Source organism: Ovis aries, chromosome 5 (genome assembly GCF_016772045.2).
Source record: "Ovis aries strain OAR_USU_Benz2616 breed Rambouillet chromosome 5, ARS-UI_Ramb_v3.0, whole genome shotgun sequence".
Classification (NCBI taxonomy): domain Eukaryota; kingdom Metazoa; phylum Chordata; class Mammalia; order Artiodactyla; family Bovidae; genus Ovis; species Ovis aries.
This window is the reverse complement of record NC_056058.1, coordinates 66969982-67114160: the sequence shown is the minus strand read 5'-3', so window position 1 is coordinate 67114160 and position 144179 is coordinate 66969982. Positions and strand designations below refer to the sequence as shown.

Below are 144179 nucleotides of genomic sequence, written 5' to 3'. Positions count from 1 at the left end.
TTTTGTTGCAGTGGTGAATGTGATTGATTCCTTAATTGCTCTTTCTGATTTTTCATTGTTAGTATATAGAAATGCAAGTGATTTCTGTGTATTGATTTTGTATCCTGCAACTTTGCTAAATTCACTGATAAGCTCTAGTAATTTTCTGATACTATCTTTAGGGTTTTCTATGTACGGTATCATGTCATCCACAAACAGTGAGAGCTTTACTTCTTTTCTGATCTGGATTCCCTTAATTTCTTTTTCTTCTCTGATTGCTATAGCTAGGACTTCCAGAACTATGTTGAATAATAGTGGCAAAAGTGGACACCCTTGCCTTGTTTCTGATCTCAGGGGGAATGCTTTCAGTTTTTCACCATTGAGAATAATGTTCTCTATAGGCTTATCATATATGGCTTTTACTATGTTGAAGTAGGTTCCTTCTATGCCTATTTTTTGAAGAGTTTTAATCAAAAATAGGTGCTGAATTTTGTCAAAGGCTTTTTGTGCATCTATTGAGATTATCAAATGGTTTTTATCTTTTTATTTGTTAATATGGTGTATCACATTGATTTGCATATATTGAAGAATCCTTGAATTCCTGGAATAAACCCAACTTGATCATGGTGTATGAGCTTTTTGATGTGTTGCTGAATTCTGTTTGCTAAAATTTTGTTGAGGATTTTTGCATCTATGTTAATCGGTGATATTGGCCTGCAGTTTTCTTTTCTTGGGTTGTCTTTGCCTGGTTTTTGTATCAGGGTGATGGTGGCCTTGTAGAATGAGTTTGGAAGTGTTCCTTCCCCTGCAATTTTTTGAAAGAGTTTTAGAAGGATAGGCATTAGCTCTTCTCTAAATGTTTGATAGAATTCTCCTATGAGGCCATCTGGTCCTGGACTTTTGTTTTTTGAGAGCTTCAATTTCAGTACTTGTAATCATGTTGTTCATAATTTCTATTTCTTCCTCATTCAGTCTTGGAAGATTGAACCTTTCTAAAAATCTGTCCATTTCTTCCAGGCTATCCATTTTATTGCCATATAATTATTCATAATAGTCTCATAATCCTTTGTATTTCTGCATTATCTGTTGTAACCTCTCCTTTTTTTTTCAATGAGTCTGGCTAAGGGTTTGTCAATTTTGTTTATCTTCTCAAAGAACCAGCTTTCAATTTTATTAATCTTTACTATTGTTTCTTTCATTTCTTTTTCATTTATTTCTGTTCAGATCTTTATGATTTCTTTCCTTCTACTAATTTTAGGGGGTTTTCTTCTTCTTTTTCCAGTTGCTGTAGGTGTAAAGCTAAGTTGTCTATCCAATGTTTTTCTTGTTTCTTGAGGTAGGATTGTCTTGCTATAAAATTCCCTCTTAGAACTGCTTTTGCTGTATCCCATAGGTTTTGAGCTGTTGTGTTTTCATTGTCATTTTAGAATGACATGTTTCTAGAAATTTTTTTATTTCCCTTTTGATTTCTTCAGTAACCTGGTTATTTAGAAACGTGTTGTTTAATCTCCATGTGTTTGTGTTTCTTGGTTTTTTTCTTGTAATTGATATCTAGTCTCAGAGCATTGTGGTTGGAGAAGATGCTTGATATGATTTCAATTTTCTTAAATTTACTGAGGTTTGATTTGCGACCCAAGATGTGATCTATCTTGAAAAATGTTCCACGTGCACTTGAGAAGATGTATTCTTCTGGATTTGGATGGAATGTCATGAAGATATCAATGAGATCCACTCATCTAATGTATCATTTAAGACTTGTATCTCCTTATTAATTTTCTGTTTTAATGATCTTTCCATTGGTGCGAGTGGGGTGTTAAAGTCTCCTGCTATTATTGTGTTACTGTCAGTTTCTCCTTTTATGTCTGTTAGTGTTTGTCATATGTATTGAGGTGTTACTATGTTGGGTGCAAGGATATTTACAATTGTTATGGCTTCCTTTTGGATTGATCCCAATCCATCCAAGGAAGTAGTGTCCTTCCTTATCTCTTGTAATCTTCTTTATTTTAAGGTCTATTTTGTCTGATATGAGGATTGCTGCTCCAGCTTTCTTTTGCTTTCCATTTAATGGTATATATTTTTCCATCCTCTCATTTTCAGTATATGTGTGTCTTTAAGTCTGAAGTGGGTTTCTTGTAGACAGCGTATATGGGTCTTGTTTTTGTATCCATTCAGCCAATCTGTGTCTTTTGGTTGGAGCATTTAATCCACTTACATTTAAAGTAATTATTGACATATATATGTTCCTATTGCCATTTTCTTAATTGTTTGGGGTTGATTTTGCAGATATTTTTTCTTCTCCTGTATTTCTCGACTGTATAAGTGCCTTTAACATTTGTTGTAAAGCTGGTTTCAGTTCAGTTCAGTCATTCAGTCGTGTCTGACTCTTTGCGACCCCATGAATCGCAGCACGCCAGGTCTCCCTGTCCATCACCATCTCCCGGAGTTCATTCAGACTCATATCCATCGAGTCCATGATGCCATCCAGCCATCTCATCCTCTGTTGTCCCCTTCTCCTCTTGCCCCCAATCCCTCCCAGCATCAGAGGCTTTTCCAATGAGTCAACTCTTCGCATGAGGTGGCCAAAGTACTGGAGCTTCAGCTTTAGCATCATTCCTTCCAAAGAAATCCCATGGCTGATCACCTTCAGAATGGACTGGTTGGATCTCCCTGCAGTCCAAGGGACTCTCAAGAGTCTTCTCCAACACCACAGTTCAAAAGCATCAATTCTTTGGCACTCAGCCTTCTTCACAGTCCAACTCTCACATCCATACATGATCACAGGAAAAACCATAGCCTTGGCTAGACAGATTTTAGTCAGCAAAATAATGTCTCTGCTTTTGAATATACAATTTAAGTTGGTCATAACTTTTCTTCCAAGGAGTAAGTGTCTTTTAATTTCATGGCTGCAGTCACCATCTGCAGTGATTTTGGAGGCCAAAAAAATAAAGTCTGACACTGTTTCCCCATCTATTTCCCATGAAGTGATGGGACCAGGTGCCATGATCTCAGTTTTCTGAATGTTGAGCTTTAAGCCAACTTTTTTGCTCTCCCCTTTCACTTTCATCAAGAGGCTTTTTATTTCCTCTTCACTTTCTGCCATAAGGGTGGTATCATCTGCATATCTGAGGTTATTGATATTTCTCCTGGCAATCTTGATCCAAGCTTGTGCTTCTTCCAGTCCAGCGTTTCTCATGATGTACTCTGCATATAAGTTAAATAAGCAGGGTGACAATATACAGCCTTGATGCACTCCTTTTCCTATTTGGAACCAGTCTGTTGTTCCATGTCCAGTTCTAGCTCTTGTTTCCTGACCTGCATATAGGTTTCTCAAGAGGCAGGTCATGTGGTCTGGTATTCCCATCTCTTTCAGAATTTTCCACAGTTTATTGTGATCCACACAGTCAAAGGCTTTGGCATAGTCAATAAAGTAGAAATAGATGTTTTTCTGGAACTCTCTTGCTTTTTCCATGATCCAGCAGATGTTGGCAGTTTGATCTCTGGTTCCTCTGCCTTTTCTAAAACCAGCTTGAACATCAGGGAGCTCACGGTTCACGTATTGCTGAAGCCTGACTTGGAGAATTTTGAGCATTACTTTATTAGCATGCAAGATGAGTGCAATTGTGTGGTAGTTTGAGCATTCTTTTGCATTGCCTTTCTTTGGAATTGGAATGAAAACTGACCTTTTGCAGTCCTGTGGCCACTGCTGAGTTTTCCAGATTTGCTGGCATATTGAGTGCAGCAATTTCACAGCATCATCTTTCAGGATTTGAAACAGCTCAACTGGAATTCCATCACCTCCACTAGCTTTGTTCATAGTGATGCTTTCTAAGGCCCACTTGACTTCACATTCCAGGATGTCTGGCTCTAGATGAGTGATCACATCATCATGATTATCTGGGTCGTGAAGATCTTTTTTGTACAGTTCTTCTGTGTATTCTTGCCACCTCTTCTTAATATCTTTTGCTTCTGTTAGGTCCATACCATTTCTGTCCTTTATCGAGCCCATCTTTACATGAAATGTTCCCTTGGTATCTCTAATTTTCTTGAAGAGATCTCTAGTCTTTCCCATTCTGTTGTTTTCCTCTATTTCTTTGCATTGATCGCTGAAGAAGGCTTTCTTATCTCTTCTTGCTATTCTTTGGAACTCTGCATTCAGTTGCTTATATCTTTCCTTTTCTCCTTTGCTTTTCGCCTCTCTTCTTTTTCACAGCTATTTGTAAGGCCTCCCCAGACAGCCATTTTGCTTTTTTGCGTTTCTTTTCCATGGGGGTGGTCTTGATCCCTGTCTCCTGTACAATGTCACGAACCTCATTCCATAGTTATCAGGCACTCTATCTATCAGATCTAGGCCTTTAAATCTATTTCTCACTTCCACTGTATAATCATAAGGGATTTGATTTAGGTCATACCTGAATGGTCTAGCAGTTTTCCCTACTTTCTTCAATTTGAGTCTGAATTTGGCAATAAGGAGTTCATGATCTGAGCCACAGTCAGCTCCTGGTCTTGTTTTTGTTGACTGTATAGAGCTTCTCCATCTTTGGCTGCAAAGAATATAATCAATCTGATCTCGGTGTTGACCATCTGGTGATGTCCATGTGTAGAGTCTTCTCTTGTGTTGTTGGAAGAGGGTGTTTGCTATGACCAGTGCATTTTCTTGGCAAAACTCTATTAGTCTTTGCCCTGCTTCATTCCGCATTCCAAGGCCAAATTTGCCTGTTACTCCAGGTGTTTCTTGACTTCCTACTTTTGCATTTCAGTCCCCTATAAATGAAAAGGACATTTTTGGGGGGTGTTAGTTCTAAAACGTCTTGTAGGTCTTCATAAAACCGCTCAACTTCAGTTTCTTCAGTGTTACTGGTTGGGGCATAGACTTGGATAATTGTGATACTGAATGGTTTGTAGTGCTGAATTCTCTTAATTTTGCTTGTATGAAAAGCTTTTTATTTCTCCATCCATGAGATCCTTGCTGGGTACAGCAATCTTGGTTGTAGATTATTCCCTTTCAGTACTTTAAATATGCCCTGCCATTCCCTCCTGGCATGCAGAGTTTCTGCTAAAAGATCAGCTGTTAAGCATATGGGGTTTCTCTTGTATGTTAGTTGTTGCTTCTCCCTTACTTCTTTTAATATTCTTTGTTTTTAGTCTTTGTTAGTTTTATTAGTATGTATCTTGGCATGTTTCTCCTTGGTTTTATCCTGTATGGGACTCTTGGTGCCTCTTAGATTTGATTGACTATTTTGTTTTCCATGTTGTGGAAATTTTCAACTATAATCTCTTCAAAAATTTTCTCATACCCTTTCTTTTTCTCTTCTTCTGTGTGTGTGAAGTCGCTCAGTTGTGTCTGACTCTTTGCGACCCCATGAACTGTAGCCTACCAGGCTCCTCCTTCCATGGGATTCTCCAGGCAAGATTACTGGAGTGGGTTGCCATTTCCTTCTCCAGGGGATCTTCCCGACCCAGGAATCGAACCCAGGTCTCCCGCATTCCAGGAAGATGCTTTAACCTCTGAGCCACCAGGGAAGCCCAGAAGCTTCTTCTGGGACCCCTATAATTTGAAAGTTGCTGTGTTTGACATTGTCCCAGAGGTCTCTGAGACTATCCTCAGTTCTTTTCATTCTTTTTACTTTATTCTGCTCTTCAGAAATTATTTCCACCATTTTATCTTCTAGTTCACTGATTCATTCTTCCGCTTCAGATATTCTGCTATTGATACCTTCTAGAGTATTTTTAATTTCACTAATTGTGTTGTTTGTCTCTGTATGTTTATTCTTTAATTCTTCTAGGTCTTTGCGAATTAATTCTTGCATTTTCTCCATTTTATTTTCAAGGTTTTTGATCATCTTTACTATCAATATTCTGAATTTTTTTCAGCTAGTTTGCATATTTCCTCTTCATTTATTTGGACTTCTGTGTTTCTTTTGTTTCTTCATTTGTGTAGAATTTCTCTGCCTTTTCATTATTATTTTTTTTAACTTACTGTGTTTGAGGTCTCCTTTTCCCAGGCTTCAGGGTTGAATTATTTCTTCCTTTTGGTTTCTGCTCTCCTAAGGTTGCTCCAGTGGTTTGCGTCAGCTTCGCATAGGGTGAGATTTGTGCTCAGTTTTTCTTTGTTTGTTTGCTTGTTTTTCCTCTGATGGGCAAGGCTGAGTGAGGTGGTAATCCTGTCTGCTGATGATTGGTTTTGTATTTTTGTTTTGTTTGTTGTTTAGATGAAGTGTCCTGCACAGGGTGCTACTGGTGGTTGGGTGATGCTTGGTCTTGTATTCAAGTGATTTTCCTTGTGTGAGTTCTCACTATCTGATACTCCCTAGGATTAGTTCTCTGGTAGACTAGGGTCTTGAACTCAGTGCTCCTACTCCAAAGGCTCAGGGCTTGATCTCTGGTCAGGAATGAAGATTCCACAGGTGGTTGGTTATGGCATTAAGGGAGAGCAAAACAAATATCCAAAAACAAGAAACCAAATATGAACCCTAGACAAATGGCAGTTATAAAGTCAGGCAAATAATAATTAAAAGAATGGAATATATACATATACATATACACTCATGAGCAAAGTCAAAACAGTCCAACAAAAATAGAGTAGATTGATCCAGCAAACAAAGGAAATCAAAAACTATATTTACCAGTTAAGAAGAAAACTAACTAAAACACAAACTTGAAAAGAAAACTAAAGCAAGGTGCCAAGTGGGGAATAAAGCAATACAAAAAGAAAAAAAAAAAACTAACAAATATGTTAAGGGGAAGGAAAAGAAAGAAAAGAAAGAATGGATATGCAAAATTAAATAGAGGTAGATAAAGATTTGTATACATTAAAGATTAACTGCAAGGGGAAAAGAACAGTAGGATAGGCAAACAAAGGAATAAACATAGAAAAAATATAATAGGTTTAAAAAATTAAAATTATAAAAAAGAGAAAAGGGAAAAAAAATGAAGAAAGAAAAAAGGGGGGAGAAAAGGAAAACCACAAAACGCAAAAGCCCAACATAGAGGCAGAGGTTTATAACAATAAAAAGTGTGACTGAATATATACATATACATATACACCCATAAGTAAAATCAAACCAGGCCAACAAAAATAAACTACAATAGATGACCCAGCAAACAAAGGAAACCAAAAGTTATATCTACCAGTACAAAACTAACTAAAGCACAAACTGGAAAACAAAATTAAAGCAAGGTGCCAAGTGGGGAATAAAGCAATGAAAATAAAACTGACAAATATGTTAAGAGGAAAGAAAAGAAAGAAATGCAAAGAAAAGAAAGATATGCAAAGTTAAATAGAGGTAGATAAAGAAGATTTGTGTAAATTAAAGATTAACTGCAAGGGGAAAAGAACAGGAAAAGCAAAGGAATAAATGTTGAAAAAATAATAATAGGTTCAAAAAATTAAAATTAAAAAAAGAGAAAAGAAAAAATTTTCTAAAAGAGGAAAACTCCACAGAACTGCAAAAGCCCAACATAGAGGCAGAGGTCTAAAACAACAATAAAAAATATGACAGAAAAAAAAACCTCAAAAGCTTAATTAGATTTCATAGTGCCAATAAAATTGACAACTACAATGCGAGGGGAGGAAAAGAAAAAAGAAAAAAATCCAAAAGAATCTACAGACCAAGTCAAAACATAAGAATAATAAATGTTTCTCTTGAGTCGCTGCTGCCAGAGTCCTTTCCCTCGCTGGGAGCCACAGTCCACCTCACCCCTCTAGGTTGCCCTCCAACACTGTGCTGCTCTCTGGACCTGCTGTGGGGGCAGCTCAGACTCAAACTCAGACTGGCCTTGTGCATTCTTACCTCCAGTTTCCACAGCTATTAGAACTAGTGTGTTTTCTTTTGTGGGAGCTCTCAAAGACCTTTTATATATTCCAGACACAGTCTGCCTAGTTTAGTTGATTGTGTGGATTTAATCTGCAGCTTGTACAGCTGATGGGAAGGTTTGAGGTCTTCTTTGGTGGCTCAGATGGTAAAGCATCTGCCTGCAATGCGGGAGACCTGGGTTCGATTCCTGGGTTGGGAAGATCGCCTGGAGAAGGAAATGACAATCCACTCCAGCACTCTTGCCTGGATAATCCCATGGACGGAGGAGCCTGATAGGCTACAGTCCATAGGATCGCAAAGAGTCAGACACAATTGAGCGACTTTACTTTCCTTAACCACACTGCCCCTGGGTTTCAATTGTGATTTTATTTCCACCTCTGCATGTGGGTTGTCCATTGGGGTTTGCTCCTGAGGCTGCCCTGGAAGACTTGGGTTTGCCCCTGTGAGGGCCAGGTGTGGAGGTTTTACAGCTACTTGGGTTGCAGCAGGTACTCAGGGGAGTTGGCAGCTAGGGCAGCAGAAAATATAGTGCTCTAGAAGGGTATGGCAACCAGTATTAGCCTATACACTCCAGTATTCTTGCCTGGAGAACCTCCCCTCCTGTCAGAGAAGCCTGGCAGGCCACACTCTGATATCTATCAGAGTCTTTATTTGAGCCTCTTGTAGCTGGCAATCAGAAGGCCTCTTTGGCCAGTCTTTCTCCATAGCTCCGTCCATTCAGGCACTTAGAGGGCTCCCCTTGCCTGGGATCCTTCTCTGTTCCATGCATCAGGCACATAGAGGGGACCCCCCTGGATGGGGTCCTACTCTGTAGTTCAGTGCATCAGGCATTTGATGGGCCAGGCTCCCTATTGTTCAGCTGCCAATGCTGGTGTGTGGAGAGAGAGAGGCTATGGTGATGGCTCCACCCCCTACGCATGACTCAACAGTATCCCCTTGCTTCAACGGCTGCCCGGCTTTCCTCCACAGGCATTTCCCACCACAATCTCTTCCCTCACATACCCTCAATCTGTCTCTCTGAAGTCAACAGCAGCCCTCACCCTGGGATTGCTCCACAATCCCTAAACTTCAGCTCCCAGCCACTGCGCCTTCCAGGGGACCTGAGTCCCTGTCCGGGGTATGTCCAGGGTATGGATGTCTTGGCTATGGCAAAAACTGTCTGATTCTCATTCCATTTAGGCTGCCACAGATCAGCTGTTTCACTCTCAGTCTTAAATGTCTCTCCACTGACTCAGACAATGGCCCCAAAGTGGGGATCGGACCCCTGCCTCAGTTCCCCCACTGGCTGAAGGCAGGTCTAGTCCTACTAACACTCCTGTTTTGTCCCCTAGTTCCTACTTCCTCCTACCGAGTTTTGCGTCGTTCTATGTATTCTTTTCCGCTGGTCAGGTCCTCCTGTCCGCTCTCAGCTGGTGTTCTGCACGCACTTCGGTGCCTGAAGGTGTATTCCTGATGGATCCATGGAGAGAGATGTACTCCACATCCACTTACTCCTCTGCCATCTTGTTCTCTCTATCCTGGCAATCTTGATTCCGCTTGTGCTTCATCCAGCCCAGCGTTTCTCATGATGTACTCTGCATATAAGTTAAATAAGCAGGGTGACAATATACAGCCTTGACATACTTCTTTTCCAATTTAGAACCAGCCCATTGTTCCATGTCTAGTTCTGACTGTTGCTTCTTGACCTGCATGCAGATTTCTCAGGAGGCAGGTACAGTGGTCTGGTATTCCCATCTTTTTTTCCCCACAGTTTGTGGTGATCCTCATAGTCTAAGGCTTCGGCATACTCAATAAAGCAGAAGTAGATGTTTTTCTGGAACTCTCTTGCTTTGTCTATGATCCAACAGATGTTGGCAATTTGATCTCTAGGGCCAACTAATTTGCAACTATTTAGATTGTTCCAGAACAGAGAGGAGTCACTTGTTGTTTTAGTGCATTGTGGGTAAGAAACGAAATTCCTCAGGCCTGAGGGTGGGGAAGAGGAAGAGTTGGCCCCCTGCTGTGACCTTGGGAACCTCTGCCACAATCCCACAGTAGGGCTTGGCACCATGGTGACCACTTCAAATTGAGTGCCAGAAACTTTCACTGTTTTCCTGGACTGCATAAGCCTTGAAGCTCCAGCCATATTAAGAAAGGGAGCAACTGCTGCCCCCATACCCACATATATACTCAAATGACTAGTACTATCAGCCTAGTCAAGCTTGCCAAGGGGGAGCCTCAGCTAAGGAGTAACATTTTTAGGATATGTAAAAGTGCTGTACCCCACTTCATGAAACAAGTATATTGCCTACAACACATTATTTCCTACCAGCCCACAGGAAAAAAACTTTTTATTTCAATTTCTTTAATATTAACCTTTTCCTCTCTTTCCTCCTCTTGGTTCTCTGATATTGTTCCTGCTATACAGGTGATACTGGAGGCAAGTCACTTCTTGTTTCTTTTACATCCTCTGTGGTCCTTCAGAAAATCATTTCCATGGCATTTTTCTTTTATCAGATCAATATTTACGGAATGTCAACTGGCTTCTGAGCGCTTACTGGCAAATTAAGACCCACAGGCCTGTCCACGGCCTATGTTTGTGAATGGAGTTTCATTGAGATATATCCTCTCCCATTCAATCATGTATTATCTATGTATTTTCACACCTTATCAGCACATTTGAGTCTTTGCAACAGGGACCCTCAAAGCCTAGAATGTTTATTACCTAGTCTCTTTCAGAAAACGTTTGCCAACCCCTGGACTGGCAGAAGAAAAATACACGTTGTACTGCATATTATTAACCTGTACTCTATGCATTTTGGGGGTGATGTTTTAATAGAGGTCAATGCAAAGAGTTCCAAGAAATATCATTAGATTTTAATAGGTCCCCTACACTTAGTTTATAGCTGTCATCTATACAAAGTTGAAGCTTAGTGTTGAAAATAACAAACTATTCAAGCTATATTGAGTCAAAACTAAGAATTTTTTATGAAATAATATGATGCTGGTTTCTTCTCTATTGGTTAGTATTCAATTAGATACAGAACCACTATCACTGTTACAGAATATCAAATTTATTATTTATTATAGAAATGATATTTTGCACAATTGTGGGAGTAGTTGGGAAAGAAAAGTTCTGGAAAAGGCAACTGGAAGATGAAGGGAAAGTCACTAAGCAGCCTTCCTGAAGCCTAGCCTAGGGGGACAAGCCGGAACAGAGTAGGGAAGCAATGAGGCTACAGAAAAGCTTGTGTCTACTAACGTCTACAGTGACATTGACTGCTGCCCCTGTCTCCCTCTCCCTTTATAAGAGTCCCACTTGCACCCATTCAAAGAACAGAAATGCATCCCAAAAGTCTAGCCTTTGGAGGAGTTATAACAGTTTGCCTTATATTGGAGTAAGAAGGGTCCACATTCAAACTCCTCATCTTTATCCTTTTATGTAAGAAGTGATGATGATATTCTAGTTTTACTTCTCTGCAGGAGTTTCTGTCTCATTCAGAGTAAGTGTTAAGTCTGGACTTAGTTGATGTTGCAAAACTTCCAGTAAAGTGATTGGTTGAGTAATGGCTTTGAAATATCTTTGCAAGTTTGTTGACACTTCTCCCAGGAAATGTGGAGTCTAAATTCAAACTCCTCTTGATCACAGGCTGGCCTTAATGACCTCTTCAAAGGGATAGAATGCAGTGGACATGACACTATGAGACTCATAACCAGATCACAAAAAAACAAAACACCATCAACTTGGTTTTTCCTCTGTCCCTAGTACATGCATCTTTAGACCTCTGAGCTGTCATCTGTGTATGCGTGTGTGTGTGTGTGTGTGTGTGTGTGGTCAATTGTGTCTGACTCTTTGCGGTCCCATGGACTGTAGCCCACCAGGCTCCTCTGTCCATGGGATTTCCCAGGCAAGAATACTGGAGTGGGTTGCCATTTCCTTCTCCAGAGGATCTTCCTGACCCAGTCTGTTGCATCTCCTACATTGGCAGGCAGATTCTTTATCACTGTTCCACCCAGGAAGCCCTGAGCCGTCATATACAAAGTCAAATTACCCTGAAGGCACCATGCTGAAGAGGTTACATAGACCACAAAGGGCTAGAGAAAGGTGTCTGAGGAGGACTGGTTGGCCAGTCTTCAGCTGTTTAAGACTTCTAGCCCAGGCTAGAAGCAGCTGTCAGATGATTCCCTTCTCCAGTCTCCAAGATGACCCAGCGCACAGCAAGCAGAGCGGAAATGAGCTTTCTCCACCAAGCCCTAAGACTGCAGATTTGTGAGCAAATTAGATGTTGTTGAATTTAAAACCCCTGTAGCTCAAACGGCAAAGAATCTGCCTGCAATGCAGGAGACTCAGGTTCTATCCCTGGGTCTGGCAGAACTTCTGGAGATGGGAATGACAATCCACTTCAGTGTTCTTGCCTGGAGAATCCCATGTGCAAAGGAGCCTGGAGGGCTACAGTCCACTGGGTCACAAAGAGTCAGACACAACTGAACAACTAACACTACCACTATCACTACTAGATGTTGCTGAGGAGTAAAATCATAAGTTTTGGGGTTGATTATTATGTACTCATAGTAACTGAAATAGGAGGCAAACCGAATTTTTCAAATAAGTTATGAAGTTCTAACTCAGTACAGAGTTATGTAGAGCTGCCAGAGATTTTTAAAAAATGTGCATATACCAATACCTCACTATGGAAGTTTATTCATACATATCATTTATCTATCCATTCAACAAATATTTACAAAGCATCTACTTTGTGTTCTGGGGATTCAGTAGTAAAGACAAAAGTGATCTCTGCCTTGATGGACCATTCAGGCTACTGTCGGTTAGAGAGACACTGTGGGTCAGAGGGAGAAGTTTGTGAGTATTACAAAAGAAGCCCAGGATGTTCTGTCAGATAATAAGTCAAATGTCTTTTCCGGGAATGTCTTGAAGATACATTCCCCTTAATTTGTAAGGGTCTTTTAGATCCTGGCACTGTTCCAGACATATAGAGCAAAAGAAAAGATATCAATGTACAAGTTCAACAAATACAGGCTTCCTAGGTTACAGGGGTTGTTTGTGGCTGCTTTCAACTGTGGCAGTCATCGGTCCTTTCTCTGGATCAGACATACACAGACAAGATGCTAATTATATGCTGTGTTCTGCACCTACTTTGAAATTATTTATAATGAAACTATAAGACTATTTTGTCTAAGAAACAGTGCTGTTCAGAGTTTGTTTGCAAATTGAAATTACTCACAAAATCTATATCAGAAGCTGAAGGCTGTCTCATCAGGCTGCTGATAATGAAGCCTGCTAACTATTCTAGCACATAAAGTAGAATTATGAAAACTGATTCAGTCTAATTATCAAAGGGTCGGAGTTTTTCCGCCATTCTCAAAATGCAGCCATTGAAGCAGCTCGAAAACTCACTGTCCAGAATTTAAATTACTTATTGCCAAGGCTCAGTGACTACTCCAGGAATGAATGGAAGTGCTTAAAATCTCCGGACTGTTTGATTACAGGTACCCGTTGGTCATTTGCTCGGTCATGTTCAACTGTGCAATTAAAACAAATGGTGGCACATAGAAGGCTGCTTGAGGTAGATTTGGCCTGTGGGCAAAGTGCCAGTCTATTAAAGGAAGTGCCAGGCATAGTGGTGAAAACTATGAAAAAGACACAGGCCCTCATGAAACATGCTTTCTTGGAGCTCATAGTCTCATAGGGGACAAAGACAAGTAAATGGGTATCAATAACACAATGCCTAAGAGCTGCACTTCAGAATGGTGTGGGGTCAGGGAATGCTAATGCACAGAAGCAGCCTCTAAGCTGAACATTGTGAAGAATTCAGCAAGGCCAAGGTCAGAGGAAGGTGGGGGAAAAGAAAACACTGTCCAGACTGAGCCAGGTACAGCCAAGACATGGAGAGACAGGATGTTAGAGAAACTGAAAACATTCAGAGTGGTTGAAACATTAAGAGGTAAAATGATGAAAGGTAAGTCTGGACAGGTAGGGAAAAGGGTCAGTCAGGTCATGGAGGGCTTTGTATGCCATTTTAAAGATGTTCAACTTTCCATTCCCTTGATTTTATTTTTAACACAAAATATATATGTTCAACTAGCCTCAGAATTTTTTAAGAGATTCACTTTTATGAAGATCTCTAAAAACCAGATAAACAAGATAATCAGTTCTTCTCTGGTTGGAGGTCAAGAAGACAGAGAACATGGAGTTCCCATTCTCAAGTTCATGTGTTTTTCTTCCAAAGACCAGTAGCTATTTACTCCTTTATCCACTCAGCCCTGAACTCTCTGCCCAGCAGATGGAGAGGGAGGCCACAGAGTGAAAAACATCACTGCTCATTTTCAAGAGAGAACTGTCCAGCCAAAATGGTAAGGATTACTGTTTCTAAAAAGCACAGGAAAAGGTAAACATTGAGAGTTTAGGACTATCAAAGGTTTCCTTTTTAATGTAACAAAGACTCCTGTTTAGGACATTTATGACATTTATCTGAGTCTCAGAAAAATCACGTATCTTATAGTTTAGTACAGAGTACATGTGACTATACTACCATCATTTGGTAGTAATCATTTTTACTGTAGACAAAGTAGTTACGCATATGCAAGTTTACCAGGTAACAGAATGACCACCACTACTGCAAATTGCCCTGTTTGAGAAAGGACCCAAACCAAGTAGAAGATGTCTCCTAGATTGAGTGTTAGACATTAAGTATACCCAGCATGGTGCCAGGGGGTAAGAATTAATGAATGAATGAGGATGGTTTAAAGAATGATGAACTAATGAAATATGATGGATTAACCATAGTGAATTAAATATAAATTACAGGCTAAGTCTGGGCACAGGCTTGATGACATGAGGCAGGGAGGGCTTCTAGGGCAAATGTAATTTTGTGTTATGAAAAAACTTCACACTTGCCTAAACCAACCAAGCAAAACTCACAGTAAAGAAAGTCCTTAACTTAAAACTGACTAAATAAAAAGATAAGCGTATTAGTTTTCTATTGCTGCTATAAAAAAATTACCACAAAGTTAATGGCCTTAAACACCCACATTTAGTATCTTACAGTTCTAAAGATCAGAAATCCAGAATGAGTCTTACAGGCTAATGTCAATGTGTCAAGAAGGCTATGTTCCTTCTGGAGACTCTAGGTGCAAATTCATTTCTTGCCTTTTCCAGCTTCTAGAGGCTTCCCACCTTCCCTGGCTCATGCCCCTTTCCCATCACTGTATTCTGTTGTATCATTTCCTTTTTTGACTCTCCTGTCTCCCTCTTTCTCTCATAAGGATGCTCGTAATTGTATGAATGTATGTATGTACATATGTGCATGCTCAGTCACTCAGTCCTGTCTCTTTGTGACCCCATGGACTGTAGCCCACCAATCTCCTCTGTCCATGGGATTTTCCAGGCAAGAATACTGAAGTGGGTTGTCATTTCCTTCTCCAGGGCATCTCCCCAACCCAGGAATCGAACCTGCATCTCCTGCACTGTCAGGCGGCTTATTGACCTTAATCCAAGATCATCTCTCCCCCCACAACCCCATCAAGATCTTTTTTTTATATTAATTTATTTATTTTAATTGGAGGCTAATTACTTTACAATATTGTATTGGTTTTGCCATACATCGACATGAATCCGCCATGGGTGTATATGTGTTCCCCATCCTGAACCCCCCTCCCATCTCCCTCCCCATCCCATCCCTCTGGGTCATCCCAGTGCACCAGCCCCAAGCATCCTGTACCATGCATTGAACCTAGACTGGCAATTCGTTTCGCATATGATAATATACATGTTTCAATGGCATTCTCCCAAATCATCCCAACCTCGTCCTCTCCCACAGAGTCCAAAAGACTGTTCTATACATCTGTGTCTCTTTTGCTGTCTTGCATACAGGGTTATCGTTTTACCATCTTTTTAAATTCCACATATATGTGTTAGCATACTGTATTGATGTTTTTCTTTCTGGCTTACTTCACTCTGTAAAATAGGCTCCAGTTTCATTCACCTCATTAGAACTGATTCAAATGTATTCTTTTTAATGGCTGACTAATACTCCATTGTGTATATGTACCACAGCTTTCTTATCTATTCATCTCCTGATGGACATCTAGGTTGCTTCCATGTCCTAGCTTCTGTAAACAGTGCTGTGATGAACATTGGGGTACATGTGTCTCTTTCAATTCTGGTTTCCTCGGTGTGTATGCCCAGCAGTGGGATTGCTTGGTCATATGGCAGTTCTATTTCTAGCTTTTTAAGGAATCTCTTCCCTGGTGGCTCAGATGGTAAAGCATCTGCCTACAATGTGGGAGACCTGGGTTCGATCCCTGGGTTGGGAAGATCTCCTGGAGAAGGAAATAGCAACCCACTCCAGTACTCTTGCCTGGAAAATCCTATGGAAAGAGGAGCTTGGTAGGCTACCATCCATGGGGTCACAAAGAGTCAGACACAACTGAGTGACTTCACTTACTTACTTAAGGAATTTCCACACTGTTCTCCATAGTGGCTGTACTAGTTTGCATTCCCACCAACAGTGTAAGAGGGTTCCCTTTTCTCCACACCCTCTCCAGCATTTATTGCTTGTAGACTTTTGGACAGCAGCTATTCTGACTGGCATGAAATGGTACCTCATTGTGGTTTTGATTTGCATTTCTCTGATAATGAGTGATGTTGAGCATCTTTTCATGGGTTTGTTAGCCATGAGTATGTCTTCTTTGGAGAAATGTCAGTTTAGTTCTTTGGCCCATTTTTTGACTGGGTCGTTTATTTTTCTGGAATTGAGCTACAGGAGTTGCTTGTATATTTTTAATTTAATCACTCCTCAAAATCCCATTCTGCTATGCAGAGTAACACAGTCACAGATTGCAGAAATTAGGACATGGACATCTTTGAGGGCAGGGCATTATTCTGCCTCCCACAGTCACAATAAGAAAGCAGATTGTAAGATATGAGGGCAAGACTTCATCTGGTTTGTTCAACACCATCCTCAGCACACTACTGGCTTATCAACAGTACTCAGTCAACATCTGTTTAAAGTTAAAGTGAAGTCGCTCAGTTGTGTCTGACTCTTTGCGACCCCATGGACTGTAGCCTACCAGGCTTTTCCATCCATGGGATTCTCCAGGCAAGAATACTGGAGTGGGTTACCATTTCCTTCTCCAGCGGATCTTCCCAACCCAGGGATAGAACCCAGGTCTCCCACATTGGAGGCAGATTCTTTAACCTCTGAGCCACCAGGGAAGCCCAACATTTATCTAATAACTGAGCAAACGATGTGCCACTTCTGTGATAAGTTCTCATGTAAATAAGGTATGGGTGGTTCCAAAATTTATAATTTGCTGTCTCTTACAAATAAAGGATTAAATGAGTACCAAGTTTCTGTTTGAGAAAATGAAAGAGTCCTGGAGATGGATGGTGGTGAACGGCTGTACAACACTACGAATGTACTTAATGCCAACAAACAATTTAAAAATTGTAAATGTTGCATTTTACATAAATATTAATATGCATATAAAACCACAATAAAAGAATATAGACTTAATTCAAAGAATATAAAATCGAGAAAAAAGTTATACCATAGCCCTTGACCAAAACCATAACATCTGACTTAAATAAATATCCTTCTTATTGCAATTCCCATAAGAGAAAGGTGTGGAATCAGCCTGCCAATGCAGGAGATGTGGGTTCAAGCCCTGGGTTGGGCAGACCCCCCCGAAGAAGAAATTGACAACCCACTCTAGTGTTACTGCCTGGAAAGTCCCATGGGCAGAGGAGCTTGGCAGGCTACAGCAAAGAGTCAGACACGACTTAGCAACTAAACAGGAAACAGCATCCTCGGTCTTAGGGCTGAATTTTCTTCCCATTAATTTATTTGCCTCCTAAAGCACTACAATTTATCACAGGTTATGTTCATTAAGCCAAAATGTTTTCATTATGCTTTTTAAGTTAAACTAATACAGAAGAGAGCAGTCAAGCAATCAAATGTCTACTTGAGCCTTTGGTTGGTTAATCTTTCTAAGTGTCCTCATTTGTCTGAATCATGGTTTTAAACACACTCTAAAACACATCCTAACACACATACAAGCAGACGTGCATACATCCACACACAAAGCAAGCATCCACATGGTGCCAAGATACTCTATGGGTTCACAGAGGAAATCCAGCCAGACTGCTTGGGCGGGCTTTCCACAGACTCAACAGTCAGGATGTGGAGTGAATCTTTTCACTTATTTATCAGTTCACTTGGGGAAACTGTAGACACAGACTCAAACAGATCATTCTCAATTTTTGTCCCAAAGCAACAACTAGGAACCAATTAGAGCCGTTCTTTTCAATGAAGCTTATTATTGGTGCTAATCTGTGAATAGAAGAGTCCAATTGTGAGGAAGGTTAGCAACCCCAAATAACACTCCCATAAGGTTTATTACACTTCTGCCAACACCTTCGGGTTGCCTTAATTGCTTCTTCAGGGCTGGTTTCACACAGAGAATGGAGTCATTTCCAGTGCTTTAATCTAGTTTTCCCAGCATCAAAAGTAGAAGACAGGGAAGAGCACAGAAAATTTGGGTCACTCTACTAAACCTGGAAGAGAGATATTTTTAAGCAACAAGAACTGACTCATTGGAAAAGACCCTGATTCTGGGAAAGACTGAGGGCAAGAGAAGGGGAGGACAGAGGATGAAATGGTTGGATGGCATCACTGACTTAATGCACGTGAGTTTGAGCAAACCCTGGGAGATAGTGAAGGACAGGGAAGGCTGGCATAATGCAATTCATGGGGTTGCAAAGAGTCAGACACAACTTGGTGACTGAACAACACACAATATTACACAAGTTAAATCAATAGACTAGAATCCAGAGCCCAAATATGTCTTAATCAAAATCTCTTGATTCTTCTACATCATGTACTAGGCCACAGCTATAGAGTCAGCTCCCAGGAAAAGAACTAGCTGATATTTTTCTTCAACAATTATTGAGCAGTTCTTCCTGGACCCTGCCCCTCTTTGAGCAGCCATGTCTCTTATGCTCTTGGAGGATTCCAGTCCCCTGCCACACACCCCTGTTAAGGAAGAAAGCATTATAGCAAACAAACTTTCATGCCAACTCTAGCAAGAATTTACTGGGTGCTTACTCTGTTGCCTGGACCTGTACCAAATGTCTCATGTGCGTTATAACATGTAAAATCTATTTCTCAGATATGATTGGATGAGACTGAAGTCTGAGACGTCATTACCAAAACCAAATTGATGACACCAGACTGAGTTCCAGGCCTTTCTATTCCACCACATTACCTTTGGGGCCATGACTCCATCTTCCCTACTTTAGTCAATGTCAGTAAATGGAGTACAATATTGACTTTGTCATATAAACAAAGCAAGCCAGAGCGGCAGTGAGAAAAGCAAAAGAACAAGGAGCCCTTAGCCAAGGGAAGAAAGGCCATTTCCATGAACAATGCTCTCTTACATTTTGCTTTCAAAGAATTTCTTTATAGCAGCAAGGATTCTATGAAATACATTTGTGTTGGAAAGCACAAGAATGCATCAACATTTCTTTTGTGCTTTCTATGCCTTGGTTTGGAGGAGCTTCGCAAAATTATTCCTTCCAGGGTAAAGCTAACCCTGATCATAAGAGATACGTAAGCAAAGATGAAAATCTAAAGTCAGTCTTCATAGCTTCCCATGGCCCTCTCAATCCTCTAACCACCATCCAACATCTTAGAAAATTAGGCTATATGGTTCCTAAGAGATTTGCTCACAAGAGGTTCATTATTTTTTAAATGAGGCTGGAGTAAAAATTCTCTTGTGAAAACAGCCTTTCTTTGGATAGCTTAATGTTATTTCCTGCCTCAAGATCTCCAGGGCAGAGAGCACCCCTTTGCAAAGTCAGGAGGAATGTGGTATGCAAGGAGAAAAGACTTTTTATAGAGACTCAGGTTAAGGAGCAAGAGAAAATTCAAGCTGGATCTTGATTTTTCTTCTTTTCTTTTCTCTCAACCAGTAACACCACCCAAGAGATTTCCTAAATTCCTTCTACAGACCAAAAGACTGAAGATTTGAAAAGAGGGATTCTAAGCTCTTAATTTTTAGCTTTCTGAAAAGAAATCCTTTTCTCTGAAATTATGCAGAGAAACAGGGTAATGCCACATGAACAGTGGTAAACAACCTGAAAGAAACTGACTGGGGCAAATCAGTATGGCAAGGACATCTGCTCTCCTTTGAAAGTGACAGAAAACAATATAGTTGTCAGATACTGAGTGTCTAGCCTACAATACAGGACAAAGGAGAAAACTTCTCAAGGGTGAAATTAATGCACAGATAATCCCCTAGTTGGGCTATCTGTACTTCCCAGGGAAGTTGGTGCATGAGCTCAGAAAGAATCAGAGTCAAAAGCAACAAACTGTTCCAGGTCTGAGCTAAGCTGATCAACAGCATGGCTTTTGCTTGAGCTTGTAAAATTTAGAGTTGAAGAGTTCGGTCTTCCACTGGCAAGACTCCTGGAGTGCTTGTTTCTGTTCCCCTGCTGATTACAGCATTTGAAATCCCCCAAGCTAAGTGGCCCCAGTCGGGTGTGCAAGGAAAATTCCACTTCATCCAACTGACACCAGGCTAGGGTCAAGTTGTGAAGTTAACCAAAACATTATGGTAAGTCAGAAAATAAACCACATGGGTTTTCCCCACTCACCCTGCCACCGTATCCATGGGGAAATCAATTCTAGACCTCACTTTCCTCCTCTACAATGGGGGTTTGATTAGATCATCTCTAGCATTCCTCTAAATCTTCACACTCTTGGTTTCTAAATTTATCTGTGGTCCCCTTTTATTTCCCTCTATGTCACGTCCCTCTTTCCTAGTTTTATCACTTGTCTACAAATTCCAAGGCAAAAATCTATTGCAAGTACTTCTGTAAATGACTACATTTGTAAATACTGTATGTGCGCATAGTCATTCAGCCGTCTCCAACTCTCTGCGACACCATGGACTGTAGCCCATCAGGTTCCTCTGTCCATGGAATCTTTCAGGTAAGAATACTGGAGTGGGTTGCCATGCCCTTCTCCAGGGAACTTTCCTGACTCGGGGATTGAACCCACGTCTCTTGCATCTCCTGCATTGGTAGGCAGATTCTTTACCACTGATCCACTTGGGAAGCCCTCTGTAAATATTATCCATTATAAAATAGACACACACACACAGTCAACAGGATAAAGATTAGTATCGTCACTTAGTAGATGCAGAAAACTGAGATTCAGGAAGCACTCACCTAAGATCAAAGATCAAGAAAAGTTCTGTGTCTAGATTTGAATCTAGAACCATCTGACTCTCAAACTCACATTCTGACTTCACCCTGCAGTCTCCCTGTGGGCCTGGACCACTTCTATGAATCACATGACAAAGGCTTTCACTCAGCTTGATCCCCTAAGTATCGAGCCTCTGTTCCCTATCAAAGTTCACTTGTCCTAGCTCTCATTCCCTACAACTCCTACCACTATTGCATTTTCTCTCTAACCGTTGGAGGACTTAGCATCTATTCCAATCCACTTATAAAAAAAGAGGAAGAAACCGAAGACAGAAGGGGCAGCTTGCTCAATGTCACCGAGTATTTACAGGTAAGGCCCAAATATAGCCCATATTTATGTATATCTCTTTTAAGCTGTCACATATCAATAAAATCATTGACAACTAAAATATATCTGAATTCCCTTAGATCAATGTATTAACTCTCATGGATATTTTCTTTTAACAAAAAACACATGTTTCTTCTTAATAAGAGCTTATTTTGGATAATTTAGGAACTAAAGTAAGTAGTACAAGAAAGAAACCCATTCATAATCCACCTAGAGAAGAGCACAGTTAACTTTATTAAATTTACTTCCAGGACTTTTTCGTTTCCTTGACATTATTTCAGTTTTATTTATTTTTAAATAAAACTTGTTATTTTACGATTATAAAAATATGTAGTCCACAATGAGATACCCGTACATACCCTTCAGAATAGACTGACACAAATGAGATACACTTCAGAATAGAATATAGGCGAGGATATGGAGCAACTAGAGTTTGCTGACATAGTCAGCAAGAGTACAAAATAGTACAGCCACTTTAGGGAAATGTGTGGCAGTCTCTTACAAAACTAAACATTCACCTACCCTATGACCCAGAAATCCCACACCCAGATATTTACCCAAGACAAAAATATCTCCACACACACAGAGAAAGAATACCCATAACAGCTTTATTTATAACAGCCCAAAATGGGCTAGCTCAGGTGTCCATCAATAGGAGACTAGAAATACAAACAGTGATGTAGTCATACTATCCCCAGCAACAGAAACCAAGTATTGATACAAGCAACTCACTGGGCAGACTTCAAAAACATTATATTGCATAAAAGAAACCCTACAAAGACTATATACTATACTATACAATCCCATTTACATGAAGTTCTGTAACAAGCAAAGTTAATTTCTGCTGGAAAGAATTAGAACAGCAGTTGCTTTGAGGACAGAGATTGACTAGGAATGAGGGAACTCTCTGGGGTGATGACAGTGTCACATATCTCGATAAGGATGTGTCGAGTGAATACATTTGTCAGACCTCACTGAATGCTACGTTAGATTTGTGTATTTCATTGTAAGTGAATTTTATAAGAAAAAATACACAAACAAATATTGAATTTTAGTACTTGAGAAGAAGTGTACCTATGTCAACAACTTACCCTGAAATGCATCAAAAAATAAGATGGATTAAATAAAAGACTAGATAGACATGTGATAAAGCAGGTGTAGTAAAATGTTCATTGTAGAATCTAGGTGGTGAGTATATGAATATTCATTGTAAAATCCTTCCAATTTATCTGTAGATTTGGAAATCGTTACAATAAAATGTTAGGGAGAAAAGTTTTAAATATTATAGAAATCATGAAAGATTCACAAAGTTCAAAGAAAATAAGACTCTCCCAAAATACTACTGCCTGCCCAACAGCAAAAATGAAAACAAGAGTGAGCTGCTCTCCATCCTTTTTTTCTGTATTTATGGATATGAATATGTGTTTCACAAAATTAGTATCAAACAGATTTATATCTTTCTATTATGAAGTAGCATTTTATCAATGGCCTTTTTCCAGATCATTAAGCATTCTTCAAAAATATTGTATTACAATTTATGTAAACATATTTCAAATATTTTAGGTTTTAACATTTGGATGAACATACCTTTTGCCTGGGGCCTGATAACTACCTAATGCTTTTACCAAAAGGAAGTGTTTTTAGGGCAGTACAGCATTGTGGTTTAAAGAGTGTGCATGAACCCAACTTTACCACCTACTCCACGTTACCTTGAAAAGTTTTCTAAATGTCTCTAGATCTACTTCTGTGCTCTGAGGAGGTTAGTGGAAAATGCCTAGCACTATGCATGGCATATAACTCCCCATAAATGACAGTGATTATTATTTCACCCAGCCATGTTACTTGTATATTATGACAGCTAGTTGAGAATATATCTGACAAAGGAAATACTCAGGGATGCAAAGCAAGAACCATAGTCATAACAAGGACCATATCTGATTTGACTTGGTATCACCATATCTCGCATGGATTCAATCACATAAGAGGTGCTCAATAAATACAAGCTGAATAAATGATGAGCGATATATAAAGAAGAGGGTAGCAACCTGGCTTCAATTCATCTAGGCCTAAGACCAGCCTCAACCTCCCTTGTACATTTTTCCTGCCCCTATACCGCTCTTGAAGCAGCTGAACACATCTCTCCCTTGTTAAATGAAATTGTATAAGACACCTCAATTAACTAACTGGGAGACCAGGGATCAAAGTCTGGCTCCATCTCTAACTAGTGGTGTGTCTTTGGACCAAAACATTAGCAACAACATTCCCGTTATTTTATTGGACTCTTCAAATAGTCTCCAATGAGGGAGAGGAAGCAGAGCATGTCCTTTTGCTCTGTTCAGAGGAAGAAACTGAGGCCCAGAGAGATGAAATGATTTGCCCATATTCTCTCCTCCAGACAGGAGACAGTCAGGTAAACAACCTCTACAGGCCGGCTTGGCTCTACAAGTTTAAACTGCGATGTTTCCTCTTGACCACTGCCAGACTGCAAATAATTTCCTCACTGCACTGTCCTTTCTGCTATATCCTTCTGTGTTGTCTTCCCTCCCTGCTCCCTTCCCCAAAGCCAGCTGTGCCAAGCTGTGCTAGGAATTATTGACAGCAGAGGGGGTTGCTGAGCCAAACCTTATTTGTTTTCTCCAAATAAGGAAGCAAAAGAAGTACTCTTGTGGGCTGAGATGCAGCCCAAGTTCCTCATTCTAACCCGAGTTCTGAGAAAGACACTTAGGTTGCAGAAGTACAAAATACCCTAGGGATCTGTGGTACAAAACATAATCCGTGAGGAACACGTGTTCTGGTCTTAGCTCTGCCAATAACAATTTGTCACACTGGGCAAGTCACTTCATCAAAATGTTAAAAAGTTCTAGCTCAGGGGTTCTCAGACCAAGCTGCTCATCAGAGGATCTCCAGAGCTGCGTATTAAAAACACAATCTGGGGCCCCAAACCAGACCAACTAAACCAGAATCTTTAGGAGTAGAACCTACAAATCTATCATTTTACAATTTAAGATCTCAGGATTTTCTAAAGCACAGACATGTTTGGGAACCACTAAACTAGATACACTCAAAAGTTCTTATTTTCATTCTAAGATTTAAAACTCAAAATGTGTTGATCTCTTTTCCACTTCCGTAAAATAGGACTGCTTTAATTTTGGTTTATTGGTAACTGATTGCCTGAAGAACTGTCTTAAAAATGATTTGAAGGCAGGTAATAACAAAACACAAGTCACACGTGTGAGCCACATATACAATTTTACATTTATAACCACTTAAAAAAAGTTAAAAGTAACAGGTAAGATTAATTTTAATAACATTTTATTTAACCCAATGCATGCAAAATATTCTCATTTCAACTTGTAAAATTAAATATAATATATAAAATAACAATATAAAAATTGAGATATTTTACATTTTTTTCTTTTGTGCTAGGTCTTTGTGATCTGGTGTGAAATTTACCCGTATAGACTAGGTTAAGTTGGACTAGTCACATTTCAAATGACCAGTGGTCACCAAATTAGACAGAGCTGTGAAGCTGCATCAATAGGAGATAGTGCAGTTATCAAATAGAAGCATCCACAACGGGCTTAGTTGGAGAGGAGGCACCTGTGTTTGTGCCATATAGTCATCATCACTGGGTAGTGACACTAAATGGCCTAATTACTAGTTCTCTGAAGATTAGGCAAATAAAAGATCAGAGGTGACTCAGCCTAGGATTTAATCATGAGGAGGACACAGGAAATCCACACTAGTGATCAGTGGTTAGGAGCACTCTAATTGAGTATAACATTAAAATTAGAGAAAGATTTCACCAAAACAAGTGGTAGAATACACTCAAGCACCAGCACTTGAAAATATATGTTGTTTTCTTTCTATGAGAATAATCTTCCTGTCAGGGTCAATATAATGGGCCTCTTGAAGAAGGGCTATTACTGATTGATTTATAAGAAGCATTCACAGTACGGTTGAGTCTCCACTATGAGAAATAGCTGGCTGATAATGCTGCAGAAGAAGTAGGAGAGAAGGGTACCTACAGCCATGAAAATAATGCAACCAGTAACAATAGTACATCATATTTAAAATGTATTATGTAAAAAGCACTTTATCCATTCTCATTTGTTCCTTACAACATAGGGGGCAGGCAGGTGGGATGCATGTCCCCTTTTAGACTGGGGACCTGAGCTTCTGAATGTTTGCCCAAGTCTCATAGCCAGAGAGTGAGTAGCATAGTTTCTCCACATGAAGCTCTCTGGTCCATATGGGAATTCAACCTTGGCCTCATTATCAGCAAGCTCTTGCCAGCTACTTACCTGATGCAGCTATAAATATCGTTAATTCACTTTTCAAAGGCCTTTCCTCTTCTAACAGATTAAGTTCCTGTTAGCCTCCTATTCACCCCCTCCTCTCTGTCTGCGTCTGCATCTCCTCTGTCTCTAATCATATGTGTCCCTGGAAGGTGTAAATGCCTTTGCCTCGGGCAAGGATGCCTTTTCTACAGCACCATGTGGAGCTGCCAGCCAGCTTGTAATGCGGGAGCAGCTCTTTTCTCTGCAGGCTGAGTCCAGATAACAACTTGCAAAGTCATTCAGGAGGCATGGAAGGGTTTTGAACACAAAAGTGATGTGATGAGACAGGATGGTGTGTGAGGCAGGTAAACAGTTGAAGTGAAAAGAGAGAGAATCAGAAGTAAAAAGAGGAAGAAGAGAATCATCATCATGATCAATATCAGTTCTCCTTGTCTTTCAGCTCTTAGCTTATATCACTTCCTAAGAGTCCAATCTATCTGTCCAATCTATCTAAAGTAGCCATCCCCTCACTAGAAGATCATCATCCTTTAATAAATGCACAGCACCTGTCACTCTCAGATGTTTCTGTTACTACCTGTCCCCACTCCAAGTTGACTATAAGGTCCATGAAAGCACAAACTATCTGTTTCATTCATTGATCTATCCACAGACCATACCAACTATACCTCCATAACAAACACATTAAATATTAGTTTAGTGAATGAATGAGGAGCTGAGCTAAGTATTTAACCCCGTTCACAGGTTATATCACTGAATCCTCACATTAATTCAAAGAATTAACTCTTATTATCTACACTTTACAGGTCCCATAATCTGTGAGGTGACAAGAATTAATAATCTTCATACTGTAAAGTCTACAGTTGTCTAATCCCCAAATCTAAAATCCTTTCTTCAGTGAAACATTTCCTCATTCATTTCACGCCTGCTTCAACATTGGGAACTGTTGACCCTAGGTTTCCCCTAGAAAATGTCTTTTAGATTCGGTCATTCAACAGAAGTTTATTAAGCACCAGTTATATGCCAGTCAGTATTCTAAGGTAGATCTTTGCTGATGACTCAGTGGTAAAAAATTCGCCTGCCAATGCAGGAGATGTGGGTTCTATCCCTGGGTCAGGAAGATCCCCTGGAGAAGGAAGTGGCAACCTACTCCAGTATTCTTGCCTGGGAAATCCCATGGACAGAGGAGCCTGGTGGGCTACAGTCCATGTCATCGCAGAGTCGGACATGACTCAGTGACCAAACAACAGCACTGTTCTAAGGGCAGTGAATGCAAAGTTTTGATGGCCAAGCAGGAACCAGGAAGGGTCCCAAAGTGCCAATGCAGTTTTTCTCCTCATCAATTTTTCTCAACCTCCCCCATTTTTCCTCTGACTCTCAAATGTGAGTTCCCCCAAGGTCCAGCTGCAGGCCTCTCTCTGTGTACATTTCCACCTGTGAAGGTGATTTCAATCTACCATAGCCTCTTAAAACAGTCACCTCTGTGCAAATGCCTCCTACATTTACTATCTCTAATATGGACCTTTATCCTAAACTCCAAATCTGCATTTCTTTCCTACTTGGACATCCCATTACCACTTGATCTCAATTCACCAACCCTAAAATGGAATCTCTCCATGGACTTCACCCTTTCAAACTAGCTAGCATTCCTGGTGTCTATTCTCTCAGAGAAGAAAGAAACCAAAGCGGAAAAGAAAGAAAGACACTAAGGGGCAAACTAGCAGTAAAAGAATTGATTTCATAGGATGACAGTCAGATTGGGCAAGTCTGAAGTAGAGTGCCCTACAAATCAGGGCTTTAAGTACAGTGGACACATATTCAGCTGCACCTAGGGAAAACCAAAAGGTCTAAAGTCTTCATTGTAGAAAGTGGAATCAAGAGATCCTATGGAAATGTTCAAATCCTTGCAATTAAGTCATTGTACACTGAAGCCCCACCTTTCACTGATTCCACTTCAATCCTCATGTGGGGATGGACTAGAGTTAATAAGGATAACCTTTAACCAAATATGGGCTTCCCTGGTGGCTCAGACGGTAAAGCATCTGCCTGCAATGCAGGAGACGTAGGTTTAATCCCTGGGTTGGGAAGATCCCCTGGAGAAGGAAATGGCTACCCACTCAAGTATTCTTGCCTGGAGAATTCCAGAGACAGAAGAGCCTGGTGGGCTATACTCCACGGGGTGCAAAGAGTCAGACATTACTGAGCAACTAACAATTTTAACCAAATATACTTTCTTCTAGTACAAATTCAAAAGTTGCCCAAAGCATTTGAGCTGCAAAAGCAACTGGAATACCCTTGACCTAATGGAACCAGGTAAAAGGAATGCAGAGATTGCCTAAGACTAGCTTAAGAAGTCAACTCAACTTCCCATTACTGGTGGAGGAATTTCCTATACTAAAGAAAAGAAAAGCTGAGTTTACTGAGGACAACTGCTAACCAAAAAAAATACCTGTGTGCAGCAAATTCTCTGAGAAAGAATGCCAGGACTAATGAATGATTTCTGCCATTGTAGGGAGGAAGACACAAAGTAATAACAGGATTATTTCACATAGTTGCCACCTGGGTGGTCAGACAGTTTTTAGATGTATCCTACTAATCATACTCAACAAACACCAACATTTTCTTTTTGTACAATGAAAAAAGTACTGCGCATGTTCTATGCCCCACATCAGACTTCCCAACCTGAGGATTCAGCAAAGGACTGGGAATCCTCAGGAAATCAGACTGAAGGACAGGAGGATTTGATTACAGAACTTCCTCAGGACTGAGGGAAACAGAGACTCTTGGAGGACACACAAAAATATCTTGTGTGCACCAAAACCTAGGGGAAATGGGTAGTGACCACACAAGAGGCTGAGCCAAAGCTGCCTTTGAGCATTTGAGGGTCTCCTGCAGAGGTGTGGTCAGCAGTGGCCTGCCATGGGGACAGGGGCACTGGCAGCAGCAGTACTGGGAGCTGCATATTTGCATACGTCCTTTTGGAAGTCACCAGTAGCCCCACCTTAGATCCTGTAGACTCCAGGACTGAGTCTCCTCAGGCTAAACAACTAACAGGGAGGGAGCACAGATCCACCCATCACCAGACAATTGGGTTAAAGATTTACTAAGCATGGTCCTGCCCACCAGAGCAAGACCAAGTTTTGCCCATAGCCAGTTCTTCCCATCAGGAAGCAAGAACTATAATCCCACAGCCTCCAGAACAAAACCCACAGTTACAGAAAACTACCCAAAATGATCACATGGATTACAGCCTTGTGAAACTCAAGGGAGCTATGAGACATGCCGTGAAGAGCCACCCAAGACGGACAGGTCATGGTGGAGAGTTCTGGCAAAACGTGTTCCACTGGAGAAGGGAATGACAAGCCACTTAAGTATTCTTGCCTTGATAAGCCCATGAACAATATGAAAAGGCAAAAGATATGACACCAGAAGAGGAGTCCCCAGGTCAGTAAGTATCCAATATACTATTGGAGAAGAGTGGAGAAATAACTCCGGAAGGAATGAAGAGGCTGAGCCAAAGTGGAAATGTCGCTCAGTTGTGGATGTGTCTGGTGGTGAAAATAAACTCCAGTGCCATAAAGAACAATGTTGCATAGGAACCTGGAATGTTAGGTCCATGACTTGGACGTACTCAAGCAGGAAGAATGAAATGGGAATGGGAAGAATGAACATATACATTTTAGGAATCAGTGAACTAAAATGGAAAGAAATGGGCAAATTTAATTCGGATGACCATTATATCTAGTACTGTGGGCAAGAATCCTTTAGAAGAAATGGAGTAGCCCTCATAGTCAGCAAAAGAGTCTGAAATGCAGTATTTGGGTGCAATCTCAAAAATGACAGAATGATCCTGGTTCATTTCCAAGGCAAGCCATTCAAAATCACGGTAATCCAAGTCTATGACTCAACCACTAATGCTGAAGAAGCTGAAGTTGAATGATTCTATGAAGACCTACAAGACCTTCAAGAACTAACACCAAAAAAGATGTCTTTTTCATCATACGGGATTGGAATGCAAAAGTAGGAAATGAAGAGATACCTGGAGTAAAGGGAAAGTTTAGCCTTGGAGTACAAAATGAAGCAAGGCAAGGTACTTTGGAGTACAAAAATGAAACGTTTTGCCAAGAGAAGTCACTGGTCACAGCAAACACTCTTTTCCAACAACACAAGAGATGACTCAACACATAGACATCACCAGATTAGTTCAATTCAGTTCAGTTGCTTAGTCATGTCAGATTCTTTGTGACCCCGTGGACTGAAGTATGTCATGCTTCCCTGTCCATCACCAACTCCCAGGGCCTGGCGAAATTCATGTCCATCGACACAGTGATGCCATCCAACCATCTCATCCTCTGTCGTTCCCTTCACCTTCTGCCCTCAATCTTGCCAAGCATCAGGATTTTTTCGAATGAGTCAGTTCTTTGTAACAGGTAGCCAAAGTATTGGAGTTTCAGATTCAGCATCTGTCCTTCCTATGAATATTTAGAACTGATTTCCTTTAGGATTGACTGGTTTGATCTCCTTACAGGCCAAGGGACTCTCAAGAGTCTTCTCCAACACCACAATTCAAAAACATTAATTCTTCAGCGCTCAGCTTTCTTTATAGTTCAACTCTCACATCCATACATGACTACTGGGAAAACCATAGCTTTGATTACATGGACTTTTGTCGGCAAAGTAACATCTCTGCTTTTAATATGTTGTCTGAGTTGGTCATGACTTTTCTTCCAAGAAGTAAGCATCTTTTTAATTTCATGGCTGCAGTCACCATCTGCAGTGATTTTGGAGCCCCCAAAATATAAAGTCTGTCACTGTTTCCATTGTTTCCCCATCTATTTGCCATGAAGGGATGGGACCAGATGCCATGATCTTAGTTTTTTGAATGTTGAGCTTTAAGCCAACTTTTTCACTCTCCTCTTTCCGTTTCAACAAGAGGCTCTTTAGTCCTTCTTTGCTTTCTGCCATAAGGGTGATGTCATCTGCATATCTGAGGTTATTGATATTTCTCCCGGGCACTCTTGATTCCAGCCTGTGCTTCCTGCAGCCTGGCATTTCGCAAGATGTACTCTGCATATAAGTAAAATAAACAGGGTGACAATATACAGTCCTAACCTACTCCTTTTCCAATTTGGAACCAGTCTGTTGTTCCATGTCCAGTTGTAACTGTTGCTTCTTGAACTGCATACAGATTTCTCAAGAGTCAGGTCAGGTGGTCTGGTATTCCCATCTCATTAAGAATTTTCCACAGTTTGTTGTGATCCACACAATCAAAGGCTTTGGCATAGTCAATTAAGCAGAAGTAGATGTTTGTCTGGAACTCTCTTGCTTTTTGTATAATCCAACGAATTTTGGCAATTGGATCTCTGGTTCCTCTGCCTTTTCTAAATCCACCTAGAACATCTGGAAGTTCACAGTACACATACTGTTGAAATCTGACTTGGAGAATTTTGAGCATTACTTCGCTAGCGTGTGAGATGAGTATAATTGTGCAGTAGTTTGAACATTCTTTGGCATTGCCTTTCTTTGGGAATGGAATGAAAACTGACCTTTTCCAGTCCTGTGGCCACTGCTGAGTTTTCCAAATTTGCTGGCATACTGAGTGAAGCACCTTAACAGCATCATCTTTTAGGATTTGAAATAGCTCAACTGGAATTCCATCACCTCCACTAGCTTTGTTTGTAGTGATGCTTCCTAAGGCCCACTTCATATTCCAGGATGTCTGGCTCTAGTCCAGTGATCACACCATTGCGGTTATCCGGGTCATGAAGATCTTTTTTGTATAGTTCTTCTGTGTATTCTTTCCAGATAGTCAGTATCAAAATCAGGCTGATTATATTCTTTGCAGCCAAAGATGGAGATGCTCTATACAGTCAGAAAAAACAAGACTGGGAGCTGACTGTGGCTCAGATCATCAGTTCCTTATTGCACAATTCAGGCTTAAATTGAAGAAAGTAGGGAAAACCACTAGGCCACTCAGGTATGACCGAAATCAAATCCCTTATGATTATACAGTGGAGGTGACAAAGAGATTCAAGGGATCACATCTGGTAGAGAGATTGCCTGAAAAATTATGGACAATGGTTTGTAACATTGTTCAGGAGGTGGTGACCAAAATCATTCCCAAGAAAAAAAAATGTAAGAAGGCAAGCTGGTTGTCTGAGGAGGCTTTACAAATAGATGAGAAAAGGGGACAAATGAAAAGCAAAAGAGAAAGGGAAAGTTACACCCAACTGAAAGGAGAGTTCCAGAGTATAGCAAGGAGAGATAAGAAAGCCTTCTTAAGTGATCAATGCAAAGAAATAGAGGAAAACAATAGAATGGGAAAGACTAGGCACCTCTTCAAGAAAATTAGAGATACCAAGATAACATTTCATGCAAAGATGGGCCCAATAAAGGACAGAAACAGCAAGGACCTACAGAAGCAGAAGAGATTAAGAAGACACAAAAAAGGCAACAGCACACAAAAGAACTATACGAAAAAGGCCTTATGACCCAGATAACCATGATGGTGTGGCACTTACCTAGAGCCAGACATCCTGGAGTGTGAAGTCAAATGGGCCATAGGAAGCATCACTATGAACAAAGCTAGTGGAGGTGATGGAATTCTAGTTTTCATATCCTAAAAGATGATGCTGTTAAGGTGCTGCACTCAATATGCCAGCAAATTTGGAAAACTCAGCAGTGGCCACGGGACTGGAAAAGGTCAGTTTTCATTCCAATCCCAAAGAAAGGCAATGCCAAAGAATGTTCAAACTATTGCACATTTGCACTCATTTCACGTGGCAGCAAGGTAATGCTCAAAATCCTACAAGCTAAGTTTCAACAATACATAAACTGAGAACTTCCAGATGTACAAGCTGGATTTAGAAAAGGCAGAGGAACCAGAGATGTAACTGTCAAAATCTGTTGGACTGTAGAAAAAGCAAGGGAATTAAAAAAAAAAAAAAAAAAACAGCTTCACTGACTATGCTAAAGCCTTTCACTCTGTGAATCACAACAAACTGTGGAAAATTCTTAATGAGATGGGAATGCCAGACCACCTTACTTGTCTCCTGAGAAATCTGTATGCAGGTCAAGAAGGAATAGTTAGAACCAGACGTGGAACAATGGACTGGTTCAAAATTGAGAAAAGAGTATGTCGAGACTATATATTGTCACACTGTTTATTTAATTTCTACGTAGAGTACATTATGCAAAATGCTGGACCGAATGAATCACAAACTGAAATTAAGATTGCCACAAGAAATATCAATAACCTCAGATATGCATATGATGCTACCCTAATGGCAGAAAGTAAAGGGGAATTAAGAGTCTCTTGATGAAGGTGATAGAGGAGAATGAAAAAGCTGGCTTAAAACTCAGCATCAGAAAACCAAGATCATGGCATCCGTTCCCATCACTTCATAGCAAATAGAGGGGAAATAGTGGAAACAGTGGCAGATTTTATTTTCTTGGGCTCCAAAATCAATATGGACGGTAACCACAGCCACGAAATTAAAAGATGCTTGCTCTTTGGAAGAAAAGCTATGACCAACCCAGACAACATATTAAGAAGTAGAGACATTACTTTGCCAACAAAGGTCCGTCTACTCAAAGCTATGGTTTTTCTAGTGATCATGTATGGATGTGAGAGTTGGATTATAAAGAAAGCTGAGCACTGAAGAATTGATGCTTTTGAACTGTGGTGTTGGAGAAGACTCTTGAGAGTCCCTTGGCCCTCAAGAAGATCAAACCAGTCAATCCTAAAGGAAATCAATCCTGAATATTCATTGGAAGGACTGATGTTGAAGCCCAAACTCCAATACTTTGGCCACCTGATGCAAAGAACTGACTTATTAGAAAAGACCCTGATGCTGGGAAAGATTGAAGTCAGGAGGAGATGTGCACAGCAGAGGATGAGATGGTTGGATGGCATCACTAACAAGATGGACATGAGTTTGAGCAAACTCTGGGAGTTGATGATGGACAGGGGAGCCTGACGTGCTATAGTCCATGGGGTCACAAACAGCTGGACACAACTGAGCAACTGAACTCATTATACCAATATTTTTTTTTAAAATGGAGGTGCACAGTACTGAACATTACTAGAATCTGCCCAAATATCACTACCTTAATTTTCAGTATCCCACTCCTGCCCATGCAAGGCATAAATTTAACACAGGAGACCTTTTAAGATTTGTGAACACCATTTGTGTTATAATTCAGCCACTCACAGAATTAGACTTCTGGTTTGATTTTCAAAAACCTAACCCCATGGCTACAAAAGGTAAGCTTTTTTTTTTTTCCAGAGAAGTTATAGAAGCTTTGTGTCTCCTTATTTGGCCCTTGAGCCAAGAATGAAAATCCCTGAGCCTATTATGTTCTTTATCCAAATTCTCTGGTGCCCTTCAAGTAGTTAATCAACTCCACTGTCCTTATATTTTTATTTCCACTACAGTGTTCTCTGGTAGCAGCTACTTGTTATGTTTCATAGTAGGCACTTGGCTCCAGGTGACTACAGGTGATCAGTTAAGTAACTGATTAGCCAGTATATACCATATATATCAGTGTCCCATTTACCACTGGCAACAGGCTCATTCATGTCATAAAATCAAATCAGATCAGAGCTGATTCCAGATTCAAATCCTTAAGGCTCAATTTCCTGGAACCATTCCAATACCAACAGCTCTATCAGAGAGGGTTCAGTCAGGGAAGTGCACTCACCCTGAGTATATAAAACAAATACTTTAATATAGAAATTGGATCTTACACAATTGTGAAAGAAATTGGGAAATAAAGGTGAAGTAGGGAAAACCAGATGATCAGAAGAGCCGCTAACCCGTCAACCTGAGAGGCCAAGAACAATCAGCCTCTGAAGTATAACCGCAAACAAGGAGCTCGTGGAAAGGTCTGTTGAAAGCTGTTGTTTCTGTGCTACTACTGCCTCTGTGGGTCCACAGCCAAGCGTCTGGTGCTGAGTCTGGGGCCCACAGTTACGAGGAACTGAGAGCATCAAGGGGCTTCCCTGATGGATCAGTCAGTAAAGAATCTGCCTGCAAGGTAGGAGATGTGGGTTTCATCCCTGGGTCAGGAAGATACCCCTGAGGAGAGCATGGAAACCCACTCTGGTATTCTTGCCTGGAGAATTCCCAAGGACTGAGGAACCTGGCGGGCTACAGTCCATGGGGTCACAAAGAGTCAGACACAACTAAAGCAACTGAGCACGCACACACGAGAGCACTAACGACAAACTGGGACCCTCCCAGCATCTGTCACTACAGCTGACCACAGCAGTCCCCTGAGAGTAATGGCCACGTCTTCATTTCCGTCTTCCCAATTTCACAAAAGCTCCTCTTTGGGCCAACTCTTAACACAGAACCCTATAGGAAGGGAACTCTGGGAAATGATTTCCAGCGAAACCAAGCTGGCCCAGCGTAATTTAGCACATATAGTATATAGCTGTCTCATGCTTTCTTTGTTCCTTTGTTGATTACATATACTTGAGTTGATCTTATAAGCTGTTTAAAATTGCTGCTACAAATATCCTTGAATATATATATATATATATATTCTAATATTTTAACCAGTATTTTTAAGATGAATTCTTAAATTAGAATTTTATTTTTAAGATAAATTCTTAGAATTAAAATTGCTGGGTCGAGGATATATGCGTTTCAAGTGTTTACAGATGAGTCCAAATTGTCCTCCAAAATGGTTATGTCAGTTTACACTCTTTTCTGCCTTTCTTCCTGTCCACACTATTATTTGCCAATGCTTCATTTCTTTGATTATTAAAATGATTGAGTCTTTTATATATTTTGAATGTCAAGGTGTTTATATTTCTTCTTTGACTTATGTTTATATTCTTTTCTCTTTTCATACACACTTGTCTCTTTCTTGTTGATTTTAGGAGTTCTTTATCTTTTAAGTGTATTTTAGGTAAATATTTGCAGATATTTCCACTAAGCCTGTAGTTTACATTTTAATATGATTTATACTGTTTGACTTTTAATTTGTTTTGCTTACAATCCTATCATTTAATAATAAAAATTTCAACCTGGGCTAGAGGGCTTAGTGGTACTGTAACTCTGTCAATGTAAAAATTCCCTACTTCAAGAGAAACCACAGATGTATAGATCCTATTGATGGCAGGTTGGAAGCAAAGCTGTGCTAGTGAAGCAAAGAACTGTAACTATTCCTCTGCTCCAAACAACCCAACTATAATTTTGAGAAAGTCCACAGAATCCTAATTCTGAATACAGAATATCTCTTTGAATATTTAACCAATAATCGCATTAAGTCTCAGAACTCTGACTGGAATTTCTTAAAGCCTATTCAACCAAGGAATACTAAAAATGAGGCACCCATGCTAACATCACCACCACAACACCCTTTTTTCATTCATGGTGTATGTGTTAGTCACTCAGTCATGTCCAACTCTGCAACCCTATGGATCGGAGTCAGCCAGGCTTCTCTGTGGAATTCTCCAGGCAAGAATACTAGAGTGAGTGGCCGTTCCCTTCTCCTGGGAATCGACCTGACCCAGGGAGCAAACCTGGGTCATCCCCTTTGTCAGCACATTCTCGACCTCTTGAGCCAATTAGACAGTGCTAATTGATTATTCTTTCTTTCAGAGCCCACATGTGATCTAAGAAACTTTCTCTATGAAGCATTCAAGGGAGCTGCTAACAATCAGTCAGATAAAATCTGTTTTGCCACCCTGTCTGTAATCCAATCCATTTTCAGAGGAAGAAATGAAAGTCTAAGGCAGGGATGTGACAACGCAGGAACCTGCAGCAAGTCAGCTGCAAAGCCAGAGTTCAACACTAGCTTTCTGCCTCCCAGTCTAACATGCCTTCTATGGGACCACTGTATCTTGTCTCTTTTGACACCACTAGAGAAAGCCCTTCACAGAGGATTTGGGGAAGACCCTTTCAAACAGTGACTACTACATAAATGATTTAATCACAGCTTATGTATTAATAGTATACTGATCGCTTTAGAGCTGGGTTAACCGGGGACTAAGTTGGCAATGAATCATCTATAAGAGGCCCTGAAATACAATGACAAATACAAGGAAGTGGAGGTCTTGTCTCAGCGAAACCTCCACATGGAATTGGATGAAACAGTGAATAAGCTGCTTACGGTAGGAGTGGAGAGCAAGGGTCCTGCGAAGGAGCGGGCTCAGTACCGAGAGATGGTCTCTACACTGGGGGTCTAATTAATTTTGTTTTGAAAAGTGGAGCAATAATAAATTGTTGGGGACAATCAAGGAGAGAGTGAAGGCTAACAAAAGCTAACCTTCTCTCGGTCCTTCCCTCACATACATCCCACTTTGCCTCTAAACTGATCCTGAACAAGTATCTAAGGACTGCCAATTTAAAGTATCACCATACTATTGCTCTGCTCTAAGCACCAAATCATTGATCCTCAGGAGGCAATTCCCTATCTCCAGACAGTTCTGTTTACCCCTGCCCAAACTCTACTACCATCCTTGCATCTTAAATACTCGACAACAGCTTTCCTGATTCCCACCCTGCCCACTGTTATCTGTTTCTCCTCTTGTTTATCATCTGTAACCTGATTAGACCCTGGGAATGTCCCACCTGTTATCAGTACCTCTCTATGAAGAGACAAGTTGCTTCTTCTCTACCAGGCACAAACTGAGCCTTTTCCTTATTTGCACACCATGCAGCACCTGGTTGACACAGCCAGTGCTCAGAAAATACCTGTTGATGAAACGGAGAAAAGGAAAACTCGCAGTGACCTTGGGCTTCACTTTCAAAGGGTCTGCGGAGATCTTAGAAGTACACAGAGTTCCTTTTCCTCAAAAGCCTATCTGATTGGGTCCTGTGCCATTCGTGGTAGGATTCTGCTTACAGAAGCATGATTTTTGACTGGCCTAAACTGTTTTTGTATTTTGACTGACTCCCATTTTATCACAGTACTATATAAAGCATAGCAATTTGTTTCTATCTGCTCATATGCCTGGGGCTAGCAACAATTGTGACATCCACGATGTAATTTATTTTTTTGTGTTTCATAAAGGCTGGAATTAGGGAGAGAGATGAGAAAGAAGGAAAAGTGGGACAGGAATAAGAAGAAAATGCAGTGGTTGGTCATGTGAGTTCACTGATAAAAAGCAAATCTTTATCTAGAAGAGTGGTTCTTAACTAGGGGGAGATTCTGTCCCACCCGGTGGATTACCACATTAAATACAATGCATGCTAAGTCGCTTCAGTCGTGTCCAACTCTTTACAGCCCTATGGACCATAGCCTGCCAGGCTCTTCTGTCCATGAGATTCTCCAGGCAAGAGGACTGGAGTGGGTTGCCACGCCCTCCTCCAGGGGATCTTCCCCACCCAGGGACTGAACCAAGTCTCTTACATTGCCTTCATTGACAGGTGGATTCTTTACCACTAGCACCACCTGGGAAGCTCAAATACTTCCAGTTAAATTTACTAATATTCCATTCTAAAATTTATTCATTGTCTCTCTGAAATTCAAATGTAACTATGCACCCTGTATTTTTAACTGTTAAATCCAACAATCCTAGCCAGGGGACACATGGCAATGTCTGGAGGCATTTTTGATTGTCATAACTTGGGGGTTATTAAAAGATAAACTGAAGCATGCTAACATTTTTAAGTTTATTTGAGCAAAACTCAATTCCTATCAGGCAGTGCCAAAGGGAAGTGATCAGGAACCCCCTCCAACAGGATCAGGGGCAAGACTTTTAGAGACAAGACATAGAAGCAATACAAGGAAAGTATTTCATTGGCTATGACTTATGCAGTTGCCTTATTTGGGAAAGCCTAGTTTAGCTGTTTGTGCTTGGTTAAATTTAGGTTTTGATCCCATAACCTTGGGGCATTTACAGGCTTAGTTGTCGTTGCCTTCATAGACTGCTAAGGTATTATAACCACTTCAGTTTAATGGCCTCTTTGATAATTAACTTCACAGGGTGCTAGTAGGTAGAGACCTGAGATGCTGCTAAACATTCTACAAGGACCAGAACTGTCCCTCCACATAGCAGAGGATGACCTGGTCCAAAATGTCCACACTGCCACTGTTGAGAAGCCATGATGTAGAAGGATCATTTTCATCCCTAAAAAGTATCTAGTACAGCTAAAATAGCACCATAGGAAAACAGTGTGTGTATGTATCTGTAAGCATACCTATTTTCCCCAGAAAACATGTCTGCAAAGCTTCTCTCATTTAAATCTACAAGCTGTAATGATCTAGAGTTTTATCATAGTAATTTCTCCAATTTCTCCCAGGGCAGATGTGATGAAATTCAAATCAAATTTGGGGGGGAAATACTCAGAAATAGCAAGTGATTCTCCAGGACCTCACAGAGACTTAAGGAAAATAGAACTAAAGCTCACAACTGCTAAACACATTATTCATTCCAATAAAGCCTGTCTGTCTGCTCTTCTTCTGTTCAGCTCTCACCATGCTCAGAATCAGGTGATCGCAATGGGTTTTCGTTTCCAAGAGATCAAAAGTTTTCACAACTGATTAGTATCCAGAAAGCAACAGCCTCCTTTAACCTTGAGATGCAAATAGCCTGAGATTGTCAAGGGATCTGAAGGGCCGGAGGATTTGATGGAAGATCAAATTCCCGACATTTCCAGGGCAATTAGTTTCACACACAAAGTCACGGGAAGGTCCTGCCTACTCTCCTCGAGCAGGGAAGCTGTAATAAGGCTCCGAGCTTTACAAACTTGGACTAATTGGTCTGCACTCACCCAGCACAGTTCATTATTGTTATCCCCATTTCATAAAACACAGAAGGTGGGTAGAAATCTTTTACTCCACCACCTCTAGGCGCGGGCTTCTTTAATATTTCCCTCTTTGGATCACTAGACACAAACTCCAGGTACCAAAGGTGGGACTACTCTGCTAATTATTCATACTAGAGGGAAGGAAAGGTCTAGAATTAAGTCAAATCTCTTTTCATGTGCCTCTTTAACACTCCACTTGAAAGTGAGTCCTGGACTCAAAAAGGTTTAAAACAGTGCAGCACTCTTATCTAATAGTTTAGGAAACCAGGGAGGAAGTTGCTGTCAATTACAGTCAGGACTTTGGAGCATGAGCTAAATTGGTTTTGAAAGACCTGATTGCTGAACTGCTTCCCGAGCACTGGAGCCACCGCTGAGTTCTCCGGGCGTGCCATGGCAGTTGAGATCCAGCCAGGTGGCCGAGTTCATTTGGTAACTCAAATGCAGCCTGTTGTCACAATGGATTTTCTACTCACAAATGTACAGTCAGGTCTGCATGTCTTTTGTCATCACCTTGGCTCTCTGAAGGGCAGCATGTCAGCTTCCTCCAGGGCTACTTAATGGCTGGAACCCTCCATCTGGGACTCTGCATGATCGACGAGGTTTGTGACAATCTCAGTCTCTCTGGGGCTTTCACCTTGGTGTTTCCCTTCCTCTGGCACCAATGAGGCTTCATCTTATGCGAGCTGGCAGCTGCTTTCTCAAATCGGTCAAAGGATGCTGGTCACAAAGACTTGCCCAGAGAGAATGTGGCCAGCCAAAGATGTTGACCAGCAGGATTGATTCTGAACAGCTCAGTACTGGCTTATTCACCCTTTTGACTTTTCCCTACCTTTCAAGAAAAAGGTGAGGCTGATAACAGGAGTTTCAGGCCCTACAAAGGTTTCTGTCCTCTTCACCTCTCCTGCTGCTGCTGCTAAGTCACTTCAGTCGTGTCCGACTCTGTGCGACCCCATAGATGGCAGCCCACCAGTTTCCGCCATCTCTGGGATTCTCCAGGCAAGAACACTGGAGTGGGTTGTCATTTTCTTCTCCAATGCATGAAAGCGAAAAGTGAAAGTGAAGTCTCTCAGTCGTGTCCGACTCTTCACTACCCCATGGACTGCAGCCCACCAGGCTCCTCCGTCCATGGGATTTTCCAGGCAAGAATACTGGAGTGGGGTGCCATCACCTCTAGGGGACGCTTGTAATAATAAGGTGTGGTGGTTAAGAACAGGGCTCAAGTCTTTGCCACTTTACTAGCTTTGTAACCTCACACAAGTTACTTTTTAACTGCAATTTCCTCCTCTATAAATGGGGTATATTGATACTGAGACCACAAAGAGTGGTAGGGAGCAATAAATGAACCATTGGCGCACAGCAAGGACTCAATAAATAAGAACCTTGAATAGTGGTGGTGGCGGTCTGCGCTTCCCCTGTCAATCAAAGGCATGCCAAATTTAAGCCTTCAGGCCCACTCTATAACACCCACAAAAATCAATCATAAATAAAAAATCCAAATTCCAAGTTGCTTCATTTTCTTGTTTGCCTGCTGCATTCTAAAAACCTGTCTCTATCTCTCTCCAGTCCCAGTGCCCTACTCCTGCCCTGTTTTTGCTAGAAATCTACACCACTCTTTGACCTTCACTCAGTCAGCCCTATCACAAGCACCCTGGCACACATTAAAATCCTGCTGCCCATTACAGCAAAACTCCTGCTGTCTCCATCTCTCTAGTCTCTTCCAGCATCACAACATACCCACTGGGCTGGCCCTGGGCACTGACAGGTCATACCACCACCTTCAAAGGGTGACTTGAGGAGTGTCAGGAGGCTATGTTTGATCGAGGACCTCCCCCATGGTCAGTTCAGAGCCTTCCATTTGTCCTTACTGACCTAAAAGGTCCAGTGTGAAACAGTTAGATAACATCAACTAACCCAGGAACTATTATAGAAATGTTCATTTAGTACATGAGAGACGAAGGAAAGACACTTCTCTTACTAGGTATCCAATGAGTCACTAGTTTACAAAAACTGATCAGATTCGTGCATCAAAAAGAAAGAAGACTGAGAGAGCTGGGTCACAGATGGGGAAGTTTTACTGGGATCACAGGGAGAAAACATTTTGCTGTATGAAAAACAGGCAGCTCTGAGGACCATAATTATTGGGGGAAGTGTGCGGGCTTGATATGCAGAAACTCAGAATGTAAGAGGCCCAAGGTTGTAGGGAAGAGATGTAGGAAAGGTCAGTTTCTCCCATTTTCCGACTTACGGCCTGAATCTTGCCTCCCTGAACCAGAAGGCAACAGCTGGCTGGCTGGCTGTGCATATTCATGAACCCATGCTGCTGCAGACAGAAAGGTGTGAATATTTTAAATCTATATTTTCTGTTTCCGTCAGGAGCTTGAAAATTTTTTCAATCAAATTATGGAAGGCAGGAAGTTTGAGGGTAGAAATCATTGTCTTTCGGGGCTTAAAGAACAATAACCTTTTCCACCTGCAGGATCTGTTGGGTAACTTACAGCAGAAGAAAGGGGCAGGGGAGGGCACTCCATGAGGGGCTTTTCCCATGTCCCTCTGGTGGTTCGCTTTATATGGGGAAAGAATTCAAGGGCAGGAAAAGCAATGATAAACGCAGATCAGAATACACAGACTTCTAAGGTATCCCAATTTATAAAGTTATTACTTTGGGTGACTTAAAGCAGCTGAAGTATGAAATGTGATTTCTTTGACTTCCATAGATGCCATTAACATTTGGCATCTAACTCCCTGATGCCTGCACACTTAACAATAAAGATGAAAATAATGTAGGCACATATAGTAAGGTAAAAATTCTCCCCCTTCAACCCCAAATCTCAGTGATTTGAGAGAGAAAAGTTTATTTCTCATTCCCACCACAGTCCAGTGTGGAATGCAGTCCCTCAGGTACTTGGACCCTTCCAGTGATTTCTCTTTGGAGTTGATCAAGAAGGCAGAAGGAAAGTACCCAAAGAAGGTTATCCTGTGCTTAAACAGCTCAGCCCAGAGGTGACTGATATGGGAACTAGTCACATGGCCCAGACTTAATACAAGAAGCTAGAGAAATGTATGTCTTCAGGCAGAAGAGAAAATGGTTTGGCAAGCACTTCATCTCTGCCATAGCAAGTAACATTCACTTTAGCATCTAGTCAGTTTCCCATTTGGTTTTCCCTCTATTAGCACAATATATAATGCAGATCATGGCTGTGTTGAACAAGATTCAAATTCAGACTGTTCATAGGAATCCTCTTCCCCTAGATGGCCATGTCCTTGCCAAGTTTGCTGCCACTTCCCATTTCCTGACCATAACAGAAAGAGCTAATTAATCATGACATTTTCCCCTATTACTCCAGTCACAGCCACATAATCCTTCTCAGTACAAAATAGTATATAGATACAGATATATAATACAGTATACAGACACTCAGGACCAATGGATCAGAAGCAGCTTGTAATACAATATCTATTTTCATCAAGAATCACATAATTTTTCCCCCTAATCTCACATTTTATATACGAAGGAATTTAAAACTTAGGGAAGTAAAATAACTTCATTCACTGAAAAAGTTCTCTCTTGTCCCTACTATACACTAGAAATGCTAATCTTAGACAATACTCCTTCAAACAAGTTACAGGCCTGCCTCCAGAAACTTAAAGGAAAGTGGAAAACAGATGAGAGGAGAGTAGTTACAATGCACTGTGACAAGTACTAAGAAAGAGGTAAGGGTGGGATGCTATGGGAGAACCTGGCAGTGATATCCAACCTGCTACATCCAACCTGATCTAGATGAGGGCTAGGCAAAATTTTCTAGAGGAACAGGCATCTCCACTAATCATAAAAATGGACAAACTTTAGCCAAGCAAGGGGTGAAGCTGAAGGATAAGAACATTTCAGGCAGAGGAACCAGCCTATGTAAAACTCAAAAGGTAAAGATCAAGATGGCAATCCATAGAAAACAGTAAGAATTCTATTTAGCCTGACTGCACTCCACAATACAGAGAGGTGAAATCAAGGGTGTATCAATCAGCTACTGCTGTATAACAAACCACTTTAAAACCTGGTGGCTTAAAATAATAGCATCATCATTATTGCTCATGAGTCTGTAGGTCAGTGAGCTATTGTTCTCATTTTGGCTGGCTCATTCACGTGTCAGCAGAGAGCTGGGCAGGTAGCCTTTCTCTTGCAGGTCTGGGCATTAGCTAGCTGTAGACTGACTTAGGGAAGCCCTGGCTGTGACAGCTGGGCTGTCCTCCAAATAGTCTCTCATGCCCCTGCAGGCTAGCCTGGCCTTGTCCACATGGCAGTGGCAGGGTTCCAAAAGGGAGAGCAAAAGCACTCCAAGCCTCTGATGCCAGGGCTCAGAAATCACAGTGCCACTTTCAGTGCATTCAGTAAGCCAAAGTGACAAGGACAGCTCAGAGTGAAGAGGTGAGAAAACAGACTCTGCCTCTTGACGGGAGAAGCTACACAATCTTTTTGCAAAGCATGTGCATATCAGGGGGAAGGATTTAGTCTGTTTTTTTAAAAAGTCAAACTGCCACAGAGAAAGACCAGTGGCAAGAAGTAAACTGTAAAGATAGACAGGGCCAAGAAATAAAAAACCAAATTTTCCAAACTCAAGTGTTCAGAGAGGCAATGGAGAAACATGCAGGAGTGGCATGTTCAGATTTGAACAGTAGAAAGGTGTTACTTTAACCCAAAAGATAGTGGAAGGCCTGGATTATGGCAGGAGAGATGGATTGCAGTGGTTGGAATTAAGAGATAACTACAGATGCTACCTGTCATAGAGGTGAAAAAGAGGGAAACATCTAATGTTTTATAGCTGGTGAGTGGAGGAGCTTAAAGCCAGGCCTTCTACACTGCAATCTCATGTCACTATCTTTTTTTCCCCTAAGTATATAGTATTTTAAGTTCATAGATTTTTCCATCCCTCCCCTACCAGTTAGTGTTTCATTGATTGTTTTCTAAACCCATTACCAGGAAACAGGCACCAAGGCCATTGTAAGAAGCAAACCTCGTTGAGATATGAAGCCCTGCTTATCACATCTAACTGTCAGCGGTAGAAAGCCTTTAGTGATAGAGAAATAACAATAGACCCCAATAACATGCGTATCCACCTGGTGTGGCCTGGAAAATCATTAACCATTGTTAGATAAAGAAATCACGACTATTGCTTTCCCAGGAGCATGCTTCTCAAAGATGCTTATGTGAGAAGCAGCTCAGTTGCAAATCAACACCTGTCATCAGGAGCATTTACCTTTGGACTTTCAATTTAGGACTCAGTCATATTTGAAACTATTCTGTTTTTCTCTGCCCACAGCATCTCAGTCCTTTGGCCAGTCTCTCTCAGCCAGCAGTCTGCAGGTCTCAGTTCAAGAATGACTTCTCCAGAACTCTTCACAAGTCAATCCCATGCATGCCAAATCAATGTTTTGTCTGATCTTTGTAAGCATAGCCTCCAAATCTGATAATGTCCACCTAATTGGTTTTGTAGATCAAGGTGACAAACAGAAACTAGCTTCTGTTTATTTATTGTAGACAATTGACCATGCATGAGTGCTAAATCTCTACAGTCGTGCCCAACTCTTTGCAACCCTATGAACTACAGCCTGCCAGGCTCATCTGTCCATGGATTTCTCCAAGTAAGAACACTGGAGTGGGTAACCATTCCCTCCTCCAGGGGATCTTCCTGACCCAGGGGTCGAACCTGTGTCTCTTATGTCTCCTGCATTGGCAGGCAGGTTCTTTACCACTAGCACCACCTGGTAAGCCCACAATCGACCATACACTGCACTTTTCTAGCAAGGAGTTCTTTCATTTAATAGTACACCTTGACAGGTATGAGTCAGCTGTCGTTATTTCTTTGTTTTCAAGTCCAGTGTGACAACTGATCTGCAAAGACAGTCTGCCCACCCTTTATATCACATATCCTTTTTCAGGAATTCCAACCAGGAAATAGAAGCTGTTTCCCCACCTCTTGAATCTGATTTGGCCTCATCACTCACTTGAACCAACAGAATATGGCATAACTGGCCCTGGCATCTCAACTGACCTTGCAGCTTCTGGTATGGCTTTCTTGGAGCTGCTGCCACGTTAATTCATGAGAATCTGCCAGAGAGCCTGCCAAGTTAGCCAACTTCAGGATTAAACAAGAGAACATGTACTGAGTCCCTATGGAAAACTAAACAGGAGAATATGTCCTGAGTCCCTAGCACATAGTAGGTATTAGAGTAGATATGAGTTTCTTGCCTCATTTTCTGTGGTAATCAGTTCCTATCAAGGTAAGGCTTAAATTAAATCAGTAATTTTTTCACATTTCTCTTTAAGAGTAGGATAATGGTTTTCCCCTTTTCCTTGTTCAGAAATGTACTAAGAACCTGGTGTGAGGACGGCCAGTTGAAGTATGTCAGATACGATTACCATCTGAAGGACAACAGCAGGGTTCTTCAAAAACCCTCTGCCCCTTACTGAGAGAAAGGGTTCACTTTGTAATTTGTTCTCAAGCCATGGGCACAGAGAGGACTTTGAGTTCTGAATACTAAGTATAGTTCAAAAATCCAACTCATTGGAAAGGAAAAAGGAAAATCACAGGTTTTACAACAAAGTCGCTCTTCAGGTTTTCAGAATCACTTGAAAAGACCAATTTTAGTGTTTGCCTGCCAAACCTGAGTATTTTTGTGCTATGGCTGCTAACCACATAGGTCTCCATGGGTCACCAAGGCCTCAGAGACCGGTCTGCTGCAGCAGGAAAAACCAGTCAAACTGGTGGGGGGCAGTGCAACAGGTGGTAACTTATTCCTTCCTTGGAGTCCTTTGAGATTTACAAGGAGAAAGGGGTATGGGAGGTGGGTGGTGGCAGGGGTGAGGGTTGTGTGACATCCTCTTGCCAAGACAGTTGTGATGGCAGCAGCAGCAGAGCTGATAACAGTCCAAAATCGGGATCGTCATAAACGTCCTGACTGCCAGCAGGAAATACAATCAGCCAGGGCCTGCAGTCTTTCAAAAGCACCCATTCAAGACCTCAGCGTATGCACTTCCATTCTCAGAGACTGTGCCTCCTATACAGGGTGCCGCGGGCGCTCGGGACAGAGTATAGAAGGAAGTAAGAAAGTCGATAATCCCCATAACCGGGTGCTTTAGCTGGGGCGGTAGGGTGGGAAGGTGACTCCTATGCCAGTTTTCTTTGGCATATGAGTTGACACTTGCCAATACTTGCTATGAATGGAAGTCTGTATGAAAGTTATTTTAATGAGTAGAAATTGTGACTCGATACTCCAGACATGAGCAATGTCACATATTTTTATGTTTATAAACCACACAAAATCCACCTTCATGCCCCAGACAACGAGGTCAGTGAGAAGATGACACCCATCATCAGTCATTTTTGTGGCTTCTCTCTTCTGCCTTGGTTTGTGTCAGAGCATGGGTGAGGTGCCTTCCGGGGGGGAATGTAGGTAAAAGCTCTGGCCAGTCCCTTCATCACTCTCATCACGACTATGCCTTTTGTGTGCCATGATGAAAAGCTGCTCGCTCTCCCTATGTCCCCAGACCACAAAGGCTGAGACACCCTTCCCAAGAGCATAGCATTCACACAACCACTTGGTGGCCAAGGGCCTGAGATTTTTGAAGGGCTTTGTACAAGAAGCAGCCCAAATTTCAGCCACCCTACGCAGAAGTCTATAATCCCCATTCTGCCCTTGTCTCCAGGGCAGAACTTCAACCTGAGATTTTTGAAGGGTTTTGTACAAGTGGCAGCCCAAATTTCAGACACCCTGCACAGAAGTCTACAGTCCCCATCCTGCCCTTGTCTCCAGGACGGAACTTCAGTACAGCCCTCGCATCTGGAAAATAAACAAGGTTGTCAACGCACCTGTGGAGCAGGAACCTGAAACTCAAGGCTGCCTGTCCTTCCTCAGATGTGAATGGAAAATCTACCTCCTCATTCCTCAGCTCTGAGTCTACCACAATAAATAAAACAAAGCATAAACTAAATAGTTATAAATGGCAGCCTGTCTGATGCTGAACCGTGGTCATTTCTCTGTACTTCCACCATTGGTAAATAACAGTAAACTTTTCTTGATACTTTCTTGATGTGTAAAGTTGCTTGACAACTTGTCCATGCTTTCTTTGTCCAAGCTACTATGGTCTCTAAGACTGCCAATTCTCAGGGAGTCATCACCAATTATTTATGTTTCAATATAATTACAATATGATGCAAAACTAGGTACTCATGTATAATGATCCCTTCTAATAATCATCATTATCATATATTACCCTTTATTGAGAGGTTATTTTGTGATAAGCCCTATGTTAAAAACTATACTTGCATTATCTAATTTTGTTTTCAGAGCAACCCATAGAAGTAAATGTTATTATCCCCATTTTCCAGTTGTGAAAATCAAAGCATGGAAAGACTAAATTGCCCATGATCACTAGCTACTACACTAGTAGGGTCAAGGATACCTTGTCTGACTTGAAAGCCCAAGTTTTCAACCTCTATGATACATCGTCTTCTACCACATACAAGATAAGCCCAAGTGTGGCTCACCAAGCCCCCACCAAACCCTCTGACTTTGTACAGCCACAAGTATAATTTCAGGTCCATCAAAGAATATGCAGCTCCTGAACACAACCTGTTGTTTTACGCCTTGGAGCCTTAGTTCTTTCCTATGGGTGTCTCTGCTAGGATCACCTGCTCCCCACTACTTTTGCTCATTCATTTCACACAAGTCAGCTGAGACATAAGCTCCCCAGAACTTTCCCCAATCCTTTCACCAGGCTGGGTTTGTCTCCTCACTCTATTGTCCCCTAGCACACTAGGCATTCTTCTGTCTTTGCACTTACACTGAAACATAGGATTACATTTGCTGTTTATCCATCTGTCCTACTAGACTTTGAGCTCCTTCAGAGACAAGAGTATGTAATATATATGTAGATTTTATATAATATATAGAAATATACATTTTATATAATATACATTATATCATATATATAATATGTACAAGACCCTTGAGTCCACTTAATCCAAGCACAGATGAATGACAAAGGGAGTTATGTCAAAATACCAAAGCATATCTGTATATCAATCAGTCAAATAGTATTTATGTGCATATATAGACATATAAATATATACATATGTCCTGTCATATACCTTAAACTTATATTTTATGATATATTTGTATTTTATATATATTTTTAATCTCCAACACTTCATAAATTCTCTATTGTATACTAGATACACAATAAATATTTGCTGACTTCCACTTCCAACAACATTAAGTGTGTTTCTGATGCTTATCTAAAAGTATTACCTACAGTTTTGGAACAATAAGTTAAAAATGGTCACCATTTAATCTAACCAGTATTTTTCACAGTCACTTAAAAAAGCATAAGGAGACCTTGGAGAAAATTCAGGATGGCATATAGATGAAAAACTCTGGAATGGGAAGTAAGGAACTGAGTTCAAATCCCTTGTACCTACTTTCCAGCTCAGGCACTCCCTAAGCTTCTGTTGGTTCATCTGTGGAACAGGGTGAATCATATCTTATCTATTAATACCATGAATGGTTTGTGTGAGAAACAATTAAGAGAATATTTATTAATCCTAAAAACATTAGACAATTAAATGGTTTTATTTTGCTTTTCACAGAGCCTGGGACATAGTAAATATCCAATAGTGTTATTTAGATGAATGAATGATTAAACTCTTCATCCTCTGGTTGAGATGTCAGATAACAGGTTAAATAACTTATCTAAGTTTACCCCTAAACTGTATAGTCACTGGAAGCAAGACATTTTTTTAATTCCCAGCAGCTAACACAGTATTTACCCACTCCAGTGTTCTTGCCTGGGGAATCCCAGGGACAGGGAAGCCTGGTGGGCTGCCATCTATGGGATCGCACGGAGTCGGACACAACTGAAGCAACTTAGCAGCAGCAGCAGCAACACAGTATCTGGCCCATGGTAGATGTTCCATGAGTTTGTGGAAGAAAGGGAGGAAAGAAAGGAGGAACATCATACAGCTGGGAGTGACTGAAAAGAGATCCTTCCATCTGATCATGGTATTGGGTAGTCAAGGTCAGTGGTTCTCAACATATGGCCTGAGAACCAGCAGCATCAGCATCAAGTGGAAACTTGTTAGACTCACAGACTTAGAAAATGAACTTATGGCTGCCAGGGGGAAGAATGGGAGGAAGGGATAGTTAGGAAATTTGGTATCAACATGCACACACAGCTATATTTAAAATGGATAACCCATAAGGACCTACTGTATAGCACAGGGAACTCTGCTCAATGTTATGTGGCAGACTGGATGGGAGGGAGTTTGGGAGACAACAGATACATGTATATGTATGGCTGAGTCCCTTTGCTATCCATCTGAAACTATCACAACATTGTTAATCAGCTATTCTCTAATACAAAATAATTTTTTTAATAAGAAAAGTTAAACTTGTTAGAAATGCTCAGGTTTCATCCCAGATTTGCTGAATCAGAATCTCTGGAGATGAGTCCCTGTAATCAGGGACTCATTTTAACAAGATTTTAACAAGACCTCCAAGAAATTCTGATGTGTGCCAAAGTTAGACCTCATTGTTGAAGGAGAAACTCTTCATCATTTGCTTACATTTGAAACAAAAGGGACAGAGTGAATGTATTGATATCTTTTAAATAATTTATTCAAGACACCTGCTGCTGCTGCTGCTGCTGCTGCTAAGTCACTTCAGTCGTGTCCGACTCTGCACAACCCCATAGGCGGGAGCCCACCAGGCACCCCCATCCCTGGGATTCTCCAGGCAAAAACACTGGAGTGGGTTGCCATTTCCTTCTCCAATGCATGAAAGTGAAAATTGAAAGTGAAGTTGCTCAGTCGTGTCCGACTCTTGGCGACACCATGGACTGTAGCGTACCAGGCTCCTCCATCCATAGGATTTTCCAGGCAAGAGTACTGGAATGGGGTGCCATTGCCTTCTCCGATTCAAGACACCTAATGAATATTATTTTCATTGTTATTTCCTTCTAACTTGATATATTTATGATAAAAGGTGGGTACATTGTTGGAAAGATTGCATCAATAACGCAATACGCTTTTGGTTAAAAATAATATTTATTGAATTATTTTCTAAGTATAGACAAGTACATGATCATTGCTAATAATATGTATAATGCTGAGAATTGTAATCACACTCACATAGTACTACTACATACCAGGCAGTATTCTAAACACTCTTTCTATCTTAAATGACTTATTACTCAAAACAATCCCATAAGTAGGTATGGTTTTTATCACTTCCACTTTTCAGAGAGAAAACTGAGACATGTAGAAGTTATGTAACTTGCAAATAAAGGTTACATGGCTGATAGAGCCAAGATTTGTATCCATGCAATCTAGCTCCAAAATCTATGAGATTAACCCTATTATACTATAAATCACCCATAATTTAGAGATAATCACTGATTATTAATATTTATGGAGAATTTAGAATTTTCCTTCAGGTTGGTAAAATATATATATATGCACTCACATCTGTGCATTTACATGCGTATATAATATATTGGCAAACATATTTACTTATAATTTATTTATTTACATGTAAATAATTTTAATAGTTTTTACATTTTTAAATTATCTTTATATTTTTTACAAATACATTTTTACAATTTAAAAAAATAAAATTGGGTCATATGCTGCTATAGCCTAATTATTTTATTTAATAATATATACACATTCCACTATTACTTCAACTCTAAAATGATGGTAATAGTTATACTGAATTCACTTATAATTTAATCAGTTTTCATGTTGAACAATCAGATTATATCCAACATTTTGTATGATAACTTGGTAATGAACATCTCTGAACTTAAAGCATGATGATAACGCACTTCAGTTTTAAATCTCTGCATCATTCTTTAACATGGTCCCCATAAATAAAGAAAAATAACTCTCCAAACTGTACATACAGTCAATAAACTTTCTTGCTTTAATACTTTATGACAGCAAAATCTAATTATGCCCTCCAGTCCAGCAACAAGACTATCTAATAATTATACAAGTCATTTAAAAATACTCTAAGTGACAATTTTATTAGCTTTATATTAAGGAAACCACAGGCACCATCATCAGAGATTCAGAGATGCAGTAAAGGAAGAACTGAATAGCAATAAAAGGTCAAAATATTTATGAAGGAAAATAAAAGCTCTCTTTGCATCTAAATTTACCCCAAAGGCTAGACAGAGTCTAGAACACAGCAAACGGTTTGTGAATGAGCCTGCCAATGCAGGAGAGGCCAGTTTGATCCCTGGGTCAAGAAGATCCCTTGGAGAAGAGCATGGCAACCCACTCCAGTATTCTTGCCTGGAGAATCCCATGGACAGAGGAGCCTGGTGGGCTACGGTCCATGGGGTCACAGAGAGTAGGACACAACTTATCAACTGAGCACGCACGTATCCATCTAACACCAATTAGTAGATGAAAACATGAGAGAGACTAGAGAAAAGGAGAAAACAGGCCCCTTTTCCAGACTTCTCTGAAAAAAGCTATTCATCCCATTGAGGCAAATAATTTGAATATGATTCATCCACCAAAACTAGAGACTAATATAAATAGCAAAGTGATTCATTTACACACCACCACATGTGGTGCAGCCTTCTAGGGCCTTGGTGTATTTGTTTGGATTTGGCCTGAAATCTCCCAAATCCAAACTCCCAAGGAACTTGAGGGAAACAAATTTATTTGAGTCAAACTGGAGGGGCCCAGGGTGTTTGCTGCAAGCTAATAATAATAATGATAGGACCTCTGTGTCCACACCTGTTACAGTGGGAAGGGAAGTTATTACTACTAATCCAGATTTAAGTAGAGAATCAGTGCTGGGGAAAACGTGTGGGGAGGAGACAGGTTGGTAGTGCCAAGTGTTTCAGGAAACTCCCTCTTCTCTGTGTGTTGTGTGTGTGGGGAATTTGGAAAAGGAAACACCCAACAGTTCCTAAAGTTAAAATGACACTGTAGTATGGAAGTGGAGCCTTATATTTAGAGTAGTTGTGGTATCTGTAACTGAAGAAGAAGGGAAAAAAAACTGAAATAGATATATACTCCCAAGAGTGAGCAGGTCATTTCAGTGTCAGAAGCTACCAAAACCTCTTTTCCTGTCATTATCTCATGCACTTTCTTGCCAAAGGAAAATTTCATACAGCGGAGAGACAGGTTCTTCTGGCAAAACTGATCCTTTCAGATCATGTAAGTAAATTTTAAAGGCATGCTGTTGACGCAAGTGTTTGAGAATACTAAGTCACTGAAGTTGGAAGGACTTCCGTGTTCAACAACTCTCAATCTAGCATTTCTCATATGAGAAAATGAAAGCCTAAATGCTATGATATTACACTCCCTCAGACCATCAGCTAACAAATTTTATTTTACCCCAATACTGCTTAATTCCTTTGTATTTTTTTATTCAACACCTATTTACTGAGTACTTTCTAGATGTCAATGTTCTAAATGAAAGTGAGAAAGTAATTAGCAAGTTGTGGTCCTTGTCTTCATAGATTTTTGGGGATACAGACAAGGAGTAAGTGAAGATGCTATGAAGACAATATACTAATGTGGCAAAGGGTGTCTAGGATTAGAAGAGGCTACCTTCTAGAGAGTAGTCAGAAAAGGCTTAACTGACCCAGATGACATTTGAGTTAAAACTTAAAATTTGAGTAGGAGTTGGCCAAAGATCTAGGTGAAAAGCATTTCAAGCAGGGAAAAAAATAAGTGCAAAATCCCTGCAGCCAGAATTCCAGCTCCAGATAAGACGATGTAAGCATGTTCTCTCCCACAGATGCGGCTAGAAAGCCCCAGGTTTTCTTAAACAACAGAAGGCAGATTGGAGAAGACCAGAATTTGAAGTACCAAAAAACCAGCTGTGAATTTTTCCTCTTGTATCCTCAATCTGGTTTCTAGACATCCTGATATCCAGAGTTGGACAGTCGGCACAGAAATAGAGGTTGAGAAGAAGCCTTCTAGCTCTAGGGTAACGCTAAGGGAGAAAGGAAAATTTCTTTGCGTTTGTTTTCCCATGAACCAGTCCTCAGACAATTAATTCCACAATAATTGTTAATATTGATAACAACAGTAACAACAGCCAGGGCCTACAGATGCCTACATTCTGAGGAAGGGAAGCTTTCTCTCTCATCAGAGGAAATTTGGTCCTAGGGAGATGGGGAGAGCACCTATTGTTTTCTTCTATCTCGCTGTCCTCCCAGCACTGATGCACTCATGGTTGTAGGAAGTCCATGGCCGAGTTATACCTAAGGGCCTGAGGACTGAACAGGGGAACAACAGGGACCTGGAAAGTATAGGGAGCTCATGGAAAGGGAGGAGTCAGAAAGAATTCTTTCATAAAAAAAAAGAAAATGCAAACAACTCACACATATGAAAAGATATTCCATCTCTTTCAGAGAGAGAAAACTAAAACCATGCTGAGGTATCACTTCTCACTTATCAGATGGCAAAAGGTCCAAAAGACTGACAACATATTCTGTAATATTACTTTGGGGAAACAGATCCTTTCATTCCTTAATGGTGGGAAGGCAAAATGGTACAACCTCTATGGAGCTTAACTGGCAATATCTACAAAATTCTTATTTTCTCTTTGACCCAGAAATTCCACTTCCAAGTATCAATCCCAAAACTACACTTTAAAAGTATGAGAAGTTCTGTGTATACCATGTCAAATGCAAATTGCATTACCTGGAGTGAAAAAGACTACATGCAACTTTAAATGTTCATCAGTAGGAAGCTGGCTGCATAAATAATAGTACATGCTCACAGTGGAGTTCTCTAAGCTGTAAACATGCTATTAAGTGATTTCTAAGGTATAACAATGAGGGAGAAAACAAGGCAGAGAAGTTATTTCAGTAAACTCCTGTTTAAATACATATATGTTTATATATATATGATACTTATGGTACACACACACACACACATATATGAGATTGCTGTTCAGTCACTAAGTCATGTCTGACTCTTTGCGACCCTATGGACTGTAGCCAGACAGGCTCCTCTGTCCGTGGGGTTTTTCCAAGCAAGATTACTGGAATGGGTTGTCATTTCCTTCTCTGGGGGATCTTGCCGATTGGCAGGAGGATTCTTTACCACTGAGCCACCTGGGAAGCCCATATAAGAGATTACATATATTTAAAACAGAATGTTACCTATGAGAGAGAGAGGGAAAAGGACAGAGGGAATAAGATGAGAAACTAGACTCAATATAATTTGTTTTATAGATTAGACTTCTAACCATTTAAATGTTTAGATGATTAACTAACAAAAATAAAGGCGCTCCCTGAGAAATAAAAACAAAATAAGACAAAAATTAACAGTATATTGAAAAGAATTATTTCACATGATTTTAAAACGTAGTAATTTGGCTGTAAATCCCCAGTGGAGAAAAAGAACTGCAAAACTACCTTAAACTATGTTTAGTAATCATACTGCTAGTATTATTCTGAAACTATTATACTCATGGTAGAATAAAGCAAATAAATTATCGTTAATATTGTTAGGCACCAATATTTTCAGGTCAGAAAAAAATAAATACAAATACTATGAAAAGCAAAGAAGTTATGTAATACTCTGTAACAATAAATTCTGTATTATTATAAACTCATGATGTCTTTTCTTCTTAAAAAAAAAAGTATGGCTAAGATCTCTCCACTGAAATGTCATAAAAACGATAAAACTCCAATAACAATGAACACTGCTAATCTTCAGATCATGGGTCTCTAAATACCATTTCCTTGGAGAAATGCTTGACTTGAGGTTGGAGCAGAAAATGTAAAGACAAGCTTGGATATCTTGTCATAATAAAAATCAAGGAAGCAATTAAAGAAGTTTGGTGTTGCGTCAAAAGGACTCAGGAGCCATAGTGAAAAAGCTCCCCTTGGACAAAGTCGAAATAATTTGAACATTAAAAAGAATAACACCTGTAATTAATTCAAACAAATCAAAAGTATTAAGCTTCATGAATTCATTTTTTTTAAGCATTTTTGAAAGATGCCAAGGAACCAGCTCAGTATTCTAAACACTGGTAAACACAAAGAAAATCAAGCATAGATTTTTGTTCTTAGGGTTTCCAAACAACTGATGAAGGAAATATTTCTCTTTAGAAAAAATTCCAGTTGCATGAAGTAATGATCGAATCAGAATGTGATCATTTTGCAAACTCTGAATGAAATAATACTAATTAATAATCATCAATGTCAGCTTATATTACCACAGAGAAAGACAACCTATGTGCCTCATGATGGAAATTCCCAACACCATGTGTGTTAGTTTTCAAGGGCTGTCGAAACAAAGAAATGTAACCTGAGTGGCTGAAGCAAAGAGATTCATTTTCACACAGTTCTAGAGGCTAGAAGGGTGAAATCATGGTCTCAGCAGGGTTAATGTCTTCTAAGCTCTCTCATTTGGACTTGTAGATGGTCCCTCTTAGGTTTTCTTATGGTTTCCCCTCTGAAATTGTCTTTTTCCAAATTTCCTCTTCTTCTAAGGACACCAGCCATACTGGATTAGAGCCCAGCTTAATGACCTCGTTTTAACTAAATCACCTCTTTAAGGATCCTATCTCCAAGAATAGTTGACATTCTGAGGTACTGGGGATTATGATGTCAACATACAAATTTGGGAGAGACACAGTTCAGCCCCTAACAATATCCACAACATAATTTACCAAAAACTAGAATCTGAATCAGATCAAACCTCTACTTTATAGGAAATATACCAGTTTACAGGGAATATGGGGAGAAGAGAAGCATGTTATATATATATATTTGGGGGGGGAATATATATATTAGGAAGGGGCTTCCCTAGTTGGTCTGACAGTAAAGTGTTCACCTTCAATGCAGGAGACCTGGGTTTGATCCCTGGGTCGGGAAGATCCCCTGGAGAAGGAAATGGCAATCAACTCCAGTATTCTTGCCTAGAGAATTCCAAAGACAGAGGAGCCTGGAGGGTACAGTCCATGGGGTCACAAAGAGTTGGACACAACTGAGTGACTAACACATACACACACAATTCGCAACATTCACAATTTGAAAAACTCCAACTGACTTACTTCTGCAACAAATAAATTGCAAAGACAAAAGAAAAGAGGAAGAAAGTTACCCACAGAGTATCAGAGACCTAAGAAATACATGAATCAAATGCTATCTATATGCCTCCTATGGATCTCAATTAAACCAAGCAGTTTTTTAAAGGACCTCTTTGTGAGACAATTGGTCAATCTGAATATTAACCAATTCTGAGAATTTTTTTTACATTATTAAGGGATTGTTTTTAGGTGTGATAATTCCTGTGGTTATGTTTTTAAAACAATTCATGTGTCATGACATTAGATTCATTAGATTCATGTCATGTCAGTAGAGTCAGTCAATCCTAAAGAAATTAGTCCTGAATATTCATTGGCAGGACTGATGCTGAAGCTGAAGCTCCAATACTTTGGCCACCTAATGCGAAGAACTCATTGGAAAGACCCTGATCCTGGGGAAGAATGAAGGCAGGAGGAGAAGGGGACAACAGAGGATGAGATGGTTGGATGCCATCACTGACTCAATGGACATGAGTTTGAGCAAGCTCTGGGAGCTGATGATAGGGAAGCCTGGCGTGTTGCAGTCCATGGGGTCACAAAGAGTCAGACACAACTGAGGGACTGAACTTAATTACTTACTTACTTAATATGGTATCAAGTGAGTGTGTGCTCAGTCCTGTCCTATTTTTGAGACCCCGTGGACTGTAGCTAACCAGGCTCCTCTGTCTATGGGATTTTCCAGGCATGAATACCACAGTGGGTTGCCATTTCCTACTCCAGGGGACCTTCCCAAGCCAGGGATTGAACACACTTCTTTTGTGTCTCCTGCATTGGCAGGCAGATTCTTTACTACTTCATCATCTGGGATGCGATGTGAGGGATCCATTTTAAAATAATTGAGTGGGGAAGGAAGCACACAGAGCAGCAATGAGTTAATGCTGATAACTGGGTGATGAATACCATGCTCTCTACTTGTGGGTATGTTTTAAGTGTTCCATAATTAATGGCAAATAAAGCAAACTGTAAAGGAATGAATGAATGAGTGGTCATACCATGTACCCCACTGGGCAAGAGCCAAACAACTGAGATGGAAACAGGGAAGATCAACATACTAAGGGAAGCAATTAGAAATAAAATGCGAATAACACATGACAGCAACTGCCCTTTGTTGAGTAATAGAAAGCTCTCAGGACAAAGACTAGGCAACATCATCCATCTACATGCATAGTCACAAATTTCTACTGCTTTTCATCTTTATAATATTCCTGGAGCAGGGGACATATTGGGTCATTTTACAAATAGGGAATCCAAGATTCAGAGATGCCTGAAACCACAAGCTGGTAAGGACCTGAGACAAACCCAGGACTTAGATCTACTATATATATCCCCTTTCCCTTACACCATTCTGCCTCTGGGGGTTCAAAAGAGAATGAAACAATGGCCAAAACTTGAGTCAAGAGGAGTGGTCTTCTATTATCTGGAAATAAAACTTTGTTTTCTTTCTTTGTTCTTATAGAAATGTGTTTTAAGAGCTTCTCTTGCTTTGTCCTCTACTTGTACTCTTATTTATTTTTTTTAAAAAGCGCACTAAATGGTCCTCATACAAAAGAAATGTTTACAGTCATATTTCTTCTGCAGGTTCATTTTTTAAATTCATATATTTACTTATTAGGCTGTGCCAGCTCTTAGTTGCAGCATGCAGCATCTTTAGCTGCGGCATGTAAACTCTTAATTGTGGTATGTGGGATCTAGTTCCCTGATCAGGGGTCAAACCAAGCCCTCTGCATTGGAAGCAAGGATTGTTAGCCACTGGACCAACAGGGAAGTTCCTGCAGGCTCATTTTTACAGTAATGAACACCAAGCCTTTTTTCCACCTCCATAGTAATATACGTAGAGCTATAACACCAATTTGAAAAGGATAAAGAAAACAGAGATAGTGTGGAAAATATATGTGCATTCTTTATCTTATGCTATGAGTTTCTAGGTATTCCTTTCCGCCAAAATAAAACTCTTCAGACATGATTCATATGCACATGTTATCTCAAATAGAATGGCATCCATCTTTTTCACTTGTCGAGTATGCTTTGGTTCCGTTTTTATTTTCACTACACTCTTTTTAATAACACAGGGAAGTAGACTCAAGGATCAGCCCTTGAAGCTGAAGCCTGGCTCACCGGTGATTCTACACAACCAGGCATTACTCAAGCTACTAGAATGTCAGTTTCTCTCTCACCCCAGATTTTTATCTTTCTCATGAAGGTTAGGGAAAGAGTTGAGGTGGAGGTGGACACTAATGATTTGTCCCTTCCAGAATCATGTGCTGGATTGCTCCTTCAAGCTGCTTGTTCTCTGGCCACTTCTCTATCTGCCAACGTGATGGGAGGGGTCTGGGGAAAGAGAGCCTTTACTTTCCCTTTATGAATCTGCCTCAAATCAAACACAAAGCATTGGAAGTAAAGGGATACATAGAGGTCTTTTAGTCTGACATCTCATTTAGGAAAGGACTAACGTTTTCCTTTATAGACTTTTCTAAGTGGGGTTAAATATAAAGATAGAAAAAGGCTGACAGGACTGGGAGATACTGATGTTTGCCTTGCCTTTCAGCTTTAGGCTTGTATCCAGTCCCTGAGCTACAGCATCCATAGCATGCAATTTGTATACCAGCTAATTACCCTGTTAAGAGCACACTTTCATTGCTTATATTTTGCATGTGTGTATTGCAAAGCACTAATTTGTGATATGTAAATGTTTAAAGCATACCAATATTTTGCAATCATATTTTGTAATTTCCTTGTTTTTTAATACAACGGCAGCCTCAAAAAATGGAAGTTGCCCTGGCCTCTTTGGATATCTGAAAGGCCTCCGAGAAGAGGAAGAGGAGAAGATATGGTAACAACAGTCACAGCAGTGTACATATACTAAGCATTTGCATGAGCCAAATGCTGCTTGGTATCCTAATTTAAATTGTTAATTAGCATGTTAATTAACATGTATTAATTAATTTAATCCTCACCTAAGAGGTAGATATTATCTCCATTTACAGATAAGGAAATTGAGGCACAGATGATAAGAAGCTGTGTATCAAACTTTACTGAAGAGCTGGCAGAAGCCAAAGGGAATTACAGAGTGTGAGGGAAATAGTATAAAACTAAATACTAACTATAGCTGTCTGTGGCTAAAAGGGAAAGCTGCTAAGGTTAAACCCTTCATAAAGGGAATTTCCTTCCTGGAAACCCCCCAGATCCTATCGTTGTTTCTGGACCCTCATATTCTCATATGAAGAAACAGCTCTCCTCTCTACCAATCTCTAGAAAACCCACCTTTCCTTACAGGGACTGTTCTTACAGGGCCATACCTCCTCTCTGACCTTTCCACTAGGGAGTGCCTTCATGCTCAGTCACGTCTGACGCTTTGCGACCCCACAGTCTGTAGCCTGCCAGGCTCCTCTGTCCATGGAAATTTCCAGGCAAGAAAATTGGAGAGGGTTGCCACTAGAGAAAATATCTCAAATTCTGAGTTACACAGTCCGGCATAACACTCAGAAGTCAAGGAGGAGGGCAGTAGGGGAGCAGGATGTTGGTACTCCAGGTGTCCAGCGCTCTTTGGTGTCTCTCTGACATGATAGGTGACAGTTCAAGATTGACTATCTTGGCCTGTCAATAACTGTTGAATCTACCTGTATCTCCCTAAGCTTAACATTAATCATCAGAGGCAGTTAAATCTAAACCATAGGGTTACAAAGAACTGTACCAAAATGCTTCATAATTTGCAAGTGTATCTGTCTCAACACTAAAGTTAGTGCTCTGAATTACTGTGGTTCCTTGATTGGGTTCACTGCCCCCTCCCCTCAGTATGGTTCCCTTAGGCAAACCATCTTCCTCTCCCATAACTGTCTGGGGTGGAAAGGAAGTATGTCGGGTATGAAGGGTATGAAGGCTTAGGTCTTTCAGCCCCACCACAGTATAAATAAGGTCATCTGAGACTTTTTTTAAAAATATACTTCCTCTGTATTCTAAGACATCAGTAAAAGATTGTGGTTGATATTACTCAGTTACATTTTACCCCAGCACCAAAAGTATTTGAGAGATCCCTGAGGGCTTGGTTGTTAATAAATACTGTATAACTACTCTCTCTAAGGTAAGTACCAGGGCTTGGCCCTTACCCAGCTAAGTGGTAAGAAATCTCGTGTTGATGTTTTATTATGATAAACATTATTTGGGGCTGGCTTAAACACAGGGATAGATTGGCACTATAAACAATTCAAGGTCAGTTTTTAGAATGAAAGCAATGCACAGAATAATAAGTTCTCCAAAGCACTTTTACACCAACTACATTGTTTCAGTCTCATGACAATGCAGAAAGGCCGTTAGACTTGGCATTATTACTTGCGTTCAGTAGAACAGGAAATTGAACATTTAAGTGATTGGGCAAGGTCACTCAGCTAATTAACGTGCAAAGCTTGCTTTCAGACAGCCTAGTCCAGCTCTTGCCAAAGCACTGATGTTTGCCTTCTCGATATCCGTAAAGCATTTCAGTTCTTCCCCTAATGTATAGTTCTAAAGGCATCTATTAAAACTCACTTAATCCTTGTGATGGTTAATCTTATGCATCAAGTTGACTAGGCTAAAGAATGCCCAGATAGCTGGTAAAACACTGCTTCTGTGAATGTCTCTGAGGGTGTTTCCAGAAGAGGTGAACATATGAATTGGTGAACTGAGTAAAGCAGATGGCCCTCCTCAATGTGGGTGGACATTATCCAATCTGTTGAGGACCCAAATAAAACAAAAAAGTGGAGGAAGGGTGAATTTGCTATCTCTGCCTGTGAGCTGGAATATCCTTCTTCTCCTGCCAGCGACATCAGAACTCCTGGCTCTTGGGCTTTCGGACTAGGCCTGGAACTTACATCATTGTCTTTCCTCAGCCACTTCCCTTAGTGGGTTCAGCAGTGTGTTAATCAGGAATACAAGTGTGATATATATACACTATGATGTATAAAATAGGTACCTAATGAGAACATGCTGTATAGCACAGGAAACTCTAATCAATGATCTGTGGTGATCTAAATGGGAAAGAAATCTAAAATAGAGTGGATATACTTATGTGTATAACTGATTGACTTCACTGTACAGCAAAAACTAACACAAAATTGTAAAGCAACTATATCCCAATAAAATAAAAATTAAAAGGTAGACATGGGGAAAAAAGAATACAAGTCTGAGATCCTGGAATGACCTCTGAAAGAAAAATACTCAAATTGGAGAAGACAAAAATTCCTTATGGAAACTAGGAGCCAGCAAAAAAAGAATTCTAGATATTATTATTGACATTAGGAATAACTTCTGAGAGTTATCATCAATCAACTAAAATATGTCATTGGGGAAAGAATAATATTTTCAACAAATGGTGTTGAGACATTTGCACTGGATATTCACACATGAAGAATGAAATTGGGCCCTGTATCATTATACAAGATTAGCTCAAAATGAATCAAGGGCCTGAATCTAAGAATTAAAACTATAAAACTCTTAGAAGAAAATACAGAGGTAGAGCTTTGGGACCCTGAAATAATCAATACTTTCTTAGAATCCGCACCAAAGGACAAGTAACCAAAGAAAACATTGATAAGTTGGTCTTCATCAAAATTTTTAAATGTCGTGCTTCAGAGGACATTGTCTCTGAAGACAATATCAAGAAAGTAAAAAGACAATGCATAGAATGGGAAAAAGTATTTGCAAATCATTTGCAAATCATCTAGCTAATAAAGGACTTATATCTAGAATATACAAAGAAACCTTACAACTTAACCATAAAAAGACAAAAAAAATTCAATGAATATATGGGCAAAGGACTTGAATACATAATTCTTTGGAAAAGATAACAATGGCTTATAAGCACATAAAAAGATGTTCAACATCATTAGCCACCAGGGAAACACAAACAAAACCACAACGAGGTACCACTTTGTACCTACTAGGATGGCTATAATCAAGACTTAAAGAGAATGTGAACAAACCCTCCATACATTGCTGGTAGGAATGTGGAATAGTGCAGCCACTTTGGAAAACACTCTGTCAGTTTCTCAAAAAGATAAACAAAAAAGTATCATGTGACTGGGTTTCTGCTCCTGGGTTTATACTCAAGAAATTAACATATGTACATACAAAAGGTTGTACACAAATGTTCACATTACAATTATTCAAAGTAGCCAAAAAGCAGAAAGAATGTACCTTAATTGATGTATAGATATACAAAATATGGCATATTCATACAATAGAATAATATTCAGCCATGAAAGAGAAATGAAGAACTGATATATGCCATAAATGAATGAGCCTTGAAAAGATCATGCTTAGTTTAAGAAGCCAGACACAAAAGGTCACATATCACATGATTCCATTTATATAAGATGTTCACAATAGGCAAAGGCACGGAGACAGAAAGTATATTAGTGGTTGCCAGGGGCTGGGAGGAGAGGGAGATGGTAAGTGACTGCTAATAAATATGGGTTTGATGACAATGGTCAGGAATTACACAGTGGGATGTGAATAAGCAAAGAAATAGAGGAAAACAATAGAATGGGAAAGACTAGAGATCTCTTCAAGAAAATTAGAGATACCAAGGGAACATTTCATGCAAAAATGGGCACAATAAAGGACAGAAATGGTATGGAACTAAGAGAAGCAGAACATATTAAGAAGAGGTGGCAAGAAGACACAGAAGAACAGTACAAAAAGGTCTTAATGACCTGGATAACCACAATGATGTGATCACTGGACTAGAGCCAGACATCCTAAAGTGTGAAGTCAAGTGGGCCTTAGGAAGCATCACTATGAACAAAGCTAGTGGAGGTAATGGAATTCCAGCTGAGCTATTTCAAATCCTAAAAATTATGCCGTTAAAGTGCTGCATTCAATATACCAGAAAATTTGGAAAACTCAGCAGTGGCCACAGGACTAGAAAAGGTCAGTTTTCATTCCAATTCCAAAGAAGGACAATACCAAAGAATGTTCAAACTACTGCACAATTGTACTCATTTCACATGCTAGCAAGGTAATGTCTAAAATCCTTTAAGCTAAGTTTCAACAATACGTGAACCAGGAACTTCCAGATGTTCAAGCTGGATTTAGAAAAGGCAGAGGAACCAGAGATCAAATTGCCAACATCCATTGGATCATAGAAAAAGCAAGGAATTCTAGAAAAACATCTATTTCTGCTTTATTGACTATGCTATTAAAGCCTTTGACTGAGTGGATCACAACAAACTATGGGAAATTTTTAAAGAGATGCGAATACCAGACCACCTGACCTGCCGCTTGAGAAATCTGTATACAGGTCAGGAAGCAACAGTTAGAAACTGGACATGGAACAACAGACTGGTTCCAAATAGGGAAAGAAGGACATTAAGGCTGTATATTGTCACCCTACTTATTTTACTTATATGCAGAGTACATTTGAAGAAGACGATGGCACCCCACTCCAGTACTCTTGCCTGGAAAATCCCATGGATGGAGGAGCCTGGTAGGCTGCCGTCCATGGGGTCGCGAAGAATCAGACACGACTGAGGGACTTCACTTTCACTTTTCACTTGCATGCATTGGAGAAGGAAATGGCAACCCACTCCAGTGCTCTTGCCTGGCGAATCCCAGGGACAGGGGAGCCTGGTGGGCTGCTGTCTATAAAGCGTCTTAGCAGCAGCAGCAAACCCATCACCTGGGGCTTCCCAGGTGGCACTAGTGGTAAAGAACTTGCAGGCTAATGCAGGAGACTTAAGAGAGGCAGGTTTGATTCCTGAGTTGGGAAGATCCCCTGGAGGAGGGCATAGCAACCCACTCCAGTATTCATGCCTGGAGAATCCCATGAACAGAGAAGCCTGACAGGCTACAGTTAATAGATTTGCAGAGTTGAACATGACTGAAATGGCTTAGCACACAAAACCATCATCAGGGAACCCAGTAAGAAAAGAATAATGTTCAGAAAACCACCAGAGAGCTCAGTTTGGCTGTTAAGACTCTAAAAGTATTCTAGGAGCACTCCGCATCAGTCTCTAGGAAATCTGCATCATGCTTATACCATGACCAGCCCCAAAGTGAAGCTACAGTGTTAGGACAAAGCTGATCTCATTAACCTCCATCTTGCCATCTTTCAGATGTTTCCTCCACAGTATCAGAAAGAAGCAAGGTCAAGGTCATGACTCCTCATATAAATGAACTCAATTCATTCAGTATATTTTATTGAGGTGCCAGATACTTCTTAGACCCAGGGAATCCATCATGATCAAGATGGATGTTCTTCTCCATTGATTAAACTCATATACTAATATGAAAATGTCTTCAAGGGCCTTCCCATTCCCAATCTATTCAATAGCTTTTTCTGATCTGCTTGTAGAGAGGTGGGGTGCATGTCTGTGGATGGTATAAACCAGACTCCCTTTTACAAGCAGGAAACAGGCAGCAAGAAGAGAGAGATCAGGGTATTTCTTCTCCTGCCTCAGCCCTACAGTTCTGGCAGATTTCAGCTACTACATCTCCTATAAAATAGACTTTCTCAACAGTGCCAGATCTCATTGGAAATTCTACTTTCTTCCTCTGACTTTTTATACCAAAGCACATGTGGTAAATTATCTGAAAGAGTTAGTTGCTCAGTTGTGTCCAACTCTGCAACCCCAGGGACTGAAGCCTGTCAGGTCCCTCTGTCCATAGGATTTCCCAAGCAAGAATACTGGAGTAGGCTGCCATTTCCTCCTCCAGGGGATACTCCTGACCCAGAGATTGAACCCGGTCTCCTGCGTTGCAGGCAGATTTTTTTTACCATCTGAGCCACCAAGGAAGAAAGGAAGATTATCTGAGATGATAGCTACCAATGATTCATTTCAACCCTTTATGTTCATACTGATCCTCTTCTTAATAGGTAGTATCCAGTTCACCTCCCCCTTGAAACTGGACTTGCCTTTTGACTTGCTTTGACCAGGAAAATGTGGCAAATGTTATGCTCTGTCAGTTCTGGGATAAGTCCTTAAGAGGCCCAGCAGCTTCCACTTTGACTTTCCTGGGACCCAGACACCTAATAAGCGCTCAGGCTAAATTATTAAATAAGGAGAGAAAGAGATATAGGCCTAGTCCAACACTCACCAGTCCAGCCACTCCAGCACAGAGGCAACAAATGTATGAACACACCCATCTTGGATCCTCACTCAGCTCCAGGTGAATTTCCCCAGCCAGCTCTATCAAGTAGAGAGTGGAGATAAGCCATTTCTACCAACCCCTACTCAAATTGAATAACTGTGAGCAAATAAATGGTGGCTATTTTTTTAAGTTACCAAGTTGTGGGCAATCTGTTACACAGCGACAGACAACTGAAACTGACAGTAATGGGTCCTCACTGCTGCTAGTCCCAAATACTCAACATCCTTATTAATACCCTTAACCCTGACCTTGACTCCATGAATGGTTCATTGACTTCATTCTCTTGAAATAAACCCTTTTGAGTTCTGTTTCACAAGAAAGAGTGGTGTCTCTGCCCCGGGCCACAGAGCTACAGCTTGGAATTGCTTTCATATTTCTGGGTATAGTACTCATTTCATTTCTCCCACTAGGCTGGATATTTGAAGTAGAAGAAAAACAGAAAGAATGGGAACAGCTCTTTCCCTGCCATGTATGCTTCCTCTCATCTCCCAATATACCTGAAAGTATGATTTTTTAAATTTATTTATTTATTTTGGTTACACTGGGTCTTAGTCACTGCTCTCTGACCTTCTCTAGTTGTGGTTAGCAGGGGCTATTCTTTGTCGTGGTGCACAGACCCCTCATTGTGGGGCTTCTTTTGTTGCAGAGCACAGACTTGAGGCGCTCGGGCTCAGTGGTTGTGGTGCATGGGCTTTAGTCTCCTGTGGCATACAGAATCTTCCCCTACGAGGGATTGAACCCATGTCCCCTGAAATGGCAGGTGGATTCTTATCCACTGTACCATCAGGGAAGTCTTGAAAGCACAACTTTGATGGGTGTGAGCCATACTGCCCAAGAAGAGCCAGGACTAAAAAATGGGAAGGACGTTAAAAGGGACTTTTATATAAGGTATGAAAGCATATTTTTTCCCACAGTTAGAAGTAATTTGAAATTAAGGCAACATATTTTTATCAATACAATTGGCAAAAACTGTAAAGAGCAATAGCATCTAGTGCTGATGAGGATGTGACAAAGTAGGCTTTTCAATATGTGGCTTGGTGAGAGTAAGAACTGCTGTCCTCTCTTTGGTACAAAATTTGCCAACATCTTTAAATAAAGTTTTTTAAAAAACCATGCAACATATCTTTCCCTGGCCCCACTTTTGAGAATCTATTCTAACCACCATATGTAAAGATGGAGGTACAAAGATCTATTTTATTGCAATACTGTTTACAGTGGCAAAAATAAAAAGTAGGAACAACCTGATTATCCACCAATAAGAAAATGGTTCAATAAATTATGGGACATTCACATTAAGTGTGATTCACAAGGGATCACACTTGTATGAAAAAGAATGAGTTAGATCTGTATTTATTGAACTGAAGGGGTATTTATAATCTACTATTAAGCAGATATTTTAAAAAGCTGCTGCCGCCAAGTCGCTTCAGTCGTGTCCGACTCTGTGTGACCCCATAGATGGCAGCCCACCAGGCTCCCCCGTCCCTGGGATTCTCCAGGCAAGAACACTGGAGTGGGTTGCCATTTCCTTCTCCAATGCATGAAAGTGAAAAGTGAAAGGGAAGTTGCTCAGTCGTGTCCGACCCTTAGCATGGACTGCAGCCTACCAGGCTCCTCCATCCATGGGATTTTCCAGGCAAGAGTACTGGAGTGGGGTGTCACTGCCTTAGCAAGCATCATGTATAGCATGATCCTAAAGCAAAACTTACATATGTGTACATAAATTTGTTTATATTTGTATGAACATGGAGACAGTATAGAAAAATACCTATCATGCTTTAACAAGATTACCTTAGTGGGGTGAAAGCAAATGGAAAAGGATTACAGTTCCTTTATGTATTTTTGGATTGTTTCACTTGCTGAGTATATGTCACATTCATATTAAGTTCTCCTGTCCCCACCCCTCTTTTCACCTTAGGCAAGCAGACCTAATTTGTTTCACTTTAGATTAATTTAAACTGTTCTAGAATTTTACATAAATGGGTTCATACATTTTTGTGTCTGGCTTCTTTTGGTTCACTGCTGTGTCTATGAGATTCAACCAGATTGTTGTATATATTTGTAGTTCATTTCTTTTTGTTGCTAAGTTGCATTCCATTCAAGTGGTATATTACAATTTGTCCACATCCTGCTAATGGACGTTTGGGTTGTTTCTAGATTTTGACTATTGTGAATAAAGCTGCTGTGAACATTCTTGCACAATAAATTTTTTTATTGAAGTATAGTTGGTTTACAATGTTATGTTACTATCTGCTATACAGAGAAGTGATTTAGTTATACATATACACACATCCTTTTTTATATTCTTTTCTATTATGGTTTATCAAAAGATAAATATGGTTCTCTGTTACACAAGAATTTTGACATAGATTTCTATTTCTCTTGGATACATACCTAGTATTTGAATTACTGACTCAAATGATAGATATATAAGGATGCAAGAACATATTTTACTATTGAAAATTTAAAAAAAAAACAATAAAAACATTTCCAATGAAAACTTTGAAGAAAGAAAATGAATCTGTACTTCAAAAAGATAATAATCATTGCTATTCCCTCCCCTCCCAATAGGTGTTCGCGTCTGTCTGTCAGTTCTTAGGCTTCCCAGGCCAGACCAGTGACCCACTACTTTTCAGGATGAATCATCAAAGATCAGGAAATTCTAATGCTATACTTGCTCAACAGGAACTTGATTTAGATAACACCCATGAGAAGCCTTCAGATTCAAATGATAATTTAAGAGAACTGCTAACACACAGGAAAAGCAGCTTCCATAATCGGAAACTTCAAAACAAAACTCATAACACTCCTTTTCTATAATAACAAGATGCCACCAGAACAGATACTTAGCATGAAAAAGAAGAACTGAGTCAAATCAATACATCAAGAAAAACAGTAGCAGAAGTAACCCTACTGCAAGGGAGAGTTTATAAACAAACTGTGAACTAAACCTTGGTAACTTGCCAAACTTAAACTGAAAGTCCAGAATGCTACAAAAATCCAGTCAATAACAATGAAAACCTATTCTAGGAAAAATTGGCTAGAATAAACGCTTTTTTTAAAGTGTTAATTAAAGGGCACTGCTACACTTGCCTAGAAAACCCCATGGATGGAGAAGCCTGGTATCCATGGGGTCGCAAAGAGTCAGACACGACTGAGCGACTTCACTTTCACTTTCACACCATCAATAACAGATTTTAGGGGTACCTGCTAAACCCATGGCCCACTGTCACCCTTTTTCTTAGAAGTGGCCTTGAGTTTTAACCCATAGGAGAATCAGAGTATCAGTATTTCCTGTAGGATATGGCTGTTTGGACCAGAGATGGGTCTCTTACAGTTCAAGTTTGGATTCTAAGTATCATGGGAAGCCAATGAATTATTTTGTGCAAGTAGTAACATGGTCTGATATAAGAATTGAAAAGATCTTGGAGGAATAAATTAGGAGGCATTTGCAGTAGTTCAGGTGAGAGATACTTAAGGTCAGCGGTGGCAGTGCGAGAGAAGCCCTGGAGAACCCTTCAACATTTACAAGCCAGGGAGAGGAACAGAGGATTTCTGAAGTAGCTGACACGTAGGCCTGAAAGACTACGGGGTCAGGAAAGCCAAGAGAGAAGGAGTGTTTGAGAAGGAAGAAGTTATCCACTGTGACTTGAGGAGCAATGACAAGGAGCCTATCTGTGAAGAAGACAACCTTCTTTAAAGAGAGCAGAGAAACGGGGCTGTAGCAGGAAGAAGATAAAGTGACAAGGAAATGACTATAGCATGTTTGTGCTTTCTTGTTACACTGCAGATAGAAATCTAAAGGCCATGTTTTTAACCTGACATACGAGAATGCAGGTGATGAACTGCATTCATTCAAAGTCCGATGCTGTGCACAGAGGTCAGGAGGGCACAGAGCAAAGCAGAAAAATCCATGGCAGTGGGTTGAGCCAGAAAATCACCAACAAGCCGTGCTCACCTCCTCGGCTCATCTCTGATCACTCTTCCTGTCCCCGCTCCCACCACTGGGCCTTCTTTCACATCTAGAAACAAGTCAAGCTGCATGCTGCCTTGGGCCTGGGCACAAGCTGTTCTTCCTGTCTGGAGTACTCTTCCCCTCTCCACCTCATTAACTCAAAATTGTATTTTCACCTTCACTTTAAATGTCTCATTCCCAGAGAGGTCTTATCCCACCTGAAGGAAACACCACCATTACATTCATTCTCTCATAGCACCTTGGTGGTTTTTTTTTTTTTCCTTTTCTTTTTAAAAGAAATTCATTTATTTGACTGTATCAGGTCTTAGCTGTAAAACGGGATCTTTTAGCTATGACCACCCTGTTCTTTTCTCCTACAGCATTCTTTATCACACATAATGACAGATTTATCAAGGAATGATTTCTTTAACATCCATCTACCCTCAGACTAAATTTCATGAGAACATGAATTTGTGTCTGTTTTCATGGCTCAGAGGTTAAAGCGTCTGCCTCTAATGCGGGAGACCTGGGTTCGATCCCTGGGTTGGGAAGATACCCTGGAGAAGGAAATGGCAACCCACTCCAGTATTCTTGCCTGGAGAATCCCATGGATGGAGGAGCCTGGTGGGCTACAGTCCACGGGGTTGCAAAGAGTTGGACACAACTGAGCGACTTAACTTTCTATCTTTCACAGTACAGTTCTTGCAATGGGAAAAATGCCCAAATATCAATGTATATTTATTTTAAGACTTAATGAACCTGTTCTAGCACCCTCTCCACATCACCCATGATCTCTGGATACTAACAGTGTAGCAATGATAATAGATCTTATTTAATCTGTTACATGTCAATCAGTGTGCTAGGAATTTAATGTATACCATCTCATTCACTCAGGTAAATAGCAGGGAGGAAACACAGCTCCACCCGCCAACAGAAAACTGGATTAAAGATTTACTGAGCATGGCCCCACCCATCAGAACAAGACCCAGTTTCCCCGTCAGTCTCTCCCATCAGGAAGCTTCCATAAGTCTCTTATCCTTCTCCATCAGAGGCAGACAAACTGAAAGCCACAATCACAGAAAACTAACCAATCTGATCACATGGACCAGCGTCTTGTCTAACTCAGTGAAACTATGAGCCATGTAGGGCCACCCAAGATGGACAGGTCATGGTGGAGAGTTCTGACAAAATGTGGTCCACTGGAAAAGGGAATGGCAAATCATTTCAGTATTCTTGCCTTGAGAACTCTATGAACAATATGAAAAGGCAAAAAGACAGGACACTGAAAGATGAACTCTCCAGGTTGGTAGATGCCCAATATGCTACTGGAGATCAGTGGAGAAATAACTCCACAAAGAATGAAGAGATGGGGCCAAAGAAAAACAACACCCAGTTGTGGAGGTGACTGGTGATAGAAGCAAAGTCTGATCCTGTAAAGAGCAATATTGCATAGGAACCTGGAACGTTAGGTCCATGTACCAAGGCAAATTGGAAGTGGTCAAACAGAAGACGGCAAGAGTAAACATTGACATTTTAGGAAACAGCAAACTAAAATGGACTGGAATGGGTGAATTTTAACTCAGATGACCATTATATCTACTACTGTGGGCAAGAATCCCTTAGAAGAAATGGAATAGCCACCATAGTCAACAAAAGAGTCTGAAATGCAGTACTTGGATGCAATCTCAAAAACGACAGAATGATCTGCTTTATTGACTATGCCAAAGCCTTTGACTGTGTGGATCACAACAAACTGTGGAATATTCTTAATGAGATGGGAATACCAGATCACTTGACCTGCCTCTTGAGAAATCTGTATGCAGGTCAGGAAGCAACAGTTAGAACTGGACATGGAACAACAGACTGGTTCCAAATTAAGAAAGGGATACGTCAAGGCTGTATATTGTCACCCTGCTTATTTAACTTCTATGCAGAGTACATCATGAGAAATGCTGGGCTGGATGAAGCACAAGCTGGAATCAAGATTGCTGGGAGAAATATCAATAACCTCAGATATGCAGATGACACCACCCTGATGGCAGAAAATGAAGAAGACCTAAAGAGCCTCTTGATGAAAGTGAAAAGGAGAGTGAAAAAGTTGGCTTAAAGCTCAACATTCAGAAAACTAAGATCATGGCATCTGGTCCCATCACTTTATGGCAAATAGATGGGGAAACAGTGACAGACTTTATTTTGGGGGGCTCCAAAATCACTGCAGATGGTAACTACAGCCATGAAATTAAAAGGCGCTTATTCCTTGGAAGAAAAGTTATAACCAACCTAGACAGCACATAAAAAGGCAGATTTATTACTTTGCCAACAAAGGTCTGTCTAGTTAAGGCTATGGTTTTCCCGGTAGTCATGTATGGATGTGAGAGTTGGACTATAAAGAAAGCTGAGAGCCAAAGAACTGATGCTTTTGAACTGTGGTGTTGGCGAAGACTCTTAAGAGTCCCTTGGATTGCAAGGAGTTCCAACCAGTCCATCTTAAAGGAAATCAGTCCTGAATGCTCATTGGAGGGACTGATGCTGAAACTGAAACTCCAATACTTTTGCCACCTGATATGTAGAACTGACTCATTTGAAAAGACCCTGATGCTGAGAAAGACTGAAGGCAGGAGGAGAAGGGATGACAGAGGATGAGATGGTTGGATGGCATCACTGACTCGATGGACATGAGTTTGAGCAAGCTCCAGGAGTTGGTGTTGGACAAGGAGGCCCGGCATGCTGCAGTCCATGGGCTCGCAAAGAGTCAGACACAACTGAGCGACTGAGCTGAACTGAATTGATCTCATTCACTGCCTACAACAACCCTTTGAGTCAGGGACTCTTTTCAGCCCTATTTTTCAATGAGGGCACCAGTTGATGACTAATCAACATCATACAGCTTTATGGTGTAAACCAGATTCTACCGATACCTTAGACAGTGCCCTTACCTTCCTCCCTGCTCCTCCCCCTTTATACTGCCTCATAAATACCATTCAGTGCTCTTATTTGTTTATGAATCTGTCTTCCATATTAGACTACAATCCCCTTGGATAACAACAGGTTTCAGTTATCTGTTTAACCCCACTGCACATGATGCCCTATAGACACCAAATGTCAGCTCTTTGCTACCAGAAAGGAGTGACTTGTGCTGACCGACCTCTTGCCCTACTCCCAGACTTTAGCCACATTCATTCTGTTTATTAAAGAGCAGTGATTTGCCAGTTGGACTCTCGGTGTCCACTGCAGTGTGCTCTTCCTAGAGCACAATTCTTTTACTGAACTGATAAGAGTTCAAGGATCAGCAAAGTCTCTTGTGAAGTCTGGACATCTGGGGGCTTTACCAGGACATTTGACTTTATCCAGAAAGACTCTGCCTCAGACACCAGCCAGCCTATCCTTTCTGATATCCACCCCAGTCACTCCTGAATCTGACTTGACTGACAGCCAGATAAGTTCCCACAGTCACAAGCCACATAGTTGCTTCATTGATGGCACTCTGGCTTCCTGTGAATGGACTTTTCAGAGATCCAACCACTAGAAAAACAGTGCACCTACTCTGGGCTCACCTGTGGCCAGGGGACAGAAGGAGAGAGAGCACTCCAGAAGACAGGAAAATGATTCCAAGAGCACCTCTGCCCCCATCTCACTCCTGCCAGCACCTGCACACTCTTGCAGAGGACTGCAAGAATGGAATGTGTTAGCCCTTTGGAGCCCGTACCAGGGCCTCTGCATAGATCCACCTGAGCCCTGCTGACAGCCCTGAAATGAAACTGCTCTTCAGCCAAGACCAGAACAGAGAGTTGGCAAGGGTACGCCCGGCTACCAGCTTGCCTGCTACATGATGCTGTGGCTCCATTTAACTCCTTCCTTCTTCACTGCCTCCTTTTCTCTTCAGTTATCCTCCATGGCATTCTTTTCTCTTTCGCCCTCCACAACCCAACTTTTCTGTAATGTAGACCAAATTAAAAAAAAAAAAAAACCGCAAAGAATTGGACACCACTGAGCGACAGAGCATGCACGCATTCACGCAGACCCTAACTTAGACTTAGAGTAGTTAACAACTATTGCTTTTGTCTGTGTAAACTACTATGGCTTTCTTCAGTGTCTTCAGAGAGCTTTTTGGTTTTCACTCTACACAGTTCTCCTAGAGCTAGCGATCACAAAATGCATGGCAACAAGAGCCAAATTGGGCCAGTCAGTCATTCCCTGTGCTCTTAGACTCAGTGGATGAAAGACTAAAGTGCTTCTTTCCTATTGGTTGCCTAACCAAAAAATGGAACCTATTCTCCACAAGCTAATGCCCTATTTCCTGCCATCTAGAAGAAACTTAACTGCAATAAAGGAACATGAAAATCAGAGAGAGTTCTGACTATATTTGCTAAGCTGCTGCCGCTGCTGCCACCAAGTCGCTTCAGTCGTGTCCGACTCTGTGTGACCCCATAGATGGCGGCCCACCAGGCTCCCCCGTCCCTGGGATTCTCCAGGCAAGAACACTGGAGTGGGTTGCCATTTCCTTCTCCAATGCATGAAAGTGAAAAGTGAAAGTGAAGTCGCTCAGTCATGTCCAACTCTTAGCAAGCCCATGGACTGCAGCCTACCAGGCTCCTCCATCCATGGGATTTTCCAGGCAAGAGTACTGGAGTGGGGTGCCATTGCCTTCTCCAGTATTTGCTAAGATCCTGAGGCAAATTCAATCTATGAACTTCTCTGTCTCCTGGGTCAATAAATTCTCTTACTCTGGTTAGGCTTAGGATACTCTGATAGACCAACTCTTCATTATAAGGAAAAAGTTGAGATCCACATAGTAAAAAAAGTGAAAGTGTTAATCGCTTAGTCCTATCTGACTCTTTGCGACCCCATGGACTGTATCCTGCCAGGCTCCTCTGTCCATGGAATTCTCCAGGCAAGAATACTGGAGTGGGTTACCTTTCCCTTCTCCAGGGGATTTTCACAACCCAGGGATCAAACTTGGGTCTTCTGCATTGCAAGCAGGTTCTTTACCATCTGAGCCACCAGGGAAGCCAGAGATCCACATAACAGATTGATAATAATGATAAGGCAGAATTTAGTGAGGACTTACTGCGTGCAGGACACAGTGTGAAATGAGTTAGATGTACTACCTCATTCAATCCTCAGCATATCACTTTGAATTTACTATGTTTACCAAATCTATTTGCTTGTTTAATATGTCTATTTTATCTCTGACTATATGCCCACCACCTCACCACCTAGCACAGTGTGTAGAACATAGTAGGAGCTTACTAAATACTTGTAATATTGAATAAATTTTGAAGATTAATATAATTACTAGCAGCAGTAATTGTATTAGTAGCAGCAGTGTGCTGTGCTAGGTCACTTCAGTTGTGTCCGACTCTCTGCACCCCTATGGACCAGAGCCCACCAGGCTTCTCTGTCCATGGGATTCTCTAGGCAATACTGGAGTGGGTTGCCATGCCCTTCTCCAGGGGTCTCCCTGACCCAGAGATTGAACCTGGGTCTCTTACATCTCCTGCGTTGGCAGGCAGGTTCTTTACCATAAGCAACACCTGGGAAGCCCAAGTAGCAGGAGGATCACTAACATTTACTGAGTGTTTACTTTGTGTTAGATTTTATTCTAAGTTATTTTTAAACTTTAGCTTATTTAATTATCTGAGAAAGTTTTTAAGATGAGTTTCTGTTATTCCTCATTATAATAAGAAAACTAAGTCACAGAAAAGAAAAGATAACACTTAAGTTGTGTCCGACTCTTGCAACCCAGTGGACTGTAGCCTGCCAGGCTCCTCTGTCCTTGGGATTTTCCAGGCAAGAATACTGGAATGGGTTGCCATTTCCTTCTCCAGGGGATCTTCCTAACTGAGGAACTGAATCCAGGTCTCCAGCACTGTAGGCAGACTCTTTACCAACTGATCTATATGAGACGTCAAATAATTCCAAAGTCATATATTTACAGCTATTAAGTAGCAAAACTAAGATTCAAACCCAGGCAATCTGGCTCCAGAGATCTAATTCACAACCTCTATGCTTTATGAGTTTACTTAATTTATCCAGAATGACCAAGCTACTGAATAGCAGATACAGAATTTGGACCTAGGTTTGTTTGAGTACAGATCCTGCACTCTTGAACCACTACTTTATACTTTCTCTCTGTGGTTAACTGACAGCTCACGGTACTACATATAAATAGGACTCTGGGGTTGTACAATACATATTCTGCCTACCTCTTGTGGCAACCCTCATATTAATATCAGAAACCAAGTATCTAGACTTCTAGAGAAAAGCAGTTATGTGTGATCAAAAACGACAGTCACTGGGTCAAATACTGAAACCAAGGTATAACTCTTTTCCTCTTGTTTCAGTTTGGATACTGCAAGAAGCAGAAGCCAAGCTGAAATTAGAAGAATAGATTAGAGATGTATTAAAGGATAGCTAAATGGAAGAAGGAACAAGAGTACACAGGAAGAATCTCAAGCTACAAGAAGTTCTGTCAAGGGAGAAAGGAGAAGGAAGGAAGATTGGGTTGGAAGATAATCCGTTCAGTTGCAGCAAAACTGAGGAAATGTGGGCCAGGTTGTGGTTGGGGGGAGCCGAAGGCAATTGCTGGCCCAGCAGAGGAGTCTTGCAATGGCTGGCTCCAGAACACCTTGTTCAGTCATTGCCTGGGAGTAGCCCATTGACAGCACAGCCTTGGCATAAATGCTGCGCCTCATTCCCAAGAAGTAGAAGGCTGCTGGAGCTGTTGGCCATCCACACTCCCCTCAATGGGTTCTCTTGAAGAAAGATCTGGGAGGTGCCTTCCCATGGCTACCACAGCCTTGTACTAGGAATTAAACTCCTCTGAAGGATACACCAAGGAGCCAACCATAGGAGATAAGCATACTTATAATTGCTCCTCACACATAAGTAACACTGCTGAGTACATTTGCTTTCAAACCTTGTGCCAGTTTGGCCTCACTAAAAGCCCATTTAGTAAAAAATGTGTTTTCCTGAAGAGGGGTAGGTGGGACATTTTCTTGTTTATTTTTCTACTGTGGACACATTTAAATTGCCACAACTATGTTACTATGGAAACTGCTCTAAAAGTTGCAAGATAAAGGGTAAAAATGGAACACTTTGTTAAAATGCAAATAATTAGTCTTTGGAGACCAGACCACTTTTTAACAAACTCTCCTTGTTTGGTTCTTCTATTAAAGGCTCTTTTGAATCAAAGGTAGACACGCAGGTTTTTGGTGTTACATTCTAGATGGCACTGGTCAACTGTGAACAGACCACAGGTGACAACATTGGAATAAGTCTAGACACTTTCAAACTTGTTATCGGAACAGGTAAAGCAGGTGACAACATTGTACTCATTGGGTAACTCTGGTGAAGTTGATCATGAATTACTATGAATGTGTAAACAGGCCTAGGGCGGGGAAGGCGGTTATTTTCATGCCAGGCTCTTTCTGCTGGTGTACCCTGGACCTGCTTGTTTGAAAGTTAACTTGCTGAGCTCTTATTTACGGAAAGCAGGTTCTCTTTCTTATCTTCCCTGGCCACATTCTACCCTTTGAATCTTGAGCTGGACAGTCCATTCAATATGAAACACAAAATTCTCACTTGAAAGCCCTGTTTCTCTGCCTATCTCTACATGCACCTCCCCACCCACCTCTTCGACTCACTTTACTTCTATCTGCCTGAGCACTCCTATCTTGACAAAGCTCTCAGTTTTGATCTGATTTGTGCTTTTTATACTTTTCTGCCTGGCAATTCTTTCTATTTGTCTTTTTAAAATCCTGAAGTCTTACTGAAAGCCCTTCTAGAGCTCAGTCATTCAGTTCAGTCGCTCAGTCCTGTCCAACTCTTTGTGACCCCATGGACTGCAGCATGCCAGGCTTCCCTGTCTATCACCAACTCCCGGAGCTTGCTCAAACTCATGTCCATCAAGTCAGTGATGCCATCCAACCATTTTGTCCTCTGCCTTCCCCTTCTCCTCCCACCTTCAATATTTCCCAGCATCAGGGTCTTTTCCAGTGAGTCAGTTCTTTTTAGGTGGCCAAAGTGTTGGAGTTTGAGCTTTAACATCAGTCCTTCCAATGAACATTCAGGACTGATTTCCTTTAGGATTTACTGGTTGGATCTCCTTGCAGTCCAAGGGACTTTCAAGAGTCTTCTCCAGCACCACAGTTCAAAAGCATCAGTTTTTCAGTGCTCAGGTTTCTTTATGGTCCAACTCTCACATCCATACATGACTACTGGAAAAACCATCGCTTTGACTAGACGGCCCTTTGTTGGCAAAGTAATGTCTCTGGTTTTTAATAGGCTATTTAGGTTGGTCATAGCTCTTCTTCCAAGGAGCAAGCATCTTTTAATTTCATGGCTGTAGTTACCATCTGCGGTTCATGGGGTCGCACAGAGTTGGACACAACTGAAGCGACTTAGCAGCAGCAGCAGCAGCAGCAGTTACCATCTGCAGTGATTCTGGAACCCCAAAATATAAAGTCTGTCCCTGTTTCTATTGCTCCCCATCTATTTGCCATGAAGTGATGGGACCAGATCCCATCATCTTCAGTTCAGTTCAGTTCAGTTGCTCAGTTGTGTCCAACTCTATGTGACCCCACGAACCGCAGCACGCCAGGCCCCCCTGTCCATCACCAACACCCTGAGTCCACCCAAACCCATGTCCATTGAGTTGGTGATGCCATCCAACCATCTCATCCTCTGTTGTCCCTTTCTCCTCCTGTGCTCAATCTTTCCCAGCATTAGGAACTTTTCAGATGAGTCAGCTCTTCGCATCAGGTGGCCAAAGTATTGGAGTTTCATCTTCAACATCAGTCCTTCCAATGAACACCCAGGACTGATATCCTTTAGGATGGACTGGTTGGATCGCCTTGCAGTTCAAGGGACTCTCAAGAGTCTTCTCCAACACCACAGTTCAAAAGCATCAATTCTTTAGTGCTCAGCTTTCTTTATAGTCCAATTCTCACATCCATACATGACTACTGGAAAAACCATAGCCTTAACTAGATGGACCTTTGTTGACAAAGTAATGTCTCTGCTTTTTAATATGCTGTCTAGGTTGGTCATAACTTTCCTTCCAAGAAGTAAGCGTCTTTTAATTTCATGGCTGCAATCACCATCTGCAGTGATTTTGGAGCTCAGAGAAATAAAGTCAGCCACTGTTTACACATTTTCCCCATCTATTTGCCATAAAGCGATGGGACCAGATACCATGATCTTAGTTTTCTGAATGTTGGCCATGATCTTAGTTTTCCAAATGTTGAGTTTTTTGCCAACTTTTTCACTCTCCTCTTTCACTTTCATCAAGAGGCTCTTTAGTTCTTCTTCACTTTCTGCCATAAGGGTGGTGTCATCTGCATATCTGAGGTTACTGATATTTCTCCTGGCAATCTTGATTCTAGCTTGTGCTTCAACCAGCCCAGCATTTCGCATGATGTATTCTGCATATAAGTTAAATAAGCAGGGTGACAATATACAGTCTTGACATACTTTTTTTCCTGATTTGGAACCAGTCTGTTGTTCCATGTCCAGTTCTAACTGTTGCTTTTGAACCTGCATACAGATTTCTCAGGAAATCTTCCAGAGCTCCTTCCAGTTATTTAATGAATGCAGTATGAGGAACTGATTTGACCTGAAGAACTAAGGGTCAGGTGTTCTAGATTCTTGATTTGGGATCATTTTTACCTAGCTTCATGACTAGCAGCAATCAAATTCATGTCTCCTTTGTGAATCAGTCCTCAATAGAAATTCTTTTCTTGCAGATTAAAAAAAAATTTTTTTGCCATTTCCTTTTTATCATTCAAGTTTCAGCTTAAATAAAATGTCCTCAGGGGACTTCCCATGCATTCACTGCAGGGGGGTGGGTTCAATCACAGGTGGGGGAACTAAGATCCTACCTCCCCCCTAAAAAAACTGTCCTCAAAGACACCCTGCTATTGCTATTGCCAAGTCACTTCAGTCGTGTCCAACTCTGTGCGACCCCATAGATGGCAGCCCACCAGGCTCCCCCGCTGCCGGGATTCTCCAGGCAAGAACACTGGAGTGGGTTGCCATTTCCTTCTCCAATGCATGAAAGTGAAAAGTGAAAGTGAAGTCACTCAGTCATGTCCGACTCTTAGCGAGCCCATGGACTGCAGCCTACCAGGCTCCTCCATCCATGGGATTTTCGAGGCAAGAGCACTGGAGTGGGGTGCCATTGCCTTCTCAAAGACACCCTAAATATTCCCTAATACTATTTTCCTCTAACATCATTCTCTATAATATTATCTTCTGTTTTCTTCAAGCACTTTCTATCAGCAATTATCTTAAATGTTCCCTCAATTACTATGTTTTCCTCCAAAGACCTTTAAGATCCAAGAGAGCTGAGGCCTTGCCTGTCTTCTTCCCAGCTGGGTTCTCCACTCCTTCAGTTCAGTTCGGTTCAGTCACTCAGTTGTGTCCAACTCTTTGTGACCCCACGGACTGCAGCACACCAGGCCTCCCTGTCCACCACCAGCTCTCAGCGTTTACTCAAACTCATGTCCACTGAGTCAGTGATACCATCCAACCATCTCATCCTCTGTCATCCCCTTCTCCTTCTCCACACTCCTGGCACATAGAAAATATTCAATAAAAATTTGTAGAATGTAAAGAACTGTAAAATTTAAGCAGTTTGACCAAATGAACTTTAAGAGTGTTTGTGGCTCTAACATGAACATTGTCAAAAAATAAGTAAGTGAAAAATAAAGTGACAATAATCATTGCAATAAAACAATGAATGCAGCATAGATGTATATCTACACTTTGAGAATATACACGTGTCAGCTTCTTGGGCCCGTCCTAATGTCCTGGTGTTGTTTTTCTACAATTTCCCATGGAGTGTGAACTGAGGTTCTGAACTTTATAGTAAGTATCTAACAAGGATATTAAGTATCTGTCTAAATATAAGAGCACTGTATGGTAGAATTAGAATGGAATAGGTTTTAAGACACAGCCTTTTCAATGTACAAGGATGGAAACTAAAGCCCAGGGAAGGAAGTATATTTGGGCATTTGGAACCAACTACAGAATTACTTCTGTCAATGAGGAGTACATATGCCAATTATACTTCTTATAGTCATCGCGTGCATGCTGTCACTTCAGTCGTTTCCGACTCTGAGATCCTATGGACTGCAGCCTGGCAGGTTCCTCTGTCCATTGTTGTTGCTCAGCCACTCAGTCGTGTCCGACTCTTTGCGACCCCATCGACTACAGCACACCAGTCTTCCCTGTCCTTCACCATCTCCTGGAGCTTGCTCAAACTCATGTCTATCGAGTTGGTGACGCCACTCAACCGTCTCATCCTCTGAATTCCCCTCCTCCTCCCGCCTTCAATCTTTCCCAGCATCAGGGTTTTTTCTAATGAGTCATTTCTTCGCATCAGGTGGCCAAAGTATTGGAGTTTCAGCTTCAGCATCAGGCCCTCCAATGAACATTCAGGACCGATTTCCTTTAGGACTGACTGGTTGGATCTCCTTGCAGTCCAAGGGACTCTAAAGCGTCTTCTCCAACACCACAGTTCAAAAGGATCAATTCTTCGGCTCTCAGCTTTCTTTACGGCCCAACTTTCACATCCATACATCCATACATGACTACTGCGGAGGGGTGCGGAGAATCCAGAGAGCTCTTTTACCGAAGAATCCTAACTTTAGCTTTCCTCTGAAACTCTCAGCCTAATTTGGCGCACAGAGAACTACAAGTCCCAGCGTGCCCCGTGCGCAGCGGGCGGAAAGTCAGGCACTTCCGCCCCACGCAGCGCCTCTGCCCCCGCGTCTCGACGTGTCACTGGCGGCGCCGCGGCTGTGGCAAGAGAAGGAGCTGACTGGGGGAGTTTGAGGCGGCGGGCGGCGGCGGCGACAGCGGCAGCGACCCCGGCCTGGATCTGCCCCGGCGCGGAAGTGTTCCGGGGTCCGTGGCGTACAGGAGAGGGAGGTGGAGGCCCGGCCCGCTCGGGCAAGATGTTGAACATGTGGAAGGTGCGGGAGCTGGTGGACAAAGCGTGAGTATCGGGGGGCAGTTGTGGCCGAGGCCCACGCGGGGGAGGGGCGGGGGGAAAGGGGAGCCGGTTCTGCGCTCCGGGCCGGCCGCGTCACGCCCCCCAGATGGGCCGGCCCTATCATGGCGGCGGGCGACTCTTCTCGACCCGGGCCCGCGTCCCGATCCGCCAACCGAAGGGACCTTTTCTCTGTCGAAACATCTTAGTCCCCTTATCTCCTATCCAGGCCTTCCTCACCCTGCAGCTACCCCACCCCTCTAGGCGCGGACACTTTGATCAGGGGCGGGGGAGGGTTGTCTCAAGCTGGGTCACTGCCCTGGCCGGAGAACTGTCTTGGCCCCTGGCTTTTGGTCTTTGGCTCCTGGGCAGCAGTGAAAGCTTGAGGGTGGGGAAACTTACTTCAGTGGCTCCCTGTGCTCCTCAGCGGTTGTAGAGACCTTAGGCCTGGTTGGGATGTGTCCTTTACCTTGCTGAGCTGCTTTTAATTCCTAATGAGCCTGAGGTATTGTAGTGGGTGGTAGGTGTAACAAGTGGTCATTGTGGTCAGACTGAAGTTACTCAAGACTCTCTCCTTTGCTTTTCTAACACTAGTGAGAGTGGATCACCGTGTAACTTACTGTGATTCCTTTCCTCTATTTCTTTTTCCACTACATTTCATTTTTGGAGGGCCATTTGTTCCATTTGGTTTAGTTAACTAATCATTGAATTAACAAGAAATGGCTCCTAAAAAGGAAACAACCAAGGTTTATATCCTGTTGATCTGCTTGTAAGTACAGACAGGTAAAATGACTAATGCATAGCTGATACTCTTTAAGATTTAAGTGATCACTTTAGTATGTTACTACCCTAGGGAAACCTTAACATTTATATTGAGTGTATCATATAGATTAAAACAGTGGTTAAGTAAGGTCTTCTAGAACAGCAGGAAGTAAAGTTTAAGAATTTAACTAGTCCCCTTCTTTTCAGGTTTTAGTGATGATATAATAAGTAATGGCAAAAACAGTTCATTTGTGCCGCTCATCCGATCTAAAATCAGGAAGTGAGGATGGCAAATTCTTGGCTTTCTTGAACCTCCCAAAAAATAACTTATTGTAAACTGCTATGTATAAAATAAATTAGATCCAAGCATATAATGTACAGCATAGGAAATACAGCCACCATTTTATAATAACTATAAACAGTATAATCTGTTAAATTATCAAATTACTGTTTGTACACCTGAAACTAATAAATCAACTATACTTCAGTAAGAAAAAATTCAGTGGCTTGGATAATGCATCACATAGAATTTACAGTTCGACTGTATTTTCAAGTTTTCTGTGCTATCGAGAACGCAGTAGAATGCCTGAGGAGCACAGATTTCTGAACCTGCAGAGCTGGATTCAAGCTCTGTAACCTTGGCAAATTACTTAACTTTGAAGTGTCCCAGTTTTCTCAGGTGAAATATGAAAATAGTGATGAATATTTACCTTAGAATGTTGTGAGAATTAAGGGCGAAGAACTTAAATAGCGTATAAAGGCCATAACGCAGTAAGTTTAGATCAGTATGCTTTTGATAATTATAGCTCATGTTCTACATCAAGAGTAATATTAAAATTCGTTAAGAGAAAAGATCCATGTTTGAAAAGTGATTTGGTGGTTTTGCTTTGTCAACCATTTATTTGACCATTAAGTCCTTGGTCCTTTATTTTGGTTTTGTTTTGCTATTTATATATCCTTTGCTTTCCAAAGGTAAAAATAAAATCATGTTTGTTTTTTTAATCCAAGTTTATTGGTGTAAAGGCTACTAGCTTAAACAGTCTTTGAAGATCCAAAAATCTCTACAAAACTATTTCTTAACCAGAGGTCGGTGGAAGAAAAATCACTAAAAAAGCACCTTCTTACCTTAGGGGACTAAATTTGTGGTACTCAAAAATTTGAAGACAAGGTACACTTTTTCAGGAGACAAATCAAGGCAATATTCTTGCTCTTGTTCTTTTCATGTTGTTGTTCTCACCTTTGTTACTAAGTTTCAAGTACCTCAGATTAAATTTGTCACATAAATAGCTATCAAGTCAATCTAATGGAAGAGCTGCTGTTGAAAAATGACTTCAGTCTTCCTTTTTACTACCCAAATAAGAATGGAAACCTGGGGATTTCCCTGGTGGTCCAGTGACAAAGACTTGGGGCTTCAGTGCAGGGGGCCCGGCCGGGTTCCATCCCTGGTCAGAGAACTAGATCCCACATGCAGCAACTAAGACTGCTGCTGCTAAGTTGCTTCAGTCATGTTCAACTCTGTGCGACCCCATAGACAGCAGCCCACCAGGCTCCTCTGTCCCTGGGATTCTCCAAGCAAGAATATTGGAGTGGGTTGCCATTTCTTCCTCCAGTTCATGCATGCATGCTAAGTCTCTCCAGCCATGTCTAACTCTCTGCAGACCTATGGCCAGTAGTCCACCAGGCTCCTCTGTCCACAGGACTCTCTAGGCAAGCAACTAAGACTAGGTGCAGCCAAATAAGTATCTTAAAAATTTTTAAAGAGAATGGAAATTTAAACCAAGTTACTCAAGAACATGTAAAATGTTGCCACCAAGGACTTTTTAAAAAACTTTCAGTGGTGTCTGACACATATTAGGATTAGAACATGAGGTTATTTTACTGATGAGTACTTAATTTTCATCTTTCACTGGCAGAAAAGAAATAGTTCTTCCTCCCCAAATACAAACATTTTACAAAACCAGTACCTGTGGCATTATGCCCATTTAGACTGTTCACCTTTAATTGCCATAATGGAAGTGAAACAGATCCATAGAACAGCTATTCAGATTATCAAGGGAATAAGGTGATGAGGAAACTTGCAAAAGAGGAAATAATAAAGTGATTAAGGACTGCTCTGAGAGCTGTGTTGAATAGAAATGAGGCTTTATATGATATAGCACTGAATCACTTTTCTCTTTCATGCATTGGAGAAGGGAATGGCAACCCACTCCAGTGTTCTTGCCTGGAGAATCCCAGGGACGGGAGAGCCTTGTGGGCTGCCGTCTATGGAGCCGCACAGAGTCGGACACGACTAAAGTTACTTAGCCGCAGCAGCAGAGGTTTGGGGAGACCTAGGTTCACATTCTGATACTGCTTTTTAAATTAGCCATATGTATAATTTGAGGCAGAATCATATGACTCTCCAGAGCTTGGATTCCTTATCTTTAAAATGATGGGATTGTGTTAGAATGACTTTTTCCAACCTTGTTGGCATTTTGGAGATACGAATTTCTGTCAGGGGAAAAATGGAGCAAGTATTTCATAACAGCAGATACATTTTAGAAAATCATTATCCACCAGAGACAGTTTCAGCTGAAAAGACTTTTTTTTAATGTGACAATCAATAAATGTTATATTTAATTGCTTTATGCAATAAATAAGTGCAATCCATGACTCTGGAAAATTAGGACTTTTATTTAGTATATATCCCTACCCAATGAGGTTTACTTCAGAAGGAAAAATGTGCTTTTGTGTCCTCTGAAGCTACTGTTAGATCCAGTATGATGGCAGTTCTTAAGTATAATGATATATTTTAAATATTGACTTTTGAGAATTTGAAAACTTTCACAGAGGGTTAGGGAGATACTTTCCACAAGTTTTGAACCTGCTCGTGGTATTAAATGCCTCTGTTTTGCAGGACATTGTGGAACTGAGGAAAAGCAGATAAAAGCTCACCAGAGCTTGGAGTGCCAGTTTCCTCCCACTTGTACTCAAGTTGCATTAAAGGGAGCTGTGGCAGGAAAGGATAAGTGGCACCACTCCCACCAACTGGGACTAGCTTGACCACTGTCATCCTTTGACCTGCCTCCCTTCATGTGATGGTGAAATAAAATTGAGCACTTTTATTTTTTGTTATCCCATTTTTGGTATAAACTGAAAGTTGCTGCAGTTCTGTTGTCGTCTTCAAATTTTGGAAATGCAGTGAAGATAACCTGGTAGTGGAGAATCAAACCACTTACTACTGCTTCCTGTTCAAGGCCAACCAACGCTTCTCTTTCATGCAGGGAGTAATATTAATGGTAAATCTATTTCATCAGTGGCCCTTATTCTTTTTAAGATAGTGATTCAAACAGTGCTAGCAATTGCTATAGATTGTCCATTTTAAGTTATTCTGTTAAGCGTAAACTTGCATTTTTTCCCCTTTAAGATGATTTTTGTTGGTGTATTTGCATGTTTTTAGTTTCTAAATGTTTGCATAACATAATAGAATTGTGCAAATTGCTATTCTAATCTAGCTGACCCCAGAAGGAGAACCCTTTGCTTTTAATAGAAAATATTTCATTCAGTTATTTCAACAGATAATACATTTATTATTTATTGGAATAGTACTGTATTTTCTGGACTTGAAAAATACAATACCTGTCTTAAAAAAATTTGCCAGTACAGATATACTACAACTTGAACTTATCATTGGTTTTCCCTTTCAGTCCTCAGATGTATTCCCCCTAACTTCCCTATCTTACCAGTAAATCTCTGTTCAGTTTGCTTCTTAGAATTTGAAAATAAAGGTGATTTTCAGCTTTCTAGTCTCTCCATATCAACTTTTCTTTAAACCAATTGTTATTGCTGAAACAGTAAATTCATTATTCTTTCTTCCTCTCTTCTAGTAACTGGACACAAGTAAATACTAAGAATTTAATTCCAAAGAAAGAGGAGTTTTATCTTGCGACCATATCTTAGGAGTGATTTTTCTTTAGTTTAAATTAGCCTAGTTAGTACTGTTGCCAAGGTGCTTCTTAAAAGCTCTTAGCTGCGTCTTATGTTTTCCTGTGCCCTAGTGTTTTCAAGTAGTTTTTTGTCTGTTCACTGATACATCCACTAAACGTAGTTGGCTTTTTAAATTTTAGGTACCTCTAACTAATACTCCTAGGTTTTACAGTATGGCTCCATAGTTGAACCTTTTTCTGTGCTCTTGTGTTATTTTCTTCCTATTTCCAGTGTTTAATATTTCCTTTAAGAAAAAAGAAAGAGTATAGGCAACTTAAGTAACTTCTTTTAATCGTGAAGAAATTTTATGTTTCATATTTAGATCTAATTGGAATTTAATTTTGGGCTTTTATTTTGGAAAATTAAATATATCCAAAAATGGAGGTAGTGAATCCCTGCTTACGCAGACCTAGCTTCAAAGTTTGGCTAGTCTTGCTTTATCTCTGTCTCTGCCTACAATCCCCACTCCATGTTATTTTGAAGCAGATTCAAGACAATGTATCATTTCATTTGTATCAATCTCCAAAAGGTAAAGAGTCATCTTTTTTTTATTATAACCATAATATCATTATCATGCCTTTTAAAAAAGATGATTACTTTATATCGAATGTCCAGTCATCATTCCTTTCTCATTTACCTCATGATTCTTCTTTGATGTTTCTGAGTTGGTGGGTGTATCTCTTGATTCTCTTTTTGTCTAAGTTCAATCCTGGTCTTTTTTTTCACTCATACTGTTTATTTGTTGAAGAAATTAAGTTTTTTGTACTTTCTTCAGTTTTGGATTTTGTTAGTTGGTTCCCGTAAGGTTGTTTGTTTCTCTAACGTCTGTGTGTCCTGCAATTTGGTAATTGTATCTACTCACTTGATAAATTCAAATTCCAATTTTGGGGACAACAGGACTACTTCATAGAGTCAAAGTACATTTGTAGTACTTTTAATAAGTCTTATGTATAAAGATTATCTCTTTTTAGTCTTAGCTGACATTACCTAACATTCTGGGACAGTATACTTAACTGTTTATCTTTTTTTTTTTAAGGTGTCACTTCTTATGACCTTTCATTGTTAAGTCTAATTATGTATGCTAGTCCCTGTATATATTTTTATATTACTTTTCTAGCTATATGCACTGTCTTATACTTAGGTACTTCCATCTGGTATTGAGTGAAACTGGGAAGAAGTTTGTGATTCAGAGATCAGAACTGGATTGAAATCCTAGGTCCATCACTAAGAAATAGTGATCCTGGGGATTGGGACAGTATCTCCAAACTTTCCCATCTATAAAATAGGATGATATTTTGTTTTACAGAGTTCTTGTGAGGATTAAATTTGAAACACTTAGCATAGTGCTTGACATAAAATAAACTCTTGAAATGCTACTTTTATTGTGCAAAGCACAAAATAATTTATAACAATTTATAACCTGTAGAAAAAAATCAAAAGATATAGTGTTTGAAGCAATAAAGAAAATGTCAAAACTAAATTATTTACAAGTGTGTAAGAACTGTGTCTTAATCCATAAATCATTATTTTCAATGTGTATTCACCTAAATAGACACATTAAGCAACCCATAGAACTCATAAAAATATCTCTGTTATGTATGCCTTGTGTTGTGTTTAGCAAATCACAAATGCCTTTAATACTGTAAAGCATATTACAGAAAGTCTTTTGAAAAACACGTTGAGGAATAAAGTCTTTGGAAAGACATATTGCAGTTTCAATCTGCTCATTTCTTTTCAGCTTGTTTTGTATTTCTGAAGGTTTTAAAGATGCTACTAATATAAAATATTTCTTCTAAAATTTATAAAGACTTATGAAGGCAAATTGAAGTGGACAATCTATCCTTAAAGAAACTGAACAGAATCAAGAAAAGTAACTCTAAAATGTGACACCCAATTCATAGTCTCTGATAGTAGATGAGCAGTATATGCAAGAAAGGGAGCTTCCCAGGTGGCTCAGTGGATAAGGAACCCGCCTGCCAATGCAGGAGATGCAGAAAGCATGGGATCAATCCCTGGGTCAGGAAGATCCCCTGGGGAAGGAAATGGCAACCCACTCCGGTATTCTTTCCTGGGAAATCCCATGGACAGAGGAGCCTGGTGGGCTGCAGTCCCCATGGGGTTGTGAAGAGTCAGACACAACTGAGTGAGCACACATGTACAAGGAAAGCACGTTACAGTGTGCTTTCCAGTTTTTCGATACGCTGTCCCAAGTTGGTAAGAAATCATTTTGGCTTCATTTTGGCTTACCAGAATCCATTAGCCAGAAAATTAAATATAGGTAGAGTAACATAATGCATTCCTACATTGGAACAAGTTGGTAGCTCCTCATGACTGTGCATAGATCTAGCTAATGAATTATTAAATATGAATAATTTTGTTAATGTGCAACAATAGCCAGGCGTGTTTTGTACTTAAGATTAAGTCCAGTTAGCCCTGTTTTGGAGTGTCTTTTTTTGACATAGGAATTTTGCTTAGTTTATAAATTCTCAGGAGAGTAAGTTTCAATCCCTGGGTTGGGAAGATCCCCTGGAGAAGGAAATGGCAACCCACTCCAGTATTCTTTACCTGGAAAATTCCATGGACAGAGGAGCCTGGCTGGCTATAGTCCATGGAGTCTCAAAGAGTTAAATACAGCTGATCACACATGCATACACCTGGAGAGTAAGTTATCAGTTCAGTTTAGTTCAGTCGCTCAGTCGTGTCCGACTCTTTGCTACCCCATGAATCGCAGCACACCAGGCCTCCCTGTCCATCACCAACTCTCGGAGTTCACTGAAACTCAGATCCATCGAGTCGGTGATGCCATCCAGCCATCTCATCCTAGGTCGTCCCCTTCTCCTCCTGCCTCCAATCCCTCCCAGCATCAGAGTCTTCTCCAGTGAGCCAACTCTTCGCATGAGGTGGCCAAAGTACTGGAGTTTCAGCTTTAGTAAGTTATACATAATTCTAATTATGAATACTTTTTTATAGTGAAAATCACTCAGTCGTGTCCAACTCTTTGCAATCCCGTGGACTATAGAGTCCATGAAATTCTGCAAGCCAGAATACTGGAGTGGGTCGCCTTTCCCTTCGCCAGGGGATCTTCCCAACCCAGGGATCAAACCCAGGCCTCCTGCATTGCAGGCAGATTCTTTACCAGATGAGCCACAAGGGAAGCCCAACATTTTATAACTTCCACACAAACTTCCACACATCAGGTAAAATTTTTCACTCAAAAAAAAAAATTCTTATCTAGATACTGGCGACACACCCCACCCTGGCCCCACTTTTGTTTTTCTCTTTGGCTGTACCATCGTGGCGTGTGGGATCTTAGTTTTCCCACCAGGCCTTGAATCAGACCCTCTCAGTGAAAACGTGGAGTCCTAACCACTAGCCCACCAAGGAATTCCCTTAGATAGCCTTTATTTTTGTAAGAGAAAGAAGATATACATTGAAAATTCAATTTGTTTTTCTTGCTATTTGTTTTCATACAATATTAGCAATCATTAAAGAACATTCATCACTTGTAATTTTTAAAAGTAACTTAAGTATGATTAAAACTTTTTATTAACAGTTAAACCATAATGGTATGATATGTTTGGTTTATAGTTGTAAGTTTGGTATTGAATGGGTTTCTGAAGTGTGGCCCATTTCTCATGAAGCCAGATAAAAATTGTAATCCTGTAATATGCACATAGCAACAAGGGTGATTCTTTAAAACTGTTTAAGTCACATCGGTTCAGAACTCTCCGGCCACTTTTTATTTTGCTGCTTACCAGCCTCTACATGGTCTAGCTCTGCGGCTCCCTCTGACCTCATGTACCACCACTCTCCCTCATTCACTGTTCTGTGTCAGTCTAATAAGATGCCTGCATTCACAGAAGCTGCTCTGCTATTATTTTAGCACAAGCCACTTCTGCTACTTTTATTCACGTCTGTCCATCTGCTGCCTCTGGGATGTAAGCCTCTTGAGGGCAAGTCCAGATACTTCTAATAAATCATTATTGAGTATTTGCCATGTGCCAGTAACAATAGTGACAGCATTATTATTAGTATTAGTTTGTGGTTGAGAAAATTGGCCACAGATAAGTCCAGAAACTTGCCTGAAATAACACATCTAGAAAATAGAGTCTAGATTTAAATCTAGTGTGAGCTTTTAGAACATATATTTCACAGTTTTTGCTAACTTGTACAAGACATTACTGTAATAAAGGTGAATTACTGGTTTTACTTAAAGCAGTTAAAAATTACTTGGAAGAAGTTTATAAGCTTCCGAATCAAATTCAATAAGCATTTTATTCTTTTTTTCCCTATGGGTACTGATCATAAAAGAAAATTTTTCTAGACTCTGAATATTGTCTATAAGTAGGATGCCCTTCAATGGTCGAGAAGCAAACAGTTGTTTTGTCAGTGGAAAAGGAAATCTTAGCTATTATAATGAACTTACTTATTGTAATTAATCCTAAAAAAAAGTTCATGACAGTCATAAGCTGTATCATAGGTTCAAAATTACCCTGTAATCAGCTTCCACAGCTTTAATAAACTTCCCTCAATTCTTTGATCTTTATATTATGTCAGTTAGCTGTGCCTGTAGTGCTGTGTTGTATTAATCCCTGATATATGTCCAGAGTTTCCCAACTTTACTCAGCTTAAATTGGGTAATTTGAAAATAATTTTCCTTAGTTCAGTATGTGCCTATCCAAGGAGGATGGCATAGGTTGTAAATATCTAAATGGTATACAATAGCTGAAAGTACATTGCTGGTATTCTTACTAATCTTATAGGGATCCTTCAGTGAGTGCTTATTAAATATCTACCATGAGCACTGGATAGCACTGTAAACTGAGTGACAGACCTTACGGTTCCAGGGCAGCTTATGGTTCTGTTAAGTGGATGCACATGAAAAAGACAGAATAATATAAGATGCTATGATAGCCAAATTTGTGGTATAGATAAATACTGTAGAAATTCAGGGAATGGAAAGAACAATTAAGACTGAGCAAAAGCTTAATGAAATAGATAAATCCTGGGATTTCAAAAATGCGTATCTGCCGAAAGGACAATAAGGCCGAAAAAGGTATTAAACATGGAATGAAACATCTGAAACACAGGTCAAATGATGTGGTCGCTAATAAGAACCTACTGCTGAATGGTTCCAAGCAGAGGATGACATCAGTGATACTGTCTCAGAAGCTGTTCTGTTTCAAAAGGAAGTTCCCCTTTTATCCCCAGATAATCCAGATTAAATAAAGTACTGGTGTTTGATGGTGTGTGTTTGTTTGAGACTTCGAGGGGAAATAAATTGTATAGGTTTCAGAATTTTAGTAGTAACGTTCTGGGAACAGTTTCTTTAATGTCAGAAAAGTTGAGTCTAGTTTTTGGGATTCGAATGTCATTTGAGTAAATCTAAGTTTAATCATGGATGAAAGTGGGAGAAAATATTGCTGACTTAATTTAAAAATTTTAAATAACACTTAAAATTTAAAAATAATAAGTATTAGAGTTCACTTACGGGTAGTTCTATAAACTCAAACTATCACTGCTGAGGTGCAGGATTTCTCATTATTCTATTGATAGGATGTCTTATATTCTTTTAGTTAGTGTTTGATATTTGGGAGTACATCTGAACTTAATCACATAGAAGTGGAAATACCTATAAGTGATGTGGTCAAACTGTACAGTGTCAAGCATTTGTGTCTACAAAGGTGTAATTTTCATATGTTGTCCCAGTGTAGGATCTTTCATCATTTTCTCCTCTTAGAAGGGTTTTATGCTTTTCCTTAAAGCTTAACTAATTTTGGTACTTTATTTTACATTATTTTCCTGAAGGAGTCTGATAATACAGTTAATAATTGTTGTTGTTTAGTCACTAAGTCGTGTCTTGACTCTTTTGTGACCCCATGGACTGTATGTAACCCACCAGGCTCCTTCATCCATGGGATTTCCCAGGCAAGAATACTGGAGTGGGTTGCCATTTTCTTCTCCAGGGGATCTGAAGAAGGGATTGAACCTGCATCCTCTGCACTGGCAGGTGGATTCTTTACCACTGAATCACCAGGGAAACCCAATACAGTTAATAAAATTATGTTAATAGGATATTTTAAATAGGTTGCCACATATTTTAAAAGATGATTTGTTATGAGTATGCCCAAGCTGAGCTAGCTTCTTTGAGTTTTAATTTTGTTTTTAAATGAGGGGTGGAAGGAGTAATTTGAGGGAGGACATAAGTCAAGAGACTTTGTACATTTCTGTATAGAATGGGGATAAGATCTACTACCTTCTAGGACCATTAGAATTAAATGAAATAATATATTATAAAAAGGTTTACCATTGTGTTGTCAATAAATTCTGGTTCTTTGGTCTTGTTTAGTCATGAGGTAACCTTAAAAAGCTGTAAACTAAAATTAAAAGATAAAGGTGAACAAAAACTCACTCCTTAGATTAGTTCCAAAGAGTAGGAATTTAAAAGTTGGCAAAACTTTTTAATAAACCATAAACCCCCTTAACAAAATCTTTACTATTAATTTTAGTAGCTACTATTTTACTGTACCTGTAAAAACTAGAATTGGGATGTATAATGCTAATAATTCTTATGCTATATCCATTTTTTAATACCCTGGGATGTTTGATTTGTTTCTGAGACCAGTTTAACATACACATCTCTTGGTAAAGATAAACATCACACTGTCCTTTCTTTTCTGAGAAGAAATTGATTTACTAAATAACCTATTTAAGTGACCTTAAGCAGTTGTCAGCAATAGGAAAGATAGTTTCACAAGTAAACTTATACACAAAACAATGTAAGTCTGAAGCTGCTTTAAGTACAGAATAGGACTGTTTCTGGTTTTTGAATAGAAATAATATTCCTGTACTTAAAAAAAAATATGGACCTCAGGAGCATATGCTTTCAAAATTTATTAGAAATGGCATTTGAGAAACGTGTGCTTGCATTGATAATGTGTGTCATAACATATATAGTTGAGTTTATAATGACTGGTATTTCCAGAACAATTTTCAAACAAATGTTTTATGCTGAATATTTCACTAAAAGTTATTCTGGCAAGTGGGAATCTGTGCTCTAGTTATTCAAAGTCATAAATAGAATATTACTGTTGTATCTAAATGTAACATTTTACTAGTTTTTATTAACTTTTGTCATTAAAAATAATAATAGATTACTATTTTTCATGAACACTTTGTAACTAGAATAATCCTATAGAGTCATTGAGGTTGATTGGCCTATTAGTTGCTTGAAATGTTTAACCTTTAGGATTTTTTTACTCATATGAATAAGATTGCTTGACATGTTAACCTGGTGTGAGACAAGGGGTGTGATGGTTGATGTACCAAAAAAATAAGATTTGCATATATTATATTACTAGTTATTCCTTTTTACTGTAATTTAATTATAAAATGACATAATTATAAAAAAACTCTTTAATGCTTTAATGGAGGAATGATTATATTTGTTATGCTGTTTTATTTTTCTGAGCACTTTCTAACATTCTGGTACAAGCTGTTTCAAGCTTATCCTGTATTTTCACTACTTCAGCCCTGGAGTTGGCAGTTTCTGCAAGGATCCCTGGCTTTGGTTGTTTTTAGCAGTGGGACACATTTTTAAAGGAAATGTATGGTGGACTAGAGAGATTTTTCTGTCACAGTTAAGATGTTGCTAGAATTTCCTATGTGTAGGAACACCTACAGTAAAAGAGTTGGCACATGGGATAAAGACCTCTTTGGAAGTACAGTAGTGGTATTTTTCTTTTGAATAATTAAGGTTTTACATTTTTGTTTCATATTTTTAAACCTTAAGATAATTAAGATTTGTGAAGGGTGCTACATTGCCATTCTCTCCCCAACAATGTAATTTACTTTCTGTAAATCACTTAAGTATGAAAAGACAAATAGCAAAGCATTTTCTGTACAAGTATATATATTGTAGATAATGTGATTATGTCAATAAAATGCCCTCTAGAATGTACTTTTCCTAATGGTATTTCATGTTACAACCTGTAATTCACATACTAAATTCCTGTTTGGCTTTTGAATTGTTTATACTAGCAGCTGATTACTGAGTAATTTAAGTCTCACTTAATTATGGCAGTACTATTCTAATTAGAGTGCTGAATGTTGGCACTTTATTTAGCAAGCAAATATAAAATACTTGTTTGTGACATTTGTGGAAATAAGTATTGAAGAATAATTTTCTGTAGATAATCTTAGGATATCTATCTTAAGTGTAGACATAATACCTACTTTACTCCCAAACCAAATAGATAACTCATTTGGAATATGAAATCCTTTTGACCTAAATTGGAAAGAACTGGTCCATATGTTGAGAATCTCATTTTCTGAACAATTAACAAATTAATTATATATGTATAAATGTAAAAAGCAGCAAGATTATATAATATTAAATAATTAAAACAAATACAAGTAATATGAACATTAAGAGTTAAAAGAACTTGAGAAATTTGCTGGAGATATAGCCCTGGTGTTGGAATTTAACATAGGTAATCTGCCTTTGGCTGTGTTGAGATATATAAGGAATAAGCTGAAAACAATAACAATATATAATTAACATTCCTTTTAGACTGATAAGGTGTTTTGTTTTGTTTTTTTTGCTGAAGATCCATCATTTTATTTTCAGAAAGAGATAGCCAGAGGGGACAAGGGGGCAGAGATACAGAGGCATTCTGGCAACACAAGAGAAACAATCCTAGAATGATAACATTTTTAAGATATGAGTTTTCTAGAATAAATGGTGATAATCTTTTCATGAATGAGTTATATATTCTTAATACTTATAGCTGTGAAAAGAAGAGAGGCGAAAAGCAAAGGAGAAAAGGAAGGATATAAGCATCTGAATGCAGAGTTCCAAAGAACAGCAAGAAGAGATAAGAGAGCTTTCTTCAGCTATCAATGCGAAGAAATAGAGGAAAACAACAGAATGGGAAAGACTAGCGATCTCGTCAAGAAAATTAGAGATACCAAGGGAACATTTCAATGCAAAGATGGGCTTGATAAAGGACAGAGATGGTATGGACCTAACAGAAGCAGAAGATATTAAGAAGAGGTGGCAGGAATACACAGAAGAACTGTACAAAAAAGATCTTCACGACCCAGATAATCACGATGGTGTGATCACTCATCTAGAGCCAGACATCTTGGAATGTGAAGTCAAGTGGGCCTTAGAAAGCATCACTATGAACAAAGCTAGTGGAGGTGATGGAATTCCAGTTGAGCTGTTTCAAATCCTGAAAGATGATGCTGTGAAAGTGCTGCACTCAATATGCCAGCAAATTTGGAAAACTCAGCAGTGGCCACAGGACTGGAAAAGGTCAGTTTTCATTCCAATTCCAAAGAAAGGCAATGCCAAACAATGTTCAAACTACCGCACAATTGCACTCATCTCACATGCTAGTAAAGTAATGCTCAAAATTCTCCAAGCCAGGCTTCAGCAATACGTGAACCGTGAACTCCCTGATGTTCAAGTTGGTTTTAGAAAAGGCAGAGGAACCAGAGATCAAATTGCCAACATCTGCTGGATCATCAAAAAAGCTAGAGAGTTCCAGAAAAACATCTATTTCTGCTTTATTGACTATGCCAAAGCCTTTGACTGTGTGAATCACAATAAACTGTGGAAAATTCTGAAAGAGATGGGAATACCAGACCACCTAATCTGCCTCTTGAAAAATCTGTATGCAGGTCAGGAAGCAACAGTTAGAACTGGACATGGAACAACAGACTGGTTCCAAATAGGAAAAGGAGTACGTCAAGGCTGTATATTGTCACCCTGCTTATTTAAATTATATGCAGAGTACATCATGAGAAACGTTGGACTGGAAGAAACACAAGCTGGAATCAAGATTGCCAGGAGAAATCTCAATAACCTCAGATATGCAGATAATGCCACCTTTATGGCAGAAAGTGAAGAGGAAATAAAAAGCCTCTTGAGGAAAGTGAAAGAGGGGGGCGAAAAAGTTGGCTTAAAGCTCAGCATTCAGAAAACGAAGATCATGGCATCTGGTCCCATCACTTCATGGGAAATAGATGGGGAAACAGTAGAAACAGTGTCAGACTTTATTTTTTGGGGCTCCAAAATCACTGCAGATGGTGACTGCAGCCATGAAATTAAGAGACGCTTACTCCTTGGAAGAAAAGTTATGACCAGTCTAGATAGTATATTCAAAAGCAGAGACATTACTTTGCCGACTAAGGTCTGTCTAGTCAAGGTTATGGTTTTTCCAGTAGTCATGTATGGATGTGAGAGTTGGACTGTGAAGAAAGCTGAGCGCCGAAGAATTGATGCTTTTGAACTGTGGTGTTGGAGAAGACTCTTGAGAGTCCCTTGGACTGCAAGGAGATCCAACCAGTCCATTCTGAAGGAGATCAACCCTGGGATTTCTTAGGAAGGAATGATGCTAAAGCTGAAGCTCCAGTACTTTGGCCACCTCATAGGAAGAGTTGACTCATTGGAAAAGACTCTGATGCTGGGAGGGATTGGGGGCAGGAGGAGAAGGCAACGACAGAGGATGAGATGGCTGGATGGCATCATGGACTCGATGGACGTGAGTCTGAGTGAACTCTGGGAGATGGTGATGGAGAGGGAGGCCTGGCGTGCTGCGATTCATGGGGTCGCAAAGAGTCGGACACGACTGAGCAACTGAACTGAACCGAACCGAATACTTAGATAATCTGTTAATAAAGAAAACTCAAATTATAGGTCTGCTTCTCATGTCAGATTACTCATATGACAAGGAGAATGAAGTACACTAAAGGTTGCAGGGAAGCTGCAGGATATCCTGGCTTATTCACCTGCAAGGGCTTCCCAGGCAGCGCTAGTGGTGAAGAACCCGCCTGCCAATGCAGGAGACTTAAGAGATGCAGGTTCAATCCCTAAGTGGGGAAGATCCCTTGGAGGAGGGTATGGCAACCCGCTCCAATATTCTCGTCTGGAGAATCCCATGGACAGAGGAGCCTGGTGGGCTACAGTCAGTAGGGTTGCACAGAGTCAGACACAACTGAAGTGACTTAGCATGTGTCATGTATGCATTCACTTAAATGACTGTTCACTGAGCATTTGGAACTCTTTCAGATACTTAAAGTACAGTTGTAAGCAAGTTTTGGTGGGGAGAGATAACTAAAAAGTAAGCAAATTAATTACATTTTTCAAGTGTTATGAAGAAAAGGGACTGAAGTAGAGAGTGATGAATGGGGCTCTTTCATTTAGGGTGGTGATAGTAGGCCTTTTTGGAGAAGGACATGGCAACCCACTCCAGTATTCTTGCCTAGAGAATCTTGTGGACAGAGGAGCCTGGGTGAGCTGCTGTCCATAGGGTTAGATAGAGTTGGACACGACTGAAGCGATTTAATATGCATGCGTGCGTTGCAGAAGGAAATGGCAATCCACTCCAGTGTTCTTGCCTGGAGAATCCCAGGGACGGAGGAGCCTGGTGGGCTGCCGTCTCGTGGGGTCACACACAGTTGGACACGACTGAAGTGACTTAGCAGCAGCAGCAGTAGGCCTTTCTGCGGATGTGGTATTTGTAAAGAATTTATAGCACATAGAATAAAGGAAGAATGTTTTATCCTTGGAGTATTTCACTCATAGAGTGAGCAAATAAGGAAGGAGCTGGTGAGAATATCAGAGAACAGTATGGCAAGAGCGTGTGGAAGAAGAGTGGTAGGCTCAGGGATTTGTAGGTCATTGCATGGAGTTTGGATTTATTTTAAGTATGTTAAACAGTGGAATTTTGATAAGCAAAGGAGTGAAGTGATCCCATATATGTACCTTACTGTTGGTGCTGAGTTGAATAATGGATTGGAGGTTGAGGTGGGGACATGAGTAGAAAGGGGCACTGGTTAAAATCATGATTATAGCATAACAGTTATGGAATAGGATGTAAAGTGGGCAATAAAATGTGTGTGTTTGCCTCCTATTTGTGTTACTTTGGAAAGAATACATGAGAATTACTGTTATACAGTATTTGCTTTGCTTTGTTCTTCTGTGGTAATAGATTGTGCCAAGTGAGAGCCTGGTCCAATATGTAGGAGTTTCAGTTAACAAGATGCCATGTGAAAGGAGCCTTGTATATTAGAATTCCAGCATCTGGAGAAGTGAAATCCATGATGGTTTCAAATTCATAGTTGATACTGAGCATGAGTAAGAGATTTAACAAAATTTTTTAGCCTTAAATTTCATATTTAGCTTTTCATATATTTACATGGGACACAGAAGTCTTAGGCCAAGGTATCTTACCTTTTGAAGTCTTTACTGGGGGTCAATAAGCTAATTTTAGGGCTTATAATAATTTAACAGATCTTTCAGACTGCCTCCAAAAAGCCTGGGATTCAAACATCTGTGACAGCTCTTTAAAAAGAAATTTTGTGAGGGTATTACTTCTCATGTCATTCTGTTTGTGTATATGTTGGTCAGCGGGTATTTATTTTAGTCCTCTCTATTCATATCTTAATCTCAAAGTCCTTATCTTCCATCCCCCCTCTCTGTTACTCTCTGTTACCAAGAGATCATAGATTTCATTTATGTATTCACTGGTCAGTTACTAAATATCCCATTTTATGTGAGACATCCATTGTTAGGTACTGAGAGGGAAACAAAAATGCATAATACATAGTACAGTCAGTTCTGATTAATTGAGGTAGTTATATTTTTAAAAGTTACTGCAAACACTGAATCTTTGTTCTTAGAGGAAATACAGGATTAGGTTCCTGTGTGCCTCTGATCACAACATTTTCATCAACCAGTTAGTATGTAACCTTGTTTTATGTATATTTCTGTTTAAAGATACCTTCTTGATTACATATATTGTTGATTCATTAACACTGAACCCAAGGCCAACTATATTACATGTCTTATATGAAGATATTTTTTCTATAATACACATCATAACCTCTTGGAAACACTAGACAGCACTTCAGCACGCAGTTTGGGGGCCATGTTAAATAACAAAATCAAGAGAAATCATAAAGATGTAAAAAAATATGACACTGAGTAAGCCAGAGAAAGGACATTTGTTTACAGTATGGGAACTGAAATGAGAGCCTCACCTATTTGACCTCATCTGGGACTGTAAGACAGTTAACTCAGAGTTTTGCTGCACACTGTTCACAAATGACCATGAAAGTGCTATGAATATTGATTTTGGTGTTAAAAATATATTTTGGTGAGGAAATACACTAACAGAGTGCTCAAATAGTCAACTCTACTTGCTTTTTAAACATATTAAGGAAATTAAACTCAGTTATAACCATTGTACAAGGCAGAATATAATTCATAAGAGTTATAAATGTAATGCTTATTTCTTCATAGGAAAGGAAGATTATGGGTTGGAAAGAGTCAGGAAGACTTCATTTTTGCATCTTTGTTTAAAATTAGGGTTGATTTTAACTGAAAGAAGAGGTGGGGATTCTAGGAGTAAACAGTCAGGTAAGAAAGTAAAGTGAAGTGTTAGTTGTTTAGTTGCGTCTGACTCGTTGCAACCCCATGCACTGTAGCCCACAGGCTCCTCTTGTCCCTGGAATTATCTAGGCAAGAATACTGGAGTGAGTTACCATTCCCTTCTCCATGGGATCTGCCTGATCCAGGAATCAAACCCGTGTCTCCTGCATTGCAGGCGGCTTCTTTACCATTGAGCCACCAGGGAAGCATGCTTAAATTTCAACTAGTAATACACTATGATTATCTCATAAAGTAAATGAAACAAGTAGTGGGAGAAAAGGCTGGAGAGATTGGTTGAGGACTACTATCAAAAGTCAGTTAGGACTTTTTAGTCAGAGGAAAGAAAATATTTAAGAATTATAATCCTTTTGATCAGTTACTTAATAAATATTTACTAAACATCTGCTGTCACTAAACCTGTTCCAGGTACTGAGGTTCTTAAGTGAGAAAGACAAATTTGTGTCCTCTGGATGTTTTCAGTCTAGAAGGTGAGACAAGCAAGGAAACAAACATGCCCATTATATAGTGCCCCAGTTTTAGTTTTAGTTCAAGGTAATAGAAAGCATATACTGTTCTTTGCTATGTAGAGCATATAGGCAGTTCCCCAAAGTTGAAAGAAGATTTCTTGGAAGAAGTAACATTTAAGCTAAAATCTAATAAGGTGGGAATTAGGTGGGGGGATGGGATGGATGGGCAGAAGAAAGTATGTGCAAAGACCTGGAGAGAATGGCAGTGGTGGGACTGAAAAAATAAATTGATATCTCATATGAAGGATTGAGGACTTCATCTTGAAGGTAATAAGGAAATCTTTGCTGGATTTAAAATGGGAGGTCAAATAGATAGGATTTTTATTTTGGCAGGAGTTCATGTTGGCTCTAGCCTGTTGGGAGATGGATGGGAAGCAGACTAGTTACATGGTTGTTGGCAATAGTCCCTGTGAGTAATGGTGGTCACCCTGGACTAAGGTAGTGGAGGTGCATGTGGGAGAAGCAGATGGACATATTGGAGAGATACCTCGAAAACGGAGTTGAAAAGGCCTGGGAATGGATTGGATGCTGGCTAGAAGAGGGGAGAGAAGTAATCAATAGTGATATTCAAACTGTAACCCTGGATGGTACTGTCCACTGCACAGGAGGAGGAAGATGTTTCAGGGGAAGATGGATTTAATGAGTTTGTGGTAAGCTAACATGACCAACACTAAACACTAGGAAGACAAATCTGTTTTGCTTTGGAAGATGAATGAAAGGATAATACACCTGAATTGGAGAGAGTGTTAAGTGCTTTTGTAGGACTAGGCTGGAGATGAGTACCTATATTTTAAATGCAGAATGAACAGGTTTTGGAAATTAAGAAGAAGTAGGCACTGTGGGAAGAGACTCCCAAAGATAACTCCAAACATCCCAACAACTGCACCCAGCCTGCCCAGCTTTTATCATGTGCTCTGAGATCATGTATCAGGGTGAAAAATGGTGAAGCTGCTTCCGTGTTGCTACCTCTTAAAATACATAGAGACATTTTCTTGTTAAAAACCAGCTCTAATTTGTAAGAATAGTCATTTTTTCCACTTTGGGACTATTGGGGTATCTCATATGGGTATTGATCCTTGTGAAAAATGTTAGGTCTGCATGAGGGAGCCCAGAAAAGCAGCTACTAGTGTGAGAGTAAGGCCTGTAGGGAGAGGTCATCCATCTCTTGCTGAGCTCTTTGCTGTGTTTCTTTGTTTTTCTGTGTTCTTGCTCTTTGTTTAGCTATGTGTCATAAAATATCATATAATAAGTAAAATATGCAGGAAATAAATATATTTAACTTTATTTAACTGATAAAGATATTTAAATAAGATTTAACATGGTTATTAAATGAAAATTAAGAAATTAAAAGTTGATGCTAAAATAAAGTGAAAACTTTGGAGAGGTTGGAATAAAGTTTTAAACATTTAAAAAACCCAATGCAGAAAGGGTTCAAAAAGAGTAAAACAGATGAGACTTAAAATAGTATTGAGGGAATTCCCTGGCAGTCTAGTGATTAGCACTTGGGTTTTCACTGCTGGGGCCACGGTTTGATCCCTGGTCAGAGAACTAAGATCCCTCAAGCTGAGTGACGTGGCCATATTAAAAAAAGAAAAAAAAAAAAAAACTAACATTAACAATAAAGATCAGTCAAGGTTTTTTGTTTGTTTTTTAAGTATGATAAAACTAGGTAAGAAGTAAAGCAAGACAAAAGGCTGAAAGCCAACCAACAATTTAAAAACATAAAAGGTTAAAGGAAAAGCTATTCATGAGGTTAACGATAAGAAATAATAGAAAGTAAAAACAATGGTAAAATAAAAGGTATCAGCTGACAATATTTTTAGAAGTTTGGGGGAAGAGGGCCATTTTTAAAAAATACATTGAAATGGGTTTCTTGGGACACTTACAATATGCTCCAGGGAAAAGGTATGTTGTCCCCAAAGTTTTAGAAATATTTAATATAGTCCCCTCTTGGAGACTCATAATGCACATGAGAATAGTAAAGTCTCCAAGAAGTGTTGCAGTAATAAAGTTGCCTTTGTTTTATGTAACATTTCCTAAACCTGACCATGGAACACGTTTCTCACATAACACCTATTAATGTCTCCCAGAGTATTTTTCACAAAACACTAGAGTACTGTTTCAGAAGAAAATAAAAACTGAAAATCTTAACAGTTACAGAGATATGTGTTAAAGGAAAAAAAAAAAGTCGTCTGGAAATAGAAAATGGTTTTGGGTTGGGGCTTGCATTCATTCCTTGGGAACAGGCTCCTTTTAAGGCAGCAGTGTCCTTCGGAGCCAAGGGGCCGAGAGTAACTTGATACTTCTATCTTCTGGCCTGCTATCCATAGCTGTCTTTTCAGAAAGCTTTTATCTGTGCACACCGGGCATTGATACAACACACAGGCTGCTGAGCCAGGGGAGTGGAAGCCGATCCTCGGCAGAATTAAATCAGCCTAGCCGGCGGGCACTTAGCAAGTGTAAAGAAGTTGTATATAGAAGTACTATTTTTCTTCCCCCCCAAACTAGTTTTTGTTTCAGTGTATAAATGAAATTTTAAATGTGTGCCTCCACCATGACACTTTTTATGGGCTTTTAACTTTAGGCTTTGTCCACATGCACAAAGTTGTTTTTATATAGTTGGTAATAGTTAGTGTTCATACAATTTTGTATTGTGAGAGCTTCTTATGGCTATGAAGGGAAGAATTTCCTGCTGGTGGCTGCCTCTGCCTGTTCTGTTTCTATGTTGTTCCAGGCACACTGCTGCAACATTTTGGGAGCAGCTTCTCATTCTGCTTTTCTGAACCACACACAATAAAAGTCTTCCATTTTGCCACCCTCCTCAAATCTTACTGCTGCCAGAGTGCCTCTCTGAAAATAATAACTTGTAGCATCATGGGACTAGCCTACGTTGGGAAAGCTTTTCTCTGATCCTATCATCTGCTGTCCAGTTCATGTTAGCAGCACTTGTGCTAGAGAGAAGGGCTTCCATATAAGACCTGTGAATATTCAGACACTTCCTAGGGTAATAATTTGCGCTGTTACACAGGAAACCGATTGGAGAAACTGGTTGTCGTGGCTTTTCTAACATCCTTTGTTCAGGTAGACACTTCATGGAATCAGTTACATGGACCTTATTTTTGGCATTTTGAAAGCTTAAAATTCTACAACTTCCAGTATCTAAATTGTAGATGTAAACTTCATGCTGAGAAAGTTTTTTTTTATAATAATGTTTTGTTTTTCACATAATTTGCTTTTGGGATGTCTGTCTCGAGTAGCTGATACAGATGAGTTAGTTTAGTAAATGCAAAAAAATGTTAAAGACATTATCAGATGATAACAGATTATCACTACAGGAGAAATTGCTGCTTAATGTAAAATAAAACCCTAGAACGTGGTTGGTGGTACTGAGATTAAAGAGAGTGAACTTCAAAATACAAACTCTGTTTGTAAAATGGCTTGTATTGATACTTGTCCTGTCCCTTAGAGAAACTCATTTCCAGATCTTTGGCCATTTTTAAATACTAGTCATCCTGCCTTGAAGTGTAGTTATATCTTTGAACTCTTCATTTCAGCATGTATACTGTGGGTCAGATAGGCTGCCAGTTACCTTGATTATAAAGTTCCACAACAATGAATAGCATAGGTAAGTAATAAGTATTAATGCCAGTATATTCTAAGGGGCCATATAAAGGGTATCTTCAAACTAAAAATGATAAATATTGGCAGAAAAATAACCATGTGTGCTAAATGCTTTACATGCCGTTCAATTTAATCTCAGTAATACAAGGTCAGATTAGGTAGCTGAGACACATAAGTGGTTGATTTGTCCAGGGATCAGAGATAAGATATGGGCCCTATTCGTTTCTAATAAATTGTTGGTCAGTTACTATACATGTTTTCTACAAAACAGCCGTAAGAGATGAAGCAGATTGTGAAAATTAGTGGTTGTACAATATTTTCCTCTAGTGTGGCCTTGTGTTTTGGACCAGTTCCTAGAGTCAGAGTCAAGCCCAAGCCCGTTTTAATGTCTGAATATGGGCTGCCATCAAATGGATTGTTTAATTTGGTATTGCTAACCTCTGAAGTTGTACAGGAAGGGAAATAGTTTTATAGTTTCTTCCTCCTACAGGTCATAATTTAGTTGTGGACATCAGGATGTTTTTCTTGACTTATCTGATCCATATAGTTTTCCTTTGCACATCTGTTACATAAATTACTAAACTACTTCTTCCTTGAAAAGTTGCCAGTTTGTCACACTAGTAGTGATCAAGGGGTGGTACCTTTTGGAAAAAAGAATTAAATGACAGACTCTGAGGGGCAGAAATCCAACTACCATCCCAATTTAAGGTTTTGGGGGTTTTTTTGGATCAATTCCTATATTTTTTTGAGGCATTGAAATAAAATTATATGTGGTTTCTAATGTGTTTCCCAAAAGACTTTATGCTGGACTGTAAATATTTAATGATCGTTCGTATAAAATGAGGTATTTTAGTTACTGCTTCTGTTAAGTTTTTATCTTTCCAGTGATCAATTTATTTATACATTCTAGTCTGGTACAAAGTTTGCTATTTGAAACTAAATTTGGAATGTTGGTTTCCTTAACGACTTTGCCCTTTCCTGACCTTGAATTCTGCATAAACCATAGAATAATGATTTTTCTGTGTTTTTCTTTTGTGGGGGGAGGAAATTCGTAAGATTAATTATTTCTACTAGTAGTTACATGTTAGGACCAGTTTACACTTAAATGATGAAAAAATCAGAAATCTCAGAAATAGTAGATGTGGGTCTGGTTCGTTTTGGCGTATGCAAACTGATACTGAATCAATACTGGAAATGTTCATGGAATGTTTGGTAAATTTACTAAAGCAAAGAACTAAGTTATTTTTTAAACACACATTGTGAAATTGTGTGGCTTTGGAGTGCTGGTTTTGAGTTTGTAATCTTTAGATAAAGATATCATTTAGAATACTGAAAATCTGTAATGGGTGTTTTTAGAGATTAAAAGAGATAGTACATTATAAATTGGTTAGTGTCAGTTACTGATAAAAGTTCTTAGATTAATTTTTTTTGCATTACATTTCCTACTGTTGTAAGCGTTCTTTCTAAAGTACAGTAGAGTCTTGATAGATTTTTCTCTTCAGAGTTTTGAGTTTTTAAACTCTTCCTAAAGAGGATTTGTTAACAGGAAATAATGTTTAATTTTTTTATGATCCAAATCTGACTTGCATGTGTGGAAACTAGTCACTTAGCTAAGTCAGTCACTGGTATCCATCTTGCAGCTCAGCTTTGTTGTGTTCCAGCTCTCGGGCTGTGGTAACACCTTAGCTTTTTTGTGAAAAACGACTCACAGAAAGCCTGTATTTAGTATTGGTATTGAATGTGGCAGAGCCTTGTAAAATTCACAGATAGAAAATAGCAGTTTTATACATATTTAAAGAGGAACACATTGGGTTTGGTAGTAACTTGGATTGATGACACAATCAAATCTATATGGAATCAGTGGAAGAAATTGATGGAACATGTTCTGCCATGCAAAAGTTGCTTACCTAAGAAATATAATTTGGTTAATTTAAATATTGGTAATCTTGTATTGAGGAAGTATAATATGCAGAGGATGGTTAATTCTTGATTGAATTTGGGAGGTTGTCAGGAGTCTGCATTTTTATACCCAAAGTCCTTCAGTTTATCTTTCAACAATGTTAGGGGTTTATTTCTGTAGCTTCTTCTGCCTTCAAAGTAGTGCTTCATTTGTTCTCTGTTCATGCTACTCCCTGCCCTCCCCCCTCCCCCCCGCCATGCCACTGCAATGAAAAATACTTATATAGAAAATAGTTTTGTAGAATTTATCCTTCCACTTTATCTGTATGTAGTACAAAATGCAGTGTAAAATTTTGAGTTAAGATTATAAGAATATTGAGCTGTATCTATCAACAGTGTTCAATAATAGGAAAACACCACAGGTGATTAAAGTTCTATAGTTCAGTTTTCCAACCTCAAAATAGTACTGGTCTGAACTGTTACTGAAATTGATGGCCAGCATCACTCAGAATGCATCAAAGAATTTGGTAGTAGGATTGATGTGATAATAGCTTTTGATTAAAAAAAAGTATATAGTCCTTAATTTTCTTACAACTTAATTACAATTTTTAAAAGTATATCAGGGGTACTTTTCTATTAAAACTCAGTATTCAAAAAACGAAGATGATGGCATCTGGCCCCATCACTTAATGGCAATTAGATGGGGAAACAATGGAAGCTTTATTTTCTTGGGCTCCAAAATCACTGCAGATGGTGACTGTAGCCATGAAATTAAAAGATGCTTGCTCCTTGGAAAAACAACTATGACAAACCTAGACAGCATTTTAAAAAGCCAGAGATACTGCTTTGCCAACAAAGGTCCGTCTAGTCAAAGCTGTGGTTTTTCCAGTAGTCATATATGGATGTGAGAGTTGGGCCATAAAGAAGGCTGAGCACCAAAGAATTGATGCTTTTGAACTGTGGTGTTGAGAAGACTCAAGTCCCTTGGACTGCAAGATCAAACCAGTAAGTCCTACAGGAAATCAATCCTGAATGTTCATTGGAGGGACTGATGTTGAAGCTGAAAACTCCAATACTTTGGCCACCTGAGGCAAAGAACTGACCAATTGGAAAAGACCCTGATTCCAAGAAAGATTGAAGGTGGGAGGAGAAGGGGAAGACAGAGGATGAGATGGTTGAATGGCATCACCGACTTGATGGACATGAGTTTGAGCAAGCTCTGGGAGATAGTGAAGGACAAGGAAGCCTGGCATGCTGCAGTCCATGGGCTCGCAACACAACTGAGCAGCTGAACAACAACTTTTATATTACCTAGTACTATGTGGAGAGAGAATAATTAATATGGTGTTTTTGAACATTAATACATTTTCTGTGGTTTTAATGTCATATAGGCAGACTGCTTGAGTTTTGGACTTAGTTTTTCTGCCTGTGCCATATTTTTAAAATGTATTCAGTATCTGGCTATAGTATGATCTTCATAACTTGATCTTTAAGTATCTAGAATTATTTTAAAAGTTAGAAGCTTTAAAAATGATTATGGGACTCCCTTCCTCCCTCAATAAAACCTGGTAAATTGCTATTTAATATTTATTTGGTTTTAATGTTTCTTGACTGTGAGAGCTAAAGAATGAGATATAATATTTCAGTGCCTCTTATTCTTGTTGGTTATTTTTAAAAGTAGCAGGTTAAATATTTTAGCATTTTAATGTTCTTCTCTTGAAAAATGAAAAGGAAAACAGAAGGTACATAATCAGCATAGTCCACTGTGTAAATAAGTGGTCATAAATAATATGCACATGAGCATATTGTCAGTACATATTTATAAGTGGAAGTAGATTGATATAAGGTAATTTTTTAAAAGTAGCTTGGTTATTCTTTTCTGAAATCTTGTTACTGCAGGGGCATGGTTAACAGAGCCTCAGATTTTAGATGTCTTCAGTCTCAGTTATTTCCTATTTAAACTGATGTTTTCTTTACATGGCTTTTAAGAATATGTATGTTTAAGAGAGGAGTACATTGGTTTCCTCCTTTTAACTGGTTTGTTTGTATTTAATTTTAGTAAAACCAAAGGAAATGTAATTTCCATGACCAAGAATATATTTTTAAAATATTAATTCAGCATTTAGTTCTTTTTGTAGCGTAACTTGTGATATCATCTTACATATAAACTATATTAACTAGTAGACTTTTAGCTTAGGTGATATTATTAATTCTCTGATTCTATAGCATTATGGCATAATAGGAAATGGGTTACATTTTAAACTTCTCTACTAAAGAGATGCTATTAAATATTTTTCCCTTCCTCCTCTCTCAAATCTTTAAATTACTTTTTGGTAGAGGGACTTTCCCTAGTAGTGGCAGCGCTGCAGAGAAAGTGGCAAAAGCATTGAGCTTGTTATTTTGTTTCTTCGGTAGCTCTCTTTTTTTTTTTTTTCCTTCGGTAGTTTTCAATAGTTAACTTACTAGTTTTCTTATGGAGGGAGTACTGTAGTTTTTTTCTTTGTTTTAGCATTGTAGCTATTTTATAACTAAGATGCTATGTAATCAAACATGATAATATCGGCTTTAGCAGCATTAATTTCTGTACTGAACCATTACTTGTGTTAGGACATTATTCAGTGCTTTGTGTTTCATTTTCAGATCCAGAAAGGGCTTTTTTTTTTTTTTTTTTTAAATGGGTAGCAAATACCCAGCCAAGTAGATGAACCAATTTTCCCACCTCCCCTCCCCACTTCTATACATTAAGATTTTTTGATAAAAATGAAAGTTATGTATTTGTCGAATTTAGGAGTACTAGACTTCTTGGTTATTGACCATAAACTTGATACCACTCACAGGATTGTAGTAACATCTAACTTGGTTTTAAAATATGAGTATTGCACCTGTAATTGTTCAGCTTGCAAATAAGGGCAATGTGGTGAAGACCATCGTCCCCTGATGAAAAATGAATGTCACATGGTCCATTAACTAGCTTTTAGAGCAAGTATTTTTAAAATTATTTCCCTGCTATTTTGGTTAGAAACATTTTTAAAAAGGAACAGATTTTCCTGGCTTATGTAACTTGTTACCTGAGAAAACTGTCTTTTATCAGTATTTATTTTAAGAGTATGTTATTGTTTTTAATGTTTTAAAAAGATTAATATTTTAAAGGGAGCATGATAATTTTACCTATATCATAAAAGTATATTCTGAAATTTGTGGCATTGAGAGGTCACTTTTAAATATAGATTTTAATATCTAGAATCATTCTTCTCTAATAGTGTTTTTAAAAGCAAGTTAATTTCAATATTGGGTACCTAAGTTGATCCCTGTGGTTTTACACAGGTAGCATTCGGTATACGTATTTTAGGATGTGTACATACATATGTGTAGTTACTAGTTTGCTGCAATTATTAGTCTGATAATAATAAGACATTCAGTTGAGTTCAGTTCAGTTCAATCGCTCAGTCCGACATTGGAAGTACAAATAATACTCATTTGATCTACCATGATGCTTATTTGCCTATTAATAGTTAAAATGTTGCTAATGATGATATAGTACTCATTTGTATTCTTAATGGCATTTTAATACTTTCCCCTTTGTTACAATATAATATTCATGGGGGAAATTTTGGAAAATATGGGAAAAAGAAAATAGTTTGAAGAAAAAAAAAAAACCATTATTTAAAACCATTAGTTTGAATGCTGCTTTTGTCTCTTGTCTCTGCCTCTGTTTTTCTGACTCTCTTATGTATGTAAGTGTGGATGTTCGTATGAAAAAACACAAACTGAAAACCGTCTAATAGAAAATACTGCTAAATATTTTCTCCTGAACTCAGAATGAATAGTCTTTATAGTAACTTTGAAACAAAAAGTAGAAACTATTAAAAATATGGACCCATTTGATTTCATTTTTTAAAGGTAAAATTAAAAAGCAGGCTAGGAAAAAGACTTTTTACTAAATCAGTTTCAATTTTCATTATCCTTTGTTAGCAGTTAGGACTGGATTATACCCATACTTTACCTTTTCTCTTGGTTTGTAGTTTTGTTTTAGCAAAGAATATTCTTGAATTTTTGGCAGGAAAAAAATTCCATAAGACTGTTTTTTCTTGTCTGTTATTTTACTGATTCTTCTTTAAGGACGTTGGAAGAATCATTGACCATCTGTAGGTCAAAACTCCATTTTAGCTTTTACTTTCAACCAATTTTGCCTCTAAACCCTGGACCAAAATTATTACCAAGTAAAATAATGTGGTATTTTATCAGTAGTGACCAGTGAAATAAGCAGAAAATGGGGAATAAAGAGGAGAGCCAAAATAAACACTAATTGTTTACAAATTGAATAACTGAATATTAGACCTTAATTGAATATTGACTGTTCATATAGCCATAGAAGTGTATGTAGAGGACTTGATGATGTAACTGTTAGTAGTTGGAAATTGAAAATCCAGTGATTTGAGTGCAGTGCTGGGTTGTTTAGAGTTAAGTACTCCTCTTGGAGACTGGTAGTCAGTCTTGTATCCTAATGCTGGGATGTTATAAGGAGCAAATGTGAAAGTGTATAAGTGGTTTGATTTCAATTGTGGGTTTTATCCTTATAAAAAGCAGTAGTTCTGTATTGCTTTAAGGTAAAAATCTTTAGCACATGGTCATTCCCTGGTAATTTCCTGTAATTTTGTTTGTGGAGTGGATCCTCAACCTTTGTCTGAATTTTCTGTGTTTTAAAAAACTGATGAGAGATCCCCCTCTAGTGTCCAAATTATCCATTCTTAAAACATTTGTGTCAGTGGTAAGTTTTAGGAATTAAGCTAGCTGTGTTTTCCTTTCACATCTGGACATGATTTTTTTTTTTTTTTTTTTTTAGCTTTTCATTTATGGGAGAAAGCAGGGAGTTCTTTTCCTTTCTTAAAAAGGTTGCTAGAATTATGGGCAGGGTGTGGATTGGGGGCAATAGAAAACATGGACGGGAAGGATCAAAACGCTATTTTTACCTTTTTAGAAATAATTATTTTTAAATAACCTGGAATAAGGCCAAACTATACGGTGTCATTTTGTTTTAGTTTACATTTGTTCCTGAATTAAGTGTAGCTTTAAAATACTTCATTTTGGAATTCTTGATGCCATTAGATCTTATCCTGAGTGGTTTTAGTTTCTGAAAAGCAATGGTTTCATTGGAAAATGGTTTCAAAACAGAACCTGATACTTTTCATGGAGTTTTCTAACTTTGTTACTTTTTCTTACTATTGTTGCCATATTTTTCCATATTGTTGCCATTTTGTATTGTGAGTGTATTCTAATGGCAAGTTGTCCTTTTACATAGTTGCCATTGTTTTTCAACCAAGGAAATAGGAGATTCTTAAGCTATTGGCTTTCTGCCACCTCTTCCTCTTGAACACACAGCACTCAAACACACAGGCCTTCAGTTAAGGATCTTGTGAAGGGTTAGGGAAACAGGACCTTTCTCATTTGACCCATGGGCTTTTGTAACTCGAACAAGGAAAGTAGTGTTCTGAAAGCTGCAGCATTTATGAAGGCTCTTGTAAAAATATTTCATGTACATGGACTAGAGATTAACTCTTTTCATCTCGTTCTTCAACAAATTAAACAGTGCAAACAATTTCAAGTGCTTTCTTGGTCATGAAATTCTTGGATGAATTATAATCCTAATTGCTATTGTTCATTCCCACACTGCATTGACACTATTAACTCCCTAATGCATGCACTTTTCAACCAGTAAGATAAACAAAAGCATTTTGAAATCTGTTATTTTGTGGCATCTTAAATTGCAAATATGCCATTGGCTGCCTTGATTTTATTTTGGTTCCACTGTTAGCAAAAATTAGGAAAAAAATTATGTTTATATTTATACATAAAATTGCCAATAGAATGATTACTAGGTTTTTATAAAAGTCCATTCATTAATAGTCTTAAATTTTAAAGAGGCAGTAGAGACCATGGATTTATTTTAGTGCTAGGGAAATAATTTGTATTTGTGTTATCAAACCAGTGTAGCTTTCTCTAAGATTTGAAAGAAAGTAATAGAATTTCACTTTTCTACCTTAATAGAACTGAATTCTGAATGTAAACCTAGAAGCCAGATTAGTTTTGTGATTTGGCAAGTCATTTATACATAATGGTTCCTTTAAGATTTGAACTAGTACTGTTTATTAATTTAATTATTTGTAATAAATTTGAAGTTTATATGTGAGAGATTTGAGTGCCAGTTATTAACAAAACTTCATTACTTAAAACATGTAACTTTTTTGATAACTGAAAAACCATATAACAAAAGTGGGATAGATATAGCTAATGTCATTGTCACATCATGTTTAGTTGTTCAGTCGTGTCTGATTCTTTGTGACCCCATGGACTATAGTCCACCAGGCCCCTCTGTCATGGGAATTGTTTCTCCAAGGCAGGAATACTAGAGTTGGTAGCCATTCCCTTCTCCAGGGAATCTCCCAACCCAACCTTCGAACTAGGGTCTCCTGCATCACAGGCAGCTTCTTCACCATCTGAGCCATCAGGGAAGCCCATCAGTTCAGTTCAGTCGCTCAGTCGTGTCCGACTCTTTGCGACCCCATGAATCGCAGCACGCCAGGCCTCCCTGTCCATCACCAACTCCCAGAGTTCACTCAGACTCACGTCCATAGAGTCAGTGATGCCATCCAACCATGTCATCCTCCGTCGTCCCCTTCTCCTCCTGCCCCCAATCCCTCCCAGCATCAGAGTCTTTTCCAGTAAGTCAACTCTTCGCATGAGGTGGCCAAAGTACTGGAGCTTCAGCTTTACATCATTCCTTCCAAAGAAATCTGATCTCCTTCAGAATGGACTGGTTGGATCTCCTTGCAGTCCAAGGGACTCTCAAGAGTCTTCTCCAACACCACAGTTCAAAAGCATCAATTCTTCGGCGCTCAGGTTTCTTCATAGTCCAACTCTCACATCCATACGTCACCACTGGAAACCATAGCCTTGACTATATGGACCTTTGTTGGCAAAGTAATGTCTCTGCCCGTAGCAGTTAACAAATTCTCACTTTTTGATTATTGCTAAAACTCAGTTTTAAGTGGAAGATTTGAATTACCAAATTCACAGGCATCTGTTACAATAATTTTTTGTGTAATAATTGGAGCTCTCTATGTCAAATGAGCACTACTGCAGTATGTCACATTCTCAAAGTATTTATTCCTCAGGATGTTTTTGAATTCTTAAATCCATTTAAGCATGAGAAATTCTTTTTTAACAACCAGATGTTTTGCCATCTCATATCTTAATTGTAAGGTGCTTTTTTTCAATGGTAGTTCTTTCTTATAAAAATATTACTTAATATTTTAAAATTCTAATAGGGGATATTAGCTAGACACTGTACCATGGTATACCATTTGATATGTTACTCTTTGAGGTAGTAAATAGTATTCCTCCTTATTCCCATTTTTACATTTAAGAAAACTAAGAGAAGTAAAATAATTTTGCTAAAGATCACAAAGTAATTGTAGTCAGATCTCCCTGTCTCCTAGAACCCATATTTTGGACCACTGATGAAGTCTTAAGTGAAAATTAAATACATTGTCATATAATCCTCTGATGGAATATTATGTAGCCATTAAAAGTAAGGGTTACAGTGACATAGAAAATGTATGTGGTACAGTAAATGAAAAAAGGCAAGGATTACAGTTAAAATCCATAGTGATTCTAGACATCTTTAGTGTTATGTTTGATTTTTTTATTGTGTGTTAATTTAAATACAGTATAAATAACATTCAGCTTCTACATAATTTTGCTCATTAACTTAAAGAATTTCTGTAAACAGGGAACCTAAGACTGAATGTAAACCAGGTCTGGTCAGCAAACTGACAAGTTAGTTTTATAATAGACTTTAGCATGTTCAATTTCCTTTTTAATTTGACCTAAAGCCATTTTTTACTGGACTTATGCCAGCTCTAATGTAATCTCTCATTTATATTCTTGAAGGCTAATGGAATAGTAAAATCTTCCTAAATATAACTTAAATGTGTTATATAGTGTCCTAAGGGTAGCTTGTGCACAAAAGATGTTTTCTTTCCCACCCTGTAGAGGTATCTCATTAGGACACCCAGTAGTGTCATTATTAAGTTTTCATGTGTTTCTCAGTTTTGATGCTAATCTTTGTGTGTATGTGCTTGCATTTTTTTTGTCTTCAGCACCAATGTGGTTATGAATTATTCAGAGATCGAGTCTAAGGTTCGAGAAGCAACGAATGACGATCCTTGGGGACCTTCTGGGCAACTCATGGGAGAGATTGCCAAGTAAGTGATAATTTGACTCAGCGGTGCAGAAAGAATGCAACTATCTTTACCGAGAAATGTGAAATTTGCTTTCAGTTTTAAACTGTTCAACTGCCAGATATAGTAAATTTTGCATATAATCGTTCTGATATCAGTGCAGGAAATTTTATAAGGATCCATTCCTCCTAAATATTAGCTCAATAAAGTAAAACAAAATTTTTCTTTTTCAATGAAGTTTAGAGACTTCCTGTAGCTTAACTATGTAAAATTTTGACAAATGCATATAAAATGACTTAAAACTAGGAAATTTTTTTCCTGACAAACATCTGGCTGACTATGCCACTGAATGAAGGGCTTATGAAATATGATATTAGTGGGATTTACGTGCTAGATACTATATAAAATAGACATTTTTAAGGTACCATATCTAAATTTTTCTTAATTAAACTTATTTTTTAAAGCTATTTAGGAAAATACAGTAACTTAGAACAAGCCTGCCATCTACTGTCAAAATCAACATACTACAAACTCTTGAGGAAAACTGTTCTTTTTTCAGGGCTACCTTTATGTATGAACAATTTCCAGAACTTATGAACATGCTTTGGTCACGAATGTTAAAAGACAACAAAAAGAATTGGAGAAGAGTTTATAAGGTATGGGTATTAGTCTGTGTTTATTACTTGACATGTAGAAGACGTGAAATTTTAAAGTGTACATACAGAAGTGATTATGATGGACACTGAATCCTAGAATAGAATATTCTAAAACAGATAAAAAATTGATTTGCTATTTGAGTTGTGTTTTTTAGTCACCATAAACAGCTATTCATATATTTGAGCATATTGAAAGTAATGAATCTATAGTAGTATCTGTGTTTAGTGTTTGAGCATTTAAGATAAAAACCACCCTCTAATATCATTTGTCATCTCTACATAAAACTTTTCCAGTAGTATTAGAGTATTGTGCACCAGAAATGTGTCATTTTTAAATATAATAAATTCTAAATCATTAAAATTCTAACATTTTAAAACTTGCATATATGTACTCTTCTGTTAGATTCCTTTCATTTAATTCTGATCTCATCATATAGTGTAGAATTCTAAACAAGATAGTAATCGGTTCTTCCACCTCCACTATATTTTCCTGCTGCTTGCGACGTTTTTTTATGCTTTCCAAAATGTCATTATAATATTCATATATGAAACTTTAAAAGTAACATTTCTGGCTTTCAGCGTTAAAAATTAGTTGCTTTATTTAGTTCTATGTTTTTGATGTTGTTTGTTTCTGAAAACATTTACTGTCATTTCTTTAGCTTGTACAGCAGTAGTGATGAAATAGTTTAAATTCCTATAAATTAATTTTTTATAATTAGAGGGTTTTGTTTTAATAATTCTAGAGTAAACTACTTTTTTAAAGAATAAATTCCTGCTCAGATGAGTTTTTTGTCCCTCAATTCTCCAGCCTAACTAGATTTTCATAGGTCTAATCATCTTTATGTGAGGTTTGTTCCAAACAAAGTTTAGAATTGAGAATTCAGTGATTTTTAGTGCATTCACAAAGTTGTGCGTCGTTACTACTGTCTAAATCAGAACAGTTTTCATCATCTCAAAAAGAAATTCTTAATGTTTTTTTCTCATATTTGTTGGTAGCAAGTTTTTTAAACAAAAGCCACATCACAAACCTCCCAAGTTAAATTTTATTTGGGAAAAGTGCTGTGAGATCATATAATTACCAAATAATTATTTTCTTTAAACTAATGTTTCTAACAGTAAAACTGAATCAGCTTTCTAAAAGCTTAGTGTTCATTTATCTCATACATTCAGATTTTTCCTAACATCTAATTTTTTAAAAATCTTTTGACACATGTATCCAGTGGACATTTTATAATTATTTATTATGCTTGGTGTAAGAGGAACTCTAAATTGAAAATACGAGGTTTTAAATGTACTTAAAGTCTAATGTATGGTAAAGAACGCCCTCCGCCCAGCCCCCCCCCCACACACATACACACACACACACACACACACAGATTATTTATTTGCTGTTAGATTTTATTTTTTTTTAAGCTATTTACCAGAGCTCTACCAGAATTTATTTCGTTAAATCATTTGGTGCTTTGTATTTTTACAGTCATTGCTGCTCCTAGCTTACCTCATAAGGAATGGATCAGAGCGTGTTGTTACAAGTGCCAGAGAACACATTTATGATTTGCGATCCCTGGAAAATTACCACTTTGTAGGTGAGCAATAGAAAAACCTTATAAGCAAATTAAAACAGTAGTTGGAGTTGTCAGTCACCTGAACCAGCTTAGAAGCTTCTCTGCTCTAATTAGAATGTGACTGTTGCTGGTTGTGTGACGAGTGCAGAATCCAAGACGTGGGGCCCTAGAGTATTAATTAGTGAAGACAAGAACTTGCAGAAAAGACTGGCTAATAACAACAGAACCAACACAACATGAGTGTTCGGGTTTATATTAAAATATGCACTGGAGACTGGTCCCCTGTGGTGTCCATAAAGGAATAGCTTTAATCATATGGGAAGAAAAGGTTAGAGCTCCAAAACACACACATCTGTTTGAAGCTGGGTTTTTTTTCCTCCCACCAAATAATATTTACTGTGCAAAGGCAGCAAGGCCAGAGTGTGTTTTGAATGTGAAAGAGGATACAGAATGAACCAGATTTCATTTTGTAGTGTACCCCAGTTGAAAACACTTTAAAATTTCAGTTTTTCAGCTATACTAAATCCTGGTAATTAGTGTTTTCAAACTTGTATTGGGGAGAGGAAGGCATTTAGGTGCTTTTCAGTCATTAAAATGTAGATTTTGTTTTGTTAAAATACTATAGAAAGAGAAAACATTTTTGGATATTAGTCCATTTTTGTATAGTTATTGTTAGTAATCATTTTTAGTGGATATTTAATTGATTTTGCATGGCACCGTTATCTGTGCTCCTTTTTAGTTCATTTCTGCAAGCTCTTATAAGCCAGAATTGCCTCTCAAGACTTAGGATTTGATGAGGAAAAGACAAAATTCAGTAACACAGTTTGCCTCTTTTTATTAATTTAAAAATATTGAAGGTGGTTTCTTACATTGAAATTTTCATGTCTTTGCGTGTGTGTTAAAAGGTGTAATACATATTAACTGAATTCTTAAGGTTTTGTTTCTCCCTTACCATCCTCACAGATGAGCATGGCAAGGATCAGGGTATAAATATTCGCCAGAAGGTGAAAGAATTGGTTGAATTTGCCCAGGATGATGACAGGCTTCGTGAAGAGCGAAAGAAAGCCAAGAAGAACAAAGACAAATATGTTGGGGTTTCCTCAGACAGTGTTGGAGGATTCAGATACAGTGAGTATCAAAGACAGATTAGCACCTGAACATCAGTTTAGCTTCTTGGGTATATTTTAAGAATCACAGAAGACAAAAATGATATTTTGAATATATATGATACTAAGACGTATGTAATACTCATTTTGTTTCCTTTGGATCCTCTGGATCTATTTTTTTACTTTTGTGGTTCGAGAATATGATTTTAATCATTAAGCATTATTGAATGACCAAACTTTGAGTTAACATACAAAGAATAAAATAGATATATGTCCTTTCCTCTTGGAGTTCCCATTCTGAGAAGAAAAGGATTCCTCTAACTTAACCATTTAGAGCAATTAAAAAAAGTTTGATCAGGAGATTCATCCTGTTAATTCAAAACCAGTTTAGTTATATTTTTGGCTAAAAGTAGAGCTGCAAGTTAGTCCATCCTTAATTCCCTCCCTCAATTAAGCACTATGTTAATTTGATGTAGAAAAAGGTTAACGATACCCATCAGTTTTTCATCTAGGCCTGTCACATATATGTTCTTAATATATTTAAGGACAGCTAGAACATTCATCTCTCATGTTTATTTTTAATGTATAATATAGTTTTCCTAAAATAGGTCACTAGGTAGGTGCTTGAAACAGATACAGAAAGTAAGAACTCTGCTTCACAATATGTTCCTTTGGACTCGTTCTGTCTTCTGTGAATGCTGACAGTCCCTTGCCAATTTGTGTAAGGGACTGGCCAATGCTTTGTATACTTAGCAGCTGCATATTGGAACTCTCTAACCATCCACAACCATAGCTGTTTTTTATATTTGAATTTCACTGAGATCTTGTGATTCTTCATTGTAAACATGTAAAAATCTTCTATTTCTTACTTTGTGAGTATTTATAAAATATCTTCACTCTTTTGCTCCTCTGCTTTTCTTGCCATTAAAGAAAAAGTACTGCACTTAATAGGCTAATGTTTCTAATGGCAGAAAAATTCCTTTTATGTCTCATATCACATACAAGTCAGTCCTTGAATTGGCAAAAATGTTTCTCAAATAAATTACATAAATATATTTTGGAGTTCTTGTTTAGGGAAGTAAGTCTTTTAATTTTTTACCCACATATTCAATAGATACTCTATTCTTTAGATTTTTCAAGGTAGCTTTAGCAGATCAATGTGGTTTTTAGCAGAAATAGCTATTTGCCACTCATTTCCGCATTCTACTTGCTAGTAGTCCTTTTTTAAATCAGTGCAATATATAATTAGATGCATTTAGACAATTGAATAAGTTTTTAGACTTCAGAGTGAACTAATTACAGCATTTGCATTCGAGATAGAATTCAGTGTCCTGTGTATCTGCATTGGCTTCTATATACGTTGTTTTTAATGCTATATGTATTATTCAGAGACTTAAGTAGTCAACTTTGTAACTATTTTACCTGGTTTTCATTTTGACATTAGAAAATGTCTTTGCCAATATGCAGTCTCTTTGACACTTTCTTAGTATGATGCTTATCATGCTAATCAGTTTAGTTTTCATGTGCTTTTTTCATTTTTTCCTATAAACTTGTTTTTTTCAATGCCTAGTTCATCACATTGTTACTAAAGTGTACATATACATTGTTGGAAAGCTACTCACTTTTATAATACCATCCTGGCTTAAATTTTGTTTAGAAAATGTTCTCTTTAAGTTGGTGATCACTTTCAGATTTAGTAGACATATTTTTAAATCCTCTACCTCTTACAGAAAATTTTGCTCTGTAGTTTTACTTAGTAATTCAACAAAATGATTTTGTTCAATCTCCAATGAGCATGTATGCCATCCGAACTTGTTAACCAACTTTTAAGATAAAAGCTCAGTTATCCACCTTTTGATTATTTTGCTGTTTCTCATTGGTCTTTTCTTTTTCTCTGCACCCTGCCTTAGTTTTCAGTCTTTTCTTCTTTTTAACCTCACGTGATTTCTCCAACATTTTACTCTTGGCTCTTAAGTTTGGACATGGAAATGGAAAAGGTTCCAGTTAATGCCTACAATTCCTATCTCTCCTCTAGGCCCTCAAGGACAAGGACTAAAACAGATTTGGGGGCTTTTTTCCACTGATCTACTGACTCAGTTCACAAATTCACACAGCGGCTCCCTAGGTTTTGCCAGTCCCAGCATATGTTTGGACTTGGTGTTTGTTATAGATCATCACTGTTCTGAACCACTTGAGCATATTTCATCATTCTAGTCTGTATAGTTTTTGGTAGTTAGAATATTCTTTTCTTTTTAAAATAATTGAAAGGTGCTTTCCCAGGCGATGAAAGACATTTATTTTTCTAGTTTGATAGTAAAGAATGACAGTTATGAGTCTTTACACTATATTGAGATATGTAGCATTCAGAATAGTGTTTCCTATAGTTTGTGTCTTTTAAGAGATTGTTGCTGTCCAGATACTTTCCCAATAAATGAAAAACCATTAAGAGATGAGAATGAAATATAATGCAGTAAGTGACTTCTGTAAAAATAAAAAGATTTCAGGACTTCCCAGGCAGTCCAGTGGTTAAGACTCTGCACTTCCATTGCAGGAGTGCAGGTTCCATCCCTGTCAGGGAACTAAGATCCCACGTGCCTCATGGCCAAAACAAACAAAAAACCCCACAAAACCACATAAAAACGAAAAGATTTCCATTTCTCTTTTGCTTATACATCCTGTGTTGGTTTTTGTGTTTTCTTCTACTCCTTTCAACAGCGCTTAAGAACTTCTGGATATGCTGTGCTTTGCATTAAGGTTGTGTAAGTTTTCATAAACAAAAGCTTTTGAATCTGCATTCCTGCCACTTAATGACTGGCACTACATGCTGTGCCTTGCTGTAATTGTGTTGATTCAGCACTGTGGGAGCTTTCTGTTTTCCTTTGAAAACTATTTTATTATGAGGAAAAGCTTCAGAAATAAGGACTATAGACCCCTTTTGAATTTAATGTCCTTACACTCGCTTCTCTTTTTAATGCTTTATATAGGTGAAAGATACGATCCTGAGCCCAAATCAAAATGGGATGAGGAGTGGGATAAAAACAAGAGTGCTTTTCCATTCAGTGATAAATTAGGTGAACTGAGTGATAAAATTGGAAGCACAATTGATGACACCATCAGCAAGTTCCGGAGGAAAGATAGAGAAGACTCTCCAGAAAGATGCAGGTATTAACACTTTGTCTCCTGGGTCTCTGGGAAAGGGTACTAGATTTATTCAGGTGGGTCTTGGGTTTTTGTGTTTGAGTGTTGGCATTATCTGAAATGCAGCTTTTGTTTGTTTATTTAATGGATTTTATTTTTTAAAGCATTTTTAGTTTCATAGAAAAATTGTGCCTGAAGTACAGGGAGCTGCCACATAATCCCACCTCTCTGAGTAAAAGCACGTGCTCACACACACACTTTCTCCTGTTACTGACATCTTGCATTCATGTGTACATTTATTAACAATTGAGAACCAGTATTGTTAACTAAACTCTTCAGTTTGCATTAGGGTTCACAGTGTTGTGCAGTTGACAAATGCATAGTATCCACCGTTACAGAACCACACAGAGTAGTTTCACTCTCCTAAAAGTGCTTGTGTGAAAATATGGAATAGTTTGTGAACTCTTGTCCTTGCACAGGGACATACTAGTCTAGTTCCCCAACCAAGGATTGAACACAGGCCATGGCAGTGAAAGTGCCGAGTCCTAACCACTGGATGACCAGGCAGTTCCCAGGACATGCAGATTTTCTCTGTATTGTTCCAGTTTCCATATATGCTGATTTATGCATATATTGTGTGTGTGTGTGTGTACACATACATACATAATGTGTACAGTATAGCTGTTTATAAGATGCTAGATCAGACGTTATTTGCACTTAGTATTGGCACATTTTCCTTGTCTATGTCCATTTATTTCTAAATGTGATCACATTTCCTATATGTTTTTATTCAGGCTATTTAATTGGATTTTTTTTTCCAGTAAGAACTTTGATGGTTTATTTTGTACTTGAGCATCTGATGATCCAGGGACCTAAGGTATTGCTGAGGGATGGTGAAGTTTAGTATATTAGGTTTAAAACAGAAGTTAAGGGGGTTGAAATTTAATTCTTTCTGCGACATTTCATTTAAATTATGTGTCACTGTATACCAGAAAAAAAAAAATCCAGATTGATTTTTGAGCTAAAATATTTTCACATAGTACCGGTATTTTTATAGATTTATTTTCTGATGGTGGGGTATTTGTATTTAGTTTTACATAGACTAGTACTTGGAACTTTTTAGCATTCACTTTTTGTTCTTACCTATCAGGATAGCTATTAATTAGTCTTTCTGCCAGTTAAGAGGGTAAAATATATAGCGTTTAATTTGCAAAGCAAGTTTTATAAGATCTTTGTCATTTGTGTCTCACCATATTGCTAGTAGGTAGTCTAGAGCAAGGATTTTACCCTTATTTTTTGGAAGTAAAACCTGAGGCCCAATCATCTGTGTGGAACTTGCCTAAAGTTACACAGAGATGCAACCACAACTTCAAGTGAGTTCATTTAACTTAAGTACCATCTCTTTTTCTCTTATTAAAAACACTCTTTGACAGTTCAGATTAGGGGTCATGAAAAAGAAATAAAAATACAATTTTGAAACTATTAAGGTTCATCTATGGAATTCCTGTCTATTTATGGAATATGGTCTTTGAAGAATCAGAATTTATTTTTAATAGTTTGAATATATTTTACAACTAGATTTCCAGCTCTTTTATACTGAAAGTATATGCATATAGTAATAATAAATAGTTGAACTTTGGAAAATTATGCCTACTTCAAATACTCTGTGCTATTTTTCCCTCATTAGTGTTCTTGTGGCCTTAGCATTTACATTTTTGGTTTGATTTAGAAAACATAATGGCCACATATTCTCTTGTTATATTCTGAAGAAGTATGGCAATCAGGTAGGTAGGCTGGTTAGAGATCTAACTATGTACATTCTCGTTCTATTACTTTCTCTTTGCCCTCCACATTCAGTTTTTCTTTGTTTTGCTTTGTCTTCCTATTCCTTTTTCTTTCTTTCTGTTTCTCCCTTGATTTTTTTTTTTTTCCATGTTTGCCTCTAAGACAGGATCTGTTAGAGTTCCTAAATCTTGAGTATTCAGGTTTAAAAGAGTGAAAATTCAGTGTGTGTTGTTTGTTTTAGTAGCTAAAGAGCACGCTAGGGACTTTATATCTTGCAGTATTTGTGAGAGAAGAATGGATTTTTAGACAAAGTTGCATGGGACCTCTTCGGCATGTTATCAGAATTTCAGACTTTTCGTTCATCATTATATTTAGAAATTCTTGAACACTGATCATATATGAAGCTTCCATTTCATTGTGTGCTAGTCAGGTTTCTGTTCTCAACTTGTAAAGAAGTTATCTTGCTCTGGAATCAAATTGAACATGAGAAAGGTAAGAAATTTCAGTTTTAGATACAGTACTGATGATGGGAATCTTCAGGTCATTTGTTGCTTAGAAGTTAGTGACAAGGGCTTTTGAATACTTAATCAGAACTAGTAGATTCCTTAAAATGCTTGTAGATAAAAATATATTTAACCCGTTTACTCAGTGTGGGAAGTCATTCTTCTTGATTCTTGATTTATACAGACTCCAAACTGATTTATATTTAAGTCGATATTGCTTTAGTCTTAGTTAATTTGTATCAGTAGTAATACTCATAATTTTAAGGAGAATTTTAAGTATTTTATTTCAGAATATTTATAATTTAAACCACCTACTCTAAAATTAAGAAATAAAGGTAATGGAACATATTTCAGGTAGTTTCTCTCTCTGTCTTACTTGTACCAGAAAAAAAAACCCTCAATACGTCATTACTGGAGAATACATTATTGCTGACATTTTCTATTCGTGGCATATGAAATATGCATTTTTTACTCATTCTGCATTTTTATTTTATTTTTTACTTTCACACTGTTAAGGAAAAGAAGTTTGGTTTTTTTTTAATGTGCCCAAAAAAGAATTATTTCAAAACATTTAAAATACATTTAAATTTTCTGTAGAACAGTTTTCATAGTTTTGTAAAAGTTTGATCTCCTGATTCTGTATATAGTAAATTAGAGCACAGTTGTTGTAAAGTGCACTATCTCCTTTTTCTGCATTTACAGATGAGAGTTTAATCATTTGAATTCAGATAGGATGATATTTAGAAGATATTCATTGAAATTATAGTATTTTATTATATATTTGCTTAGTATATGAGAGTCACTGACAGAATTATATAAATGAAACTGTAGTTGTTGCACAAAATCCATTTCAAGAAAATGTAACTTGCAGTTGTTTGAGCTCCCAGGGTCTCATTAGTTGATTCTGATATGATAATAATTCAGCTATTTTATTTTTTAATTAAACTTTAAATCTGTAATAAATAAGCACCTGAATTATTTCAGGCCTTTTTGTTTGTACACATTTATGTAAATGCTTTTTTGTAGCAGTGTTTTAGTCTTACCTGGGGAATTTGATGGGTTCCCACTTCCCCTCCCCACTGCACACATATCATATTCAGATAGCTTAGATAACATTGTCTTGATCACTGTCAAGTAAGTCAAAGTACAGAATTTTGGAGTGACTGCATTTGAAATTCTTTAGCTCAAATCACTGAAGGCTCCATTTAAAAATAATCCCTTGTCTTATTATTTTCCTTCATTTTAAATATCTTTTAGTGACAGTGATGAGGAAAAGAAAGCAAGAAGAGGCAGATCTCCCAAAGGTGAATTCAAAGATGAAGAGGAGACTGTGACGACAAAGCATATCCATATCACACAGGCCACAGAGACCACCACCACAAGACACAAGCGCACAGCAAATCCTTCCAAAACCATTGATCTTGGCGCAGCAGCACATTACACGGGGGACAAAGCAAGTCCAGATCAGAATGCTTCAACTCATACACCTCAGTCTTCACTTAAGGTGCGAATGGCACAAGTTTACACATTATACACAACTTTATTCTTAAAAAATTACTTTTAGATTTATTGCATTCGTAGTCTCAGGCATTTCTAGGTAATCTTATTAATTATAGATCATCTGGCATATATTGAAGTGAAGTGACTGGCATATATTAGTCAGTCATTAATAATAAGAAATCTCTTTGGAGGAAGAAACCTGTCCAGTTGCTGAAAGATTATCTATGCACTTTCTGTGGAAATAGTAATGACACTCTTGGTTCATTTGGGAAAAGTTGTGAATCAGAATGTAGTGCCTTTATTTCCTACTAGACACTACCACTGGTGCCAAGTGCCAGATTCATTAAGGCAAACGTGGTAGTGTTTGAAAGTTGTAAGCAATGACAATGTGTATATATGACAAGCTTATAGGGGAAATGGTCTTGTTTAATACAGGGATGGTGCCTGTGATGGGAGGTTAATTTGCCTTGTGGCCAGTATTGATTAGTAGCAGCATTACTTCATGTACCGTCATCGGTTTTTTTTCCACCAAAGAGATGAAATCCACTCGCCAGATACCTGACTGCAAGCTAGTCTTTTGGGGAGAAGTCTGCCAAAGAGGGAGGTTTACCCCAAAAGGCTAAATAGTTGTTTTGTTACTATACCCCTCCTAGTGTTCTCACAGTTTGTACCTTCTCATCAAATGTAGCCTACGGAAAATATTTTGCTAATGTTTTCTGTGAACTGCAGGTGACTCTAAAAATAAAGCTAGGCAAGAACTGTGTCAACTTTTCCCAAATATTTTCTGGTGTTTCACTCATACTGTCCTCTGTATAGATCTGATGAAAACCTCAAAATTCAAAATTATAACTCAACTTTAGTTGCAGTTAAAAGGGGGAAATGGTGCTGTTATTTCTTTGTGGTCTTAGCTTTCCCCTGCTGTGGATACAGTTAGTTAACTGAGGACTCTAAGATTTGGTAGTCATAATTAAAACCCAAATACATGATGGTTGTCATATGGAGAATTCATTCCAGGTTGTATGGGGAAAATCATTCAACCTGTATATATTTTTTAAACAATAAACTGAAACTTTTTTCATCTTAAAAGATTTTGAATATAAATTTGTAGTACAGCCTGAATGTATGTCACACCAAAAATATTTTATATTTGTAGTATATAAGCTTTTTGACTTTCTTTTACTGCTGAACAGATGTCTTGAACTCTCAAGTTCTTGAAAAGTTACTCAACCACTTCAGATATCTTTCAGTCTCAAGGCCTTTTTGACCCACAGTATACAGTGTTTTACCCACTCCAGTATTCTTGCCTGGAGGATCCCAGGGATGGGGGAGCCTGGTGGGCTGCTGTCTGTGGGGTTGCACAGAGTCAGACACGACTGAAGCGACTTAGCAGCAGCATACAGTGTTTTAATCTTCAAACCTCAAATTAATATGCCTACTTATTTACAGTGTTTCCCTATTACTAGCACTTTTTGTTCTAATTTAGTGTGTTTGTATTGAACGTATTGAACCTATGTATTAGAGTGTTTAGGACTATGGAGAAGAGAGAAATTACATTACAACTCTAGCCCCACAGTTTAGTTTGGAAACTAAATATAAAACATATGTCAAGATATATCAAACCAATATAGAATTATACTGACAAACATGATATACAGACAGTGTTGCTGAACTTCACAAAGTCATAAAATTTTAGAGCTGGATAGGATCTTGGCCTCCAATCTAGTAGATCTCAGACCTCCTTACACATTGAAATTACCAAGGGAGCTTTGTAAGACTTTACAGACCAGGATCCCACCCTGGGCAGTTATGATTCAGCACATTGTATATATATGTATATGTATATATACATATAAAATATATGTGTGTGTGCATGCTTCTCAAATGATTCTGCATTAATATTTGAGTGGGATCTGGAAGGTATGTTTTCTCATAGTGAAATACAATAAGAAAAGAATTGAGAAAGTAATCCAGGAGTAGTGGGCATGCCAAACTCATCTGATTTCTGAAAAGAAAGGAGTTAGGGGAAAGAGGAGTGTGGGTAAGTTAGGAATAGAATTACTTAAAAATATCTCTTTAAAGGGATTCAAGTTCACTTTTCTTTATTCAGAAAAGGAAATCTGCCTTTATTCAGATAATTACAGGTTTTTGTGTCTAAGTTGAGAATTAGAGATGAATAGAGCAGATTTTTTTCCAGTAGTAGAAATTTGTTTCCTAAGCTTATTAGTTTCTGTGTGTGTTTCCAGACTTCAGTGCCTAGCAGCAAGTCATCTGGTGACCTTGTCGATCTGTTTGATGGCACCAGCCAATCAACAGGTAAGCCTCGACACTGGCTTTTTGTTGGTTTCAAAGTAATTTTTTTTAATGGCAAATAAGAGATGGAATGAACATTTTAAAAAAATTTTTCTTACAGTAGATTTACTTTTAAAGTGAAATTAATGAGCCTTAAGCATTATTTAGGAGGAAATATTTAATTGCCTAAAATAAGGAAAACGAGTATTTGATAATTCAGTAATCTCTCAATTTCCTTAGACCTGAGTATTTGGGGTCCCTTTACTTTCTCTGTAAGTGAAATTTACTGCTCTTCCCATTTCACTGTCTTTTCATATTCTCAAATTAGCTATGCCTAGAGTTCATTTACACTTTTCATTCATTTATTCAATAAACATTTATTGAACCAGACACTGGCCTGGGTGCTTGAGGTATTGATATAATGCTTAGTAAAGAGTCACAAATAGTTACAGACATACAGAGGAAAGGGGCATTCTGTGAAAGTGTGTAACTATCTACCTTACATATTTTAAGAGGGCTATATCAAAAGAATAATAGTCCATTTACCATGATTTTCTCACAGAGAGGTTCAATGATTTCTTCAATTTGATTTCTAATATGTGGTAGATTTTTTTTTTTTTTACTAATCCCCTATAAGTTGTTTTCAAGAAAATTGGTATTTTAGGGTTGCATTTGAGGATTGTGGAGTCATAATAAACTACTACAAGTCAAAGTAGGTTTAAAGTTCACTTCACATTAAAATATAACTGGCAAGATAGGCATAGAAATAATGTCAAAGTAAATCTATTGTTTCTAGTTGTGTGTAATGATTTTTCAAAACTTAATTATTTTAAAATTTACAGTAGAGTTTAAGTGGATGTTTATGATGAAAATTACTTCTCACTGATAGTTTAGTACATGTGATTAATTTATTTTACTAATTTACAGTGGGATTATTTTCTCCCACTCCTTACCTATTACCATAAAATTAATTCTTAGATTGGGTGTTAACGTACTAGGGTGTCTGGTTCAAACCAATGTCTGAGATTCTTCAATTCCCAGTCTCTCTTTTTCTGTAACTATAACTGTTCCTCAAATTATTCTTTAAACTCTATTGAACTGTCATGCCCAAAGTAACAAACAACCACATTAGTTGTTTAACAATTTATGTGCTGGTTTTTTGTATGCTGAAGATTTTAACTGTAGTATTAACTGGTAGTTAGCATGTAATCATATAGTAGAGACTTGATGTTACATAATATCAACTACTTTGGACTTCTTGGTATAAAATATTTAAGAGCCTCTTTCATGTATCTGTGGAAAGTTTTAATGGAGCAATCAGAGAAGAATTAACTAGAAAGGTCAGATGAGTGAATCTAACTTTTCCTTGGTGTTATCAGGATTGCTTTGAACAGAGAGAATTACTAAATCCAACATGCTTCCTTTGCTTGGCAAGAAACCGTTGAGTGATTTTTCTTTTCCAGTGCTAACAGTAGATTGACTAATTAAATAGAAGTAGTAGTTAATAGAGTAATTGAGACAAAGTCTGAATGAAATCCAAAATATTTCTTGTCTTAATTTTTTATTTTAATATTTTCTAAAAACCATCTGATAGTGGGTTGACAACCTAATTATTTTTTAAAGTTCTCTTCTATTTGAAACAGTTTGTTTAACCAGTTTGTGCAGAACCCCCTCCAGTCAGTAAGATGAATTTCATTACCATGAATTTCTATTTAAATATTTTTAGTAATAATAACATTTTAAATTGAATTCAGCAGTGGAAAAAAAGTTGTATTTTAAATCTTTAGCACCTGTATGTGAGAAAGTCTTAAAGAATCTACCATACTAACATTGCTGTTTGGTATGCCATTTGGGTGTCATTTACCAGATGTGCCTGTGTTTATAATGGTGCCATCATGCAAGTAATATGGGCATGAACTGTAAACCTAAGCAGATATGACTTCTGTACCACTCACCAGAAAAATGTCTCCTTGGAGAAAATGGATTTTCTTTTTTTAATGTGTTGTCATTCTGTTTCATTTTTTAGTATATATTGTCCTAAAAGTTTACGTTGTCTCCTTTGTCCCTTTTGTAATTAATGAATTTAGGTCTTGATTAACATACTACTCTGTAAGTTATTTCTAGTACAATTAATGAGGTTGAAGAGAAAATCGAAAGACTTTACAAGGCTTGCAATATGTTTTGAATTTAAGTTAAAAAATATATAAGATTAACATACATCAAATCCAAAATCCTCACTATATATACATTTGAACCTGTTGCCCTGTACCCAGTTAGTTGAGGATATTTACAAGGATAGGAACTACCTTGTTATAGTCAAGTTACTGGTTGTTAGAAACCAATTTATATATTAGAATTTTCATGGGAGTTGTCTCTAGTTTAAACCAAGTTTACTAAAAATAAAATGTTTTACCATATTCTGTTTTCACTAATTAAAAGTAATGTATGCTCATTTTAGAAATTTTATGGAAAAAAAGTGATTTACTGTAACTGAGATAAAGTTAACTGTTAATAATTGGGGTGAATATTCTTATTTTATAATTTCTATATAGTCGGTATATTTAAGCATTATCTTTCATATCTTTTTCAGACTTCTAGATAAAGATTTTTATTATTACTACATTTTAAAAAATTTCTTTTTCACTTAAAATCTCATGACCATTCTTTAAAAATAGTTGGTATTTGCAGACCTTTGCTTTATAATCCTAACATTATCTAAATATGCTGTAATCTACTTGACTGGGCAGCGTCTTATTTTTTGGACATTAGGTTTTGTTTCCAAACTTTTCTCTGTTATAAAAGTAGGGAAATAGTATCTGAAAATACTGCATTTTGGTAAGGAGAAAAACAGTATTTCATTTTATTTTGCATGTGTTTGATGACTGAATTTGAAACTCTTCATGTTTTATATGCCAGTTGTAACTTGTCTATTCATTTCTTTAGTCCTTTTTTAAAAAAAAAATGGGGTTGTTTATCCTTATTTTTTAAAAAAACTTATTTGTATTAGTTATTCATCATATATTTATAATTTTTTGCATTTTCATTTTGTATTTATTAAAATTCCTCTTGGAAAAGTTTTCATAATATAATCTAGATTAAATTCTTTGTTAAAGAAAATGTCCATTTGTAGTTAAAGCACTGTCTAGTTCAGCTGTGTTTTTCCTGTTCACAGTATTGCTTTGGAAATACATGTTCCCAGCTGGTGACTGTAAATAACCTCCTTGCTGCCCTGAAAAGGCAGATGGAAATGGTTCATTTATAATGACACCTCTCATGTGGGAATCTTGAAGGATAGCTCTTATTGTGAAATTTAGCAGTCTTCCCCATGCAGCAATTTTTGGTAAATTATTCTTATTTAAATTTCCTTAGATAGATATTATCTAGAAAAATGCTTAAATAAAGAAATTTTGTTAAATTTAAGCATTGGTATGCATAACATCATGCATATAGGTATGGATAGTCCCTTCTCAGAGTGAGAAACTTTTCTAAATGAAATAAGAGATTTTTTAATTTCTGAGATAGTTTCCAAAGTTGAGGACAACATTATGTAAAACATAAGTAGAAGCATAATCTGCAGTACTTCAAAAGATGGAGAAAAGTTAAATCCCTTTCAAGGAAAGGTGGCTTCTATTTGTAAAATATTTATATGTGTGTTTCTACTCTTTCGCCTCCATTATTCTTAAATTAGTCATATTTAAAATTAAATTCCCTATAGTATGGTTGGAGAAAATAATAATATTTGCTGTAGACACATTATGAACATTGTATAATTTTAGTTTAAGTGTTAAAAGGTAGAGCAGTAGAATAACTAAAATAGATTCTCACTTGAAATATTAAATTCAGGATGTGACAAAAATAAAATATGTCACCAGTGTGAAATTACGATTTCACGTTATTCAGTGCTTTTCTTCACAGCATGAATTTTCTTTGTAGCCCAGACTGGATAAGATTTGAAAATCCCTAACTTATTTGGCATAATAAATTACATATTGATATCTATTCACTGCTTAAATGAAGAAAATGAAAATAATCCCCAGTTTTCCTTCTATTAATAATCCCTTAATGCTATAATAAAAGATTATCTTTCTGTTACCTAACTGTATACTTGGATCATATGTGCTTGTTTATATAGGTAAAAAATATAGCTCACTGATCTTTTGTACCCATCATCTTTTGTATATATTATGACATATGTACCTTTAGAGAGAAGTCATTATGATATTTATCTTTAGATAAAGCAGTAGACATGTGAGCTGTAATTGTTGCTCGGAGTAGAGAACCTTGGCCTTCATGGACGTTAGTTCATGGTGAATGGGTATATATGTGAATTTGTGCATCTTTTATGAGGTGAAGAAATGAGGAATTTGTTAGACCTGCTGATAGGCGACTATAGTAAATGTGCATTAAAAAGAAATACCAAGTATACATGTATCAGAAACTGATTTGTTCCTTTTATTACTGCTGGCCATTTATTAAGAAGGGGAGATGGTTCTAGTTTAATTAACCCAGTTGAGTGTAGCAGATGGGACAGAATGTCTTGCAGCGATAAGACAATTCAGAAATGGCACCAGATGTTGGAAGCTGTCCCTGGTGGTGTTTGAGTGCAGCCCAGATGTTCTAGTCCCACCTGGCTAGTTTCTAAGCACTGCAGGCTAAGCAGCTGTGATGTAACCTATATAATGTTCACATAACACTAAAAGCACTATAATTGAACTGCTGCTCTAAATTTCTAAGGTTGTGACTCTTTTTAAGAGGTGAAATCTTTAAGGACAAACAAAAAACAAGGACAGCTATTTAAGGTTTTAGATCTATTGACTAGTGCTATTTCCTTGGTAACTGAGTTAAGAAGTGGAATATAAAATTTAACAATGTTACTGTTCAAATTGTAGATAAAAGGAAATATTCTTATTTATATAGTGTTTACAAGTGAAAATTTGTATGAGAATGTGATGTTATGCAAGCAGAGTTTGACCTGCAGCCTTATGATTTGAATCTCACCTCTTTAGAAACACCAGTCTGGAAGTAGCAGAAAGCTACTATTTTTTCAAATACTAAAAATGCATGTATTTGCAAGTAAATAGTAGGAGAAAAAAAAGGTCCACCTAAATCATTGCATTCATTCTTTTTCCTGTAGTGATTAAAACTGACTTCTGTGCAGATCAACTTCAAGGTTTTTTTTTTTTTTTTCCTATTTCTATTTTTTAAAATATCAAGCTGCAGAAAATGTGTCACAGTTTCTCTTTCTAGTTCTTTTTTTTTTCTTATTGTACACTGTTTGAGAGAGAATCACAAGCATTGTGACATTTTACCCTAAAATAAATAAAATAAAATAAAATAAGGAGTATATGTCTCCTTACAACAAGGACATTTTCCATCATCATCATAATATAATGATCATACTTTGGGAATTTAACATTAAAATAGTATTACTGTATAATAGACCATATTCACATTTCCCTGGTATCTCAATTACATCATTTCATGCATTTCGTTTACTTGTCATGTTCCTTTAGGCTTCTTTAATCTGGAGTGGTCCCAGTCTTTTTTGTCTTTTATGATGACATGTTCTGAAAAGTCTGGAGAGTTGTTTTGCAGAATATCCCTCAGTTTGTATTTGTCTGATTTATTCCTCATGACTGGATTCCCGTTAAATATTCTGGGAAAGAACTTCTACATGGGTGATGATCTCTTTTTTAGTCCCTTACATTAGAAGGCCTATGAGTACTATTTCTCCAGTTATTAGTGACATTAAGTTTGAGCACCTGACATTGTTTAAGATGATATCCATCTAATTTCTGCATTGTAAAAATAGCTTCATCCCTTTTTATTTGTAAATAATCTGTAGGGTGAAGATTTGAGAATATGGGATTATCTTATTACCCAGAAACATGTTTCCCAGGTTTTAGCATCCATTGAAGATTCTTATAAAGGGCGTGATTAGCCAGATAAACTGTATGCCTACATTAGGTTTGTGAAGTCTAAGTAAGGGATAACTTTAATAACAGTTGTATCAATCAGTAGAGATATAGAACTGAGGATGTTAGAGAGTTGGTGATAGATGAAAGGGAACATGGTGGCATAAAAAGCTAGATCAGCTAACTAGCTTTTATGATAGGTCTTGGGGTCTAATATATTGAGTAATTTTTGAGTACTGTGCTAAAATAGCTTCCTAATAAAACTGCTATCAATTGTGCTGTGGTCCTAACAATTTTTCCCTTATATTTAATTTCTAGGAGGCTCAGCTGATTTATTTGGAGGATTTGCTGACTTTGGCTCAGCTGCTGCATCAGGCAACTTCCCTTCCCAAGGTATGATATGATTTGACTGGCCAGAAATCTAGAGGCAGTGAAAAGGTTACCAAAACAGCTCTTCCCCCACCCTATTCCCTATCTGCTTCTTTTGGCCATTTTTCTACTTGTAGTATTTGTAATTCCCACTTATCAAATAATTTATTCACAAAGGTATTTTATTAGACTAGTATCCTAGATGTGCCCAATGAATTAATTTCATTGCAGACTACTCAGGTACACCTAAATAAAGTTCTCCTCACTCATAAGTGGCTCTTGTTTAGTTTCCTCTGGAGGGAGGAAGTGGGTGGGGGTAGGTGGGTAGGAGTGTGAATAAGTATAAATCTCATCTTAGCAAAAGAAAATATTGATATTCTTGAATGAAATTCAAGGACATTGGAATTGGGCAGACTGTTTTGCCAAAATTAATTTCTTTGAAATTTAGGTATCTTAAGAGAATTTTTATGAAAAATAACTGAACTTCATTTTGACATATCCTTGAATGTGAGGAAAATAAAACTTCCTCATTCCATGTTAGTTAAATAAGAAATTTTAAAATACCCTAGATTTGCTGTGATCCATTCACAGTATTTGTAAAGATCAAATCATTATGTTGTCTACCTGAAACTAACAGAATGTTACATATCAATTAGACCCTCAATTTTTTTTTTGATGGCAAAAAAGTGCTAACATCTAAGCAAATACAGACTTAAACATCATGGATTGAGTGAAGGGCTTGTATTTTTCCCCCTTTTTATTAATATGTTTTATCTTACTGCCTCTGCCATATGCTTTAGTATATGAGCCTCTACCTTTCTAAGATTGGGAATAATGCTTCTTGTCATGGTTTTTGGTAATGTCCATAGAAATGTGTAGAATGGAGTCTTAAGTTCATTATTAAGTGTCTCTTAGGTTGTAAAGTGTTGGTTCTAATGTTTTTTCTATAAAATCTGGTCGGTCTCAAATTTGAGAGATAGTATAAAAAACTTACATTTAAAAATCATAAGCATGAGGTGAGGCAAGGAGAAAATATTTAACTTAATTAGTCTTATTTTAAGTAGAGTTGTATGTCCCCATTAAATTAGATTAAAATTTATATTTAGTAACAGCTAGTTTAGGTTTGTGAGGATTTAGGAAGAAAGTTGCATAGTTTTTAATGTGAGTTGGGTTATTTGGACAACTTGTATAAATTCCAAGTATTTCCCAGAAATTAGCATTGTGGAGTAATGAAGTGCTTCATTTTAAAAGGGTGACTATGACTTCTAAACATTAATACCTTACTTTAGGCAAATCAAAGTGGAAAATAAGCATTGCCCCGGTTTTATAGGCTGCTTGTGTAATTCTCAAAAGTTTTATGTATATAAAGTTGCCTACTATGCAAATAATTCAAATATGTTAATGTTGGTAAGTGATGCATCTCTTCATCTGTATGCGTGTGATTAATATAACCTGATCACCATTACGCAAGGGGCTGAAACTGTTGCAACAATGATTAATCATTTCTGAACAATATATGCCTCACTAGAAATCTCTTCCTCTCATGATTAATCATTTCAGATAAAGTTTTCAGAAGGGGCAACACATTTTGCCCCAGTTTCCATTCTTACTCTGTTTTCTAGATCAAGTAGATAGAAAATCAGCATACAGTTTACCTTTATCCAGCAGTCTTCTTTAAATTAATTTAAATTGTTTAATATATAGAACTAATTGTAAAACTTAATTCAGTCGTTTTTGTAAAGAAGATCAAAGACATATTTTAGCAAAACCCTGAGGTAATGAATATTAGCCCAGTTCTTACATTAAATTGTTGATAGAGCTTGGGGTTTCTAATGAATTATTTTCTCTTTTGAGGGTGCTTATAATATAATATGGTAATAGAAGAATATAATTGTAAAGACTTAATGTTATTGTTCTCTTTTGATATTCAGCATAATGAGATACAGTATTGAAGTGGTTGCTTACCTTTTAGGCTAGACAAAATGTATTTCCAAGTTGTAAGTGAAGATAGCAAAGAAATGGTGTTAATTAACTTGGAACTGCATATTATTCACTTTCAGATGACAGTTTACATGTAGCTCTTTCTTCACCTTTGCTTTTTTCAACTTCCATTAATTCACATGTATCTATTTGTCCCTTTCTTGAAGTAAGATTTGTTTATTTTGTATAGACTAATTAAAAAAATTTTTTTAAGTTCTTAAACTTATTATACTTTGAAGCATAGTGATAGTTTTGTTCCTTTTTAAAAAAATATTAGCAGGAGTTCCCCTCTTAAGACTTGCCCCACTTTTTAATGTAAATAGATTGAACAGTTCCATTTGAAGTGAGCAGTTTTCTAAGGTTATAATATCATAGCTCTCTGTAGCCTTTGTATCGTAAGTGGAAGCATGGCCAAATGGGTGAGAACTTCTTACAGAAATTTACTAGTCCTGCTCTTGATTTCGTTGTGTTTTTGTTTCATGTTTTAATGAATTTGGGGTTTTATTTCCATGAGATGGTATAAGTCATAGCTTGCTTTCTCTTTGACCCTTTCCAAATAATGAATGAACTCTCCCAGCAAAAGGTTTAACCAGTTTAGAGTTTTGTTCTTGTTTTGAGGGGAGCTCAGGCTAGTTCATATTAATTTAGCTAGAAACATAGTTGATATGCATGCTTAGGTTAAAGGAAAGTTTTGGTTTCTATCGTTTCTTGTTGTTACCTTAGACCTGCCAATGGCCAGAGGTGGATTTTACTTTATATGTGGAAGTTTTTATTTTTTCTTTGCCACCTTGTTAAATAACACTCATGGAATATTCATGAGAAAAAATAACATCCAGATGGAGATGGTACCTACAGATGCTAATTTGGATGGACACAGATCAGCTCTAATTTGTTTCAGTTGGTAGATTGTTACATTTGTTCTGGGCATCTCAGAAACTTTCTTACCCTTATCATTCTTTTTTTCTCAGTAACAGCAACAAGTGGGAATGGAGACTTTGGTGACTGGAGTGCCTTCAACCAAGCCCCATCAGTCCCTGTTGCTGCCAGTGGCGAGCTCTTCGGCAGTGCCTCACAGCCAGCTGTAGAGCTTGTCAGTAGCTCACAACCAGCTTTAGGTCCACCTCCAGCTGCCTCAAATTCCTCAGACCTATTTGATCTTATGGGCTCATCACAGGCAACCATGACATCTTCCCAGAGTATGAATTTCTCTATGATGAGCACTAATACTGTAGGGCTGGGTTTGCCCATGTCAAGATCACAGGTAAGTTACCTGCCTCCCTTGGAAATGGTAATTCATAATTTTTGATGTGCTGTGACTAATCTAATGGAAGGTTGGCATAAAACAGAAAAATAAGTATGTGATACATGATTACTTTTGTACATTGCATTTACCTTGTGCCCTTTCCCCTGGAATAGTCTTCTGGTTCTCCAGGGCAAGGCTTTCCCACCCATCTGGCTGTCCATGCAAAGCCAAGTGTGATGCCTTTCACAGAGGAGGCATTTGCTGAAAATTTTATTGAACAAATAATTGGTATTTATATTAATAGTTTAAAAAAGTGTTTTTAAGAAGAAGGAATAGAGATATATTGCTAATATAGAAGATTATTCTCTAAAATAATGTACTTCCCTATTCTAGGCCTCCTATACATTATATACTGTTTATATAGGCTTTCAACTCTCACTTTCCTAAAGACAACTGAATAGGAACTTTGTAATTCACTTTTAAAAATTAAATCTAAATCACCTGATACTCACTTAGAACTAAAACAAGTGCATATTTGTCTGAAGGTGTACCAGGAACTTGCTATTTTTGACTCAGGCTATTCAGAATATTTGCTTATGATGCTAATTATTCAGTTTAATGTGTAGATTACCTTCTTTGGGGTGTTAGGATGAAGGGAGAGACGGAAGAAACAGAAAGGTGACTCATCTGTATAACAGATATTAGACCTAACATTAAAAACAAAGGACATAAAAGCCATACCAGTGCCATTAAATTGAACTGAACAAGCCCAAGCTAGTTTATTCTTTATAGCGTTTCTTTCGTATGGTCTTATCATAAAGCCAGTCTACTTATTTATAATCTTAGTTGCATCTGTGTTGTGATTCTTTGCATTGGTCCATTTTTAATTATTCCTTCTACTCCTATCTCTCCCTTTTTCTGTCCTTGGTGCAGTTATTCTGGTAGTAATGACCAGGTACCTCTGCTTTTTCCTGAATCTCTCCTCCTGAATTGGTCCATATTATAGCAAGTTCCACTAGTGTTGTTCACTTTAGGTAATAGAAATATACATGGAGCAAGGATATATCAGTCGGGTTTTCTGGAATATAATTTGCTGTCTTGATGGTTTTGCTTTTTTTTTTTTTTTTAGCATGAGAACTTATACCCTGAATTCCATTTTGTAAGAATAAATTTCCACTTGTGTATTTACTTCAAGTTGTACTAACCTGAAGTTAGTAGTTACCTTGGAATGGTGGCTTCTAGACTTGAGGTGATGGGAGGATAATTGTTAATGTAGATATCTTAGTTTTTTCTCCAAATATGATTTGGACTTCAGGAGGAATATTATGGGAGGCTAGTGGTACAGGAAGGGTATTGAAGACCTTAATATAGAACATTAAAAGTTTCAGAAGTTTATTACAAAGTCTAGTATATATCAGTATTTGGAGTTACTGTGATTAACCTGCCATTTGATAATCTTTATAGATAAGATACTTAATTTTTAGAGCATTTTTCTATTTTCCAGCCTTTGCAAAATGTTAGCACAGTGCTGCAGAAGCCTAATCCTCTCTATAATCAGAATACAGATATGGTCCAGAAGTCAGTCAACAAAACCCTGCCCTCTACTTGGTCTGACCCCAGTGTAAACATCAGCCTAGACAACTTACTACCTGGTATGCAGCCTTCCAAACCCCAGCAGCCATCACTCAATACAATGATTCAACAACAGAGTAAGTTACTGCAAGACATCCATTTGTTTGTGTGCTTGTAATCCCCCTTATGCCAGGACTACTTTAAAACATATTGAAGGCAGCTTTGTGTTCACATTAAGATTTTTTTTCACATAAGATCTGGTATCCCTCCTGCCACATTAAATTGCTTTGTATTCTGGTCTTAGCATGATAACGTTTATTGTATGATGGTGAGTTTTGGGAGCCTGATCACTAAAATAAAAAATACTGTTTTTAACATAGGCAAATATGTCAAGGAAACAAAACTCATCTGAACTCCATAATCCAGGGATAATCACCATTAATTGATATTTCTTCACATTCCATCTTTGCTAACCGCATTTTTAATGCTTGAGAGCGTTATGTCTATATTTCTTGGAGTTCACATTCAACATTAAATTGTTGTTTTTCCTATGTTGAATATTCTTAAGAAAGTATGATTTTTGTATCTTTATAGTTATCTATCGTATTACTGTGCAGTTCCTCTATTTCCATTGTTTCCAGCTTTTCCTATAAATGACTCCATGATTTTGTGTAAATCTTTGTACTTGTGATTTTTTTTCCCCTTAGTATGATGTTCTAAAAATAGAGCAAGTCAAAGGATAAAACCTTTTTAAAGGTTTTGATACACAATAGCTCTTGACAACTTGTTAGGTTGGATTCAATAATAGATTTTATAGAAATGATTTTAAATTGCCTGATGTTTTCCCCCAGGCCACTCCTATGTTTCTACATCTTGGGGAAACCAGAGCTGACAGCCGCTGAATATTTCTCATGAGTAATCAATACAAGTTAATTGACAATTGACTTCTCTTATAAAATCACTATGAAGTAATTTTATTGGGGCTTACAAGTATTGATGGTCAGGAAGATTGTATTATTTTTCTGCTCTCTAAGTCTAAGAATTCAGAATGGTAAAGTTCTTTTGTCTCTTCTTCTGTTAGATATGCAACAGCCTATGAATATGATGACCCAAAGTTTCGGAGCTGTAAACCTCAGTTCTCCATCGAACATGCTTCCTGTCCGGCCTCAAACTAATCCTTTGATGGGGGGACCCATGCCTATGAGCATGCCCAATGTGATGACTGGCACCATGGGAATGGCCCCTCTTGGAAATAGTCCAATGATGAACCAGAGCATGATGGGCATGAATATGAACATAGGGATGTCAACTACAGGGATGGGCCTGACAGGCACAATGGGAATGGGCATGCCCAGCTTAGCCATGACTTCTGGAACTGTGCAACCCAAGCAAGATGCCTTTGCAAATTTCGCCAACTTTAGCAAATAAGAGAATATAAAGGAACAGATTTGAGTGAAGGATTTTTAGTGGTGTAGATAGGTGATGTTGGGATGGAAAATGCTAATCAACTCCCCTTTCTTTTATCAATTAATTAAAATAAACCTACATTAAGAGCCAAAAAGGCTGTTTTATAAAAGTGAAATGTCTAGTATTTTAGATGGCCAGGCAAGGGCACTTGATGAGGCAGTCTGAAACATTTTTCCAGTGAGACCACAAATGGGGTAGTGAGATCGTTGAAAGCCTTTATAAATTGAAGAGCCAATTTTAATATCATAATATGTGGGAAGACTAGAATAGGGCTGAATAAACATGTTTGAATATCTAATTTTATACTTTTCTTTTCCTGAAGAACTCGATTTTTCTGTCCCTGAATCACCTTGTCACAATTGGGTCTGTTCCTTTTACTACCACTCTTGAGTCCATATATGAAATCATTAAAGTTGGATGATCAGTTTTTTATAAAAATATATATTTTTGTCCAAAAAAGGCATACATATGTGATTATGGCTAAATCAAAGGTAACTGGAATGTATATACTTTTGCTAATGTTCCAACAACACTGCTATTATACTATCCAAATTTTTATTGTAACAAAACCTCTTTAAGCAATTGGTGACAGCTATGGGACTTTTCCCATTTCTTCTGCTATAATTATCCTGTGCAGAACTAGAAAAAATATTTTTTTCGGGACTGCTCTATGGTTTCCTTTAAAGAAAAAAAACCTCCAGTATTTTTGGTTTTAGCAGTCATTATTTACACTTTGCAGTGATTAACTTGGTAAGACTTCCCTTCCATGTTTATCCTTGTAGCCACCACATAATAGGAACAGTCAAAGAGAAAAATATTTATTTTTTTTGGTGTCTTTTAAAAAAATTGAAAAGGTGAAAATTCATTAAGACCTTAAATATAAATGTAAGAACTCAACAATGTTGGCTTTTAGATTTTATACAGTATTGTTTTGTTTTGGTTTTGAGTGTATATAATATGGCATTAGCAATATGGTTCCAATAGAGGCGAGTTAAATATCTATATTATTAAAGGAGACCTGTAGCAGTCAAAGATTTTATTGATTTAATGCAAATAAAGGAAATTAATTAAGATGTTTTTGTTTTCCTGCTGTAATTCTGCATTAAGCTCACATGAAAATCATGATTCTAGAGTTTGGAATGCAAAATTGTTTCACCCTCAAGCTGGGAATATTTTTTAAAATGAATAATATAGGTATCAAATTATTACCTCCCCACTTTGTGTTGAAATTTTTTTAATTAAATTGATGAAACTTTGTTTCCATTGTATTCATAAAGTTCTGTTATACATAACATTAAAATGTTCATTAAAATCAATGTTGAACTGCTTTTTCTTTCATTATGTTAGACATTTGAAACCGTTTGGGGAAAAAATAATTATAATTTGGGTAAAGTAATTTTTATAAATAATTTAAAATTATTTAATGACTTCTCTATTCCTTCCTATCAGACTCTACTGTTAGGAATTAAAAATGAAGCAGCAAAGATATCCTGACCTGCTCCATTTTTGCTAATGTTCCATCTACAACATTTCTAATTAGGCAGAAATTCATGTACTTCTGCTAAGCAGTAATGAAAAGTGATTCATTTGCTGAATAAGAGATGAGAGAGAGTGTAATTAGCTGACTGTGGTTTTTAATCTTTCAACAATTCAATGTGTTTAAATTAGTTTCAAAGAATAGGAGCTTTCAAGTGCTGTTACTTCAGAGCAATCAAACCAGGCTCTGGTAAGCAGCATGGAGAGTATCTTCACTGATACTTGAAATCTGTAATCTTGAATTTTTTCTTTAAATTGAGAAGTATAGCATCACCTTCTCAAATATATCCAGTCCTTAAAAGAAATAGTTGTTTCTAAACTTTTGTGTTTAAAAAAATTTTTTTTAATAAAACTGAGATTTATCTCAAGCATTTTTTGTACTATGGCTTCTTCCAGTGCTGTACTTCTGTAGACAAGTGAGCCCCTACCTCAGTTATTACTGTGTCTCAACATACAGTTTGCTGTTTTACTAGTAGTTTTTGTTTCAGAGCCCATGAAAGGAAAACAAAACTTGCCTCATTGGGGTTCCATTCAGTTTAATGAACATTTGCTTAATATTTGGGGGCATGAAGGAGAATTAGTTACTGTTCTTGCAATTTACATACACTTGTGTGACTCCACTGCCATTCCAGATTCACTTTTTTTCCCTCTTCAGATGTTTTTTACTTCTCTGTTATGATCTTTAGGAACCATAAATGTACACAGTGTTCTTGTACAGTACTTTGGATGTTTACTTTTTTAAAAATTTTAATAAATTGCCTGAATGATATCCATAATGCTATTGGTTAAGGGCTAGTCACTAATAAATTGAGGCCTATAGTTACTTACATTTGGAGGGAAGGGTTAATACTTTTTTTCTCTCAAATATTTATGAAATAGTGAAATAAGGCTAACTGTCCTGAGCACAGAACACACCTTAACGGTGAATAGATTTCTGAAACAAACTGGCTTTGTGTGCTGTCCCAGGAGACAGCATTGCATTGTAGAAAGAGCATGGACTTGGAAGCAGATCTAATCCTATTTCAGCCTCTCACTTTCTGTGTGACACCTTGATCAATTTATCTGACTTTTATATTTTTTTCTGTAATGAATTTAAAATTTGAAAGTGTTGAGTAATTAAATGGTGAGTTCAGCAGCACTGACATATATGCTGTAAATGTTTGTTCTCTGCATCTCGTTTTTATTATTTATGTAAATATGCTTAAATGTCAGGAATGTCCTATGCACCAGTCACTGTGCCAACCATTTCACCACATGTCATTTTAACCTATATGTCAAACCCCAAAACCTCATATTCTTAGAATATGAGTGTAGTTAAAGAAACGGCATCCCACTCCAGTATTCTTGCCTGGAGAATGCTATGGACAGAGGAGCCTGGCGGGCTACAGTCGATGGGGTTGCAAAGAGTTGGACATGACTGAGCACCTAACACTTTTACTTTTCAAGAAAGCATGAGAAGGACTTCCCCTGGTGCCACAGTGGATGAGAATCTGCCTGCCAATGCAGGCGACAACAGTTCAGTCCCTGGCCTGGGATGATTGCACATGCCAGGGAGCGACTAGATTGGTACTGCGCAGCTCCTGAGCCTGCACTCGAGCACGGAAGCTGCAGCTGCTGAGCCTGTGTGCTGCAGCTACGGAAACCCGCGCCCGAGCCTGTGCCCGACAACAAGAAGCCACCTCAATGAAAAGCCTGCATAGAACAACAAAGATCCAGTACAACCAAAAATAAAAATTAAAGCCTGAGAGACAGTTGATTTCTAATTGAAGATTTTCCTATTTGCCTGCATTTAATTCTTTTTAACAAAATTGTAAGTGAGCTGTTTTGTTAATGTATTGACTCCTACTTACTACATTAGTGCAGATGTGAGGGAGACTACTGTGAAAGTGAGCTCTTGATTTGCCACACAAATAACCCTCATTAGGATGTTCGCAGCTTTTAGAAGCAGTAGAGATCTCAACTTTTCTACTGACTTCTTGCAGTTTTGTTAACTAAGATCTTATTCTTCTTCTAACATCCAGAGAAGCAATCTGACTTTTAAAAAAAGAATTTTATGTGTACTTTTACCTCATTATAACCTTAATCCTTCAGACAGTGGCAGCCTTGTAACTCCTGGCACTCTGTCACACTGCCCTGGCTTACCCCACTAGGTGAGGAATCAGCATGCAGCCAATTCAATGTTTACTTTCCCAGAAATTTGGGATGGATTTGAAAGTTCTGATGGGCAAACATAATTTGTTACTCTTTAAAATAAATGTCAGGAATTCCCTGGCAGTCCAGTGGTTAGGACTCAGCACTTCACTGTAGTGGTGGCCTGGGTTCAGTTATTCGTCAGGGAACTACAATCCTACAAGCCATACGGCTCAGCCAAAAAAATAGGTAATAAAGTGTCATTACATTAAGTAATGGAGTCCTGGACTATGGAACCTTACATTTCCATTTAATTTTTCTAACTGTCCATCTTGCGTCTGTATTCTTTATAAGCTCCAAGCACATTCTTTTTGAGATAAAAGTGCTTATAGTTGGTGTATAGAGTAGCTTGACCTCAGGACCCCTTTAATGCCTTTAATGAGGACCCCAAAGAGCTTTTGTTTATGTGGGTCATATCTAATAATATTAACTGTATTTGAAATAAAAACAGAAACTTTAGGGACTTTGCTGATGGCACAGTAAGAACCCACTTGCCAATGCAGGGGGCATGTGTTCCAAATGATGTGGAGCAACTAAGCCCCTGAGTCACAACTACTGAGACTGCACTCTAGAGCCCACGGGCCACAACAATGGAAGCCCGCATGCCTTAGAGCCCACAGGTGGCAACCACTGTGCCCACATGATGCAACCACTGTGCCCACGGTGCCTAGAGCCCGTGGTCTGCAACAAGAGAAGCCAACAATGAGAAGTCTGCGCACCTCAACAAAGAGTAGCCCCCAGGCAGCAAAACCAGAGAAAGCCCACATGCAGCCATGAACACCCAGCTGGGGCAAAAATAAATACAAATAAAATATTTCTTAAAAACATTTTTTAAAACAGAAAAATCTTTAAAAATATCAATTGGTTTTACAGTAACAAGCCCATTATCTGCCAAATTACACTTTTATTTAAAAACATGTTTTTCAAAATAAATTTGTGGGAAGAGTGGCATTGTTTTACATTTCTCTTTATTACCTGGATTAATGAAACACAGCTGGATTCTCTTACCTGCTTCTGCATTCAATCTGTTATGCCATGTTGTTTTGGTGGAAATACATGAAAAAAATCCGGCCTCAGGAATAAGTGGTTGGAAAAGGTGGAACCTCATAGGTCCCCGAATGGGTCTCAGGGCTTTCTAGTGGTCCTCTGGCCACACTTGGGGAACTGCTGCTATCCACTGAGAATTAATAGGTAAGTATTTCCTGTTTACTACGTCTCCATTTACTTGATTCATTTTGATTATTAGGTGATCTGCTTGAGGTACAA

At 38.5% G+C, this 144179-nt stretch overlaps 1 protein-coding gene and 1 long non-coding RNA gene across 3 annotated transcripts; both read left to right on the top strand.

The window, feature by feature from the left end:
• The first annotated feature begins 38246 nt into the window (after positions 1-38246).
• LOC132659834 (uncharacterized) lies at positions 38247-47529 on the top strand. The gene is made up of 2 exons (XR_009600722.1): positions 38247-40051; positions 47152-47529. It is a non-coding gene; the product is annotated as an uncharacterized LOC132659834 (long non-coding RNA).
• A 33908-nt stretch (positions 47530-81437) lies between these two features.
• On the top strand, positions 81438-140503 carry CLINT1 (clathrin interactor 1). Of its 2 annotated transcripts, none has more exons than XM_027970460.2 (12): positions 81438-81649; positions 114019-114123; positions 114659-114755; positions 116233-116341; positions 117284-117448; positions 120411-120588; positions 124110-124356; positions 126596-126665; positions 132875-132949; positions 135874-136166; positions 137707-137857; positions 138802-140503. In XM_027970460.2, exons 1-12 carry the CDS (start codon positions 81609-81611, stop codon positions 139146-139148), a joined length of 1878 nt encoding a protein of 625 aa, XP_027826261.1. In that variant the 5' UTR covers positions 81438-81608; the 3' UTR covers positions 139149-140503. The 2 variants fall into 2 exon arrangements, with proteins under 2 accessions (XP_027826261.1, XP_027826260.1); XM_027970459.2 differs by having other exon boundaries at positions 137653-137857.
• Positions 140504-144179: the final 3676 nt, after the last annotated feature.

What these genes read in the sequence shown, in the direction of transcription:
- CLINT1 (XM_027970459.2), top strand. Translation starts at nt 81,609, where the DNA reads ATGTTGAACATGTGGAAGGTGCGGGAGCTGGTGGACAAAGC. An exon ending in GGAAAATTACCACTTTGTAG is followed by an intron (nt 116,342 to 117,283) that starts GTGAGCAATAGA and finishes CCATCCTCACAG; the next exon opens with ATGAGCATGGCAAGGATCAG. An exon ending in TGCCCATGTCAAGATCACAG is followed by an intron (nt 136,167 to 137,652) that starts GTAAGTTACCTG and finishes TCTATTTTCCAG; the next exon opens with CCTTTGCAAAATGTTAGCAC.